Genomic DNA, 113,015 nt, shown 5'->3' with positions numbered 1-113,015 from the left:
GGAATAGTTGAATAAACATTTCAAGACACTAGACTAGGTAGAGGCATTTTTGAGACAGGACTCACTCCTGTGGGACATCACCTCAATCCAGTAGAGATTGCCATTGTAGAAAATTATAAGACAGCAAGTGCTGGCAAGCATGTGAAAGAAGGGAACCCATTCATATTATTGGAAGGTATGTTAGGATAGTTATGAAAATCAGCATGGCATTCCCTCAAACAAAAATAGATTCACCTGAACACTTCAGAATAACTATTCCAATATGATGTAAATATAACCTCTGGATACACATGTGAATAAAATGAAAACAGCCCATTGAAGATATGTGTGTCCCATGTTTTGCTTTTGTTGTGGAATATTACTTTTAAGATGTGTTGCATTCATTTATGCCTGGACTATTTGTTTAATGATGCAAAAATGTGTCTGCATTTTTTTATATTGCATTTGTTTAACTCTGGAAAGCTGTGTTACTTTGCCTGCCTAAACGCCTGATTGGTCTAATAAAAAACTGAAAGGCGAATAGCTAGGCAGATAAAGAATAGGAAGGACAGGTGGTCACAGAATAAATAGGAGGAGAAATCTAGGCTCAAGAAGAGTGGGGGAGTAAGAAGAGGAGGAAAGGGGCACCAGAGACCAGCCATCCAGCTACACAGCTAGCCACAGAATAAAGAGGAAAGAAAGATATACAGAATAAATAAAGGGGAAAGGGGCCCAGAGGCAAAAGGTAGTTAAAGAGGAAATGAGATAAGTTAGAAAGCTGGCTAGAAACAAAGCTATGATAAGGCCAAGACATTCATTAGTAGGAATATGTCTCAGTGTATCTATTTGGGAGCACTGTATTTATTTGGCAGGGCTCCTGCAAGAAAAAAAAACCCAAATGGTTTTATAGTTATTATTGTAGCATTGTGGGTGTGGAGGTAGCAGAGAGATAATAGAGATAGGGTTCAAAGATAGAATAAGAATAGTTTCTAGGGCCCCACTAGTTGGTAATAATGTACTTATGGTAAACTTAAAATACTTAAATACTTTAAAATATATAGAGGAGAGAATGTTTGCCACAAAGAAATGGAACTTTGGAGAAATACCTAATTGCTTTGTCTTGATTATTCTACAACACATAAATATATAGCTATCACACTCGACTGATAATCTGTCTAACTACTACACATCAATTAAAATGAAAGACAAAGTATAATAACCATACTAGATTATTACAGGCCAAATGTGCAGTAACTGACTGTGAACTAGAATTTGTTTTCAAAGCCCTACACTCTTCCTCCCTCCCTCCCTCCCTCCCTCCCTCCCCCCTCCCTCCTTCCCTCCCTCCCTCCCCCCCCTCCCTCTCTCCCTTTTTCCTTCCTTCTCTTTCCAGACAGGGTTTCTCTGTGAAGCAACCCATGGGAGTCCTGTGGGCACACCTTGTGTGCAGCTTGCAAAATATGTCACCTGCTGTCTTGGTGACCAGCACAGACTCTATTTATGAGTCTCTGCCTGGTATGCCACTTAACTGGATGGGTTTAAAAAGAGGATTGTGGCCAGAGGCGCTATGCGCTAAGCACTGCTTGTTTAGAGCATGCAGGAACACAGGCATCAGGTTTGAGTTTAGTCATCTTGAGCTGGGGGGGGGGGGGAGGGACCAGGAGGAGCAACCCTATCACCTGAGTGAAGGATAGGACTTAAACACACTGTCTTTGACTGGTGTGTTTGCTTTTCCTCACCTTTGACCTACTTCATGTGTTGGTGTAGCAGTTCAAAAGTGATGGCAATGAGTGTATCGTATCGCCCTCAAAGGTTTAACTCTTGTACCAGCTTTACCACTGCAGCCTTTCAAGTCAGAATCTTTCCATGCTTGAAGATTTCCGTCAAGGTATGTGTGTCTCCTACTCCACCTACACTTTCATCTTCTCTACAAACATCACACGGACAAATTACAATGTGATAGTATTTTCCACTTAGTGAGCACCCTATGTGTCAGCCACTGCAGTAGGGCATTTTATTGTTTTTTATTTGTTTGTTTTGTTTTTTACATTTGTTTATTCCACTTCATGAGTGTGGAGATCAGAAGACAACTTAGAGGAGTTAGTTTTACCCTACCATGCAGGATCTGGAGAGCAAACTTTAGCAGGCGTGGTAGCAAAGTCATTACCCACTGAGCAATCTTGCTGGTCCCTGTATTATGCATCATCTGTTAGGAATAATGCCACCTATGGGTTGGCCAGCATAATGCCCAATCCTTACCTTATCCATTACTTCAGCTTCTCACAAACTCTAGAAGGGCTAGCTCCTTCCTCATACTTTGCTTATAAAACCCAAAGACTGAGTTTGGATCTTGCAGACATGGGGGGCCAGAGCTAGCACTGCAAATGCAGATAGGCCTGGCTTCTGAGCCAAGCTCCTCCCTGTATAGAGCACACTGGTAATGGACAGGGGGTGCCATATGATCAAAGTATAAAAATACGTTAAGTATGAAAATGTCATGACAAAACCCTTTATTTTGTATGCCGATAAAAAGTTTTAAGGCCATGGATGAATAAATATGGAAAGAGAATGTTTATTGTGTTAACTATGGAAAGAAAGAATTTAGTTCAGTCCAGTATTTGAACAGTCCGTGTTGTGCTCCTGTTCTTGGGTCTTAACAGGTGGGTTATGGCCCTCAAGTGATAGAATTCAAACTTGATCCAACTATAGCACTCCCCCACTTCATGACTGGGTGTGAGCTGCGCCTGTCTACCGCTCCCTCCCTCTGTGCAGCGCTCAAAGGCAAACAAAACCCATGTGATCACAAGTCTAGAAATGAATTTTTTATTTCAAATCTGTCAAGAACTCCCGACAGTTATTAATTTTATTAAAATACAATTGTAAAATAAAAAGAGGGCAGATCTCTCTCTCTCCAGTATAAATTACATCAGCCTTTCGGCTGCTGGGTTGGCATTGTTTAAGGTGCTTTTAAGGGGGTGAGGGGGGCTCTGAGTTCCAGACACCTCAGACAAAATAATGAAAGAAAAATTATAAATTAAAAGTAATTATAATTGGAGACATTGCTCAGGATATGCTAATGATAATTTTTTTTGATGTGTATACAGGTTGGACTCACGCTTTGGTACTTTAAAGAAATCATGTGGATAGTGTCCCCCGCCATTGGTTTGCACGCCCAATACAGAACAAATTCACTGATGTTTTTTTTTCCCTCAAAAGATGAGAAAAGTAGAACCTTGACAATTTCAAATAAAATACAACCAGCAATTCAGTTATCCTAATTGCAACATGGTAAAACAAAAACACTTTTATTAAAATATTTAATACCAGAATAACTTATAATAGTATGAAAAAGAGTGAAGTATTTGTCCTTGTTTTTCACTGTTATGCTCACATCTGGGCAGAGTTGTGATTTCCATTTTGCACCCTGGATTTCAAAATATCAAGAGTGCAACAGAAGAACCCAATACTCCATCTATTCATACAGTCATCATGCACACATCTCACCTTGGGCTTCCTGTTACTGCAAACTGCACTTAAGAAAACAAAGTAAAAATATAACGTACAAAATATTTTCATATCAAAGTATCTTCATTACACTAGACAACCCCCACCCCACAATGCTATGATACATGAAAAAAGTGTCCTACAATAGCCAACGGGACAGTCACGTCCATTCAGCAACCACAGCAACCTTTGGCTTTTAAAAAGCATTTTGTAAAATAAAGAAAAATGTCAGCACATGCTGCACTACTGGATGTCATTCACACTTGCAAAAATGCTTTCCAGTCTAAAAAAAAAATTACATAGTAGATTACATAGCCAGAAAAAAAAATCCCATCTCAAAATAGCCCAGTCATTTCACTTTGCTGTTGAACATTTGCTTTGTCCACATTTCTTTATGCTTCGGGTCTTTCCAAGCAGAGTCAGATGTTACTGTTAGATGAAAGAGACACTCTTCTTCCTTGATAGTGATTATTCTCACTCAGTGGTAGTGTCATTTAGAAACAAAATGTTCTTTCTTTCAATGCAAGATTTCACTTAATTTTTATTTGAATGTCCTACTTGGCACAAACCAGAGAGTGTTCATGTTTTGTGTCCCATATGTTTTAAATTTTAAAAGTCAATTTTCTGCATGTATATGTATATCCACATACAGATATTTTCCCTTCATTTTCTTGTTCTCATTGCATTACAAATTGCCCATCAGAATTGTGACTTGAAATGAACCAAATAAAAGCTTTTAGTTACTCTGTATAGAAGCCAGCTTCCTTCACAAAGGAACACTGAACTCCATTGCAAACAAGATTAGGTCTTTAAACTAAACTATAGGTTTAGTTTACACAGGAAAAAAAATCAGCGATTTATATAATAAGGCTCTTTGCAAAACTTTAGAGAAAGAAAATCCAAATTGGCTGTAAAGGGTATTGGGACGTTTTCCACAGTGCTCGGGAAAATAATTTGTGATTACAGTGTGCTCTGTGCTGTAATTACTAGTTTGAAAGTGTCTCTTCTTAAACGTATACATCACATGAGCCGTTTACATCGCATGCAGGCTGCACCTCTCATTTTGGCAGCTGCTAACATATCAGATACACAAACAAAACCCACACATAAAATTCTCACCGTCACCCTGGAAAGCACAAAGAACAGTTTCCAGTCCTATAGGCATTACTGGGAGGGGGAAAAGCAAAAGCACTTCATCTGGGCTGAACAGATTTCCAAGTTTTAATGTGTGATGACCAAATTTATTTCAAGGGTTTTCAGTGATTCTGGCTTGGGTCCTGCACCAGTTTGGAATGATGCGGTCTAGCAAGTGTTAAGGCGTCGGCTGTTTGAGGCACAGCTCTCCACTGCGCCCACGTTGGAGCTTACCTCAGGGAAGCAAGGCACTTACTGTAATGGTAACGCAAATGCTTTATGCATAGTTTCTGTAACATAAAATAAGTTAATATTTCTGATTAAATTTTTTTTTATAAATTTACGTGTCTTTTTTGTAGAAGCAACTGATACATTTAGGATAGCTGAACTTAGGAGGTTTGGATGGGAGCCCTCTTCACCCCTGGCTTCGGCTCTTAGGATGAGGATTTACGTAAGAAAAACAAAACACTGACATGCTCAGCAACCCCTGGCCACACTAGAAGTGCTGTACCAGAGGCAGCTTGACTGTCTTTACTTCTGCTATGTGGGAAGACTTCTGGATGATGCAGCTGGTTGTCCCCTGCACTTCCTCTTTTCCCTGGGCGAGGTTTGTTAAGGCCATGGCTGCATTGATCTCTTTCCAGTACGTGTCATCCTTGCTCGGGCCCCTTCTGTTAGCTGCACTGCATGTGTGCAAGAAGAGAAGAGAAAGGATCAAACCCATCATAGCGAGCATTGGAGTCATCATTATAGCAAAGCACCAATGGCAAATGAAACTTGTTTTGCTCACCTGTCGCCTTTATTGGATCCAATGTCTAGAGTGTCTGTAAGAGAAACACAAACTCAGTCACTTGTCCCTTGGACTTTTGCTTTTTTGTGTGTGTTCTGTGTGTGTGAAGAGGTGTGCAGTTGCCCATGGTGGCCAGAATAGGTCATCAACCCCCCCCCACACACACACACACCAGCTGGTGTTACAGACAGCTGTGAGTGACCAGCTGTGGGTGCCGGGAACCAAATACATGTCCCCTGAAAGAACAGAAACTACCCTGAAAGAGCAGAAACTTCTCTTGAACACTGAGCTATCCCTCCAGTCCTGTTTAATCTCAGGACATCTTCATTAATTGCTAAGAATAAAATTTCATCTGGAAATATGGTTGAAAATTAATTTTTTTAAACGGAGATCCCAGAAGTTATTAAGGTGAGAAAGGTTAATTTGCTGGAGGAAGTTGAGCCTTCATGGGGAAGGGCTATGCAGGGAGGTGTACTCGGCCAGTCAATGTTCTTGCTCATTTCTCACTTATTAGCAACTTTCAGCACATTACCATGACCTGTAAGGGTGACTCATTTTCTTCAATGACAGAATAAGGACTTTTCTAGAAGCTGATAAGACCACACCCCCCAACTTTAATATTCTGCAATTTGCTGGGACTCAAGCTTGAAGAGAGAGGTGAGATTGACACGTGTTCATGTGAGCACAGTCAACAATGTCGACAGTACCATGATGCTCCTGGCACACCAGAAGAAAGTCTTCAGTCTCCAAAAGGACTACTACTGGCCCTGCTGTCATGAGAAATGGGGGGATGGCTCGTGTGTGCACCCTCACCCATGGTGTGCATGAGAAATGGGGGATGGCTCGTGCGTGCACCCTCACCCATGGTGTGCATGAGAAATGGGGGATGGCTCGTGCGTGCACCCTCACCCATGGTGTGCATGAGAAATGGGGGATGGCTCATGCGTGCACCCTCACCCATGGTGCATGAGAAATGGGGGATGGCTTGTGCATGCACCCTCACCCATGGTGTGCATGAGAAATGGGGGGATGGCTTGTGTGTGCACCCTCACCCAGGTGCATGAGAAATGGGGGGATGGCTCGTGCGGGGGGGGGGGGGGCCCCGGGGCAGGGGGGGGGGGGGGGGGCCCCCCCGTCCCCCCCCCCCCATGCTGCATGAAAAGAGGGGGGCCCCCGTGTGTGCACCTGCACCCATGGTGTGCATTTGCTCCTCTGTCTCTAACACCATGAAAACATAATGAAAGATGAGATGGGCTCTGGGTGTTGATTCATTCCTTTGACTAAAGGAACATGGCCTGGGGAATACAGAAGCTGACTCATTAGGGGATAAAAATGTTCAGGTTAGGAGTGGGAGAAGGGTAGGGTCTCCTCATAAGCTTAGCAGACTCTGAATCTAGGTGGTGGATAAGCCTCGGTCACCACCACCACCACCACCATCACCACCTGTGTCTATAGCAATAGCTGGCATCTCATTAAGGAAGTCTCAAGGGACAGAAAGGAAGCAGAAAATGCCCATAATGTGTTCTAAGTCCTCCTCTTCCTATGGCCTCTGCAAATCTGTCCTTTCTTGGCTTCAGTCCTTCTCACCTTTTCTTCTTCCTAGTCACTATCTCCCTAGGCTTTTGGGGTTTTCTAGTTGTGCACAAGGTTTGCTAGGCAGTGCAATTAATGCCCAATTCGGAGCTCTAAGAGTCAGAGCCCAGGAAGGCTCAGGGGAAAGAACATGCAGTCCAGCCTGGCCAACACTTTCCAAGGTGAAGATGGCTACAAGAAAATAACTGCATGGCTGTAAAAGGTGGCCATTCTGGTAACAATGAGGGTCTCTAGACAGATATAGCTTACTGTGAGCTACTTACAATCTGTGGAGCCAACGAACTTGGGGGGCGGGAGGCAAGAAACGGAAAGTATTAAGTGAAGCGCCCCCAGGCTGCTGAGAAGAGCACATGAGATGAGCTGTGTCCTGCCCAACCCCAGAGTGTGAATGGCACTCTCTTAGTTTCTTTTCACTGAACATTCAGGTAGCATTTCATAGACTTTGGGGGAAATGCATGGGTCTGAAGTGTCACGAGCCCGGGATCCTCTGACCCTGCTAGGTTGGCCTGGACAGTCAGAGTCCCACCCTGCTGTGTTGGATAATTTGGGGTTACAAAGTAACTCACATACATGGAGTGAAATAGCAATAATTTTCAGCCTGCAGAACTCAATAAACCTGGCTTATATCAACTTTCTGAGTCAAGCCTTTTCAGTGTTTCTTAAAAAAATTTTTTTAAAGATCACATTTATGTATTAATGGGGTGTATGCGTAAGCCACATCACATGCTCAGAGGTCAGAGGGCAGGATTATGTTCTTTCCCTCCATCATGTGAGTCCCAGGATCAAAGCCAACTTCTCAGGTAAGGTGGCGGGTGTCTCCAGCCACTGAGCTCTCTCAGAGTCCCCATTCTGAGCTCCTCAGCTTTAGTGACTTTTTACCGAGTTGCATGTCTTTTTGGTGCCCACAAAGTCTCTTCTATTACCTGTTTCCACTCACTAATTACAGGTACAAGATGCTGCCAGAACAGAGAGTAAGTCAAGACCTTTGGGTGGGAAAGTTGGTGACACTGGACATTTTACAGTGAGAGAGCAGAGGGGTGGGAGAGAGGAGAGGAGAGACAGAGAGAAACAGAAAATTAATATTTTGGTCTTTGCTCAGTTTTTCCCACAAATGTTGCCAAAGGTGAAGCAATAGGTTATGGGATCTTTAGTCAATGGAAAGATTTGCCAAAAGCAGAATATGTTCTACGAAGAACAGGCCTCAGGGAAATAAGAGAAGACCAGGTTCTGATGCTCAGGGTCACAGCTGAACTGGTTCCCATGGGTAAAGGGACCGGAATGTGTTTTCCTACCTGACAGGTCAGCTGAGGGTGGTGATTACAGACAGGAAGCTTGCAGCTAACTGTTAGACATGTGACGTGATGCAGAGTCCTGAAACGATGTCGCCTGTATACAGAGGGACATGGGGTTCCTCCAGATGAGGAAGAAGCCTTGTGTTCTGCAGCCCCCAGAATGGCTAGATGTTGCTGGCACCCACTATGGCTGGCTCCTTAAAGTCAAGCCACTGAGAAAGAAGATTCCAGCAGCAGGCTGGGAAATTATGAAATTCTGCTTACTTAGAAATGAATGTGTTTTACAGGTTGGGCATTCTAATTAGTTTCACAAGTCTCTCTCTCTCTCTCTCGTGTGTGTGTGTGTGTGTGTGTGTGTGTGTGTGTGTGTTTGTGTGTGTATGTATGTACAATGACTCTGGATACATGTGCACATTTGTGGGTATCAATGCTCATGCTACACAGGGCACAGGGAGAGGTCACTGGCAACCTCGGGTGTTGGCTCTGCCTTGTTCCAAGCAGAGTCACTTATTCACTGTCCTGTATACCTGACTAGCTGCTTCCTCCAGTTTCCAAGGTTTCTTCTGTCTCTATCTCCTATCTCCCTGTGGGAGCACTGGTATTACAGATGCTCCTACTATGTGCCTAGGATTTACACAAGTCTCAAGGATTTGAACTCATGCCCTGCTTGCATGACAAGTGCTTTTATCCAATGAGCTATCTCACTAGCCCCCCCCCCTCTTTTTTTTTTTAAACAGATCTCACAAGGACGTCTGGTACATGAATCCCAAGAGTGAACTTTACGCTTTATTTTGAGGCATGTGGGTACATTTGGTGTCATAAAGTAGGACTGGTTCTGAAGACAGAGTCAGGGCTGTATAAGTTGTAACAGCTGGGAGACAGCTTGCATTTCTATCAAGACTAAAACTGTCCCAAAGTGCACTCTTGAGAATTTCAGACCAGTTGCAAAGCTGACTGTCATCACTTGGAAGATTTTCTGCATCTTAGGGTGGTTTGAGTTTAAAACAGACTGGTGTTAAAGGGGCAGGACTTTTGTGTGGGTATTACTGGGGCTTCCTAGTGCAAGTAGGATGTTCTGATCTAGACTCAGGAATGATGTGTCTAGTTCCCCAGATGACCCACAGAAGACTCCTTCTTCCTGGGAACATTTGTGCATTTTCTGGAAAGCAAGAAGTCTAAAGATCTGCTAGATTGGGGACTTCTACTTATTTTGTTGAGATGGAATCTAGGGGCATCACAGCTATTTGAGACTGACAACATCTGAGGACAGCCCAGCAAGCAAGCTAACGCTGGATGGTGCCACTAAATGCTGTGGCTTCTTTCTTGCTTTTTGTGTTTTCCCTTCAAAGCAAATTGTTGCTTCCTTTTTTTTCCAGTTGAACTAGTTGTCTTGTCAGTCTACAGTCAGTACAGTACTTAAGAAGCTTTGGGATGTTGCCCTCCCTACCCCCGTCACTGGTGGTCACGATGTTCAGGTCTTTTGCCCACCCATGACAGCTGGTCTTATGGGCTCCCTTCTGGTAGAAGTCCCAGGAGAAGTAAAGATGCAGAATCAATATTGCTGAAAGTCAGAAGACAGTAGGGCTACAGATGCAGGCTCCTTGGTGGAGTATATGAACATGTACTGAACAGGTTCTGCCCACCAAAATTTGGTCAGTGGTATCTCATACTGCAAGTAGCTTGGCTCAGCCTCCCCAAAGTCTAAGCTAAAATGCCTTTTTGGATTCTAAGGCTCCAAAAATCAGCTACGCTGTCAATTACCATAAAAGCAATTGGTTGGCAGGGACTGCTTACTGGACCAGCCAAGAGCATGTTTTAAACCAAAATAGAAAAGGGGAAGAAAAAAAAGAGGTGGGCACTTAGGACAATCTTGGATGCTATAAAACTCAAAGCATACTGAAATTTAAGGTAGGGCTATCCCCAGTCTGTTTCCTTAGAAAGTTAAGCAAAGAAACAATTACACAAAACGCAGTTGCATAGCAATTCAGGCGGTCTAAGCCTGGAGCTCAGTAGTCAAGGGGCCTTTCAACTTTCATGAATGCCATTTAGAAGCATCCTAATTTGGAGGTATATTCCCAAAATAGCATCTGTAAGCCTAGAAAGTGACAAGTATGGCCAAACCTTTCTCCTTTGTGATACATTTTCAAATTTAATGAACGAATCGTCAGATTGGAAATGTTAAGTGTTTCATGAAAGAGTATTTGTTCCATTACCATGTAAATAAAATGAAGGAAGATTAAGCATGTGACTACTTTTCAAATTAAGTAATGTGAAACTCAAATCAGCAGACGTTTCTCTAAATTAAAATGGAAAACATGAAAGACAGGAAACTGGGGATGTAGGAAGCAGGGAGAATGAAGGAGAAACACTTAAATTGTTCTGCCCAGAGGAGAGCAAAGCAGGCCATTTGGACTAGGTGAGTAGGGAAAGAAAGCTATAGTATATATTCTAAGGTGATGGAAGACAGTATCTATCTCACCCATCACACCTGGTCTCATGCCTTTGTAGGGAAATTAAAACCTCGAGGCATATGTCAAGGATCCAAAGTGAGCCATAAATCCCAATGTTTAAACAGTAGGCTTCCACAAAGGTGGTCAGGTTGGCAGCCATTGATGGTGAGAGCAGTTGCGCATGGCTAAGGTTTAGTGTGTGTGCATCTTAGAGACATGGGACACCAGACCAGCTTCTGGTTTTCACAGGCGTAGGACTATGAATGAATAGACCAAGACTCAGCCAGCAAGCTGATTGGACAGAACTCCTCCCTGAGGATATGAAACACTGCTCAATACAATAGGACATTATGGAAAAGCAGCAGCCATCCATTTGTCTTATTCCATTGTGATGCTTAGGATGTCTATTCCCTCACATCAGTGTACTTGGCTGGACTAACTCCCTACATCCCCCACACAGATGGCTTCCATGGTGGCTTCACTTTTTTCTCCTTTTAAATAAAAGCTTTGGGCCAGCAACATGGTAAAGGTGCTTGCCACCAAGCCTGAGAACCTGAGTTAGAACCCAAGACTCATAGGGTAAAGGAGAACAGACTCACATGGGTTTTCCTCTGATACCCACGTTTGCACTGTGGTACTTACATTCCCACCCTCACCTGACATACACATAAACAAACATGCACAATTTTAAAAATAGCTTTTCTTGTTTTTGCATAATAAGAAAGTAATGCAATAGGAAAAGAAAAACCTGGGGAAGAGTGTAAAACAGTTAAGATAGAATATTTAGGCCGAATAGTAACATTTGTGCACCAGTTACTTTTGTCAATTTGACACAAACTAGAGTCCTCTGGGAAGAGGGAAACTAAGCTGAGGAATTACCTGCATCAGGTTGGCTTGTGGAGATATATATATATATATATATATATATATATATATATATATATATATAATGCCCAATAGAATTTCTTGGCTAATGATTATGTGGGAGTGTCTACTCCACTGTGGGCGGCGCCCCCCTTAGGTCCTAGGTTGTATGAAAAAGCAAGTGAGTAAGCTTGGATAGCAAGGTAGGAACCAGTGTTCCTTCATGACCTCTGCTTCAGACCCTGCCTCCAGGTTCCCGCCTTGATTTCCTACTTTGTCCTCCCTTGGTGATGGACTATAGAACCTGTAAGATGAAATAAATCTTTTCTTTCCCAGATTGCTTTTGTTTGTGATATTTATAACAGTAACAGGAAATAAAGTATCATAGGATAGATGGCCTTCTAGGCAATCATTAGTCATCTGTTTTAAATAGGATATCTGTACATGTATTTTTTTGAAGTAATTTATTTCATATGTGTTTTGTGTTTTTCTTGCATGCTTGTCTGTATCATGTATGTGCCTGGTAACTGAAGAGACCAGAAGAAAGCCTCAGATCCTCTGCAACTGGAGCTCCAGGCAGTTTTGTGCCACCTTGTAGGTGCTGGGAATTGAAGCTAGGTCCCCTAGGAGATCAGTCAGTGATCATAACCACTGAGCCATCTCTTCAGCACCATCAGTACATGTCTTAGAGACCTCTTCCTCACCAAGATTCTGCTTTTTCTTATCCTGTGTTACTCTGAGGAATATTTCCCTGATGTGCAAAACATGGGAGAAACACAAGTAGCTCAGAAGAGGTGAAAAGCCACCTCCATCCAATTTAAACTTGAACGAAAACCCGATTGTTAGAGAGTTGTTTAGAACGACAACTAATATTTATTGACCACTTATGCATATGTTAGCCATTATTCCAGGAATTCTCCAAATGTTACCTGGTTATCTGGTAACAATAACCTCTTGAGTCAGGGCACCAACACCTTTATTCACAAATAACTGCAGCTTAGAAGGTTCAAAGAACTTGCAAGGGACTCGGGAAGTGAGGACTGTGAGACCCATCTCTGAGTCAGCAAGCACTGAAGTTGAAGTCATGTTTGCAGCTACAGAATTCCACTATGCTAGCATCTCTTTGGATCAAAGGACCTACACAGACTCTGGTGAGCCTAATGCATCCATAGGCCAGAAAGCCTATGGAACAGAAATGAATTAAATCCCGGCTTCCATGCTTCTCTTGCAGCACCAGCAAAACTCAAGTACAGCAAACACACACACACACACACACACACACCCACACACACACACACACACACACACACACACACACACACCACTATTCAAATCTTTTTTCTATACTTTTTATTAGGCCTGTAGGCCAGGGGCACAAGGACAACAACAAAGACTTTCTTTCTCTCTTCCTATGGTTTGATCTGTGATAAAGGCATCTCCCCACAGCTTACTGGGCTCTAATTGGAGCAACATTTTCTGAGAAGTTTTGATAGCCTTGTGGTCACTTTTCTCTAGCCCGAGCAGAATTACTGCTAAGTCGCTGCAGGAGAGCCATTGTTCTACCACTTATGGAAGATACTGTCCGTGGTTATCCTCTCTGGGGGACGGATGGAGGTTTGCAGAATCAAAGGACATTATTTGAAAGTATATGATATCTGACCAAAAAGGAAGAGAAAAGAATGAAAACACTTCTACCAGTGTAACGCTCGTCCCTGGGGGCTTCTAATGCCCCAAGAGAGCTTTTCCCCTAAAACTTGGGTTGACAAGGAGAGGAGTGACACTGGGTCCCTGGCAAGTCTGCTGCCTCTGGAAGAGTCATGAGGTGTCTGGATTTTGTGAGCCAGCAGTGGGATGGGCCCACTGGAAACCTTCTAATTAGTGAGAATTAGAAAATGAAACCAATCTCATCTTTATGTATGGATCTTCACCCCCTCTCCGCCCCTGTCTTGCAACATTCGAGCTAAATTATTCATCTCAGGGCCACTATTAGGTGGCTTCCAAAATCATTTAAGAGTTTGAGAAAAAAAAAATCTTTCCAAAAATTGGAGCCAGTGTTTCCCTTAGCATGGCTTCCACATCTGGCCCAACATTCTTTCCTTCCTGCTACCTCTCATGTGGGCTGGCTCCAGCTAAGGCTAATGATGCCCAGATGTCCTGGGTCTGTAGGATCCCCACCTCAGCAGCCTTTCTGTCAATGCATCATCCCCTTTAGGTCACATCAGAATATACAAAGTAGAAGCCGCACTCCACTATGCAGGGCCAATGGTAAAGAGCTCTTTATCTGGATGGGCAACACTGACTTGCCAAAACTTCCAGGGACCACAGTATAGCCATTAGCAGCCACACACAGTATCATTCTCCTTGCAGGAGAACCAAGGCTGTGTTAGCCCTGTAAGTGTGCTGCTTAGCCCCTTACTGGGGAACACTAGCCTTAACAGATTTTCACTACCGATCTGAGTACATGGGATTTTGCTGGTAGATCTTTGTTCATTCCCCATGCTTCTGTGCTGGCTTCATTATTCCTGGTTGTCTTTTTTTCTTCTCCCATGCACAGCATTTTGCTCTTACCTGTGGGGACTGGTGGATTAAAAGGGATTTGTGACTTCAAAGTAACTTCAGAAAATGAACAGAATGTCACCCAAAGATACAGTTTTGGTTCACTGCAACCTTCCAGTCACCACTTTGATTGTTCATGATGCAAAGTTATTCTGCACAGTCCTCTCTTCCAAGGGTGCTCCACCCTTGCTAGTTGGAAGCTCCCAGTCTGAAACTTTGCTTTGAAGATTAGAATGCAGTCTGTGGGAGGGAGGAGGCCGGTGAGTGACCAGACAGAGGCCTGACATGGTGGATACTCACTTCTCTTGGCTTCTTGTATTAGCTATGAGGGTGGTCTTGAGGAGGTCACAGAGACACTGGGGACCACAAGGCAGAGCCTGGGCTCACCTGATCGCATAGGTGGACCTCTGCTCTGCTCTTGCTGTCTGAAGGTTCACCAGCTGTATGACTTTCTGTGTCTCTACTTTTTCATTTAGAAAATGGATCACAGATTCATGGGGTGGTTATAAAAACCACATGACAATATTTTGTAAACCATCAGAAGAGATTTGAATACATATATATATACATATATATATATACATACATATGTATATTACTATAAGGGTCCTTATTTTTAAAAAATGCCAACTTCCCACCTCACTTCACTCTTTTACATCTATAAGTGGGGTAGAATGCAGACACTGAGAAAATTAGTACTGCTCAGTACTATGAAAGCCACCATGTAAGGAGAGTATATTTAACTCCAGGCAAAGCCCATCAACTCAGATTAATGAACTAAGCGTGTGGAATCTATCATCTTCAAAGACAAAGATGGCACCGCCGATTGCTCTTTATGCCAAAACACCCCAGTACGCCAGGACAAAGAGCCCTGGAGCCACATTAAAGAGTTGCTGACCTCGGGTGTCTGAAGGGTTTTGTTACTTCATTTTCCCAAGGGCAATATTGGAGATACTACCCAAAATGCTTCATGCATGAAAATTAGGTTTCCAGCCAAGTCTCAGAAAATGACTTCCCAGCTCTGTATGCATTGCTTCTGTGTGCCTGCACGTTACAGGGGCGCTTGATGTCTACAAAAGCACCCACCCTGCATACAAATTGGGCAACGGGTTCTGAAACCTGCACGCTCTTAATTTTGTTCCCCCATATTAACACCGTTCTTCATCCTCTATGCTCTTCTGTGGCATGAAGACTGTTCCCTACAAGAGCAAGCTGACAGCTGCCCACTGCAGTCCTAGAAGGGCAATGCTGTTTAATAAACACACTGCTGAATGGCATTAGGCTACAGACTTCTAATATGGCTTTCTTTAGCAAAATAAAAACCTTTTAAATGGAAAAATATTCACTTGTAATAATCTGAAAATGGGATGGAACGTCTGGCTCCCTCTGTGCATTTCCAAACTCTGCAGTATCTCTGAAAAGCTATCAAAAAGTATTTCTCCTCTGATATACGAACTGCAGTGTATCTTGAGTTGGCTCGCCCTGTTGCCAGGGTGTCCAAATTCCTCACATCACCATCTCCAAAAATGATACTTCAGACTGCAGGATCTTGGGGTTAAACCTGTCTGACTGCATTAACACCAGAAATGACACAATAAAAAGACGACGTTCACAGTCATCTTGGCTCTTTCAGAAAAATAGCAAATGACAGTTGTGCTATATTTACAGTTCAACTGCTATATTTATTACAAAAGAAAAAATATGTCTTCGACACAAGATGGACTCTATCACCAGTCTTTCTACATTCCAAGTGCATACCAACTCTCTGGATAAACTTGAATCATTCAAAACTGAATTTAGCCCCGAGCGATCTGTGTTCCCACTTTTGACCTTTAGGGTCTGGTCTTTTTAGTTTTTAAATGTGAAACAGTGTGTAAAGCCTGAGCAGGGATGAAGGTACACATGAAATAGAAAAGAAGGGCCATATAAAAAAGTACTTGCCATGAAAACATGAAAAGTACAATTAGAATTCCCAGGTAAAGATGGGTGTAACAGCACACATCTGTAATCCCAGTACTCCTATGGCTAGAAGGGAGGTATGGAGACAGAAGAATTCCCAGAACTCAAGAGCCAGTTAGCCTGTTAAACAGAACAGCACACAGCACAGAAGCCCTGTGTCAAACAAAGCAGCAGGTGGGGGCTGATCCCCGAGGTTGTTTTCTGACCATCATGCCTACACTGCTATGGAGATGCCCACCCCAAAACTGTTTCTGATATCACTAAAAGATAGATGTGAAAAGAAGCCATGCATAAAGGTGAGGTCATTGCCTCATCCTTGTGTGGTAGCTGGGGCTAGAGGTCAGGCAGCCTCTATAAAGTAGCCTTCTGTGACCCATTTTTTACTAACAGAACACTGAAAAATCCTTCCTACCTTGAGTCTGTCTACCTAGAGGGACCCATTCTAAATTTTGCCCAGGGCTGTACATCTCAAACCAGGGAGAAACAAAGTCTCCATAAAAGAAGGGATGAGCATCTCCATGCAACTTAGAGCCACTCCTGCACTCCTATGGTAGACACCTTGTTCCTCTGGCTAAAGCTGCACTTAGCAAGTGGTAACAGATGCTGCAGCCATTTTGACTGTGCTCGGTCCTACTCAGTTACAAAATAGCATAACCACTATGTGGTACACCCTAAAAGATAAAATCCTTATGTTTTTGTGTGCCAGTTAAAAAACAAAAATGGGGCTGGGCAGTGGTGGCACATGCCTTTAATCCCAACACTCGAGAAGGGGGATCTCTGTGAGTTCAATGTCTACAGAGCTAGTTCCAGGACAGCCTCCAAAGCAATACAGAGAAACCCTGTCTTGAAAAACAAAAACAAACAAACAAAAACAAAAACAACAAAAAAGTGAATTTTAATCAAGACATCTATTAAGTTACAGATGGTATACAGAGCTTACCTCATTATTACCATCTAAATTTAGAATATAGGGAGTTTCTACCAAAAAAAAAAAAAAAAAAAAAAAAAAAAACAAAAAAACCAGTGTAGGAAGTAAGTTGCTTTAACCTAACAAGCTGGTCTTGAAAAGCAAAACATTTTCATTGTGTGTGTGTGTGTGTGTGTGTGTGTGTGTGTGTGTGTGTGTGTGTACGCATGCACGCTTGTGTTTATATGTACACATGACACATGTGGAGGTCAGAGGACTACTCTAGTCAATTCTCTCCTTCCGCCATGTGTATCCTGGAGATTGAACCAGGTGATCAGGTTGAGGTAAACACCTTTACTCACTGGCTCCACAAAGAGAATGTTTGAGTAACAAACCTTACACTTGGCAATAATTTGTGTAAGGCACAGGGTAAGAACTGGGATCACAGGAAAATAATGAGCAGACTCACCAAGCAAGTGACATCAGGCATTACTGACATATGCCGCGCCTGCATTTTTCATCTGTATAATGGGGTGATGGTAGCATCTCACTCCTAGGAGTGCTGGAAGACAGGCAGAGCTTCCTGAACAGGTGTGGCACGGAGTTAGGGCTATGGTGTTACGACTTCTCTCTTACGCACCGACTGTAGCTAGCTTTGTCAGGGGGCAGGGCTACCTCATATCTGTGGAGGGGGGCCAAGACTACTCTTGGGTCTCCTCTGCATTCTTTGTGGCTCTAGTCCATTTCGTGGAATTTTGTTGAGAATTAAACTCCAGCAACAAGGGGGGTGGGTGGGAGTGTCTCCAAAGGACAGATTCCTGGGTTTTCTCTCTGGGGACGGATGGTTCTGATAGGGAGAAACACTTCAGGGGCCCTGACACACAGGGCAGAGATCAGGAGCCCTGACACAGAAGGCAAATGGTGGCCCCATGGGAACCAGTACTGCCATCAGAGCATGCTGCTCTTAGTCAAACCCTGCCATCTTGGAAAGCCAGCAGCTAAAACAGCAGAGGATTTAATTTTAGCAATGCTATTTAGCAGATAAAAGACTCATGGCCAAAAAAAAAAAAAAAATTATAAAGATTTATAGTAAAGACAGATTCAGAGGAAAAAGGAAAACCTCTAAAGGTTTACAGCATGTTTAAAAAATATACATAGGCTTGTGAGAAAAAAAAGAAACATGATGAAAATGTTTAAAAAGAAGAAGGAGAAATAGAGTTAGCTGGGTGTGGCAGTGCATGCCTTTAATCCCAGCACTCGGGAGGCAGAGGCAAGCTGGTCTCTGTGATTTCAAGGCCAGCCTGGTTTACAGAGTGAATTCCAGGAAAGACAAAAATACAAAGAGAAACCCTGTCTCATAAAAGGAAAAAAATAAAAGTAAAAGAAATGTTAATAATAAATAAGCCACATTATGATGGAAAATATACAGTCTGGATACTGTTTGCTATTGTGTTGTTTTTGAATTGTTTGCTGAGGAAATAGCAACAACTGCTAAAAATGTTGCTAGATTAATTCAACTTATATATTTTAAAAACGTCTTGACTTAAAAATTAAAGTACAAGGATATGCTACTTTAAAAAAGAGAGTTTACTTATGTTTCCACAGAAAATGAAAAGCTGTGGATTCCTTCCAGACTAATATGGTTTGACGATGCAAGACCCCCTCACGCAATGTCCTAAGTGATCCAACATTCAAAACAGCTGGGACAAGGCAGGCTTGCAGACCACTACAGCCAGGATTTCTGGGTCTTCTTAGTATCCCCATGGTATTACAGGGTCCCCAACCAGCAGAAAGCAGTTTGGAAAGAACGACACCCAAATTAAAAAATATTGTCTATAAATGTTTGTTTTCATTTAAATGTGGTTGGTTATAAATGGTTAATGATCACAACCAATCTCTTTTTTAAAGGTAAAAGGGGATTATGGCATAGAGAGATGAATACTTTGCATTGGTATGGATTTTCATTTATTGATACAAATTTAAGGTCAATTTTGTGATAAGTATATTTCTTAAGTATTGCATTTATATAGCTCATTTAAAAATGTAATGAATGTATAATTAAGGACAGATTGTAGATAGTTACCAATGATAGTCAAAGCTTATAGTTAGGTTGGTTAGGTTTTCTATATATATGTAGAGAGATATATTTCAAAATAGATAGGCATTCTTCAAAACTTTGAAAGACCTACAGAATATGTCATTTAAAATTATTTAGGGTTTTTCTTAACTGAGGCACAACTGCAACTAGCAACATCATCTGCATCAGAAGGGAAGATGGATATCGAAGAAACTTGTTATGGAGTTTGCTTCCAATATGGCAAGACTAGCCATTTGGGCAAGATACTGCTCTTGTCTAGACTAACTATATGCTTTATAAAGTAGGTGTGCTGCAGGACTCACAGGAAAGTGACTGCTGATATACAATGAACAGTGTTCCTGCTTCATGGAAGAGTCTTATAGACATTCTACAGGACACAGAGAAAAATGACTGAGAAAACTGCCAACACAGTTTGAAATTTCCTGCTTTGCTGAGAAGTCTGCCAATATACTGTGGCCTATGGGCCAAAGATGGATGCACCAATTTACAGAAGAAAACTTTGGATGTCTGTGCAGGTAGCACAATGTCTCTGTCATTTCTAGAGTTTATATACTATCCTTCTGTGGTCTTTGACAGAGTTGAAGACAGTTATGGTTATAGTTTTCCTTAGTTAAGACTAAAGATAAATTACATATAAGACTTTAGACTCACAAAGATAGGATATATTATGGAATATTTTCTTTAAATCTTGCTAAATGTTTATGTACTAAATATTGTTAACTATAGTTCTTATTTGATAATTGTTTTGTTATATATTTTACTATGTTAAATTAAAACCCTTTTTATTTTAGACAGAGAAGAGATGATGGGAGATGTCATTCTGTAAATATGTTTCTCTTATTGGTTAATGAATAAAGCACTGTTGGGCAATAGGAAAGCAAGATAGGTGGGACTAGGAGAGGTGGAGGATTCTGGGAAATGTGATGTGATCTCAGGAGGAGAGGATGAAAGTCTGGCGTTCTCAGTAGGATAAGACAATGTAGAGATACATATATTAGTAATTATGGGTTAATACTTTATATAGAGCTAGCCAATGAGAAGCTCCAACCATTGGCCAACAGCATTATATTAATACAGTGTCTCTGTGTTATTTGGGCCTGATGCAGCTGTGAGACCAGGCTGGAGGGAAAGTGCTCCCTAACATTTCTTTCAAGTGTGGCAAGACATGGCAGCATTTCTTTAGTATTTTAAAATCATTAGTGGGTTCTCACAACGCATTGTGTTCCTGATATTTTGCTTTCATGTGGGTTGCAATTGTTGCAACCCTTCTGTAAGGTTGCTGACACTTGTGTAAGTTTGTATATTCAGGGGATGGTAAAGACACCTGTCTCACAATTGCTTTTGCTTAGACATGAAGAGTGGGAACAGAGGGAAATGCTTTGTGGCAAACAACCCATTCTCTTTGTGTAACTTTTGCTCTATTATAAATTTTCTATGCTATAATATCTTACACAGGAAGTCATTAGTAACACACATTTAAGAATCAAAGAATTCAAGCTATCATTAGACTACAGAACAGGTCTTCTAATTGGTGTAGTCATGGTAATAGACTGTTGTAAAGTCTATATTCGTGTTTTGAAATGAAATCCATTGGCCCACATTGTAATGATGGTGGGGATTTTATTTTTATAGGTCTGCCATTTTATTATTTTATCTTTCCTATGGGAAAATAGGGTAACAGACAGAAATCCACATGGGATCTTCAAATACACATTCTTTCTAGGGAAAGATAATCGGCTTTTGTAAACCAAAGTAAACTGTTTCTGCTGCCCTCAGTTGACTATTTTATTTGGCCCTTTCTCCAAAGAATAGAACACTGTGTTTTTCTTTTTTTCTACTGACACCAAGATAAAGGCTCTGAAAACAGTGCTATTTTTATTTTTTCTAAAAAAGACTTATGTTTGTATTAATTTGTGTGTGTGTGTGGTATATATGATATACCACATGTGGGTATACATGTCTACACAAGTGTGTGGAGGCCAGAGGACATCAGCTCTCCTGCTCTAGTAGTCTCTGCTTTCTTCATTTGAGACAGTTTCCTTCTGAATCCTTAGAGCTAAGAAAGTAGACAGCAAGCCTCAGAGAGCCTCCTGTCTCCTGTCCCCACAGCACTGAATTACAGGTACTCACATCCACATCTGGCTTTCTAATGTGAGGACTGGAGATTCAAACTGAGGTCTTCATGTGTGTGCAGCAAGCACTTTTAGCCCAAACAGGGCTATTTTTAGTCTCTCATTTCTATGGCATCCCTGACAGGTAGCTGGGACTATCTGGTCTCTGAAGAGAGAAAGATAATGAGGGTGGAAGTGCCCTGTGTTGTAGAACACTGTCCTCTAAACGTGTCAGGCTCACATGGCAACCAGGGCAACTCTGATTACTCTTGAAAGACTTTCAACAGCCAAACTGCTGATCTTCTCTCATAAAAGGAGTCATTTAACACTCCCCTGTTTCTTGGAGATTCAATCCATTCCTTCCTACATCTCTTTTCCAGCTGTATGTAATTCAACCCCAGCTGGGTATGACCCTGTGGCTTGGAAGGTAACAGAAATATAGGTGGTGGAGGGTAAAAAGGAGGAGGAGTTCTATCCATGCAAATACAGAGAAGTCATCATCCATCCATGGTGATGTAGTTGCTTTGGGGGGTCATCCAACGCCTTTAAGTCACCCCTAATAGTTGATATTTGGAACCCAATAAATTCACTGATTCACTGAGTTGGACTCTGGTGAAACTGTTACTTTGGATTTTGGTACCGGATGAGTAGATCTTTGTTCATATCCTTCCCGGAAATGTTCATGCAGCACCATGAATCAACTCGGCAGCCATGGAGCCTAAAGCCATGAGCATGGAGCAAAGAGGGATTGAGATAGTAGATTTGGCTGTGAAGGTGGATTGCGTGGTTCCCACACAGGCTGCTGCTCATTTTTGAGGAGTGAGCTACTATCATCTGGAAACCAAAGGACTGAGCACTGCAATAGTTTGAACAATCCCCTCAAGTTCCTACTATGGAAGCTTAACCGCTATTGTAGCTCTGCGGGCAGATGGGGACTTTAAGCCTTGATTAGGTCTCAAGGGCTCTGTCCTCCTGGATGGACCAGTGGTTAGTCATGGTTGATGCGGGCTTCTGCAGAGAAGATGTGTTCACCCCTTCATTCTTCTCTGTCATATTCTCTTGCCCACCCTCCTGAATTCTACCATGGGATGGTGCTACATGACAACCCTCACTAGATGCCAGTGCCTGGATACAGAACATTCCAGCTGGTGGGACTTAAAAAAAAAAAAAAAAACACTTATCTTCTTTGCAATCTGTGACCAAATTGTCAAATTGTTGAGAATGAATCTAGCAAAGCCCCTATAATAGGTTTCAGAGACAGAGGCTAAAATCTGAGTGACTCTTCGGGCCTTCAAGGTAGGTGGAATTTATTCATCCACCAGAGCAAATGGGTCATCCTGTGTTCAGACCATCTCTTCCAATGGTCTACCAGAAATTAGACACAAGTCTATTGCAACAAGGCTCCTGTGATGGCTATTCTTGGTTATCAATATGACTACATCTGGAATTAAATAAAACTCCCAAATGGAGGGACTCACATGTTAAGAATTTCTGCTTACTTTGAAGTGGGAAGACACATCTCTAATTTGGGCCACACCTTCTTCCAGAAGTGTATATAAGGACATGGGAGAAGGAAGCTTTTTGCTCTTTGCCTGCTTGCTCTTGCTCCACTAGCAAGTCCATTCCTTCATCGGCATTAAAGCCTACTTCTTATGGATTCCCATGTATACTGAAGACTGGCTGAAACATCTGGCCTTGTGGACTGAGCAACTACTGGATTCTTGAACCTTCCATTCATAGGCAGTCATTGTTAGATTAGCTGTGCTGCTCATCCTGTAAGTCATTTTAATAAATTCTGTCTCTATATAGATAATTCACAATTCAATAAGTTCTATTACTCTAGAGAACCCTGACATACAGTTCTATAGAGCAGCTCTAAGAATCTAACCCATGAGGGGAGTTGTATGGTGATAAAACATTAAAAAAAAATTACACAGCTTTGACAGCATGCACAAGACCTATGCAAGTTCAAGTGAGACAGAACCCCCAACATGGAGAGGGGATGTGGCATGAAGTCCCACCCCTAGCTGTGGAGATGTTGGGCAATTGAGAGAAGCTGTTGGAGGAAGAATCAATTTTCCTTAATGGTGTGGCTCCTATGGGTTGGATATGCTCCAATGGATGGCATAGAGCCAAGAGTATATGGCAGAATAAATCAGAATTTAGACAGAGAGAAAGACAGAGACAGAGAGACAGAGAGATAGAGACAGAAATATATTTTCAGGACAAATCAGATCCACCTACTCATATTTTTGGGGTCTGGTGATGAAATATACTCTAAAGTGGTTTGAAGATCCAAATCCATGAAGTCTGCTAAGACATCCAGAAGTAGTGAGTGATCAATGTGAAGCCAACAGGAAGTCACTCCCTTGAATCAACTATTAAACAAAAGAGCCTGGCTGTCACACACAGCAGTAAACAGATGACATATTTTCATCACATTAGTACAAACAAATTGTCTTGTGTTTGTGTGCAGTAACAGCCAGGAAAGTCATACATTCTTTGCAAGACTGCAAAGCCTTTTCAGGGATATGCCTCACTCCTCATAGAATATGGTTGTCTTAGTCATGTTTCTATCATCCAGAGGATGGAAGCAAGAATGGCCTGTACAGGTAATCCAGGATGACTGAATAGCTTCTCAGAAGAAATCAAGAGCTACGAAGATCCTGAACCTAGAAACATCCACAGCATCACTGCTCATGATGGTCTCTATTAGCTTAGATGCCTGCTAGTTAGATGCACCCCCTAGTTGACATCCAGCAGGAGTGTGCCACTGTTCTGCAAAATGTTTGCATGTGGGCTGAGCAGAGTCCACAAAGCCGAAGGCATCTACCAGACACAGGAGAAAGGCTCCTTCCCAGGCCACCCACAATGGGAGTCCCACACAAGACATTAAAAAAAAAAAAAAAAACCACAGAAGCAAGCCACTGTTCAGGCCTCAGGGCATCACTTATGTTCAGTTACTCTGTGTCTGCATAAGACAAGAACAGCAATAAGAGAGAGGAGGTGGACAGCGAGGCTTCCAGGGGAAAATAGTCTCATCTTTCCCAAGCCCTAGGTAACTAGGTCCATTATTTAACTAGTTTACAGTACACTTTTAGAGGTTTTGGAAAGTCATCTTAGAAGACACAGGTTATTAGACAAATTGGTTGGGAAGATGCATCAAACATAACAAAGGAAAAGAAGAGTTTAACAAAGGAGTTCGTGTGGAGTAAGTGTTGAAAGCATCCACCAGTGAGTTACAGTATTTAGTGGTTGCCTATTACCCATGGTTTCACAGTTCATAGGTTCGGTTACCCAGGGTTAGTCTCACTGTCCCAAAATTAATTAGAAAATTCCAGAAATAGGCACTTGTAGGTCAAAGTATATAATGTTTTCAACAGTACGATGCTATGTCACTCCATTGTACCGGAGGCAGATGGCTCCCATTCCCAGGATATCTGCACTGTCTAACTGCCAATGGTGTCAGATCGTCCAGTCACACAGCACTGTGCTCCAGGAACCTTTATTTGCATTATAGTGCTCTGTAAGAGCACTGATACTGAGGTTTCGGATATACCATGGTAGAGAAGCTGCCAAGTGAGCTTTTCAAGAGGAAGAAGCAAAAGTGGGGTGATGGAGAGGCTTACTGGGAACAGTGCTTGATGTGTAAGCATAAGGACGCGAGTTTACATCTTGGAAGTCATGTAAAAGGAAGCCTAACACAGCTGCACACACACCTGCTACCCTAGCACTATAGGGGGCAGATTTCTATATACTCTTGCTGGCTGTCAGCTCCACTCTAGGTTCAGTGAGATACCCTGTCTCAGGAATAAGGTGGAGAATAATAGAGTAGGATATAAGATGCCCTCCTCTGCCTCTGCACAGGAACACACATGAACACACACACATACACCACATACAAATATACCACAGCCACACACATGGGCAAACAAAATGTAAAGACTAAATTATTCTTTAAAGGTGAAATAATATTTTTATTTTGCCACTATATCATAATTATCCAGTCATTATAGTAATCTCTTCCTGTGCAATTACAAATTAAGCTTTATCATTGCTACATCTGTGATGTGTAGAACACATGCTCTCAGCATGTGTTAGATACAGTGTTAGATACAGTGTGTATCTAAGCACACTCTACACAAGGAAGGTGGGACTATTGCATTTAAGAACTGGGAGCCACTGGTTAGAATTAACTGAAGACATACCCAAACGGAAACTCTACTAATTTCATCTTTACTGAGGAACAGAGGAAGACATTATTAATGACTTGGATTTCTAAAGCCACTACCTTGTGGGACCCAAGGCTCTGCTTGGCATGTCTTGAATGGGACAGAGCTGTTTACTGATAGTAACTACAAACTCTTATGAAGGCGCACTCACTGTACTGTACTCCTGTAACAGTGAGATGTACTGAAAGGAGGACAGAGGAGGCCAGGGAGCCCAGCTCCCATCCCCAGCTTTCCTGCTTATGGCCTGCAGGTTTGAGTGAGGGGGGTGGCTTAATCACACTGGTCTCACTTTTAAAATGTGAACAAAGGCACAGTTAGGGTGGTTATAGAAATCAGAAATGATTTCTGAAGCCACTGAGCACCCAGTAATGAGAAAAAAACAATTCTACACTTGCCTTTGCTAGTTTTTGTAGTAAAAGTTGAAGACCACTGAAGACTTACCTTGAAATGGAACAGATAACAAGAAACACAACGGTTCTTTGTAGTTTGTGTTTAAACTGTCTAAGCCATGTTATGTCTAGGCAGCTCAAGTGTGGAAAATTCTCAAAAGGGCACGATGCATAATTATGGGAGCTTCAATTTTGCAACAGCATGGAGAAGGTCACTTCAGTTGGTGAACAGCCACAATATGCAACACATTATGAAGGAATCTTCAGTGACAGTGAGGACGGGTGTGTTAAATAACAGATCATGGCAGCTGCCAATCTGCCGGTCACTATCTGGTCCCATCCTGAAGCTTTAATCTTTGCACTAGTACCTAGGTACACACACATTATTCAATCACTATGTTAGAAGGTTGTACAAAAACAAAAAACAAAAAAAAACAAAAAAAAAAACAAACAAACAAACAAACAAAAAAAACGGAACAAACACTGGAAGTTGGATGGATACAGGGCCTCATGAATGTTGGTAAGCTTTACTACTGAGCTATACTCGGATAATTGTTTTATTTTGAATTGCTTGGAGCAAGTTTCAGTTATGAAACTTACCTAAGAGAAAGAGTATGACAGTTGCGAATTCCCACTTTTTGGAACAGATGCTTTTTAAGAGTTTGTATGAGGATCTAATTCAGTACTATATTTGCCTTTCACAATTATGATGCAAAATACACAGATAAAGCTAAACAGCTTTAGTTGTGCCATTGCTTCTAGCTGCAGTTCTTCTTTTCTGGGTCTTCTTTCTGGCTGCAGCAGGAGTGCATTGGTTATCAAATACTCCTGATGTCATATACTTGACAGTCCACATTCTTTTTTTTTTTTTCCACCTTTCCTATAATAGGTACAAAGTTTGACTTCCCCTTGGAATTTTTTCCCCATCTTTGGATGCTTGGTGCTTTGGAAGAAAATATATAACTATATTCTAATGAATTTGAACTTCGTGAGTGAAGAGCAAATTATCTTCTGTTGTGAGAAAAAACCCTGCCAGTTTGTGAACCATTTCACTTTGTAACTACATGATTTATTTTAACTATTTTTGAGCACACTGACAGATTAAACATGGAAGGAAATTTCCATTTCCCATTGTAGGAAATAAAACTCAGAAAAGCTCTCTGATAGGTCCAAGGGTCAGTTGTCAGTCAACAATAGAACTGGACACCAAGTGTTCGTTCAGGTGCATCAGAATTTTCTTTATGTTGTCTTCAGTTATTTTTACTCATGGGTTCATTTGTTCATTCAGCAAACACTTACTGTGTACATCTATGGTGACAGACTCTAGAAATAATAATTCCAGAAGAATCTCATCCCAGAGCTGGCAACCATTTGGTAAATGAGTGACAGGAACTTACGGTAGTGCCAAGAAAGATGTGGAAGGATGGAGCAATGAGGGTCCTGAGAGGATGATGCTCGTGTAGCAGAGGCACAATACCCTACAGAACCCTGAGTAGCAAGCAGTCTCCCTCTCCTCAGCCATGTACCCAGCCAATGACGTCATTATCCAAGTGCCAAGATACAGCAAAAGTACGAAAGCACTCACTGAGGTACAGCTGAAGACAGCTACTTAGGTGACAAAGAATGACAGAGTACACACCATAGGAAGAGAAGGACTTGGTGAAGGTGCAATGTCATGACCCCTTTGAGGATCTCTCTACATTACAGATGAGTAGAGTCAGCTGAAAGTGAATCAAGAGGAAATTAACAAAGGCCAAAGTTATGGCCTTGTGTGCACACAATGAATGAAGACTCTCTTCTGAAAGGTACCAGGAGACACCATGGATGTTTAAGTGGGATCATATTTGGACATCTGGAAGATTCCTCTTGCTGTGGTGTAAGAACAAAGAGTCAGGGAGGATCTTTGCAGGGACCTGAGGGAGATGTAGGGTGGAGGTGGGTACTAGAAGTAGCAGTGTGGTTCGAAAGTCGGGTAAAGATAGGCTGGGGAGCTGTTAAATGAGGGAGTGGAATGAATTGGGCTCTAAATTGTTTCTCAGGAGAGTGGGTTATTGGTGATAGAGTTCTGTGAGTTGGAGAGGAGAGGAAGAACCTAGGGTTCCCTCCACAGCAGCCAGGACAGTGTTTGGTTCCTGTACATCCAGAGTATGGTGTGCCTTGTGTACATCCAGAGTATGGTGTGCCTTGATCTTCAAGTGCAGGTGAGGATGGACCATTAGAGACTGACGATGATGTGAGACTGCTTAGCAACATATTTGAAAATATTCTTCTTAAGGAAAAGGTGGATGTATGGATTAATGAATAAGTAAATAGTAAAGAGTTTAACTGCAGAATAGTACATTAGCACAAAAAGATGAACATTTTTCCATATGCAAATCTACTATTATCCAACATGTGATTTTAAGTATAAAAAATACCAACATCTTGAAAAATGAATTATTTTAAAATCTGTACTAGTCACACACCCTTCATACATTCTGCATTTTTCCCCCCTCAGGAGGAAACACACTCAAAGGGCAAGCAAAGGCAAAAGAAACCATTTTCCTAAAGGAGGGAAAGACAGAGCAGGCTGTCTGGCTGGCATCCAGGCCAGAAGTTTTTAGACAAATGCCAACTAATCCATTCTTTACCTCAGTTCTCACTCAAAGTCCCACCTTTGATATGAGAAACTTCCACCACAAAATGCTCTTACATTTTTAAAAAAAATATTGGATTCCATTTTATATGGGAAAAAATGACAACCTTTGACGATTGCAAAGAGACATGTATTACTGTTTTAACGGAGCACAGAAGGAACCCAATCAAAGTATAAAGGAATGATGGGAATTGCTGCTGGGAACTAGAGGTTCCTTTGCTACTGAGGCCAGGTGCTTCTTAAAAAAAACAAAATGGGCCAGCAAGACAGTGCTGCCTGTAAAGGTGCTTGCAGTCAAGCCTTATGACCTGTGAGTTTCAGCCCCAGGATATATACTGGATTGATGGAGAAAACCAACTCTGAAAGTTGTTCTCTGACCTCAGCAAAGATGATGTGGCATGTACATGGACGGATGGACGGACGAACAGACAGACAGGCACACGCACACACATCACATCCCATATCTTGGAAACCACAATTTTAATCTGTTAAAATGGCACAAAAACTTAAAGGAAACAAGTAAAACTGGTCCCGCTCCCCTTTCACTTTCTCAGACAAACTTATTTTGGCTGGCTTTTGCTGAGCTATCCTGGCTATACTCTGCGCCTGGAGACAGCTTTCCCCAGGAGAGCAGCTCTGCTCGGTGCATGTACCCATGTTCATTTGTCTTGCATCTAAAAATTAGAACACAACAAGCTTCTAATCATCACTTGTTAATTTGAAGCAAAAAGAATTCCTTTTTTCACTGAAAACAGATTGTAGTTAAAAAAAAAAACAAAAAAACAAAACAAAACAACCCCCCCAAAAACCCCAGTATTTTCCAAGATCATATGCTATTGGCAAAGCTCAAGAAATCCATGTACTCCAACTTGCTTACATTCAGCTGTGTTTACTTAGACTTAACTTGACAAAGTCTGCCACTGGTTATCCAGAGCAGTCATTTGCCCTCAGATAAATAGATATTACACAAACTTTTGGAGGGAATGGCATTTGGCCCCCATAATTTTGGAATAATTTACTATGTACCCTCAACCTAAAAACACCAAAATGATTCACAGTATGTTTTTTTTTTATTTTCTGTAAAAGAAACATAAATACTTCATATTACAAAGGGAGCCGTCTCCATGACCTTTATGGATGTTAGATGATTTACTAGCGAGGCATGGGACCACTTTGGAAGGTGTGGTGGAGCTCTGCTGCAGGCAGCTGCAAGCAACATTTATTTCAGTCTTTTCAATAGCCATCCAGATTTCAAGGAATTTCTGTAAACAAGCTGTCACTTAAAGAAAATAACTTTCCATCAAGTTCTGCACCAAGCCCCAGAACAGAACATGCATATGAAATAAGAATTGAGAAAATGACTTCCAGAGGCATCTTGGAATCATGTTTACACTAGGGGCAGAAGGCAAACGCTCCAGGTCTTACCGCGTATCTGACACTAAAGGCAGATTTTTGCTTTTACGGTAACATAAACCATTTCCTTTGCATAGGCTCTGTTCTTAATTAGAAGAGATGTTTTTCTCTGGTCTATCATATTTACATTGCCTGTTGTCAGATCTGTACACCAAACGATTTGCACACTTCCCCCTCCAAACTGAGACAGAAGACAAGGTGGAAGCGCCTCTATTCCCCAGTGCTCCATCAACAAATCCATCAATCAACAGACATGTCGCACTGCTATTGTTAACAGCTTGCTCCATGAACACCAACACGGGGAGACAGGGAGTGCATGAAGCATAACAAATGGGAGAAGTCATAACTGAGCACAGACCATCATTTCCTTGGTTGTTCATTTTAATTTTAAAATTATAAAGAGGGTCCCTCCTCCACCCTCCTCAGAAACTCCTCTCTTCCCTGACACTTGCTACACCATTGAGTGAACAAAGCCCATTCTGTGGAATGGTGGTCACAGCCACTACAGCTCTGGTAATCCAGACCACAGCTGTGAAGCTTTGCATCTCGACTGATTCTTTTTGACGGTTCATTTTGATGGCTTTGACTTTTACCCTAATTTGCAAACTTTGCTTAGATAAGCATTCTGTAAATTGGGCTAATGAGGCAATAGCCTTGCTACTCCAGAGCAACTGCTGTTGCATTTCAATCACAGAGGCTTTCCAAAAGGGTCTCACAGCACATTCCCACATTGTTTTCCCCCATGCCTTTGCTCAGAGGTCCACAATAGATGAACTGGCATATACGATGATGTATAAGGATTATATATACAAATATACATGTATATATGTATATATGTATATACATATATATGATACACATAAGATAGCAAAATACAGTATTTTATATGTGACTATATAAGGCTATAAAAGATCATACATGCCCCTGTATAAAAGAGGCTGTGTTTTCCTGTGTGCTTGCCTTTAGTATCAGCAAACAAATCTGCAACACATGTGGAAGACAAGGACATCATACCCATGCCCATTTCTGAGCAACAATGCAGTGAGGCCTCATTTGATTTTAATGTAAAACTGATCTGAAGTCTTCCCCAGATCTAGAAGATTCTTCAGATTCTGACTATAGTCACAGAACCAGATTTTGGAAAATGAGGGTATGTGAATTCCTCTCCCAAAGCCTAGCCCTGAGAAGAAGCCAGCCATCAGGAACAAGGCTGCTTCTCTGGAAAAACTCAATTTTACAGCTCTGCTGGACAGCCTGGGGGGTTGTCTCAAGGGAGTAACATGACTGGGGAGGAAACATGGGGACTGGCAAAGCAGTGGTCACTCACCTTGCCAGGAGGGCTGAGAAGGCAGTGATGGGCAAAACTATGTAACTACTTTCTTAAAAAAATTGAAGCCAGCACCCACATGGCAGCTCACAATTGTCTGTAACTCCAGTTCCAGGAGCTCCAACAGCCTCACACAGGCATACATGCAAGCAAAACATCAATGCACATAAAATAAAAGTAAAATAAAAAAAAGTGAAGAGTCCTCTTGCTGGCTGGCCAAACTGGATCAGGTCATATAACTCCAGACAGAAACCTGATATGGACACTCACTCACTCATGACAGGAAACACAAAAATCCTATATATGCAAATTATTTTCCATTCACTGAAATTGTCCTGAATCAGCATTGTGTCTCAGACAGGAAAAAGACTCCAGTTCATTCTCTAAAACCATTAATTCAGAAGAAAAAGGCATGAATCAGTAACCAGAATTAGTCTGCCCAGTATCTGCGTGCAACTGGAGGTCTATGACTTTCATAGGATTAAGCAATGCTGGAGAAGACACCATAAAACAAAAACAAAATCAAAGAGAAGAGAAAAAGACAAATAAAAAAAGGAAAAGCTTCCCAACAAAAATTTGAAAAATCTCCTCTATTTTCTGGTTTTGTTTTTCCCAGAATTTTGAAATACCACAAAGTAACAACCCCCCAGTGCACTTGGTCCCAGCTCACCAAGCACAAGCTGAGATACAGACACATTTTATTTCACCTTTTTACAAGAAGGTGACCAACATTTTCTTAACCTTACAAGAAGCCTCAGGTTTGGAATATGTCTTGGTTAAATGTCAGCAAAAGAATTCACTCTTCATTAAAAAAGCATTTTTTTTTTCCTTCTAAACTTGGAGTGCATGTAGAAACCGGGTGGTGAGTACAATTACAGAAAGGCTCAGAGCCACAACGGGGAATCCAGCTTTTACAATTCCAGAAAAAGAGGTATCCATAGGGGAGGAGGGAGAATGTGACAGACAGCACATCTTAGTACTAGCTGTCAATCAAGGCCTTAAGCATGTTTGACCCTCATGATAGCTTTGTGAGATAGTTTTATTTTTGCACACACACACACACACACACACACACACACACACACACACACACACACACAAACTAGGGAAGTTAGATGAGCTTGCTAGTGTTTTATAGTTAGTAAACAATAGCAGAAAACTGGAACCCAGTTATTTCAAAACCAAAAACCACAATCTTAGTAGACGTAGACAGTGACTAAAGTTCCAAGGCCACCATCTTACACGATATGAACATACCCCAAGTACCGGCGGCTACCTCCAGGGGAAACAAAGTAATCATTTTATTCTTGATATCTAGATGCAATACAACCTGTGATCACCAGTTTTTCTTTACCTGTTGATTATGAGTAAGAGGACTGAATCAGAGGAGAGACTCTAGCTCTTCCTTATACTGCTTAGGAAGAGTTTTGATGAATATCCCCCTCCCCCTCTCAGCGTAAAACATACTTGACACAGCATTTATCATTTTAACCATATTTAAGAGTTCAAGTCAGTTCCATTAAGAACACTGATATAATCCACCCACCTCCACCATCCATCTCAGGAAGCTATTCAATTTCCCAAACTGAATGTCCACATTCATTACACATCTCCCCATAGCTCCTTGTCTCTCGGCCCTGCAACAGTTTGTTTGTCTCTATGAATTTGATTACTCCAGACATTTTATACTCACAGAACCGCATAAGAGTTGTCTTATAAAGTGAAATCTCTAGGAAGGTCTGCCATCTTTTACATACAGCATCTCTGTGGAATCAGACATTTCTGAACTCACCGTGTAATGGAAAAATGGAAGAGCTGGTTCATCTTGATTTGTGCCATGCACACAGCGTCCCACTTTTAAGAAGAGTTTTAAAATAACATTTTCATTTATTTTGTTGGAGAGGGTGGCATGTACTATGGGACAGCTTGCAGGAGTTGGTTCTGGGGAAAACAGGAGTTAAATAGTTGGGGAAAGAGGTTCAGGATGGGATCAGCCTGACCTCTAACCTGTGAATGCTCCTACCTTAGATGGGAGATCCTAGGAACACTCACCCCGACTCTTGTCCAAAATAACTCTTCTCTTTCCTCAGCCCCTTTCTCTCCAGCAGGCTTCCAGGCTAACTCCCCAGGCAGTAGGTTAACTCTCCTACCCCCATCCCTATCCCTGTTGTGCTGTGGGCTTGGCAGGCTTTCGTCTTAGTGGGGATTTCAAAGGCTCCTTACCACTGACTTTTACTGTCAGGTTCCTGCTGTCATTTAACATGACCTAACCATCTAAATGCATTCTGGCAGGAAAAATAGAGCCAAGCTCTGCTCCATACATAACACAACACACACACACCTCACCCCTGTGTTGCTCAGGGGGTTCTGACTTTGTGTATGTGCTGTGGGTGGACTATTTGCTGCAATAAATCCTGTGTCCAGTCGATTGCAAATTTCTCATCCTGTTTTTCTTAACTTGATGGAGAAATAGACCCGAAGGAAAGCTGGCACACAACAGTTCTCTGCTTCTAATACATGGGTCCATGGACTGAACTCAGGTTTTCAGACTTGGTGGCAAGTATCTTTGCCAGCCCTTATCTCTCCATTTCTTCAACTAGGTCTTGAAAGAATTTCTCATTCTGGATTCATAGTGCCTCGATTACCTACGTTGACATTGCACCTTTAGCTCATGCTTGAGAGGAACAGAGCTGTTTCCCAGCAGAGCCAACTAAAGGTACACCTCTGCATGGTTTCCCTTTTATGTACTTTACTCATGGACTCTGGGAGAAGACTGTGTAGTGCTTATGGAAAGCACCATATACTCAATAAAGAATAGTATTAAAGTAAAATACTGTATCTATTACACGAAGACATTATATTGCTGTGCACTAGACAATCCTACCGAAGGACTTGCCCAGAACTCCTCAGCATGGAATTTGCAGGTCCTTCAAGTGCCCATTCCGCCCCATTTCTCAATGGTTACTTCCTCGTACTTAAACATTCTGATCCTTACCATGTAGGACGACCAATCCCTAAAGTTTCTTTTTCTCCGGTTCCCATTTCTCCTTTTCTTCCCTAGTTTATTCCTTTAGTCAACTCTTCAAATGCACTTTTCTCTACCTCACTAAGAGGCTGTAACTTCCCAACTCTGGGGTTTTTTCCCCATCATGTTTCTTCTGTCTTTCTATTTCTGAGCTACCAGCATGTATTACAACTTGCAGGTAACTGTATTTACCTCTTATGCTTTGTTCTGGCTTGTTCTGTCTCAAAATCAGATCTTCCAAATTTTCTGTTAGTTTTTTCAGAGAGGGTCTGATGACATAGCCCAGGCTGGTCTGAAACTCTCAGTCCTCCTGCTTCAGTCTCCTGAATGCCAGGATTACAGACATGCACCACCACCCTGGGTCAGATCTTCCAACTCCAATATCAAGGCAGATTGATCTGACCTATACTCGATGATGAAAACACCCCATATTTTCCAGGAAAGAAAATGACACATAATTTTCCTAAATTACCCAAACGTAAATGCTCAGTGGTATTTGAGTGGTATAAAGAGACGATCCAGTGCCCTTGACCCTGGCTAAGTTTTCTTGGGAAGAAATAAAAGAGATGAATCTGATCGTCATAAGTTCACTACAGCAGACAAACTATGTTGCAAATCACCGGGATGCTTTGGCATTTAATAGCACAGCCATTGCACACAGCAAAGCCCCAAGGGCTCCAGAGCACACTCCAAAGCAGGGCCAGAACCCAACTCCAGTTCAATTACTTCTACCTCTTCAACTTCAGAACCTGCAATTGTGTGATGCTTGTTGTCTATCCCTAATTCTCTTACATTCTCCTTCCTGCCTGCCTGCCTGCTTCTTTCCTTCCTCCCCTTTGTTGACTTTTGTTTTGTATTATTATTATTAATAATAATGTGGACCGCCTAGCTCATGCTTTGACTTGGCCCCCAGCTTGTGTCACTATTTTGAAGGCTATGGGGCCTTTAGAAGACGGTGCTAGCAGAAGTAGATCGCTAGAGTTGGACCTTGGGACTGCAGACCTATCCTTGGTTCTAGCTAACTTCTCTGCTTCCTGTTTGCTTCATGTGAACAAGCCACTGCTCCACAGCCACTCCGCCCCATCTTCTCCAGCACTGCACCAAAATACCCTGAAAGCATGAGCCAAAATTAGTCCTTCCTCCACTAAACTGTGTTCGTCAAGTATTTTGTCAATGACAAGAAAAGTAACTAACACAGTATGTGTAAGTAATGATTGTATTTATTTATAGGGTGTGGTGATATATCAACACAGGTGTGTAGCATGTTCTGGTCAAATTAGGATAGTTACTATTTGTTTTCTTTCCATTGCTTCATTTTCAGAGTCGTCTAATCCTTCGGAAATTCTAACTGGATAATTGTGAACTATGTTGCCCTATGTGTTGCAACAGAGGAACAAAGTCCTCCTAATTTATTTTGATACCCATTATCAGTAGGGGTTGAGAAGGCAGAGGTGGAAGCATAAGGTTAGACAACAAGTCACCCAGGTTCTTAAGATGCATTTGGATCAGTAAATCACCTCACTGTTCTAAATGTCTCCCTCAGAATGTGACAGGTGCTAGTCAAGAATGCTATTCAAACAGGATGATGGTGATCTTTCTGTAATGCTAAACATGAAGCCGCAGCATCTCTTAGGACAGATTCTCACTGCTGAGGAAGGAAGTTGTATTAGAAGAACATCTCACACTTAAACCAAATGTAATTAAAAACCATTATCAACCTCAGAGAGTGTGAAAGGAGGAAGGAGGGTAATGGGGAGAGATGATTAAATGAGGAGAGGGATATAGGGTAGGGTGGTGCAGGACCAGCACTTTGAAAAGCAACCTGGAAACCCATAGAAGACATGAGTGCTCACAGACAAGCGCCAGAGAAACCAGGAATGTTAGTCATGCAGGGTTGTCTCTCAACAGAAGAAATGAATACCTGTTTTCCACGCAGAAGGCTGGGGTGGATATTAATGACCTGGTGACCTTTGCTATTTGTAGAGCCAGACCTCACCCAAATCTTCCAGAATGTTCATCCCAGACTGTCCCTCCCCAGACCTTTATCTTTGGTTTGTTTCTCAGTCAGTAAGACCAATCCTTAGGGGAGATGTCACATGAACTTCCAGTCTGCTGACTGCTATACTATCTGGGTCAGAGATCACACCAGATGCTAGGCCCTTAAGCTATAGGACCCATCTTTGCTGTGGAATAATCCTTTTGTACACTGTGAAGATTTGCCTCTGTGATTGGTTTAATAAAAAAAGCTGACTGGCCAGTAGCTGAACAGAATAAAGTTGGTGGAAGAGCCAAACTGAGAATGATAGGAAGAAGATGGGAGGAGTCAGAGGAGTTGCCAGGAGATGCCAAGGGAGCAAGACATGGTGGAGGACAGGTAAAGTCACGTGGAAAAACATGAGTAGTGGTGGAGTGTGCCTTTATCCCAGCACTTGGGAGGCAGAGGGGGGTCGATCTCTGAGAGTTCGTGGCCAGCTTGGTCTACAGAGTGAGTTCCAAAACAGGCTCCAAAGCTACAGAGAAATTCCCTCTCAAAAAAAAAAAAAGCACCCCCACCCGTAGAAATATGGGTTAAACTTTAAACTAAAATGTAAGAGTTAGCTAGTAACAAGCCTGAGCTATTGGCAGAGCATTTATAATTAATACTAGCCTCAAAGTGGTTATTTGGGACTGCATGTTTGGGACAGGAAACTTCTGCTTACAAACTTCATAGTTTGCAAAAGAGTTTTGATGTAGTCACACCTTAAGCTTTATTGTGCACATGGATTGGGATAATTGTTATCAGGAAAATAAACATGTCTAAAATAAACTGTCTGGTGTCAGATTGCAGAAGTTTGATCCAGCCTGGCTAACTAAGTTGAGTTGAATAGAGCCTTCCTTCTTGCCTCTCTGCAGATCAGATTCTTTTGCTGCAAGCAATAGAGCTTGCAGGGTTTCCCACAGAAACCTTCTGTTTTGTAAGCTTCATATATATGTGATATATAAAGTACCTTAATTGGAGTTACTCTACAGGGGAGATTGTTCCTCCCAGAAGGCATAAGTTGCCAAATAAAACACCCAATGCCAGTATGGTATACCTGCCCTTAAGGTATCTGTTGGTTAAGGCTGTCTAAGACATCCATCATTGAAGAATATGGGCTGGTGCCATTGCTCCTGGTTGCCCACCAGAACTTGATTATCAGACCTTATTGCTGAGGATAAAAAATAAGTTGGTCACAGGACAAAGAGAAATCAACTTCATACTTACAAGATAAAAATTGTTTCCCTGCTGGGTAGTTTCCACAGTACCTGATGGTGCTACTCAGCTGTGAACCTTGTGAGCTACAATGACCAGCCTGGCCAAAGAGGCCCGTGTGTGCAATAGTGAAATGAATATTATGGAGGTAATCTGTAGGGCCCTGCATGGACCCCCGAGGCACTTCGAGCAAGCCTGAAGCTGTTGGCTGGAACATCTTGCCCCAGAGTTGTTACTGATACTCTTCCTGATTTGCTAACACACATCTGCTGGGGAGGAACTAAGCCCGAGAGCTTTCACTCTTGACCCTTGATTGTTTTCCACTGTTCTGTGAGTCAGTATATAAGCTTGCACCTTCCCCTCAATAAATGGCATTCGGCATTCCAGCATTCCTGTTGCATGAATGACCCTGGTGCTTGTCTTTTATTTAAATCTCTAGGCTTTCACCCTATTAGTGAAACAGATTATAGTGTGGGTGCTACAGTAATCAACTACTTTCTGAATGGGTCTGAGTCCTAAATCTGCAGGAAGAAGCACTGCTACTATAAATCTGGCCAAGAACTAATGGTTAGGGGGCTCATAGGATCCAGGGGTGTACCTACTAATATTATTTTGCTAAATGGACACAGCATCAAACTGCCTTCTAACTTCATTTCTCTATATCCATATAGTAACGCAGCTCTCGGACCTCAGCAGAGAAGCTTCCTTGTGGTATAGACAGGGAAGACTGGAGTGTAATAGTGTCTTCCAGAGGTTGTCTTCGCAAGAACTGCACAAGATCAATCCAGTCTACATCCCAGCATGGATAGCAAGGACTCTATAGGCCCCTACTCCTACCTGAGGCTATTGACAGTTGATACCCACTGGAGGAGGGAAAATCTGTTCTGTTTGCCAGGTGTGGTCCCTGGTATGTCACCTTTATCCAGTGGATGGCTCACACCCATATACCCAAATTGGGCAGCACAGATTGGACTCAGTGGGTTATTAGAAAATCAAAGGGGGCATGAAGAAGGGAAGGTGGGTGGGGGAGTGGATATAGGAGGAATTAGAGGGGAAAGTGTGCGTGGGGGGAGTAAATATGATAAAGATACATGATATGAATGTAGAAAACCTCAAATAATTAAAATGTTATGTTTAATTTTTCAAATAAATATCCAGTAAACCTTAAAGCCACTTTATAGCCTTCCCTGTCCATGTCATGTTTTTATACCATTCTCTACTCCTGTAACAGTTTCATTTTCTTTATAATGCATATTTCATTTTTTAAAATAAAGGACAAGGACAAGACTGATAAGGATAAGTCAAAGTTATTTCTGCCTGGTCTTATTTATTTTCTTTTTTCTTTCTTTCTTTCTTTCTTTCTTTTTTTTTTTTTTTACTAGAAGTTTCTATACTACCTCTATCTCTTGATTGCCCAAGAGAATGGACAGATCTACACACATGGACACTCAGAGACTTCCAAACCCCCTATTCTCGCTCCACCACACCCTTGGAGTGGACAACAGGGTGTAAAGGAAAGGAAGGGGTGGAGAGTAGACTTAATGAGATGCTGTGAGGCTATGTGGGGATGGAGAGAGAGGACAAGCGCCCTGTGCAGGAAGACTAAAAGACACTTTGGGACAAGAGCATGGATGGAATGCAGCTCACTGGTCTAGCATGTGCTTAGGCTGTGGGAGATTGCTGAATCCCAAGCACAGGGGAGGGTGGAGGGCAGGAGGATGTGTTAGAGGAACCCTTATGCATGTTCTCCATGTAGTTCATCTAGCCCACTATTCTGTGTGCCTACCTTGGAGAGTAGGGGCTCCTGACACTTGGAAAAGGAGACTCATTTTGTTTCTGGATCAGCTGTTCTGTAGAACAGCCCTAAACCCTCCATAGCACGAACCCACACTATGTCAGGAGACACCACTGGGACACTTTCATTGCATAAGCTGTAAGTGCGGGACAGGAGGTAGCTGTGCATTTTTCTGGAACCTCTTACCCAGCTTTCAAAGCAGACCATTTACCCCCCCCCACACACACCATCACCAAAATCCTCCAGATAAGCTCCCAGTCACTGTTTTCAAGAGTTCTCTGCAAATTATTATTAATTTTTCAGTCCATTTAGCCAGGATGGAAAACACCATAAAATTGGACGGAAAGAGCCCAGATCAGGCGCTGAGAGAGTTCACTTCTCTTTCTGGCTCTGCTGTTAAGTAGCTGCAGCAGATCCCTCCCTCCCACCCTGCAGAACGTGGGAATAATTATCCATACTTTTACCTCATAGAGTCATAATGAGGATCAAATAGAATAACAGATGTTCATGCACTCTGCAGTACACAGTGCAACACAATATAAGATATTATTAGACCTAATCTGGCATAGGATTTGCTAATCAAATACCAGAATAGTAAGTATGAAAACAAACTTAGTAAAAATATTTCTACAGTTCAGTCATGGACTGTAACCCCTTTTCCTGCCATGGTAAGCAACCAACTTCTCTTTAAATGATATTTTTATCACACATCCAAGCCTTGGAGTTTCAGTGTATTCTGGCCTTACTTTTCAACTTCTGTCTGGTAGCTTTCTCCACATAGCCTCTTCCTTTGGAGGTGAGCACATCATCTGTGAAGGATGGGATGAGGGGCAAAGGAGACTAAACATGCTTCCCCATATGACAAAGGACATGCCATTAGCTCTCAGGCAAAGATTCAGTCATCCGTGGGTACCACCCAAAGGTAGGGACAACTCCAAAAATCTCAACCAGCCCCACTAGTCCTACAGTATCCAGAAGTTCATTCACTTCTGATTCGGCTGCAGTTATAATTTGTAGTCTGTTTGGCACTGAGAAATCTAACTGCAGTCTCTGTGGTTTAAATGAAATGTATCTACAGCTGCTTGAGCCCTGATTTAAAATGTTCCGTGTTATTTTGGTTCAAGGACAAGCTTTTAAAATCAAAAGAAAACGTTGGTTTTAATTATAGATTAAGAGTGAAAGTAGTTTCAAAGGAATGCTATTGAGTCTCACCATTGGAAACAGCATCAGAATTTTAAAAGTTAGTCCTCTTAAAGTAACCATGGTCCTTGATATGGGAGGATTGAGTTTAGAACACACAGCACACAAGGAGACAACCCTGCCGTGGTTTCTCAACTAGAGCAACCATACTTTATCCACTCAGTATTGTATTACTGTCACACTTTAAACCTGGGATGTAAAGTTTTAGCAAGCGTTACCTCTGACACAGTGACTGATGTAATTGAAGACAGCTGACCATGCAGCTTTACCCTAAATAGTAGCAGAGGGAGGGGATTGCCTGCAGTGGCAGTTCCACAGAGAACTATCCGGTCCAAAACTGTGAGGAAAGCAGGGAAGAAAATAAATAAGCAAGGTGCCCATCACATGAGATCAAAGTGCCGGGCTCCTTAGAAGGGCAACTGCTTATCTGCAAGGGACTGCAAGTCTGCTGAGGGACTGTCCTACAGGGGTATTTCTTCCTTCTCAGAGTGGTCACAGGATACCCAGGGCAGGCCTGGACAGACCAGGCCCGGGGCCAAGAGCTTTGCTTCCTGTCTTGCTTGTAGGTTCAACTTAAAACTTCCATGCCCTTCTCTACAAATCAAAATTAGATTCCAAACCTTTGAAAAGCTTAAATGAGGTCAAGTTTCAAGGCCAGTACAGATAATGTTTTCAAATAACCCTGCAATGAAGCCCCTTGTCCTATGATCAGCCTGCCTCAACTTGAATGTTTTGTAAGCTTCAACTCTTAAGATTTGGGCTTTTCTTAAATTTAGGGCGAAGGTGCAAGTCAGCACTCCTCTGACCACTCAGCATCCCTCAGGCCACCACAACTACCTATCCAGCTTGCTCAGAAGAACATTGTTAATGGCCCGGTGCTCAACTGCATGTCCAGTTTCCCACTTTATGGTGTGAGATAGTATATAACTTTTAATAAAGTCAAATGAGCCAGATATATAGAAAGCACATGAGGATGAGAGGTGGGGCTTTTATGCAGATAAATGAGCACAAATGAATGAAATATAAATTTGTATCTCCTTATCTAGATGGGTTCTCATTACTCAGTTTGTAGATTGTCCATACCTAAAGCATGTAAGCAGCATATTTATTGACAATTTATAATTAAAAGGCCTCAGTTGCTAATAATACTATATTTATCATCTGTACATTGGAGGAAGGATAAGACCAACCTTTCAAAATCTCCTTGTTATGTGTTCTACATTAGGGAAGGCAAAATGTTGCCCTTCGGAACTTTTGTCCTTGGTGCCACATGAGTATGTTATATTATATGAAGAATGGGCTTTGTAGATTTGATTGAGATGAACAAGTAGCTGACCCCAAAACAGACCGATTATTCTTGGTCCTATAGGTGGGTTCAGAATAGTGGCGGCAACTTGTAAATGCAAAGGTTTTGATGGATAAATGTGAAGGGTGAGTCAAAGAAATTCACACTTGGCAGGGAGTCCATGTGCTGTTTGAAAAAAAAAGCAAGAAGTCACAGAAGGGGGCAAGGGAACACTCTAGGAAATGGTTTCCTAGTCCTACATCCACAGGGAAATGAATTCTGCCAATGGCTTGAATAACTCTGTAAGTGGGTTCTTTGCTTGTGCTACCAGCAGGAGCCAAATAACTGACCTCCTGATGTTAGTTAGCCTGTGAGATCCTGAGTGGAGTGAGACTCCAGTAATTCTGTCAGGTTCCTGACCTACAGAACTGTGATGTCATACAATGGCATTGAGTTATAATGTCTATAGGAACTTACTATGTGAAGTAGAGAACTAACACTCAGCCACACACTGCGCTTTTATTTGTAAATAGACTCACAAGCCCCACATTGTTATGGAGGTAACACACAATGCCTCACATCCTCAGCTACCTCATGTCACGCAAGCCATTTTTTCTTGGTGACATGTGTGTGACGATTTGAAACTAGCCTCTGGCATTTTCCTTACTCTTCTTGGTTTGGGAATCTATTTTTCTCTTCTTTTAAGATAAATGTTGGGATGTGCCATGGCCAAGCAGCATCTCTAACAAAGAGTGTGTGGGGTTACTGAGAAAGAAAACCCTTTAGGACTGATGACCAGAAACCATGAAATCATTGGGAGGGAAAAAATCGAGGGAGGCTCCATGACATATTGAGGCAATGATTCTTGGATATGACCCTTAGAGCACAGACGATGAAGAAAAAAACTAAACAAGTGGGGTTTAATTGCTTGTTTGTTTGATTTGCTTTTTTAAAGACAGGGTTTCTCTGTGTAACAAGTCTTAGCTGTCCTGGAACTCTTTGTAGACCAGGCTGGCCTTGAACTCACAGAGATCCACTTGCCTCTGCCTCTCAAATTCAAAATCTGGGCATACACCACCACCACCACCCAGTTTGGGATTTTTTTGCAAATTAAAATATTTTCACAGAGCAAAGGATACAATAGAGGGAGGAGACAGATCATAAATATAAAGAAAAAAAAAAACTCAAATCACATGTCAGATAAAATTCTGATATCCAAAGTATGGAAAGAATGCTAACTACTCAACCACATGAAAACAAATCCATGAAACATTAAAACAAAACAAAACAAAACAAAAAACAAACAAACAACAAAATCCTTGTATTGTAATTTCTCAAAAGAAGATAAACAAATGGCCAAAAATATTTTAAGAAATGTTAAGAAATGTTCAATATCTCCTAAGCATAAGATTAAAGCCAAGAGAAATCCCTTCATTCATATATATATATATATATATATATATATATATATATATATATATATATCAGAGACACCATGGACAAAGGGGCCCTTTGTGCATTGTTGTAGGCATGTAGTGACTACAGCCATCAGGGAAAACAGCATGAAAGTCCAAAAAAGGCCTTGTTAGAATTACCATGAGATCCAGCCATTCCAAGATTGAGAATCAACTGTGGTTAGTAATAATGTGCAGTATATGTCAGAAGAGTTGAGATTTTTAATTTTTTCTCACCACAAAGAAATAGTAAACATTTCTTTATAATAGTAATACGTGTATTGTGAGCATGATTTGATTGTATCATGTGTATACATGTATCAAATTTAACATTGTACCTTATAAAGGTGTGAGTCAGTGCTGTGACCAACGGCTCAGATGGGACATGCAAAGTCCTTGGGCGCCATCAGTCTTCAAGGATGAACCAAAGCAATGTAACTCAGGGAAAGACTCCTTTGATAAAACACATGCCACTAAAAGATGACAATGTTTCACTGCTAAAGGGCACTAGAAATGTCAGTTGTTCAAGTGGAAGAAAGAGCCAGTCTCAGAAAGAACTGGGGACAGTGGCCTATTTGAAACTGCAAGCAGTGCTGCGGCTGTGTGTGTTAACAGAGAAGGAGACTCAAAACACACCGAAAAATATCCTGAGACCCATTTATCACTGCTGATAGACACAGAATTACTGTGAAATACTTCCTTGGACCATTCACAGTCAACCAACAGAGGGGAATCTAAGCATAGGTGCTCTGGAAAGACACAATGCACGTTGTTGTCAGGAAAAAAAAAAGGGAGGAAGAGAAAGAAGTGATATAAGTCTTAATGGAAAGCAAATCTAATTTTGTCATTTTCAAAACAAATCAAGCACACATACCACATAGTTCAAACAATGCTTTCACGCACCACAATTCTTTCCCTTCCATTGCTTTCTCTGTCTCATTCTATCAGCTACACTCACAGCACTAGCTAAAATCATAAAAGTAACTCAAGCACAAAAGGGTAAAAAAACATTTTGAAGCATATGATATTTAATGCTCCATTTATTTATCATTTTGCTTGAAAGAAATGTTGGCAAAAAAGCAGTGGAATTCATAGTTCCTTGTTTTCACTTAAAAGTTCCCACCAGTTTCCCCTCAAAGAACTTAAAGTTTTCCATGGAAAGGCAAGAAGAAAAGTGAGTTCCTAGCATGTCCTAACACATGCTGAACTACAGAGTGAACAGTCCATCCAAGTTCAGTAGCATTGCAAGGAGTGTACTGCTACTGCCAAGAAGCCCCACATCAAAACATTGCTATAACTATAGGCATGTCTATTTAATTCAATTATACTTAGTTTTTATAGAAATAATGTAATTAGGAAGTCTTTGATATCAGAACAAGCCATGCATTTGCAGATGAAGCCTATCAGTAATGTTTTTAAGGATAAAAATGGTTTTATCTGTGTGTGTGTGTGTGTGTGTGTGTGTGTGTGTGTATTTGTGTGTGAGTTTGCATGTGTGTGTGTATGTGTGTGTGTATTATGATGTGTGTGAGTGTGTATGTGTGTTTGTGTATGTGTGAGTTTATATGTGTGTGTGTTCATGTGCCACATATATATGGCTGTGTTGATTTCTTAAAGCTGGAGTTGCATGTAGTTACAAGCAGAACTTAGGTTCTTCTAAACTCAAGAAACTAGTCAACAAAACACCAAATAACCCTATTAAAAAATGGGGTACAGAACTGAAGAAAGAATTCTCAATGGAGGAAATCAAAAAGGCTGAAAGACACTTAAGAAAATGCTCCACATCCTTAGCTATCAGGGAAATGCAAATCAAAACAACTTTGAGATACCATCTTACCCCTGCCAGAATGGCTAAAATTAGAAACACCAGTGATGACTTATGTTGGAGAGGATGTGGAGAAAGTGGAACACTCCTCCACTGCTGGTGGGAGTGCAAACTCATACAGCCACTTTGGAGATCAGTATGGCGGTTCCTCAGGAAAATGGGAATTAGTTTACCACAGGACCCGGCAATCCCCCTCTTAGGCATATACCCAAAGGATTCACATCAATGCAACAAAGACATCTGTTCAACTATGTTCATAGCAGCACTATTTGTAATAGCAAGAACCTGGAAGCAACCTAGATGCCCTTCAATTGAAGAATGGTTAATGAAGATGTGGCACATCTACACAATGGAATACTACTCTGCAGAAAAAAATAATGGTATCTTGAAATTCGCAGGCAAGTGGATGGCACTTGAAGAAACCATCCTGAATGAGGTAACCCAGTCACAAAAAGAGGAACACAGTATGTACTCACTCATATATGGATTTTAGACCTAGATCAAATGATCACCAGCCTATAATTCACATCACCAGAGGAACTAGGATACAAGTTGTATTCTAAGAGATTCATATAAAGTCCCTCACAGAACTGGGAAGGGACAAGTCCCCCAGACCTCAGGTATAGTGGGGGAGGACAGCTAATGGAGAGAGAAGTAGGAGAAAATGAGAGGGAGGAGAGGAAGGCATGTGCGACCAGGAGGATTGAGCCTGGTTAGGAATGGAAAATAGGAAAGAGAGAGAGAGACAGAGACAGAGAGAGAGAACATAAAAGAGGGAGCCAATATTGGTTTGAAGATAAAGTTGAACACAAAGAAAGGTCGAGGGAACTACAAGACTGCTCCCAACTAACAATCTCAGCTTCCGTGGAAAGGCTATCATAAATGCCCTTCCCGGAGAGTGAGATCAACAACTAACTCCTCCATGGAGTCCTCAACTAATGCCTGTTGAAAACAGGAGCAAACACCCATACATAAACACTGAGTCAAACTAGAACCCAGAAGCAGATGGAGAGGACAAGACCATGCGGTAGAAGTACATAGAGACAGCTTACCTGAACAAGGAGGAGCTAAGGGCCACTAGACTGATAGCTGGGAAGCCAACAGGGGTCTGACTCGGACCCCCTGAATATGGGTCTCAGCCAGAAGGTCTGAGCAGTCTAAGAGACCTCAGACAGTGGAGCCAGGATGTATCCCTGGTGCACAAAAGGACTTTGCAAACATATCCCCCATGGAGGGATAACTGCCTTATTCTAGAGACAGGAGAGAAGCCCTAGTCCCTACTTCACAGGACCTGTCAGATCTACATGACCCCAACTGGATGGCATTCCCCTACATATTGTATTGTGGTGGGGGGTTGGGAGGGGAGGGTGTTTAGAGTGCATGGGAGAGGGTAGAGAGGGCAAAAGGGAGGGAAGGAGGGAGGGAGGGCTTGGGGGGAGGGAGGGAGGGAGGGAGAGGGAACTGGGATTGACATGTAAAATAAAAAAAAAAAAAAAAAAAAAAAACGCTTTGACTCCAAAATTTAAGTTGAAGAACAAGTTACTGGGGAAAAGTATTTCTATTTTTGTTTCCACAGAAAATGAAAAGATGTGGATTCCTTCCAGACTAATGTGGTTTGATCACACCAGACCGCCTGAAACAGAGTACAAGCTGATCCTACATTCCAAACAGCTGGACAAAACAGCCCTACAGACTACAGCTAGGATATCTGAATCTTCTTCGAATCCCCCAAGACAGCGCCCCTTACCAGCAGGAAGTAGTTTGGAAAGAACGACGCCCAAATTCCCAAATATTGTGTATAAATGTTTGTTTTCATTTAATTGGACTTTGTTATATAAAATTAAATAAAAAATACTCTATATGCAAAAAAAAAGAACTTAGGTTCTTCTTAGGGATAGAACTTGGGTCTTCTGGAATAGCAGCAAGTAATGGGAACAGCTAAGCTCCTCTCTCCAGGAAACTTTTAATTAAAAACATTTATTATTATGCATGTGTATGGGGTATGCCACGGCACATGTGTACCGTGATATGTGTGTGGAGGTCGGAGGACCTTGGAGATTGGTTTTCTTTCCACCCGGATGTAGTAGGGTCCCTGCTATTTGTTGTGCTGCATCCCCCAGGCTTGATTGCTTAAAGCTTCAAGATGATTCTCTTGTTCTCACCTCTTGTCTCATCATAGATGTGCTGGCATTACTGATCTGAACCACCAGTCAGTGGCTACATCAATTGTAGGGATTGAACCATGATGTCAGGCTTGCTTGGCAAGAACTTTCATGAGCTGAGCCATTTTACTGTCCCCCCTATTAGTAATTCTGTGATAGTTCAGACAATTACTCTGAATTTATTATTTCTTGACATTGCATATGTATGCACAATTGTTAGCATGTCCAATGTCTCACTTTTAAAAACTACCTGAAATAAAAAACATATTTTTTAATAATAAAAGCATTTTACTAAATCTGTCTTACAGATTTCTTCTTTAAGTTAGTGCACTGAATGTTTGACTCATTTGTCCTTAAAAATGATATTAAAATCATATTATAGAATGTATATTTAAAATCAAATATATACATAGCAGTGCATTAAAACAATCACAGTAATTGTTGTCAAGTCAGAGAAGTTGATAAATTCATGAAAGAAGAGATATGTACAGCATCACATTAGTGCAGAAATCTAAATAGGGCACTACTACTTAAACAGGTAGACAAGCTGTAAGCGGCTTCTCCCAACAGAGCGCAGAATATACTACAGGTCAGCAGTTCCTAAAGAGAACTGAGGGAATGCAAGTGGGATTGGGAGAGTCACCTGTTAGTTACAGGACACTCACCAGAAGAAGGCCATGCCTTTTCTGCCTTCTTGACTCAATGAGAGTTTAAAGGGTCACCTGACCACAAACAGTCTTTAAGCAAATCAGTAGACTTGTTGAAAAGGCAAGAACTCTTCACAAGGTCTTTAAAACCATCAAGAGTTACATATGGGCAGTGTGTTGTGGTAGAGTATGTGCTTAGCTTGTGTGAAGGCCTGGGTTCAATCACCAGAGAGAAAAGGAAAGGGAGAAAGGGAGAGAAGGGAGTAGGGGGGGAGGAAGAGATAGGGAGAGAGATTGAAAATATTTTCAAGTAACTTCTGCTCTCTTAACTGCTATGAAAATATGATAATATCTGGTTGTGCTTATCGTTAAGATAAAATGCATGAAGAAAAACCACACTCAAACGCTGAAAGATTTGTGTGGCTCAGAGTTTCCATCCGAGGTTGGTTGGCGGGTTCACAGCCTGTGCAAAGGGAGAACATCACTGCAGGGAATACCTCGAGCATCAAATTTGTTCACCTCATGGAGGCAAGGAAACAAGAGAAAGAGGGAAAGTGTTACCAGGCCTCTTCAAGGGAAGTCCCTAATGGCCCAACTCCCTTCCTTCCCTGTGCCTCATCTCCGAAAAGTCCCACCCTTTCCCTAGGCTGGTGGCCCCACCTTGACACATGAGTTTTGAGGGGAATTTACGGTTCACACAGTAACAGAAGCTAAAAAGATGATGACATTCTTGGAGAATGAAAATAAGATACTAAAATAGAAAAGATCAACTTCAGTATAAAGCTGGTTAATAAATGGGGATGGGATTGGAGCCCAAACTTAAAAGATCAAGTTATGAAACTGTTGAGGACATACAGGAGAGAGATGAATAATGAATGAGGAAAAGCAGAGCAGTAATGAGTCGCAGCCAAGTTCTTCTCAATGACTCAAGGCCAAGCTCATCCCAATAGATCACAGCCCAAGGCCATGTCAGTGACTCACAGGCCAGTGTCATCTCATAGGTAAATTTCTTCAAATTTTCACGACATGAGGAAGAGCTAATATATCATTTACAAGTTTTCAGAATAAAAAAAGCAAAATAGTTTCCAGTTCTTTCCACACGATGAACATAACTCTTCTACTAAAGCTGCATAAGAAAATCAGAATGGCATAAAATTATGGGCAAGTCTCATTAGAGGTTTTTGATATAAAATCAATAACTTGAATGTTTACTAATACAATGGAAGCTGAATTCAGAAATATATTGAAAGAATGCTAAATTGTGATGAGCTGAAAAAAATTTCCTAAGAATCCAAGGACATTTCAGTATAGAAAAATTTCTTTTTTTAAAGTAACAACACAAATAGATCAAAAGATAACTAGAGAAAACTTTAGAGGTAGCAATCTGTAAATGGAACATGTACCACTGTGTTTGCTGAGGGGGGGGTTCCCCTACTAACTGTTCTAGGAATGACTGAAGAATTCCTTTACTCAGTAATTTCCATATTCTGTATGCAAGTACATACTTAATGGTAAAATACAAGAACATTGACATTTAATGTTTGCTATTCAATGGCGTTTTGTAGAAGTGCCAAGATGACCCCACAGGAGGGAGGGAGAGGAGGGGTACATACCAAATGGTATCTGAACAAGATGCACAGGGTGCTTTGAAAGTCCACTTGGCTGTAAGAAAATTGTACAAAATACAATAGCTTTTCTACATGTCAGTGTTAACTACTATAACATGTAACTGGTAAAAACTACATATAATGAAACAATTAAGAACACACAACACATCTAGTAATTAGCTTCATGAGAAATATGCAAAGTAAATGGAAAGTGTGAAAACTTGTTGAATGTCATAAAAGTTGACCAGAATAAACATTTCTTAGTGGGAAGCCTTGATATAGTAAAGACAAAAAATATTCCCCAAACTAAATGCTAATAGACTAATATTCACAGTGATAGCAAATTTAATTTCTAAAAAGAATATATTTCTTAAGGGAACTTGTCAAATTTACTAAAAAGTTCAGCTGGAAATTGAAATTTTAGTAATTTTTAAGATAGATGATAATATCTGGAGGAAAAACAAAAATGGACATATGCTCTTAGACGTCAAAATGCTCTATGAAACCAAAGTTGGGAGGGTGGTCTGCTCTTATACATTGAGTATATTAAGTCTGGTCAAATGTAATAGCATCTAGAAATAGGCATCCTACTGAAGTTAGTATATAGTAAAGGTAGCCTTTCAAGTCAGTTAGGAACTGCTGCCGTAGTCAGTCAATTGTGTGGGGGAGAAAATACAAGTTAAATACTAGCACTTGGGAGCGAGAGGCAAGAGGCAAGAGAGAGTTTGGAATTATGTGAGACCCTGTCCAAAAAACCCAGAAAATAAATAAAAGAGTAAACACAGAAGTCAGGTCATTACCTCATATAATTTACAAAAATAAATTCAAAGGATAGCGTATAAGCTATCTAATATTTAAAATATTAGAGAAAACATAGAAGCAGATGTCTAAACTCGGGCTAGATCTTTATAAAATGACACATCACACGGAGTCCCCATGACAGACAGGCACCACTGAGCCCTTTGAGCTCCCTAAGCCATCCTTGGGGCCGCATGTCCTCCCAGGGTGGGTGACGTGGTAGGCCTCTGCCTGTGCATTTCTCTGAGCTCTGTGTTTCCTTCTCTCCTATGCCTACCACAGGGCCACAGATTTCAGGGGGTATGTCACTCACGGATTACATCATCATGTTCCTTCACTTCACAGCAAAAGGAACTGAAGGTTTGGGTTAATAAGGAGGCTTACCTTAGAACACATGTCCTTAGCCTCAGACATTACCTCTGCTCTTGCAGTCTGTGACCTACAATCAGCTCATTGGTTCATATAAAGTAAGGAGCCTTTAGCAGGAGAGAAAGTCTGTGCCTTGGGATGTTGTTTTCCAAAACTTAGCAGAGGCTAAAGGCGTCTTAACTACAATAAAAATGTCGATTCAACTTGGAATGTGTACACTGCCATTTAATAAAAGTGAGGGACAAGTGAGGTTGGGTGCTGGCTGAGCCTGCTCTCTGGGCTCCTCTCTGGCTCCTGGAATGCCTTAGACTTCATGTGTCCCCAGGTGGTAGTAGGAATGGCATTTGAAAGTGGGTAAGAGGTCACAAAATCACAACAATGAGCTTTGGTACTTTTTTTTCTCTAATGAGAGGAAAGTTATTTATATATAAATGTAATTTCATAGCTTCAAACACAGTAAAATAGTCCTGAAATATCTTTTATCATAACTAACCGTTACTATTCAAAATGATTTATATTTATATTTCCAAGCTGAGTTGCAGGGGGGGAAGTATACTTAAAGAAAAATCTTCTGAACAAAGAAGGAGACAGGTGAGAGAAACTGTGGTTCCCATCAGATGTGAAAAAAATCTGGATTGGGGCCATATATCTTAAGAGGTCAAAAACAAAGGAACCCAGGAGGCTCAACAACAACTTAAATGAGAGCAGCTACACTCCTGACACCGCCGTGACAGGACCTTCACCCCAGCTAGACAGAACAGCAGCTCATGAGAGAGTGATGGGTGGGAAGGGAACAAAGCTCTGTGGATGGAACCAGAACAGTAAGTGCACATGGGAAACAATAATATCCTCAGGCTTGGCTTCAGCTGCAACTCAAGACAGCCATGTGGACCGCAAGCAGCCACGACAGCAAGCCATCAGCTTCACACTAGGCTGAGACATCACAGCAAAGGTCCTTGGCACCCAATGACTTCTAGCCTGGGATTTTACATTTAGAAATGGAGGACCTAGTAACACTTAAGGAATTCTTGCTCTGGCCAGATAGCCATTCTTTTTTTTTTTTTTTTTTTTTTTTTTCCCTTTGCCTTGAAGCCATATGACAAATGATTCTAAATTCCACATTGCCTTTTAATGGATCTGCTGTCTAAATCAATGTGGAAGCTGGAAGGACAGTCTCTGAATTCTGGCCCTTCAGGAAAGGGCAAATTTCGGGGTCATAATGACAGTCTTGGCAGAACAGGGCATTCCTACTCCAAACAGCCCTGCATACTGAGCCCTGTCCACCATCGCCCAAGTCTGGCTCGGCTGAAAGGACAATGCGTTCTTATTGCACAGGCGGCTATGTGAAAATGTAAGAGCAGTCTGTCCCTTGGAAACCTCATTGTGTGGATGGTCGTCTCCCACCACGTTCCAGTGTTTAAAATGTTTGGTTTTCATGTGAGTTCTCGGTGGTTTCATTTTAGTTTTTACATTCACAATACACTCCTCTTTGCATTGCAATTGCTAAACAATAACTCACTTCTTTATTTGAATGAAAACTATTCAAAGGCAAAATTTGTTTTATGACACTCATCTGTACAAGTGCTCACAAATGTGCATGTGTGTGCACGCGTGTGTGCGCCCCCTCCACACACTGTTTCCACCAGAAATGTTTATTTCTCTTACTGTATCGAAAATGTTCCAAATGTCAGCCATGAGGTAGTTTTTAACCCTGTCTGCAGTCCAACAATTCTGGAGGATACTAAAAAGCAGCAAGGCTACAAGGCCGGGGGAAAGATGCTGCCTAGTGTCTTGAGCCAGTGACGTTTAACTTCATTCTTGTTTTCTTAGACCCTGACCTTAGAAGGTGCTGATGGAGTGCCCCCCAATCTGAGTTCCAAGTTTAACCTAACAGAGTGCTCCCAAACAGACTTGGGAAAGTGTTCTTAACCTGACCTGATAGGGCACTCTCCATTTGGGGAAGTGCCCATAAGGAATTCCTTCCCAGAAGTTCAGGTGCCCTCAACGGCTTCTTCCTACTGGACCAGAAGGAAGTTCATGCTTCACTTGTCTGATTGAGAAGTCTCAGGTTTGTTAGAGGCAGAAGAGGAATGCTGCTGATGTTTAAACCTGAGACTAAGCCTCATCTAAGTAGCAGCAAATCGGGATGCTATTAGCACTGGAGTTTTTCCTGGTGGTGACCCCAGGCTCCCATGGTGTAAAGGTAAATAGAAGATGGTACTGGTCAATTTCAAAAGCGACTACACTCTCCCACATGCTCAACATATGTTGCTGCTACAAGCAAGTGCATGGGTGCACCCCACAGAGACTTGCAGCCACCACTGTTAACTACTGGTGATCTTCTACAAACCATTCCTTTTTCCTCATTATAACTGAAGATCATCTACAACAGCCATTAAAAGAAAGAAACTGGACCAGCAAGAAGGCTCCATGAATAACATGTTTGCCACTAAGCCTGACTATCTGAGTTTAAGGCCACATAAACATGGAAGGAGAGAATCTAGACCACAGAATTGTCCTCTGACCTACACACGCAAACACACACACTCATATACACACACACTCCCACACACATGCCTTGACTTGAATACACTTGCACAACCTATCACACAGAATAATAATACACGATTTTTAGAAGTTTCAATTAAATTGGTAGAAATGTGCACACACTCACTCTAGTTTGTCAAAAGTTCAACATTAATGATTCAAGAATTCTTAAGCAAACATCAATTAACTACCTGGAATTACTCAAAGCGATTAGACTAAGCAATTCACTTCTAAAATGCATCTTCTTGTTCCCTTGGTAGCACACAAAGCCATCTCCTCATCATGAAGTAAGAGGTTGGATTGGCAAGGGCCCTTTAGGAAAGTCCATGAGCACCTACCCCTTTAATGCTCCACACTGAGAAACTACATCAAAGCTGTGGCAGGGGACCAGTTCAGTACACAACTGCCACTTAAATATGCCACTCTCCCCCAACCTGAAAAACAAGGGAAAAAGTTCTGAGAAACAAACAAAAAAAGCAACTGCTTAGGGTAAACAAATTTATTTTCCCCTTTGCTTTCACGGTTATCAACAATCTAATAAATCATAGGCAACAAGAACATGACGCCTGAAAACTTCAAAGATCCAAACTATTCAGGGCTTGCAGAAAGTGCATATTTACCCAGAGTAAAACTTCTGTAACACCTTCGCTACACAGAAAATTCTAGATAGAAAAATACCTGTTGAATTTTAGAAATGAAGTAGGGAAGCAGAAGGGGAACCACCTATAACTAACTAATCAAGGAATGGGGACGGAGAGCAGGAGACAGACAGACAGAATGGGGGCAGGAAGGGGGCAGAGCACACGCCTCCATGTTCATTAAACAGAACATCTTATTTTCAGAGTCAGTAAGCATCTTCTGTTTACATCTTCCTCAATCTCAGGCTACACAGAGGCGTCAATGTCTCTTATTTAGTCTTATCTGTGTGCAAAAAGTTTAAGCAAAAAACTAAAGTTAGAATTAGTGGGGGTTGTTGGTTTATATTCCTCGTGCATAGAGGAAGGGGGAAGAAGGGGGAAAAAAGACTCTTTTACACCAAGGTTTGAATTTGGCTTGAATTTTAACGACATTTAGAAACCCTGGGGAATGAAAAAGTCTCTTAATGGAAACACTGACACGGTCTTAAACACAGTAACATGGACAAGCACATCCAAGGGACTGCCCCGGAGGTGACTGGCTGCTGTGGCAAGTTTGAGCATCAGAAACCAGTCACACTGGATTTGTTGATAGATGCCAGCAGAAGAATCAGGACAAAACACAGAGAATGCCTCTGCAGGGCCAAGTCTCCCACTCATAACCTGTCTTTAGTAGGAAAACCTGGGAAACGTTTCGCTTCTTCATTCTTACACACAGAAGAGAGGACACATAGGTTTCTGTATAACTGCCTCCTATTCTAAGATGTAAGTTGGAGTGAGGGGTGGGCAGACCCTAAATCTTTATCTGGGAGGCATGAACTCTAAGCTACACTCTCAACTCTGAACAGTCATTCTTACAAAGGGAAAACTTTGTTCTGGCTTCATGCCAGCGATGAATCAGTCAAAATCTCACTTTGTTTCTGAAGCCTTGTCTACAAGACTATGTTCTCTGTGATAAATGTGCCTGCTAGATGTTCCTTCATTGATGGATTTTCTTCAAACTAGCTAATCTTCCCTGCTAAGTACCTACGAATTCCTGGAAGTTTCTCTTTTACTTAAAATCAAATTATTCTCATTTTACAATCTCTTTTGAGCTTGATTTTATTTAAGCTTCGCCAGGTTTCAAAAATCTAGGTTTTTATTAACTGTAACTTATTCTGGGTCTTTTTCTTTCTCTTGTCATGGTGATAAAGACCAGTACACACCTATGCACATTTGAATGTCTGTCATGATAGACATGCTTAACATATTAAGACACCAACTAATTCACTTAAGAAATATTTATGTAGCAGATATAATACTATTTGAAGTGCTAGTGAGCCTATAAAAACTCAATCGATACAGCACCAATTCAGGACCGCTAAGAACTTGTAATGCACGCCAGGCAGTGGGAATCTGTACCTAACAGACAGAATGTGGCTGCATTTCAAAACACTCTGTGAACAGCAAGATGGCTCAGCTGGCAAAAGAGCCTGCACGTCACCCTTGGTCACCATACATCAATTTCTAGAACCCACATAAAGGTGGAAGGAGAGAATCAAACACACACACAGATTATTAAAAACACCCAAAATTTTGTTTGCATTCAGACAAGTATGAAATTAGTATTGTTGTCTGTTATAAATAATATAATGTAAAAATAAGACATATGTATCTGAACCAAACTCAGCTCTAACAAAACCTACACATTCTTCAAGCTAAAATGCCTTTCTGTGTTCACCTGCAAGTCATGCTGCTGCTGAGGCTGAGAGTCTCAGATCTTCATTTTAGCTTTCTTAGGTACCCATGAGACAACAAGAATCACTCAGGGAGTGAGTGAGTCTCAGTCTGTCTCTGTCTCTCTCTGCCTCTGTGTCTGTTTGTTGGTCTGTCTGTTTCACCCTCCCTCCCTTTCCCCTCCCTCCCTCTCTCCCTGCTCCCTCCCTCTCCTGCCTGTGTCTCTTTCAGTTCTTCACAATAGGGGGACACTTTGTGTAACTCCATTTTTATTTTCAAGTGAATCCATAAAGTTGATATAAATTCAAATACCAATCTGCTTAAAATTCCCCACATAAGCTCTGTGAGTCTGTAAGTTTTGCAATGATGGCTATTATTGAGTGTTTACTAAGAACCTATAGATCATCTACTGTTGTCATAATCTTACCTAATGATCACAATTTCTACAAATCTCATTTGAAATATTATTACTGTGAAATTAGCAAGTAGGAAAGTTCTGACTTTCAAAATCCATCAAGAAATTATTGCTCTTTACCCAAAGAAGTTAGGGTTCAGTTAGGGTTGTAGCAACCCTAAGGGTTCTGACTAGAAAAATCAGAATGGCTTTTTAGAAGCATTGTGGGGATAGGAGTGTGGCCCAGGGGTCTACTGCTAAAGGCCCTTGGTTTGATCCTAGCCTTGAATAAGAACTGAATGGAGCTCTCATAGGAGACAGGAAACGTAAGAAGAGAAGAGTCCTTAAAACACACCCTGAATGCAGTGTTTAAAACTATGATATCAGAGGAGCAGACAATTCTGTAGTTTTTCATCTATCCTTAAATTTATGTGATCTTAGAAGTTCACTCATGGTGACTACCTCCTTTCCAAGTGGTGTCTGATAAGTAAGGTATAAGGCCAAAAAACAACTGGGTAAACTTTAAAATATCCTTTAAATGCCACTGGCTGGATCTCACTATGTTCTGCTGTAGTCTATCAACTGTTACTGCCTTGTCAGGAAAGCATTGTTTTAAGTAATTCAAAATACAAAGCTCAACAAGAAGCAGGCAAGTTACAACACCAAAATAATAATGATAATGATAATGATAATAATAATGAACTAAAAATGCATCCAAAGCAGAAGGTGGCTGGCCAAAGCACAGGGCTCCTGGCACCCACACCCGATGTGGGAATGACTCTGCACAGGAGACCCTCAGACAGGACAGACTAGCTGTTGAAGAGAAGCACTCAGCAGTTGTCAGATTCAGAGTGTACTCCCAAGACGTTAAACCAGGAGTGAGGATACATCCTATGCTGACCCAGTAGTTTTCAGGGTTCACAAGCACACCTGGACCTTACTACAGACACCAGCTAAAATTCTAACACACAGGAGTGTGCAGGAAATGAGAGGGAAAAGAATGTCTTAGCCCTCCGAGCATCACCTTCAGCTAAGACAAATGCCCAGAAGCGGCAGCTGGCGCTCATCCTCCACAAAATTTTGTGGATTTCTGAGCAGCTCCACTGCCCAGCTCTCTCATTTGGCTCTAGCTCTGCAACCATGGCAGGCAGTCCAAAACAGTTCCTACATCTCAAAGTGTCTGTCTCATGTACCAAGAACATGGTTTCTTTTCGCTGTCCATCAAAAACTGCCCCTTTACTGGGGATATTCACCTCAGTCAAGTGCAGGAAAGGCTAAATATGATTAATTCACATCACACAGAGAGCAGTCCCAGAGGTCTGGCTGTTTTTCTAGGACAGATGTGACTAATTAAGTCAGCTTAACAAGATGAACTTGAAATGCTTGGCCTCTTGGGAGAAGGCTACATTGACAAATTACTGAGAATCTACTGACAGTGGGCTCAGAAAAATGCTTGAATGTCCCAGTCACTCCTAAAGAGATTCACTTGTGAGCTATGAACACTCACAAAGACACAGACAGACAGACAGACAGACACACCCTTTGTTCCCCAGCAGTGGAAAGCAGAAGTCCTTAAGTTTTATTTCTAGGCTTTCCTGATGTCCTCTAATCACAACATTTAGAAACTTCTTTCCCTCTTCCTGTACAGAAGAAAATTCAATAGATTTGGTCTTGAGGCATAAGACAGGCTTAAATCCTCTAGGCAAGGACCTAATGAGGACTTGTTTTATAAGGTGGCATAGTTGGTTGGTCTTGTGTGGAGAACATGAGGAAGAGAGAGAGCATAAGGAAGAATGATGTCTAGAGACATTTATCCTGATGCCTCAGAACCACCTCAGCACCAGAAACTTGGGTGCCACTTTGTGTTGGAGGTTTGCTCCAGCAAACATCTGAAAATCCCTACTCGTTTTAATTCATGGAATTTCGTCCCATGAACACACTGAGTGACTGCCTGCCTCCAGCGTCACTTAATTGTATTTAAAACATTGGGGGTTCTTGTCAGTTGTATTGGAAATGTTTCAGTGAATATTTACTGAGGATTTATTATGGCTTTGGCATAATGCCCAAGTCTGCAAAATACAGAGAAATAATGTTTACATAAAAACCAGCAAAACATTCATGCATTGACGGTTTCTGCTTAATAATCCACACACTCTTTCCTCCCTCTCATGATTAACAAGAATGGGGAAAGCCAGGTGTGGTGGTGAACAACTTTAATCCCAGCACCCAGAAGTCAGACAGGCAGATAGATTTCAGTGAGTTTCAGGCCACTCTGGTTTACAAAGAAAGGCTCTGTCTTAAAAGGAATTAGTGAAATAAAATTTCACCGGTGCCCCACAATCCTTCCACACACCAACTTTCACTTCAATTCCGGATTCCATATTCTTAATGAAGTATATATTCTTAAGGGGGGAAAAAGGCAGGGAGATGTAATTGTAATCACTGAGCCTAGAGAACAACCACACTTAGCGTGTACTTTTTTAAATGGAGTTAACGTCTTTGTATACAGAAGGTGAGGTAGGAGTGTGGGTGATTATCAGACTTCAAACATTTCTGTTCTGATGAGGAAAGAGACATAACCAGATGAAATGAAAGAATTTGGAGTCGGCTCAGATGCCAGGAAGCCACAGCGGTCACTCGGAAAGCACTCAAGGTAACCTGGCTATGAGGGTGCTATCCCTCAGTCCCTCTGAAGACAGCCATTTATTGTTTGGCCTGAACCTTTGCACAGCACTTTCAGGCCCTTGGACTCTCTCTTAATTTTTTAAGTTTGGACATTATGGGAAAAAATCAGGCTGTTCTTTTAGAGTTTACACACATGTATGAAAAGTTTGCGCGTCTAGGTTGCTTTCTCACTGACTGGGTCAGTGAGAATGGGCTTTATTTCTAGAGAGCTGGCAGGCGAACAGAATGGTGCTTAATATGGACCAAGTACTTTTGGAATGGTTTAAGAAAAACAAACAGCCCAAGTATCTCAGTCTGAAAAGAATCAACTGCAGGCACAGTGTTCCTTCGAACCGTTCTGTCACCTTTGAAGAGCACACATTTTCAAACAACATGATCGGGCATTTTACAGGCATATGATCTTGCTTTTACTGGGTAACATAAATGTGTTCATAAGAAACTTTTTCTAAATAAACAGTTGCTACCTAACTCACCTCATTAACTGCACTTTTCTTCAAATTGCATTTGCTGTACCTGTATGTGTATGTTTGTATTGTCATAGCTGTATGCCATGCTTCTGCAGTTTGCATAGCTTGAGCTGAAAAAATCTCCCAACTCACTCAGTGCTCTGTATCATAAAAAGACTTTCATATGATCTTAATCTGGTCTGGGATTAGAATTACATTACATTTTTTTAAAACAACTGAAGCACTTGATATAATTTCAAAGGTTCCAGAAAATGTTTAAACTTAATACTTAGTTACTCAAAGTTTGAAAAAAAATCAATTCATAATTTGGGGACACCAAATTCACTAAAAACCTAAATTTTTCCAGTTATTTGTCATTTATAAAACTTTCTTACTCATGAATTTATCATTTATTTTCAAGGCTAATATCAAGGCATATACACAGTTACAAATGGTATACTGTCAAACAATTGTTCGCAGCACTTCAGGATAGTGTGTGTGTGTATGTGCGTGTCTTTTTATTTTAACTTTTTCCTATAGCCATTTCCTCCTTCTGAGGCTGTTTTTGTATATCTGCCTGCTTGGGATTCTTTATGTGGGAGTTAGAGATGAAAATTGAAAATGTTGACTCAGCTCTTTAAGGATGTCCTGACACTTTTGGGATGATAATGCTGTTCACATCTGTAGACATTTGAGGAGATTTCAGGCTAATCAATCAGAAGGCAGTACTCAGTGTACTAACTGTGGATTCCTTCCTAAAACTCCACTGTTGCCAAGTCAGGCACCTCAACAATGTTAGTTTGTGTAGAGGTATGTAGTCCTTATAGCAAAGCCAAGTGTAATGTCACTAGTCAGTAAATGACTGGGAATAGTGGGTTAACTACTCAGTAAGAGTTAAACAAATACCCTTATTTCAAGGAGAGGAGCCCAGTAGTCAGAGAAAAGCCTGCCACACAAAAGCCACATATGTATTATGGGAGCTGATGGATAGGAAGCACCTTCAGACTCTATCTTCTCTTTCTGCCATCGTGTGCTTGGTGGTCCTCCAAGAAGATTACTTAGGTCATTCACTTCAGCTACAGGTTTCACCTTGTAGTCTTTCTAACTTGATCCCTGTCATATAATATACCTTGAAACATAAGTTTTATAATGTAAAAAAGACTTGAACTAAATCCTACTGGAAAAGTCTCCAGGGACAGAAAATTATCTGCCTCATTCTTCTCTAAGGTTATCATTTGGATATCACATCTGCCATGGTGTTGGGCACATGGTATTCAACAAATTCTTGGGGAAAATACTATTATTGTCAATGGTGGAAATGATTGGTGGTGGTAAGATAACTACAGGCAATGATTGGTAGTGGTAGGCTAACTACAAGCTATGATTGATGGTAGAAGGATAACAACAGACACTGATTGGTGGTAGGGTAACTATAGACAGTGGTGTAACTATAGGCATTGATTAATGGTAGGGTAACTACAGGCAATAATTGGTGGTGGTAGGATAGCTACAGGCAGTGACTGGTGATAGTAGATATAATCATAGTTCTGGCAGAGGCTCCCCTCTTGGAAGCTCTTGTATAGGCCCTGCTGTGCTGTTCAGCCAATGCTGAACCATTGTGTTCTTGGTTGGTGTTTTCATCTGTGGTGTAACTGGCTAGGCTGAGTGCATTCTTGTCTCCAGATCTAACATCAGGCTCATTCACCGGTGTTCCCAGGAGTCAGGTTGCATCAATACCAGATGTAGATCTCACCTATCCCTTCTTCCAAAGTATCCCTGCTCAAATACTCCTTAAAAGCAAATCTCTCTGAGCTAAAGTCAAGATAGAAATCTTCGCCAACGTGCTACTCCATCTGAATGCTTTGGACAGGTAGAAATCAGCTCAATATTTCTGGAATGAATATAAAAAATTTCAAAGCCATTTATCAGCCCTACTTGTACTTTCCAGGAACCAAAGTGAAATTTCCAAAGTAAGTGAATCCAGGTTTGTGTTTTTCTTTCTGAAAATGCTGGCACGTGTGTTAATTTGTATTCATTTCCTATCACTTCTAGTAGTCAAAGTATGTAAAAAGAAAAGGTGGTATATAAAACATTTGCATGGCTGGCCACAATCCAGCACAATCCTCCACTGTATGGATTACTCAGAAAGGGAGCACATACATCCTTTAAATATTGTTATCATCAGGCAAGTGAAATGGCTCAGAGGGAAAGAAAACTTGTTACACAAAAATGAGGACTTGAGCTCAGATCCCCAGCACCCTCATGAAAAAGCTAAGCAAGATGGGGCATGTGCCTGTAACCCCAGTGCCTAGATCCAGGTCCAATGAGAGACCAAATCTCAAGGGGATAAAGCTGAGCATGGCAGCACACATGGGTCCATACACGGTGAAGAATCTATTCTGTTGTCACATCACCATCATTAAAAGTATCAGTAAGAATGAAGACTCTTATCCAAATTATTACAGAGCAAAATATCTCAGGCTGAGACCATCATCTTCTAACAAATACATCTACTGCCAGTTTAAAACCAATCAAGAGCTTTATGTCAGAATTAATTACAGCAACCAATGTATCTTACGGCTTTCTTGTATTTGTTATAATAAATCCCCCTGCCACAGTTTTTTGTCTGTCTCACTCAGGTCACCGTCACTACAACAAAGCCTGGGCTTACCTGTGCGGTAGACAAAGTTGCCTTCAGCTTCTGATGATGACGGAGACACCAGCTCTTCTTCAAATTCATTGGAGCTAAAAGATCCAGAATGGTTCCTTTGCCTTGTCTTCCCCATCATGGCAGTGCTTGTGGCCATGACATGTCTCAAAGAGTCGTTAAGGTAGCGGTTCAACAAGCTGCTCTTGTACTTGGGAGGTGACACATAGTCCTCAGCCGCCCTTGACTCTGGTCTCACTCCAGCTTTTATCACTGAGCTCTCCCCTTTAATCACAGTGTGATGGGCAGGGGTGCTGTAGCCTGCTTCGTTCATGTGATTTCTTGGGGGATTTTCTCCATCTGAGGGGGAAAAAATATCACCAACTAGTACTTGCACATACTTTCCCTAGCCGCTCAACTGTCACACTTGTCATTAAAATATGCACAATGCAAGAGCGTATGCCATATTTAAGATTTTTTTTTATACATAAGGTTAATTTTTAGGTAAAAGGAAGCAGAAACCTATGTAATTGTTCCATAGGGTATTTATTTTTAATGAAAATGCTCAGTCACTCCCCCGCCCCACCCCATGACAAATCTATAAACAGAGGAATGGCTATAATCCTGTTGCTTTATAAAACTGTAAAGGTGAGGTTACCTCGGGCAATAAAAAACAAATCTGTGACACTACAATATCTTGTGGGGTCAACCACTAAGACAGCATCTAGGGTGGACCTATTACAATGGCAAAGCAACGACAGGAAAATAAAAAGCTGAACGAACCTTCCGAGCAGGAGTCGTCGCTGCTCACGCTGAGCCGCTCCGCATTGCCCTGCACGTACTTGTTGTATAACTTTATTCTTAAGGCCCAGCTTAAATCTGGCTGACGAACAGTGTTCTTCAGCCGACGTCTAGCATTAGCAAACCAATTTGACACCTAAAATGGCATTAGTTTTTCAATTAACAAAGCATTAAGACATGGCGATTACGCAATTACTTTCTCTTAAAGAATCCAAGACCAGGGTTCCTGCTATACACCTATGGTCTTAGGTACTTCGGAGACGAGGCAGGAGAATCTAGGTTTTGGGTTCAGCTTGGGGAATAGTGGGAAGCATCACCTCAAAAGAGATGGGGAAGGGTAAAGGAAGAGGGAGGTGAATGGTGCAGGAACCCACAAACCCAATGAGCAGAAAAGTTAACGGTGATGTTGAGTCGACCAACTTGTATTGCCCTGAGATTTTGAAAAATCTGAGGATGTGCCTGTGTGCCCTGTTTGAGAAATATCTAAGCTAAGGCACTAGAGACGCACACAGATGAAGGTCCAACAGGAAAACAAAAGGTATACCTAAGACTTGAAGGAAGGGAGGGTCCGATTTGAGAGTTACAGGCTTAGAGGTTCACTTTCAGGCTAAGCTGTGAATAGATGAACTGAAGAGAGTTGAGAGCCAAGCTTTGGGAGCCACTTAAGGAGACTGGACACTTAAAGAGGAGCTAGCAAAATGATTGAAGGTACAGTCAGAGGTAATGGGGAGGCCAGGACTCCTGCTTGAAACTGAAAGTCTACTGTTGAACACATCAGTAAAGGCAAAGAAGTGACATCTGAATAATTTTCATTCTTCAAGGAGCCATTGAGTTCCTAAAGGATAAAATGTCCTTTTTCTTAAAATACTATGCTATCAGTATATCAACAGCATATAGTTTTTACAATTGAAAAAAATTAAAGGACTATATTTGCTTTTAAAAATATGAACTATATAAATATCATTACTTTTTCTGTGAATTTGTCCAGAACACAAATTCCTATTACTATAATGGCTTGTGTGGCAATGTTTTCAGTGGAAGATTCTTCATTTTCTTTTCTTAGTCATACTATCAATATATTTAGGGTAGTTATAGTACAGTGTCAGTGTTATAAATACAAAAGAAGTATTATTGCAAATTGCCCAATATCTAATTATTATTAAAACTATATTGATTGCTCTTTAAAAAGGGAAACCACATTTTCCTCCTTGTCTAACATGTTATTTTTTTCACATAAAGTCATCATTGACTACACTCACATTACCCCCTTCTGCCTTAACAAGATGGCTCCTTTCGGTGTGTACCAGACCACCTCAAAAACCTTAGTTTTCATCAACTTCTATTGCAGTTAAACTGAACTACTATCACTATGATTCAGTGCTTCAAATTCTTAGTCTCTCCATCCTCAACACATAGGCAATGTCTAGGAGTAATTATCCAACGAATACACAGTGAGTAGCTATTGTATACTAGCTATGGTGTGATGTGCAGGCCTTGGCAAGGCCATATCAACACACACACACACACACACACACACACACACACACACACACACCTGAACCCCTATAACCATGAATAATTTGATACCCGGGGCAGTCATCCTCCATGGAAGCAGGGAGCCCTTGGTCTCTTCTTTTTCCCTCCCTCCCCTCTGGTTCTCTAACTCACTGCCCAAATTTTCATGAACTGAAAAATTCTTTCAAACTTCCCTAGTTTCCATTCTGTTCTCTTAAATGGATCTTAACAACCATTAGCAAATTCAAATATGATGCATTTTTTTTTTTACTTAATCAATTTACTTATTCAAGTCATCATTAACATCCTGCTGTCCTGTGACTCTGGTATAATGAAAAGTGGCCTGGTTTCCTATCATGAATTATCTAGAAATATGGTATGTCATGTAAAGTTAATTAATTCATTCCAACTTTTCCTGAACTCCGAGTACTTCATCCAGGGGGGGATGGGATGTAACACAGTGGTAGAGCACTTGCCAAGCGCATGCAAGGATCTGGGTTTGATATTCAGCATGGAAAAAAAAAAAACAGCAATTCCTTCACCTGCTGTAATAGATCAGACATTTCCTAACGTCTTTATCAACTCTAAAAACAGAGCTGTGAAACAGCCTTCACTGTCTACATGCCAGCCAATCCCTTTGTATATGGCTAGCTGTCCATCCTGCCTCCTACTCTTACCACTGTCCCTTCTAAATCAGTTTCATGTGAGGCCCATCTTTGCCCCTCTCACAAAGAGGAGGCCAGCCTGCATCTGCTCCTATATTCATAACACATTTCCCAGGACCCAGCACCAAACCCCTTTGGTTACATCTTTACTAAACAACATTTAATTCAGATTGCATCAGTTATATTTTAACTAGTGTTTACTAACTTGCATTATACCCATATGGAACAGTATAAAACCCAATTCTCATGACACTTCATATAATCAAAGTGGAATGGCCTGTCAGTTTAAAAAAAAAAAAAAGCCAAACATTAGTACACTATAAGTCTAATGTGTAAAATTGGAAGAACATTTAAATTTCACAGGGAATTAATTGGCTTTTCACAATTAGAGATCATCTACTTTTTAATGTCTTACATATTCATAGTTCTCAACCCATTATATAATGACATTAGGAGATTTTTCCAGAAATGTCAGTGATATTAACATAGGCTTTTTCTAAACTGGTTTCATAAGTTTGAACAACACCAAGTCTACTAGCATACATACACTGCCAGTATTTTATCACCAGAAACGTACAGTACAACTTAATAGTGAGGTTTAGATTGCAGTATTTAATATTGATGTTTTTGAACAACAGAAATACTAGTGGTTGGTGAATTTGTATATTTTTCATTTTTTCTCATTGATTTCATATAAATTTCTTGTGTCACTGACAGTAAAATATAGACACATTTTCTACAGTTTACATCTACTATGGACTCCATGTTGTCCTGCACATTCTCTTACCAAGGGAAGCTTCTGGAACAGAATTTAAATGGCAGAAGTGCCTTTAAAATGGCATATTTTATAGTGAAAGCTGAAAGAGCCAAATCTCTAAGAGCTGGAAGAGAAAACTGTTTTCCACACATCTTTACCAAAGGTGCTTGGATTTGTTGTGTGAACAGAGAAACTGCAGTGTGAAATCAAAGGAATGAACAGGAAGTTTTGAACATGTGAAATTAACATGCATACTCTGAGTTATTAGTGTAAATATTGGGCATCTACTTATGTATTTATAACACTTGGAATGACATATAAGGCCTCATTGTAGATATTGTTGAATATGTAACAAGTATAACAAGTATTACTCCAGAATAAATACTCATACTCAACTACAAAAAAAAAAAAAAACAAAAACAAAAACAAAACAAAACAGCTATGCCAATACTGGAAACAAATTTTTGTAATACAGTGATTTTTACCAAGTGTACACAAGCACATCACAGGAATGTAAAATTGTGTTACCAGAAGTACCAACACTCAAGCATTGTCCCTTGGTAACCTACACACCTTGGCGATAATACAGACATTCTACCTCAAATTACTTGTTAATGCTCCATGACAACACAAGCTATTCCTATTTCAGGAGTACAGAGCACATTTCTATATGAACAGTGTTAGTGATGGGAACCAGGCCCAGCATAAGATCCTGTTTGATTGACATCAAAGCATGCCACACAGAAATACTCTCCTTAATTTTGATAAAAATGCTTCTTGTGGTCTCATAGAGATGGCATGTGGCAGTAAGAGTTAAACACAATTATAGCAAATTAAAACCAAACTGTTAAGGTGAATGAATAATAGTAAATGAGAGTCACATAGTCAGTTCATTCATTTCTGTTTCATTTTCTCAGGGATGAAAAACTATAGGTACCAACCAATGTCCTCTGGGATTCTATGTATCAGAAAAAGTATTAAAGCATATTTCCATCTTTTTACTTCCATGCTTCAGGGGAGATTGCTGACTAGGTTTCACCCCTTCTCTTGGCAATTTAAGAGGAGCAAAGGAAAGGAAAAGTACAGTCTAGGAAAAGTTTGACACATACTCACAGGAATGTTAAATGCAAAATAAATACCCAAACTTAAGATATTTTTGTTGAGGAATAAAATAGTTATGGCGACAGCCTGCTGTAATAAACCGTGAGGAAGAAACAAGAGGAGACCCTATAGTGAACGAGAATCAAGAGCTCAGACAGAAGCAAGGGCAGCTTTTCTCATCTCCCTGCAGGCACACACATTGGTATGGTATATATGGTAGACAATTAGAAAATAAAGTGAGACAGACTTGTGCATGTTCTGAACACTCATGCTACAGGATGGAGCTGATAAGTTGCGTGTTCTCTGCTCTGTTCTGAAACTAAAACCAGAGTTCAAGACATCCTGTAATTGTCAGAAAGACATTCTGGAGAGCTATGTGTGACTCGGATGCCTTTTCCCAGAAGGAAGCTATTTGATCTACAGGCATGTAGGGCTAGTGTGCTACATGGAAAGAGTCATCCTATGGGGTGAACCCCATGAGTAAGACATGACCACTCTTCTCAAGAAGCTCACTCCACAGGATAAAGTGACTCACAGGGACAGCTTGACTCAGGACACGGAGGAGTCTAATTTGCAAGAATCAAAAGCTTGACTCATACCACAGCTCTATGCTTTTTCTTTAGAAGTGTAAAGTATTTGCATAATTTATGCAGTTCCCATAAATCTGGAATATGCTTTGGATGTCTAATTCATTTTTGACTTATATAAATTCCTATATAAATGCATGTGTGGGTATACATCGAATATTACATCCATCTTTTGCATATGCCATTGTGTACAGTTGAAAATAACTGAACCCAAGATGAGTTATAATTAAAGTTCCTGGGTGGTAATTTTATGCATTTCAAGTTTTTCCACTGATCATTTTAAAATTTAAGAGATTTATCTTACTGACAATAATAGAAAAGCCATTGTTATACATGTATCATCTTTTATTGCAATCCTTGCTACAATTAAGAATTATATATTTTTATGCTCTGAATGCTATAAAATAAAAATTTTAAATGGTAATTTCACAGAAGTTAGAAAAATGTAATAATGCTACCAAGATATAAGTGTGAAAGCAGTTATTTATATAGAAAACTGTCATTACAAGTGGCAAGTAACTATATAACTAAGTTAAAAGTATAACTGTATTTCAGGTCACTCAAGCTAATAATTAAAATATAACAATTTAAATTTCTGTCATATAACTACAAATGTTGCTTTTTAACCACCAAACACTGTTTTTAAAAACATGTAAAATAGACTTGCTTTACATATGAGCAGTAGCAAAGCCACGTGATCAAGCAAAGTACTGTTTTTTAGTTGAACTTACTAGTAGTATCCAAGCGCCTCTGCAAGCAGGCATATATCCAGGATAAGTAACAGGCCTGTTTAAGTTAACATTGGAGCATATGCATTTATTTTCATAAGTCAAGTTTTTCTGATTGTAATAACTATTTAGAAACTGCTTTTGTAAGGTTCAGAGTTTTGTGTTAAACAGATCTCAAGCCAAGAATACAGAACTAGTTCTTGCCTCCAGTGCTGTGGCAAATCACCATTATTACAATTTCCTGTTGATAGGAAGAAAAAGCAGATGGTTTTCTCTAAAACTGTATTCTGAAAATGAGCAGAAAAATACATGTTGGAACTTTGTGGGGCCTTGCTACAAGTCAACGCAATGCTTTGTCATACTTTCCAGTAATCCCTAAATGAAACTGCAAATACTCTGGAAGGAGATTTTTATTTTATCGAGTGCAATTTTATCTTGGATCTCGAAGTGTCCTTTTGTTGTTTGTTTGACAAAATGCGTAAACTTTCTCGCTTGTGCTACTGTAGGATATGGAGTTTCCAGGTTCTCCTGTGACCTCCTCTTTCTGAATCTGTTGTTTACACAAAGCTTTATATCTCTATGTTCAGTAAAGAGAACTTTGGTGTGATGGAAAAGCATTTGATTCTACCAAGGTCTTATCCTCAGCAACCCTGCTCCTTGGTAAAACTGGTAGTAACTGCTCTGTACCGACGGTTTGGGGGAATAGCAAATATGATTGTGCTCAGAAAAGCTAATTAAATAAAAAGCAGAGTTTGTTCACTACAAAAGAAACACGCTGGCATGATTTCTCTAGAGCTGACAAAGTGAACTGGCCGCTCACATTCTAGGATCTTCTCTCCTTAGCCAGGAGAAAACTAATGATGCGCTGTGGCTTCCAGCTGTGCCGGGAGGAGGCAGCGTTTAAAAGCCACCTTTACTGTTTTCTGGCTTACCTCTGAATAATGGTTATTTTTACTTAATCTGTATGGGGAGCTTTAACTTGGGTCCAATAAGCACCGCAGGCCCAGGCTTCTCAAAGCTGAACAGGCAGCTTCAGCACCACCTGGGAACTTGTTAGAAATGCACTTTATGGCCCCGCCCCAAAGCTACGTAATCAGGAAAGCTGAGCAGAGCAGGGTGCAACAATCTGTGCTCCAAGTAGACTCCCTGGTAATGGATACACACTAAAGACTGAAAATCACGGTGGGTAGCACCATCCTTACCCATCATGACTCCTGAATCCAAATTCCTACCCATCTTCTCACATAGCAGCAGATCTTCTATCCCCTCCACCCCAACAGCGCATCACTGAGACTCCTTCCGGCCCAATCATTCGCACTGATAGGGGTGAAATCTCTTTTCCACGCACCACAGGACCTGTCACCTGTGCCTATCCCCCATCCTCCTCGGAAACAGAAGGCAGAGAATCTGGACCCGCCTTTGAAAGCTGAGCGCCATCCTTCCATCCTTCCTAGTGAGAGGAACCATGGTGATTCTGCTCCTCGCCCGCTGGCAGCGAAACGAGAACCCGGTTTAAAGAGTCTTACCTGTACTAGCGTCATCTGTGAACCGAGGGCCAACAATATCTTCTCGGTCTTCGTGGGGTACGGGTTGTCACGATGCTTATAAAGCCACTGCTTAAGAGGCCGTGCCATGTCTTGCAGGGCCTGTCGCTTGTGCCTCACCTTCCCTCCATTCTGCCGGGCCCTGGGTCATGAGGAAAGGAGAGGGATGTGTTAGTGACACCTTTTGGGTGGCCTGAAGGACCTCCGTGATAGGTCACATTTCTGCGATGTCAGCACCCAACCTGGGCTTAAGCGAACCCCATCCCCACCGATCCAGGGTGTCTGTCCTTATGCACCTCAACTCTGAGAGCCCCCCAGTCGGGGCAAAGCAAGAAATGGAAACTCCACGACTTCTCCGTGGGAGCACTAGTTCCTGTGCATGTCTCTGAATAGCCTGCTGGTCTTGGGGTCCTGTGCCAGTGAAGCCTTACATTTATATTGAAAGTGGGGAGTTATCTTGATCCCAGTAAGGCAGTGTTGCAGGGGTAGGGACAAACATCACGTGGTTGGAAAAGTGTTCTCTAAACTGCAGATCTGGACCCAGAGCTAAGTGACCCAGGGCATTGAGCGGCCCTGGCCTCGGGAGGAGGGCCGCCCTCCAATTTCTCTTGCTCAGGTCCTGGGGCTGCAAGTCTCCAGTGGTCAGAGAACATACACTGGACTGCAGAAACAAAGCAAAGTATGATGGTTGCCTAGGTTTCTGAACTCTCTGATTTCGTATGATGCTCTTATGGAGAGCTAGGAAAACAGCAGACCCTACAAAGCAGTCTAGGACCTCTTTCCCTCTTTAGGAAGAGTGAAAAGTATGAAACGTCGTCCCAGCAGGTAAAGGTTTGTAAAAGACCCTGAAGAAAGCCGACTTCCAAGAGAAGCAAGCAAAACAGGCTTCACTCTAGAGCCGATTTGGGGTGATGCGCTCCCGAGAGGTTCCGGGAGGTGTCGCCCCTCAACTGCGAGCGCTCCAAGCCCCAATCCCCGCTCGTGCGCCTGCGTCCCTGCCTGCCGGGAGTCAGCTTCTTCGAACCCTTTGAAATGCAATTCCAGCCGCGCCGCCTGGTTATAACAGTTTGGGGAAGCCTAGTCTCCATTAGTTAGTATTAGTGCGGCTAAACAAGCAGCTTATGCTGTGGTTCAGGAGGAGGTCGGCCCCTTTAGGAGCCTCTAGGACCTGGCCACGCGCACGCTGCCCTACAAGGCCCGAGTCTGGAGCCGATGGTTCACCCCGGAGCTCCTGGGCGACGACTGCCCGCTTACCCCCAGAAACCGAAAGCCAGCAGGTCCGCCGCCTACTCCTCCGGGCTCGCCGCGGGCCCCGCCGAGCTGTGAGCATCAGGAATGCCTTACGGGAACGACCTAGACTCAGGCCAAGGGAACCCCGAGGCCAAGATGAGATCCTCTGGCCACAGAAGAGGAAGCCCCCGAGGCCTTACCTGGGGCCCGTCTGTTTGACTTTATCCAGTCACAGAGCACAGCGCTCAATCTGCTCTGGCGATATGCAGAGAAAGCAAGAAACTACACCAGCACTGGGCGTAGGGACTCGGCGCCAACTCAATTTCCACCAAGACTCTTTTGAACTGTTCTAAGAAATTAATCCCTCCAGTTTTGAGAAGGTAAATCTTTAAGAACTGGGCGTACCAGTCCAGGAGGAATAGAGCTGTCCTCCTGGGGTAAACTGCAGACTCCTGATCCTCAGATCTTAGTCTGTACTTTACATCCCCATCCACCCCCCCCCCCCCGCAACTCGCTGCCCCTACCCCTCCGGACTCCCGGGTGGGCACCAGCCCCAGGGCTTGAGCATACCCGGTCCTCCGGTGTCTCAGGCTGAGGTTGTCTTTGAGGGGCGGGCCATCTGGAATGCCCACCTCCGGGCGTGTGTGTGGATTGTCCAGGACACCACCATAGGGCCGGCTGCCACATTCCCGCTCTGGGGTGCCTCGGTCCTCAAAAAGCACGGCTCCCCCGAGCTTGTTGAAGACGATGGTGTTCATGACGCGGACTGGCAGGGACGTGCAGCCTTGCTGCAGCGCCTCCGGCCGCCAGGAGCTCCGCAGCAGGGCTCTGATTCTAGAAGATCAAGGTGTATCGTGTTACTACTCCCTACTGTGCCCAGGTTTCTGCAGCTCAGGAGCCCTGAACTTGGTGGGGGCGGCGGGGCAGCTGAGCTGAGGGACAGGGCTGTATTGCTGCTGGTAGACCAGTGAATACTCTTCAGCACCTGGCTACCCACACAACACTCCTGGGACAGGTCCCTGCCGTGTCCTCCGGCCAATCAAGCTCCTACACCTCTGGGAACTTCAAACAGAAATAATTTACCTACTGAGGTAAAGAAAGCAATTTCCAAACGAGCTTTCTGGTTTCTAAGAAAGACACAATTAGGACAGCGAAGCAAAATAAATAAGTAAGGGATATACATGTTCGTTATGAACCACACACAGAATAGTCTTTTCACCCAAGAGGAGCTGGGAGGAAACAATTTGGGATAACATGAATAAGTGCATCCACAAGGGCAGGTCAGTGCGTCCTACCTAGGTCTTGGTGTCAAGGGATGTTCATGTTTTCTAAATCCTGGACCATATGGCAGAGACCTCTACTTCTTTAGGTTAAAGTCCCCCGCTGGGATAAGGACAGCAGGGGAAGTTAAGAGTAGAGCCCCAAACCTGAAAATTAAGTGGGTCTCAGGACAAATGTCTCACACATTCCCCAATCTTTCTGGGGAGTTCAAAGCGAGGGCACAAGGTCCCTGGGGCTAGACTATTCAGGAAATTAAAGCCCATTGCAGAAGCCTGAAGCCTCACACCTTTCAGACTGCCCGCCAGGCTCCGGGACAGCCAGCAGCTCTCACCTCTGGAGTTGGAGCGCCTGGAGGCTTCAGCCCGCCAGGTACGGACATCCGGAGCAAGGCCGCATGGCCGCAGAAAAGCCACAATCGCAATATTGCGGCGAAATCCGGACCATGCCCACCGGCTAGATCTCCCCCTGCTTGGCAACTCCCGGTATAGCTCAGTCTATCCAGCGTCTCTCACACAGCGCTACCAGCAGGCCCTTCAACACACACACCTTGCTTCTCGAGTGTGCTGCGCCTACACTCGCCAACGCCCCCTGCCCCGCCCTCTAGTCACGGCAGTGGCGGCCACACGCGACATTTAGGAAAAGGGAAAAGCCACCGCTACTAAGCGAAGGCCGCTGTCAGTATTGGTATGGAAAGTGAAGTCAGACCTCTATGGCCGCTGCGTTGCGCCCTGGGGCTGAATCCTGCGCAGACAGGTACTGGTCTCGGTGCGCACCCAGCCTAGGTGGTAAGTGTCAAAGCAAGTTTGTGAGCCCCGAGTCCCACCCCACCCCCGTTCCGAAGACTGGTGTTCTCTGCTGGTGCAAGCGTCCTTCCCCCTCACACTCCACCTCATTCCACACAGCCCAGTCCTAGACGCAACAGAGCTAGCAAAGTGAGATTTGCTACCTAGGACCTTTCCCACAGACTGCAAGCGCGGTGGCAGGAGGTTGGCACATGTCCTAGAGCTCGGAACCATTACAATGGGTCGGGCGTAGGGCGCGGGGGCAGTTAAGACCTACAGCTCCTAATTCATCCTGGCTCCGGTAAAAGGTACCCAACACCCCATCTCTGCTCTTGTGCTCTGCACTTACCAGATTTGCGCCTAGCTGTACTGGGGGAACATGCTCCCTGAGGAACTGCCCCTGGGATAATTAGCTAAGCAAAGGCAACCAGGTGAACTGCCAACTGGTTTCCCAGATCCTCCCTCCAGTCATTATCAATACCCAGGAGCGCCCCCCACTAGACCTCAGACAGAGGTGGGGGAGGGGAGGGCAGAGCCCGGGCATTCAGAGAATTGGGGAGCAGCTTACTGCAGCCTGGACGAGCCTGGGGTTCGTTCGGCGCTCAGGGGATGGGACCCAGGACTGTACCTGTGGCCGCGGGGCCCGCAGCCAGCGGCTGGCTGTCCCTCCTCGGGGCTAGGCACACTCTCATCCCCGCCGCATGTTCTCGGCGCAGGCTCGGACGCGCTCACCGCCGCCACCGCCGTCGTCTCGGCTTTATTTACTCAGACGGGCGCGCGCGGCCCGGGACCCGGAATACCGAGGCCTTCTCATGTTTCCTGACTGCTTGGCCCAGTCCGCGAACATCTTGTGGGCGCAGTATCCATGTTCCCGGGCGGCGGGAGAGGAAGCGATCGCGCCTGCCGGGCCGCAGAGCAGCATTTAACCCCTCGCAGAGGAGCCGCCGCGGGCCGCGCCCCGAGCCCCCAGCAGCAGCATTCTCCCAGCAGGACGGCGTTCCCTTCGCTCCCGCCGCTCAGCGCCGAGCAAAGCAGGGTTTCCCTTGGCGCTCAGGGGAGCAATCCAAGAAGTCGTCCGAAGCCTGAGGCTCCAGGGGTTGCGATGCAAATCCCGTATCTTAGTTGCTCCCTGTGCCGGAAAAGTCACCGTGCGTGGCTGAGCTCGAGGTGGTTGCGGAGACGCACGGTGTGTTTTCCTCCCGATTAGCTGGAGATAGAGCTTTTTGCACCCAGGAATCCCTCTGGTGTCCTTGGGCTGGCCAGCAAGCACGGGCTGTGGAGGTCAAGGCCAGGCAAGCGGGCGCTTCCCGAGACAAGCACTAAAGAGGTAGGGATGCAGAAAGACAGAGGTGGGGCGCGGCAAGCTCAGAAGCCAGTGCTGAGTAGTCAGGTGTGCAGGAGATCTAGCTCAGAGAGGTTGGATCTACCATGCATCCTGGGGTTGGAACCTGAAGGCATCTGGAGTAAGTAGAAATAACAGCTACAACATGCTCTCAGCCGTGCTTTGTAATCCACCGAAGACGGAGCAAAACTTGTGGCAGCTTAGATTATCCCCAAGGTGGAGGCCCTTCTGCTCTCGCTGTCTGTCTAAGACTTAAAGCAGATTTTTAAAAACCTGTCAGAATTAGCATCATTTAGACTTTTCCTCCTAAATGACGGCTATGCAAGGCTGAACCCCACCTAACAGTCCGCTTTTTATGTGGTCTAGAAGTGACTAAAGTATATAGTAAAGCTGACATTTCCAGGACCAATCGCTCCCTAGATTCTTCAGAGTTGCTATCTCCTCAATTAGTGGCCGGAAACCCAGCTTGGCGCAATCTAAATCAGAAAGGAGGGCGGCTTTTCATTTTTGCGCGCCAGGCAGATGCGCACTATGGTTTGATCGCATTTTGTGCTGTCCCGGGAGTTCTGTTATATAAAGGTCCTTGGTCGCGCTGCGTTGCTATTTTTTGAGCTGCGTTTATGCAGTAGGTTGAAGATAGGCTGTGGTCCACAGAGGCCACTGCAGTGGCTTACACCACAGGAACACATCTTACAGTTTGCACCACCGCTTTTCTGCCGGCAGGTTTCAAGGCAGAGGCAGGTACGGCTGATAACCCATCGGAAGAAAGAGCTTCAGTGGTCTCTGTGTGATGAAGATGGTCAGTGCACTGGGATGAACTCTGTTGCAGCCATCCCTTCTGATCTATGTTCTCGCCAGATGCCCTTTCCTAGGACAAAATACCAATCACGAATGTGATTTGTGATTATAAGTTCATGATATTGTACTGTTTTTATGGAGCGGTGTGCTACAGTAATGCTACTGTATGTAGTACAGAGCAAAGCAAATTTTGTGAAGTTTTTTGTTGTTGATTTCTTTTTTTGTCTTTTTCTTTTTCTTTCTTTATTCCTTTTTTTTTTTTTTTTTTTTTTTTTTTTTTTTTGTATTTCATGTATTTACATGCATTTAGAAAATCCACGGGAACTTCACGAGGCATTGGCAAGATATATACAGAATTTAATATACAGTTTTTAAAAAGACAAAAAAAAACCTTTCATTTATTACACACCTTCGTCTCACTTGTGGTCACTGAAAATAAATATATCACATTTCCATTGGACTGGGGCTCAGTGATTAGGTTCTAGTTTTCAATGGAGGGGCAGTAGAGGGCCTTTGTTAAAAATGAAAGTGTCCTCGGTGTAGGTCACAGACAACATTCCAGGTTGCAGCCTATGTTCTATGTGCAAGAGGGAAGTGTGTTCTTTCACAACAGCCCAGACACCTTCATCGCACCATATGAAATTTCGCCTTTTTTTAAATTGGTGTTTACTCCGATTCTCGAATTGTTTACCGCCCCCTGTCTATGAAGTGCTGTGTTGTCACCCCCAGATGTAAACTTGCCATTTTAGGCTGCTATTGAGAGACAGTGAAGCACAGGAACTCCCAGCTCAGAAGGCAGAAAAACCTAAACTCAATTCTGATTAATTTGATATTGTGTTAGTCTGAATTTACTAAACTGTAAAGTAATAACTTTTCCATAAACTTGCCTTCTACTATTTTATGTTTTTTTTTTTAAATGTAAAAGTGACATCTTGCCATTTCTGAAGCTAGAAAGATGTTTAGGGACAGTGAGTAAAATTGTATCTGTTTTAATTAATTTAGGATATAATTATAGATGTATGTTATTTTCACCTTACAGTGTTGGGGGGTGGTGTTTTGATGTTTTCAGCAGGGTACCTTGACATTTATTTTAGAATTATCATTGGTCAGGGTGCTTGGGGAGAGAAACATTTTTAAGCTCACTCTCCCACTTTAATACTAATGGGCAGAGGATGAGCAAATGATACAAAAGACTCTGTTTCTGTTCAGATGATCTGAGATAGCAAGAGTATGAGCAATGACCAGGCTCACTTCACAATAGCCAAGTTGACTGTAGACCCTGAGGTCCTTGCTCTAGGACAGCAGTCCAGTAGGGGAAGGTGGAAATATGAGCGGGCTCTGAAAGGTGTCCCACAAAGCCTGTGGCTTGTTTCCAATTTAACTGTGCACATAACAACTTATGGAGAATGGGACCTTTCCTATAAGTTAACTCTTAAGAAGAGCAGGCAGCCTAAGCCCACCTTCTTCAAAGGACCCACCAAAATGTGTCCCTGCACACACATCCATTTGGCCCCTCTCAGTGTCTTCACATACAGCTTTTCTTTCAGTTTGTAAATAAACAAGACCACATTATATACATGAACATACTCTCTCACACCAATGCTGAACAAAATAGCTTGCTATTAAACTAAAATACTTGCCCTTTTCAGTAAGTGATGTCACAGAGAACTTTCGTGTACACTCTATGTAGCCGTAAATCCCTTTAAACTGTTGCATACTGCTCTGCAATCCATTCAGTCATTCCCATACAAGCATGTCTGCACTGGTTTTCATTTTTACAAAATCACTACACATCCTTGTGTATGAGTCTTCCTAGTCACACTTAGGCATTTTTTTTCCTATAAATCACCACACGACAGTAGAATTGAAGGGGACATATTTAAATTATAAATTGATCAACATTTCCCAATTTTCCTCCATTTTACGTCTTTTTTGCACCCACCTCACCCCACCCCAATGATATACACACATCCCAGAGGTCCCCTTTTCTCTCATTATATGCAGTATTTGTAGTTTGGTGTTCATAATCTACCTGGAGAGATAGTGGAAAGTACCTCATTGTTTGAAAAGCTTTACTTCCTTTATTGTTATTGTTAATAGAAGTGTTTTGACTTTATGTGGCCCAGGCTGGCTTTGAACTCATGAGACTCCTCAGCCTCCTTCTAAAATTACAGACATGCAGCACTGTGAATGGATAAGCATTTTGATTTTTTTTTAAGTCAAATTACAGTGCTTATGCTTTTAGATGGCTTACTGATTGAGAATTTTCGTGTGTGTGCATATGTGTGTGGGGGTTACATACAAAAATATCCTGCTGGGTCTGTGCTCCACATTTACCCTTATTGTCTCTGTCTTCTGGAAGGTTTAAGCATGACACATATATGTCAATTTTTATTGTTGTGATACTTGGTCTTATCTCTTACAAATTTTTTCTTCATTTCCCTTTTTTAAAAGATGCATTTTATTTTTTATGTGTGTGAGTGTGTATGTCTAAGTGAATGTATACCACATGAGTGAGGGAGCCATGGAGGCCAGAAGAGAGTATTGGACTCCCCGTAGCTGGAGGTCAGGTGGTTGTGAGCCACTCAGCATATGTGCTGGGAACGGAGCCTGAGTCCTTCTGCAATGTGCACGCAACCACTCAGCCATGTCTCCACCCACACACACACTTCCTTTCAATACTCTTAAAATTTGTTCACACTTAGCTCTTCAATTCTTCTGAAATTTAATTATCTTGTGAGATGGAGACATATATTTGTAATTAAAAGTTTTCAACTGAGTAGCTGATTAGCCCATGGAGTTTAATAGGGAATTTCCCCTGCTAATTTGAAGTAAATTTTCTGTTCCTGGAAAATCCCATTCCAGGTGTAGGCTGCTCTAGCAAGACTGAGAGACACCACAGAATGACCAGGGTGCTCTAATAAGTTTCATCTTTATTTTTCAGAGCCATCTTATGCTCTAAAGACTTTCAATAGTATACCGTCTGTGATGTCAGGACACAGGACACTGACATGCCTCCTGGCTGTGGTTCTAATGCAGATGGTTGGGCTTGCCTTTTAGCAATTTGGAAACAGGACAGTAGTTTCAGCAGCATGTTCCTGGGATCCAGGGGCCCCACACTCAGCTTCTCAGTAGCAAGGCGTGGTTGGACCTTGTCAGCAGTCTGGGGTAAGATGGGGTTGTTTGCACAAGTGTGGAGGAAACTGCCGCCTTCTCCTGGCTTAGTTTTCTATGGATATTAGCTCCCCCCCACACACACAAAGCACTAATGGAGATGAGAACTCTATTATTATTATCATTTACATTTATTTTTATTATTTTATATGTATGAGTGATTTGCCTACATGTACATTTGTGCACCTGAGGAGGTCAGAAGAGGGCGACAGAGTCCCTTGCCTAGAGTCACACGTTGTTAGCCACCCTATGGGTGCTGGGAATTGAATCTGGGTTTTCTGCAAGGGCAACAAGATATTTTAACTGCTGAGCCATTTCTCCAGTCTAAATAATTATAAAGAAATATTTTAAAAAGAGTCTCACCATGTAACCCAGGTTAGCCTCAAACCCAGGGTCCTCCTCTTTGTCCTTCTGAGAGCTGGATTACAGCTTTGTACCACAATGTCTGGCAAGATAAACTTCTGTGATAGTAATTATGAGTCAAATTTCCCCTGTCCCTTTAAAAATGTATGAAAGTATATATATATATATATATATATATATATATATATATATATATTTTTTTTTTTTTCAATAAACTGAGGCCCAGGACAGGGCTACACAGATAAATTCTGCTTTTAAAAAGAAAACAAAACAACAACAAAAAGGAATAAGGGAGAGAGAGAGAGGATAAAAAGAAAATACCTACCATAATAACTAGTTTATCATGATTATGCCAACCAATGTGGGAGACAGAGCTGTTTTCCCGGCTTGGTGTATATAAAATTGAAATGAACTGAGCATCAGTGGTTCATGACTTTTTGCTTGCCAAGAATTTGTTTTATATTTAACTTAAATTTAACTTTTTTTTAAATTTTGAGAATTTCATATGAGTAATGTATTTAACCATTTCCACCCCACCTCCTTTTCCTCCAACTCTATCTGTTCCCTCCACTCCATCACTTCAAGTCATGACCTCTCTCTTTTCTTTTTCCTTCTCTTTCTTCAGACACATACACACACACACACACACACACACACACACACACACACACACACACTTACTTTACTGGTTCCATTTACTGTTGCCTATATGTGATGTGTTTAGTGCTAAACCACTTTAGATTGCATTCCCTGTTGGCTCTGGCTCATTGCTGGGCCCTGGAGAAGACAGATTGTCCTCTCTCCACAGCTCTGATTGCCTCCAGCTCTCCCTCTAGGTTTGTAGTCTTTCTGAGTGTTTCTCCTTTCACACTACCACATCAACTGGTGGTATCATTGTGTGGGTCTTAGTTAGGCAACTGTATTGAGATTTTGTGGGTACAGCCTCCCTGTCCTACATAGAAACTATCTCCCAGCAGGCAGAAACTTGTCTTCTAGGTAGTTCTACATCTTATTAAGTTGACAACCAATGTTAACTATCACAAAGATATTTCAAAATTCAGTTGCATTGGGCTTCCACGTATGATTTTTGAGAAGAAAATATCCAGTGCGTAGCAGACCATGACCATTGCCAGCTGACGAACAGCATCATCAAAGATGGAAGGAACCCAAAGCTTCAAATGGAACACATGGGTGAGAGCCTTCTGGTCCACTTGGAACCGGGATCAAACAACTTCTGTAAAGTGCAGCACAGTTAATGTTCAGTCTTTGGTGTCACATAGACTGGGTTGTATTAGTCAACTTTGCCATTATGTGCAAAAGCATAGGCTATTCTTGTCTATGAGTTGAAAGAGTGTTTGTATATTTCAATAAATCCAATCAATTTTTATTCAAATGGACACTGAAGATTGAATTTTATGCAGTTTTCCCATGCTACAAATACTGTTTTTCCATTTCTTGCAACTATGTAAAAATGTTAAAGCAATTTTCAGGAGCCAAAACAGACAATGGTTTGTGTGTGTGTGTGTGTGTGTGTGTGTGTGTGTGTGTGTGTGTGTTTCCTGCATGTAGGCATATATATCATGTGAATGTCTAGTGCCCTCAGAGGCCAGAAGATGGTATTGGATCCCCTGGAGCTAGAGTTAGAGATGGCTGTGAACTGCCATGTGGGTGGTGGTAATCAACCCTGTGTCTTCTGCAGGAGCAGCAAGTGATGAGCCATCTCTCCAGCTCCTGCTGATTTGGAATTTGCTCAAAGCAGGGTAGTATTCACTGATTCTCAACTTTGAGCTACTAAGAGGCAAATAAACATGTTATTTTAGTCCCTATATTTGAGGCTTCCTCTGTGTTTACAGTAGTCAGTGCCCTAAATCATATATTTGTACTAAGATGATCTTAGTGACCCAAGGTGGGCTTAAGAAAGTACTTTAAGATTACAAAAGCAGCTACAATCAGGGGAGCTGGGAGGAAGCCTGGAAACTGCTCTCCCACCCACTGCTCAGACTTGCTGTGTGTGTTCATAGAGAAACAGCCCAGTTACCTTTACATCATTTTAAAAACTCCAAACCTTCTTACCTCTTTTTCCGTTTCCTGTCCCTCCTTCCCTCCCCCTCTTCCTTCCTCTTCTTCTCTTCTTAGTTTTCAATATATCTTCAAGTGTCTAGGTTTGCAAGGGAATGGTGGTGATTAACTTTTAGGAATTACTATTTTCTGGCTGATCCACTCACCAGGTTCCAATACAGAAAAGCACCCATAAAAGTTCAAACTATATTTTGCTTTTTTTTTTTTAAAAAAAATAATCAATCATAACTATTTATGGGGCACCTGCATGAAAAGCCCCATGCCAAAATCGACATCGATTGATTTGAAAGACACAGCCTTGGCCTCCCTTACCACCCGTTAGGAAAGTTCAGGAAAACAAACCTCATCTCAAAAGGTTTAGGGTATCTGATATAAAGATTGCCTAAATCTGCTCAATCTATAAATCATCTGTGCTCAGGCATGAGGGAGCGTGAAGACGATAGAATGACCACTTTATGTGTCTGCTAAAGATTTTGTAACCATATTACCAACATCCTTCCCAAAAACATGCAAAAAGAGAACATCATTTCAGAAATTTGAGCCTGATTGAAAAACAGTATTTTCACTTCTTACATCAAGCTTTTTCAAGTTTTATGCCCAAACCCTCTGGGTTTCAAGAGAGATTTTTAGGGCTTCCGCTGAAGGAATAAAAGAGGGGGGGAAATACGGTAACAAGAAATGCACTGAGCTTAGGTCCTGATTTTCCTTCTTCCCTGCTCTATGCCAAACTCTATCCCCTCTACCACCCCACTAGTACAAACCTCTTATACCTGTGAATAGATGGGATAGCAGGGTTGCAGAGAGGCGTTGTTTGCATAAACCCATTGTTGATGGTGAAACAAGCAATTCTTGGTGCTTATGGAGAGAAGTCTCCATTTGTCCCTAAGATGGGGAGACTGGCTGCTTCCTGAGTATTTGAGCCACAGTCCCTCAGAGCAGGCTGCAGATACTGAGGTCACAGGCGTTTTTATTTTTGTTTTTTTTTTAATCTTCATTGGTGATTTTTAAAGTGTGCTGTGATGTCATAGGCACAGGGAAAGCTCTGGATGGAAGCAAAGGTGTTTCTCGAATTATTGGCAGTTGAAATGGTCTGAAGTCCAGAACAAGGGGAACTTTTCGATATTCATAAGTCTCCATTTCTTGGACTTGTAGAGGTATCAGTCCAGGACATTTGTCCAGATACCATTCTTCCAGACTTTCATAAAAAGGAACACAATAATGGCTATTTTTAAAACTCACAATTTTACATACACGGCGCTGGCTGTATACTCACAAATGTGCATAGGGGTATAACTCATACTGTTTTCACAGCCACCACTTAGGTCAAGAAGTCATTAGTCCCTATGTGGTAGAAGAGCACATCTGGGCATAGGATTGCCCACAGTGAAGTAAGTGGAGCTGGGATTTAGGCCCAGTCAAGCAGTTTCAGAGGTTGTGTGTCCAATCACTCAACTACATTACTCCTTTGATAAAACATGGGGTAGGAGAAAAAGCTGCAAACTTTGGCTGCACAATTAGGGCAGCTAAATGGGCAAATGCTTGTCTTTGGTGCCTGTGCTTAATGGCAGAAAAGTCACTAGCATAGTTCAGTCTTCATTCTGCATGTGGTGTCTTGCCTAGGTGAGAAGCAAGGAGAATCTTATCATCACCTGGCAGGACAGCTTTGCACAGCTCCAACCCTGAGGTAGCAAGAGCCACACTTCACCTTAGTTATGAACGCCCATTCTTCAAGTCAATCACAGAACAGTTCAGGGTTCCTGCAATGTGAAGAATGTTCTTCCCACAGAAAAGGAAAAACAACGTGCTTTGGAATGGCCCTAGAGATCCTGCAATGATGTTGTCTTGCAAGAGCAGACACAGCCTGGCCACAAGTGGCCTTGTTTTGAAGCAGATACTCAGGTTTACAAGCAGTTCTGTCAACTTCGAGGTCCCTGTCACATTGTTTTGTCTGTTTTGTTTGTTTTGTCTTTCCCGCCCTTATTGTAGACTTCTTAGTCTTGCAGCTAACATTTGTGGAGCCCAAGGCAAGAACTCATTAAAAGCCCACAAATATTTACAAGTTATACATCAAGCTAATATACTACTAAACACACTGTGTCTTAACAAATAAAACATTATGGTGGGGGAAAATCTTATGAAATTGAGATTTTTCTTGAGAAAATCTCCAACACAATCAAATTTGTTATTGCAAATGTCTGGGTATTTTGTGTCTAGGCTTACATTCTTCATATGAAAAATAAGATAAAACACAAATAACAATTCATAATGTTTTTATCATGAAATATATTTTTATCTTTCAGCAAAAATCACTAACTGTGTCATCAGAACCAATATTCTCTCATGATCTGTGTTTTAAAGAGTCAGAAACCACTGTGAATCTACTAAAAAGGTCCAAAATCCAAAACAATTTTCATCAAGGAATATACAATAAAACAGACATGAAAAATTTTAAAATAGAACTATCTTTACATATATTATTTGTGAAGTGGTACACAAAAATTAAAAGAGAGAAGAAAAGTTATAATGAACATATAATTTATGTAATGTTGAATTTTTCTTTAATTTTTAGGTTTAAAATATTTTACACATATGTGATTATTATAACACTATTGCTTTAAAAACAGTTGGCTTCAATGTATAGTACTGGTACCAGACTCATGAATGCCTATTTATTGATTTGCTTGTGATGTTTTAATTAACATAGTTACATCACATTCTTTTGGGGGAGAAGACCTCAAGTATCCCATCCTAGCCAATGATGACATTGATCCTCCTGCCTCTACCTTCTGAGTACTGGGATTACAGGCATGTTCATGAGTATTGGGAATACAGACATGTTCATGAGTACTGGAATTACAGAAATGTTCATGCCTCTTTTATGCAGCGCTGGGAAGCACTCCCATGGCTTTGTGCCTTAAGGCTAGAATTCTAATGACTAAGCTACACTCCCAGATTCAAGGTTACCTGATGTCCTTTTGTTGCCAGGTACAAATCTTGTAAAGATTGGCTACATACCTCCAGAACCATGCACTGGAAAAGCAAGAAGATGATGTCAGGGACCCTCCTGGATGGGCAATGGGATGGGAACCATGTTGCATGAAGCAAGGCTATGCTGTGTTAATACTTTCTGTGCATAGGGGGTTTATCCACCAATTGAGTTGCTTTTCTCAGTTGTTAGAAATAGTGCTTCCTTCCAGTGTTCTTGGTTCTGTAGCCCAAATCTTTTCAAGGTTAGAGTGTGATCATCCTTGAGTTTGAAGGTAGAAGGCAAATAGTACATAGAAGTGTTTCCTCCAGGTCTGAATGATAAGTCACAGAACAGATGTTGGGGTTAAAGCTGCATTGCAGGAGAGATGAGGTGAGGGCTTAGTAAGTAAAGCCTATGCAAGCATAAAGACCCTGATTTCTAGAATCCATATGAGGCTGGCCTCAGTAGTGCCCATCTGTAACCCCAGTGTTCCTATAGTGAGATGGGAGGCATAGACAAGAAAATCCCAGGATGTGTGTTGACCAATCAGCCTGAGCACAGGGAAACTACAGAGAGACCCTGTTTCAGATAGGGTGAAAATCAAAGATGGACACCCGAGGTAGTCTGACCTTCACATACAAACCATGGCATACATGAAGAACGAACACACACACACTCACACACACAGAGCTGCACTGGGTCCTGTGGTACACAAAATCTGAAACAATAGAGGAAGCTCTGTGACTGGAGATTCTTAACCACCAGGTCCTGCAGCCACCTTGCCCCAAATAAACACATGGACGATATATTAATTATAAAACTGTTGGCCAATGAATAGGGCTTCTTACTGGCTAGCTCTCTCTTAACTATTAACCCTTAACTACTAATCTATATGTTTCTACATGGTCTTATCTTACTGGAGAACGCCTGGTGCATCCTATCTTCTTGGTCTCTACATGGAGTCCCTTGTGGTCTCCCTCTGCCTACCTTTCCCAGAATCCTCCTGGTCTCCTAGTCCCATCTATTTTCCTGCCTCTGTTGGCCAAACATTGTTTTATTCATCAACCAATAAGAAAAACATATATACAGAATGACACCTCCCATCATACCTCTGTATTTTGCAGTGTGTTTATTGGAAGATTTGTCCTTAAAGCTGTGGTCCCTTGTATGTTTCAAATAAATTCTTGTTTTGGGTTACCATGGAGCTTGCATAAAACATTTGATAGTTATAGTGCTTGCTTACATACTTTTAAAAATCTAGGGCTATTAGATGGTTCCACGGGTAAAGGGGTTTGTCACCAAGCCTAATGAAATGAATTCAGTCCCCAGAATCCCCCAGAATCCACTGCCCCTGCCAGTTGTTCTCCAACCTCCATGTGCACTTTAGCACATGTGGGCCCTTATTAAATTTGTCCCTCTAATAAGAAAATTGGAATTGAACTTATTAAAAACTGTCCATGAGTGCACAGCCTCTAATGGTCCCAGAGCTGTTAACACACACTGAAGCCCTTAGAAAGACAGTAAAAACCTTTCTGGGGCAATGTGTATTTTTAAAGGGTGTGGGATGGTTGCAGAATCATCCTTTGGGAAACATTGTCTTCACAGACAATCAGATGTGCATGTGTTTGAACAAGGTGGGTTTTGTAGGAGGCAGCTGGCACAGGTCTGCAGATATTTCACAGCTGCACCTAATGCCTGCCACCTGGTGCTTTTCCACAGGAAGGCCGTGAGCCACTGGAAGCACGGATACCCATTAGAAAGGCAGGTTCCAGATCTCAGCTTATCATGTCCAAACTCAGCCTTTCTGGGCTGTAGGGTGCACACCCATATCAGAGGGCTACTTCCTGAGTCATGATTTGAGAAAAATCACTCCAGAGAAATGCCCACCAACACTTTGATTGCACACATTTATTAGTGAGAATGTTGCCCTAACTATACTCATTGTTTGTAAGTAGACTTAACACTGTACTGTTACTTATGTAAATTTTAAAGCAGGTGAAAAGGAAACCTTTGAAAAGTCATAGATGGAGAGCAGGCATAGCTAGAGGGTAGAGCGCTTGACTAGTTTGTGCAAAGCTGTAGGTTCAGGCCCTAGAACGAAAAAAGAACAGAATCAAACCAAGGATAGATTAAATGTTTTATCTATAGACGTAAAATCTGTGTATTCCTTAATACAAAGATATTCTGCTGCCACAAAATATTGTTAATGAATAATAATAACTGCTAACATTACCAACTCAGTTATTTTAGTAAAAACAATGTAATCTAATTGCTTCATGTTCTTTTTCCAAATTAGGATATAATAGTGATTTAAATATCAGAATCCAGGTTCATATCATAAAGGCTTGTTCTCAGTGCCGATGTCCCTTGTTTTGCTGATGTCCAGGCTTTTGTTTTGGGTCTACAATGAAGCTTATATAAAACATCTAGAAACAATTATACTAGACCAACGAGTGGATAACAAGTTATGTCACATAAAAATATGCATTTGGGGTGTGAGTGGGACATTATATGAGGTCACTGGCAGTGGGTCCAAGATCTAACTTAGTGGAGCCCATTCTATTTGGAGAGATACCTTGCCCAGCTTAGACACAGGGGTGTGGGGTGGAGAGCAGCCTTGGTCCTGCCTCAACCAGATGATAGGACAGACTTAGTAGACTTCCTAGGGGAGGCCTTACCCTCTCTGAGGAACAGATGGAAGGTGAGAGGAGTGGGTGGGGGGAGCAGGAGGAGAGAAGGGAGGAGGAACTGGGATTGGAATGTAAAAAATAAAGGAAAAAAAATACGCATTTGGGCTGGGGAAATGGCTCAGTCAGTGAAGTGCGAACTTGAGGACCTGAGTGCAGATCTATCTCCAGAACATGTGTTAAAGCTCAGTACGGTGAACATGTCTGTAACTCCAGCATTTGGAGTGTGGTGTGAGAGGAGTCAGAGGAATGCATCCTCCGGGGCTTGCTGGCCGGCTAATCTTGGTGCATCTGTGAACTTCAAGTTCAGTGAGAGACCCTGTCTCAAAAAATAACATGGAGCCTTCTTGAGAACAATCTCTAACATGAATCTCTGTCCACTCCATGAATCTCAATGTGTCCAGAAGCATAAACATGTGAATACAACCACACACACAGACATGCATGCACACACACACTCCAGTATTCTATACTTTGATACTCCCCATCTTTTTGATGTCACAATTTATATTTCTTTATATTCTATAACTCTTAGAAAATTACTATGGTTTTAATATTTTGTCATCATTAGTGTATTATGAATTTGGTTATGAATTATGAATTTATTATTTTTTGCCAGTGAGTTTTATACTTTCATATTTCCCTACTAGAAGGAAGCATTTTTAACTTCACAACGTTGTCATCCATAAGAGTCAAGGCAAGACAGGAAGTGGGTTTCTGACTGAGAGTTTTTAGCTCCAGCCACAAATTATAAAAAGGTTTCACTGAAATTACACCTTTTCATCTTCTTTGATCTCAATCAATTCTTTTAAAGTAGTGGCCGCCATGTTTTTATTTTTATTTTTCAAATTTTAAAACAATCTTATTTTACATACCAATCCCGTTTGTTTTTTTTTTTTTTTCTTTCCTTTTTTGTTTGTTTGATTTTAAATTCCATGTTTTTATCTTTATAAAAAACTCTTTGGGAGAGTTTAAAGTGGACTGAAAAGTTGCATTCTCACTTTTTTAAGAGTTAAAAAGCATTTCAGTTGATAGTACAGGTTATTTTCAGAAGCAAAATCTCACAATGGCAGGTAAAATTTTAAGTCACCAGTAACTGGAAACAGCTATTTTCTCAATTGTTGTTAAATGTATCTTTACCTGAAGGGGGCAGATGAGGAGTGTTTTCTATGTTCTTTCTTTTGTTTTTAAATATCTGTAAGTTAGATTTCTGCTTAAGGTCAGGTCTTAAGAGGATGCAGGGGTTGCTGGGGTGTTCCAAGCTGAAATTTGGGAGATAAAAGCATTTGTAAACATTATAAGTTTGCCTAGCCATGGTGGGCTGTGTCTTACAGGTGCTATTTTGGAGTTTATTTTGGAGCAACCAGAGCCAGGTGTAATAGCATACTTCTGTCCTCAGGAGGCCGAGACAGAAAGATTGCAAGTTCAAAATCAACGGGGCTACCCAGTGAGACCCTGCCTCAACCTACTGGTTTAAGCAAATAAAATTTAGAATGAATGAACAAGACTGAGGCAATCCTGCTGCCAAACACGGATTAGATTCTGTTCTGGGAAGGGTGGGGGAGCTGACCAGTGACTTGCAGTTTGAAGTGACTAGGTGAATGTGGGAGAACAGGTAGCACAGAGAGCTGATATCCACGAAGCTTTAGTTAGGGAACCAAGCCCTGTTCCAGGGCTTTCTTGTATATCACTTCATTTAAAACTCACAGGGATGTCTGAGGCACAGCCTGATCACAGACTTCACAGTCAAGAATCTGAGCTCACGGTCAGCCAGCTGCTGAGTAAAGAAGTGGGGATGTTTGAAGATGATGACTTCAGTGGTGGACATGAGGAGGTCAAGTGCCAGCCTGGATGATTATGTCGTAGCTGGAGCTCCCTAGTGGGACTTTGCAGGTGCTCCAGAGCCTGGGCACTGAACACCGATCTCCTTGGAAACAGACCTCACTCCTGCTGTAGCAGCCCTCGGTGTTCTTGTCTCCAGAACAAACCAGAGGTTGGACCAGCTGAAGCTATAGCCTTTGATCTTGTAGAGCACTGATTTGCTACAGTCTGTGTACTTCTTCCGGGACATTCTCTAGTATTTTATCTACTTTTTTGATATTACATACTTCAAGATTTGTTTTTTAATTTTGCCAACACATAAACATATAAGATGTAACATTAATGGTCAGGGCATTGCCTTTGACAGCTACGGTTGTGGATCTGGGTCTTCTGGAAGACCTCAGCAGAATCTACGGAGACTCTGCTTCAGGCAGTGTACCCATTTACGTTTATTTGCTTTTCTCACCATGTAGCCCTACAACACTTGACACTAGGTAGACCATGCTGGGATTGACATTGTGTGACCTGGGCCTTCTCAGTCCTGGGATTTTAGGTGAGAGCTACACCTGGCTTTTTAAAATAATCTGTTTAAAGTCATTACAAATGACTGCAGCAATCCACCACAGCGACAGAATGATCTAAAATTCTAGTGTCAACGAGTTCCCACGCCAAACCTGGAATTCTTTTAGTTTCTTAATAAGTCAGTGTATTTTTTTCTTTTTTATGGGTTTTTTATTTATTTTATATAACCAAGTCCATTTAAATGAAAACAAACATTTATAGACAATATTTGGGAATTTGCGCGTGGTTCTTTCCAAACTACTTTCTGCTGGTAAGGGGCGCTGTCATGGGGGATTCTAAGAAGATGCAGAAATCCTGGCTGTAGACTGTAAGGCTGCTTTGTCCAGCTGTTTTGAATGTAGGATCACCTGGTACTCTGTTTCAGGCTGTCTGGCTTGATCAAACCACATTAGTCTGGAAGGAATCCACAGCTTTTCATTTTCTGTGGAAACAAAAATAGAAATCCTTTTCCCCAGTAACTTGTCCTTGAACTTAAATTTTGGAGTCAAAGCATTTTTTTTTATTTAATTTATAATTTTACGTGTCGATCCCAGTTCCCTCTCCCTCCCTTTTACCCTCTTTGCCCTCTCACATGCACCCTAACCACCCTCCCCTCCCATCCCCCCCACCCCAATTCCATATGTAGGGGAATGCCATCCAGTTGGGGTCATGTAGATCTGACAGGTTGATGTGAAGTAGGGACTAGGGCTTCTCTCCTGTCTCTAGGTTAAGGCAGTTATCCCTCCATGGGGGATGTGTTAGTAAGGTCCTTTTGTGCACCAGGGATACATCCTGGCTCCACTGTCTGCGGTCCCTTAGACTGCTCAGTCCTTCTGGCTGAGACCCATATTCAGGGGGGCCTGAGTCAGTCCCATGCTGGCTTCCCAGCTATCAGTCTGGTGGCCTGTTAGCTCCTCTTTGTTCAGGTAAGCTGTCTCTATGTGTTTCTGATGCCTGGTCTTGTCCTCTCCATCTGCATCTGGGTTCTACTTCTACTCAGTGTTTATGTATGGGTGTTTGATCCTGTTTCCAACAGGCATTAGTTGAGGGCTCCATGGATAAGTTAGTTGTTGATCTCACTATCCGGGAAGGGCATTTATGGTAGCATTTCCACAGAAGCTCAAATTGTTAGTTGGCAGCAGTCTTGTAGTTCTCTAGACCTTTCTTTGTGTTCACTTTTTATCTTCAAACCAATATTGGCTCCCTCTTTTATGTTCTCTCTCTCTGTCTCTGTCTCTCTCTCTTTCCTGTCATCTATTCCTAACCAGGCTCAATCTTCCTGGTCGCACATGTTTTCCTTTCCTCCCCCTCATTTTCTCCTACTTCTCTCTCCATTCGCTGCCCCCCCCCCCACTTCCCCTGTGCTCTGGGGGACTTGTCCCTTCCCAGTTCTGTGAGGGACTTTATATGAATCTCTTAGAATACACCTTGTATCCTAGTTCCTCTGGTGGTGTGAATTATAGGTTGGTGATCCTTTGATCTAGGTCTAAAATCCATATATGAGTGAGTACATACTGTGTTCCTCTTTTTGTGACTGGGTTAACTCATTCAGGATGGTTTCTTCAAGTGTCATCCACTTGCCAAGTCAGTGTATTTTTAATGCTATAAAAAAAATATGTGTTAGTGAAAAAACTGAAAACTAGGGAAGAAAAATAAAAAATAAAACTCCTTTCCCACTACGCAGGGATCACCTGTTAATACGATTTTGATCATCCTTTCAGGTGATTTAAATAAAACCACAGGTATTTTATCAATATTTTTCTAAGTTAATGATCTTCTCTTTCATAAATGAAGCTTTTGGTGAAGGGATGGACGAAGGGTCTTACACAGCTCAGGCTGTCCTTGAACTCCCTGTGTAATTAAGGATGACCTGAAACTCCAGATCATTTGCCTTAACCCCACCTCCCTCCCGTGTGCTGGGGTTGCAGGTGTGTTTCATGAGCCTGGAGTCAGTCAAGCAGCCAAGTTTTGCAAAAAAATTTATCTTTGTTGTCCATCCACATTAAAAATCCTCAATTATTCCCTAAGTGCCTTTATGGCTAGTCTTTCCACAGGAGAGCCAAAATCAGGGCCACACTTCAGATGTGATTGTTTCTCTGTTGGGAAGCCAGCATTATCTGTAAGGTTTTCCCATCACACAGAGAGTTACTGCATTGACCAGACCAGTGACCCGCCGGAATAACTCCCCTTCTTAATTTCTTTCAGTGCATTCTGTTCCTTCCATTTGACTCTTTCACGTCCCCTCTATTTTTTACACACTACAAGTTAGACCTAAAGTTTGCTCAGTTCACATTAAGCATTTTAGCAGGACACATCACAGGGGATGGTTTCCATCTCATTGTCTGACACAGTGGGAGACCAATATTTAATGGTTCCCATAAGTGGAACCGAATTGACAGGGTGCAAAAAAAAATCTGCTCTCTCCATGGTTCATGTATGTCCCTCCCCTGCTACTAGAAAGATCTTTGGTGTGACTTTAGAGGTTGGGGAATGCTTGATTCTTCACAACTCTTGTATTTTTGTTTTTAAAACAAGTTGGAAATCCTGCAAAAGTAATTGATACCCTTATTCAGGTTAATAATTTCATTAGAGATCGCTAATTTCTCTTTTTATAGGTGGCACTATTCTGTAAAATAAAGTTTTCTCTTATTAAGTGGGGATTTTGGTTACACTGAAATATAGTCTTACTAAACATGCAACATAAATATTTAAAATCTAATATATTTACTTATTTATTGGCTCAAATGATGACATAGATGAGTAGGAATGTTTCTTTTCTTTTCTTTTTTTTTTTTAATATCTAGTAATGGATTTCCACTGTTTAAGTCTAAAACATCCAAAGTCAACTTCCTGGGTAATAAATGAGCTTGTAATATTTTTCGGTTCAACAAGTTGAAGGCTAGGGCCTAGGGAAATGATTTGGTGATAAGAGCACTTGGTGTGTATGCATGAGCCTCATCCTCCCCCCACCCCAAGTTAAGTCTTGGGCACCCACAGAAGGAGCTGGGCATAGCTGCAGTGTCTGTGACCCAGCATTGGATGTGGAGGCAGGCAGAATCCAGGTGTTTGCTGGCCAGCCTAAACAGACAAGTTCAGGATCAGGGAGAGATTGTCTCAAAGCGTTAAGGTGGATAGTGATAGTGGTGAATACCCATGTCTTCTGGCCCCTGCAAGTGCAGAGTCCCAGACTAATGTCTGTGGACCACACACACACACACACACACACACACACACACACACACACACACACACACACACACACCACACACACAAACATGCCCCCACACAGAAGGAAGTTAGAGGCTGAGCGACTCAGAGTCAGTTACCTTTGAAGAAGCAGCTTAGGCCAATACTGAATGAGATCTTGTTAACATTTAGAAAGATGATCTGACAGAAAAGTGAAAATTCCTTTTTGTCTGCACCATGAGCTCTGCCTGCTAAGTGCTCTTTCCAGGGTAGAGAGGAAAACAGTTTCAAAAGAACCATGGGTCTGTGTGTTCACTGGGGCATTTCTATCTGGGGGAGAGTTTCCCCTTTTCACTTAACAATGCAGGTATTGAACTTTGGAGTTTTCTGTGTTTATTTATATTTTTTTTTTGGTGGCTCATTTCTGATTTCCTTGCATAGTATATTCTATGGGTCACAAACTAGAAAAAGCCTTAACATTTGAATAGTCATTTGTCTAATCTCTGAGATTAAACCTGAAGAAAAGCTTGTCAGTGCATTGTTTGAGCACTTGTGTTCTCATACCAGGCATGAGGTGCACAGGAAAGCACTGTGTATAGCGCTAAACTGTCGAATTTAGCCCTGAGTCTCATGTTAAGTCCCAAGCAAGCTGGGATGGTTGGCCTCCTTCACACTGCCGGATAAGAAACTGCACCATGGCTAATCCTCTCCTCTCTGATTTAGACGTTTACGTAAACCTTTGACTTAGATACTTCATGTGCAAACTAATGAAAAATAACGTTGTAAATGTGTAATGATTATGTATGTATTATAAGAAGGAAATGAAAATGCATCAAAATTTTGCCAAGTACAGCTGTTAAAGGTCCCAAGAACCTCACTACCTGTTTTTATTTTTTTCTCCCAAAGAGGAAATACACTTGCTGATATTTCTGACTGTTCCAGTCAAAGTTTAGGAAATGGGTGGGATACAGAATTCGTTACTTAGCATTTCATCTCTACAACAAATACATGTGATAGCAAACTTAACAAGCATTTTTTTGGGCTCATGGCTTTAGAGACTCCAATTCAGGGTCAGGTCAATTCTTTGTTTTACCTCTGGTGAGACAGTTGATGGTAATGACAGAGAGCATAGGACACCAAAGTACTTGCTGCATGGCTGGAAGGAGAGAAGGAAAGAGAGGGGGAGGGGGTACAGGAGTCCCACTCACCCCTTCAAGGCCACACCCCAGTGATCCGAAGACTTCCCATTAGCCCCCACCTCCCACTAGCACCATCCTGGCCACCTTTCACAGTTAAAGCCTAGACTGGAGCAAGGAACAATGTGATGGGTTGGCCTTCACTCCATCATCTTATTTGCAGGCAGCACTATTTATTCAGAAATCATTCGTTGAACCATAGGTAGAAATGCACCTTGAAATGTTACAAGATCTGTCTTTTCACATCTAGCCAAGACCAGATTGTGACAGGACTCTGCCCCATGTTTTCAACTCCTTTGATGAAGGGGCATTACATTCATTTCACATTTACTTCAGTTCCTCATTGTCTGAAGGAGACTCATTTTTTCTTTGATTGCTGCTGGACCTTGTGACAATATTGAGTCTTTCTTTGACAGAGACCAGAGTTGATCCCCCCTCCCCCTCGCCCAGCCACACTGCTTTTAACTATTCTAATCCTGGCATCACTCAAATTTCCTTTAGAGTTTGTGTTTTCACGCCTCAGCGATACTAAAGCTCACCTCCAGCTCTCTACAGCACGGATTTCACTGTACTAAACCAATAGGACTACAAGGTGAGATTCGAGGCAAAAAGAAAACAATTTATCCTTTTTAATATTAGTGCACATAGTACTTAAATTATAGCACTAGTGAAACTGACAAATATGTAGTGAAAATATTAAACGTTAACTTCTTGTTGCAGACGCTCAATAAAACTGATGCTTCAAAGAGTAAAACTATTAGTTTTATGTATCGGAGTTTAACAGACTCTGTGGGATCCCTAAGTAGTTCTGCAGGTGTGAAGGTTTGTCACTGGGATTTATTGCTGGAGCCCCATTCTTCATTCTTAGAGCCAGAGATGGGTCCAATCCCAGGTGCTTGGGGCCCATAAAAGAGAAAGGTCGTACTCTGAGACATCTTTCATTTTCCTTTTCCTCTGGGTTAGGTTTTGGTTGCTAGTTTAGAAATACAGAATACTTTCACTTAGGTGCTGAAGACTTTCCATAATGAAAGGGCTGGAAGTGGAGGGGTATTTATCTCTTTGTCACTGTGGGAGAATGGAAGCCCAGTACTTTCCCATTTCATTGTTCATATGGCCCCAGCAAGTTCCTAGGATGGTTCAGGGACCATTCTTTCTTTCTTTTTTTAAATAATGCAATTCTTTATTGACTCTTTGGGAATTTCACTTCATATAACCTAATCTTGCTCACCTCCCACTTCCTCCATATCTACCCTCACCCCTGCAGTGCGAATACCTCCAAAAGAACCTCCCCCAAATCAACTAAAAACAAAACAAACAAACAAACAAAAATACCACCTCGATCCTTCATCTTTCCAATACCTCTTCATTTATCCTAGTGGCATTGGTAGCCGCTGTGGGTCGCACAGTATACCTATGTCCAATCTGCCCCACCCACAAATGTTCACTGCAATGAGTTCTGGTTCACCATCATCATCAGACATTCACCAAAAGGAAACTCCTCTCAGATATTCTGCTGTTGCCCAGAGTCATGGGGATCCTGTGGTTATCAGTTATCATTTGGCTGGACCAGTCAGGGACCACCACTCTTTGAATTGCAAAATTGTAGTAACTTAGCTCTATATAGCCTTAAATGAAATACTATGAAGACACTTGCCCTAGTTAGCTTTAGCTGTCACCTTAATGCAGCCTGGAATCACTTGACAAGGTAGTCTAAATTGAAGCACTGACCAGATCATATTTGTGTGTGGATGTCTTCAGGAGATTCTCTCCACTGTTAACTAATACAGGAGGGCCTAGCCTACTGTGGGTGAAACCATTCCCTGGGCTGTTGGTCCTGAGCTGTATAAGAAAGCTAACTGAGCTGGGTATGGTGGCTCAGACCTTTAATCCCAGTACTTGAGAAGCAGAGATAAATGGGTCTCTGTGAGTTCAAAGCCAGCCTGGTCTACACAGTGAGTTCCAGACAGGCCAGGGCTATGTAGATAGATACTGTGTCACACACACACACACACACACACACACACACACACACACACCCAAACCAAAATGGAAAAAAAAAAAAAAAAAGGTGGCTGAGCATGACCCTGAGTGACCCAGCAAGCAGCTTTCCTCCATAGTTTCTGCTTGAGTTCCTACCCTGACTTCTCTTGGTAACAGACTATAACATACATGTTTAAAAAATAATTTCTTCTCTTAAGTTGATTTTGGTCAGAGTATTTTATCACAGCAGTGATGGGAGATGTCATTCTGTAAATATGCTTCTCTTTTTGGTTAATGAATAAAGCACTGTTGGCCAATAGGAGAGCAAGATAGCTTGGGACCAGGAGACAAGGAAGATTCTGGGAGAAGTAGGATGGACAGAGTCACAAAGTGAAATCAGGAGGAGAGGACATGAGTCTGGCATTCTTGGTAAGTTAAGACCATGTAGAAATACATATATTAGTGATTATGGGTTAATTTATTTAAGACAGAGCTAGCCAATAAGAAATGCTAGTAACCAGCCAACAGTTTCATAATCAATACAGTGTCTCCTTGTGTTATTTGGTGCTGATGCAGCTATGGTACCAGGCTGTTGGGAAAGTGCTTGTAACACAGCAGTAGTCATCAAACTGGAATAAAAATCTAAAAAATAAATGAAACTGTGTGTGCATGTGCACACCTGAGTGTGCATGCCTGAGCACTTTGTATGGAGGAGATCACATGAACCAGTTTCCATTATCTGACATGAAGAAACTGACAAAGAAATGATTATTGTATGTGCATTTCTCAGGAATGAGTGAGGTTCCTTCATGAAACAGACAACAGTACTTTAAAAATATCACCATTTTTCCATACTTTTTTCAAACTCTGTTACCAAGTCTCCCCAACACTTCTGATTTCCAGCATCAGCCTAGCAGGGTTTTTCCATCTTCTTCCCTCTCCACCCCCCCATCTCTTTCTTAATGTATCAATTTAAAATTGAGCTTCTCTTCATTGTTTCATCTCTGCTTTGTTCATTAACTGTATTCTCTACAGGAGACATCTCAGAGCTTACCCCAAAGCTAAACCCCTCCCCTCTCTTCACACCCTCTGATCCTGCTGTTTCCTGTCTCCAATTTTGGTGTAGTGAAAATACCAAAAATGAGACTGGCCAAGAAAGAATTCCTGAAATGCCAGGGAGGGGTGGAATCCACACAGACAGTCACGAGGGAGGCAGTGAACACCTACATACTAAAATGTCTTGTTTCCATCACACATACATCATTAAGAATGCAGGTGAGGAGAATGTGGGACAATGGAAAACCTCCCAGCTTAAAAATACTTCCAAGAACGGATTTCATCAGTTATCCTTCCTGAAGGCAGGGGAAGTATATGATTCTCATAGAGGGCCATGGATACTTACAGTGGACCACAGATGCTGATAGGAGACCATGGCACTCAAATCCATAAAGAAATCAAGGAGGGGGAACAGAAAAAATTTGAGCACTCTTTAAAAATGGGCATGCCATCAAACCCTCCAATATCTGTCAGACCAGTGTTCTCAGCTTGGATACCCACATGCTGTGATCTCAGGAGTTCACGTGTGGTTAAGATCTTAGAATGCTGTTTCTCCAGAAATAATGCTAACATGCTTAATATGAGCAGGTCTTGACTTATGAAGAGGATTGCTTTATCATCAAATATTTATCACTGCACAGTCACTCACAGTAGACTTAGCCTATATTAGCTGAGACAAGTCACTGGGAAAAGGACAAAAATGGACGTAATATGTCAATGACACTTGTATACCAGACAGAGGCCGAAAGTCCCCACAGAGTATGAAATGAGTGATGGTCTCTCGGGTGTTCACATTCCTAATGCACCTTAGAGGTTCACACTGTTACAGGCAGCTGATGGGGAGAGTTGTATTCTGAAGTGAATACTTCAGAATCATAGATCCTGAGCTCTGATTTGGCATAAGCAAGATAGCCTGAGAGCAATTTGAATAAATGTGCCTCAATTATGCTGGGAAGAGTGCTCAGTGCTTAAAGCTCTTGCAAGCATGAGGGACAGCATTCAGACCCCAGAACCACAGGAATGCCAGGTGTACCACCTGTCACTCCAGCCTCAGAAGGTAGACACGGCATTCCCAAAGCTGGCTAGTAAGACTAGCCATATCCTTGAGCTCTAGGTTTGACTGAGAGATCCAGTCTCACTGAATAAGAGGAAGGGCAATCAAGAAGGATACCCAGCATCCTTGGGCCTCCACATACACATTCACTACCCCACACCTAAGTACAACACACACACACACACACACACACACACACACACACACACACCACACACCACACACACACTACACACACACCACACACACCACACACACACCACACACACCACACACACACCACACACACACCACACACACATCACACACACACCACACACACACCACACCACACACACACCACACATACACACCACACACACACCACACACACACTACACACACCACAAACCACACACACCACACACACACTACACACATACCACACACGCATACCACACACACCACACACACACCACACACACACCACACACACACCACACACACACCACACATACACCACACACACACCACACACACATACACACACACACACACACTGTAAAATAAATAAATTGCCTCAATTGAAATACAATGAGGTAAACTAGATATCCTTTCTAATTTTTTACCCCTGTTCTTCACTTTAGAATAAGCTGCCATGTTCTCTCTCCTGGAACTTTGCAGAACTCCCAGTAGAGAAAACAGACTGTTAGAGAGGACTGGAGTAAAGTCTGTATTCCATGGCAGTGAAATTTCCAGTAGGATTGTCACTTCCAATGACACAGAAATCTAGACACGTATCTGAAGAGAAGGTTCTGAGTTAGAGTATTGGTAACATGAGTAAGCTGAGGTTCCCTGGATTTAAAACATATTATGATAAGTTCAGAATATAAGTGGCTGGGGTACAGGCAAGATAGGTAGGTAGGGTGGGAAGCCTGAATGGATTAGTGGACTAGTTTCATATTTCTAATCAGTAAAAGAAAATAATCAAGGAGCACTTTACATTTGCAGGGACTACTGAGGCAGCTTTATGAAAGCAACAAAATCAAGGACAGTCTCATTTAAGATAAAGCCACCAGCAGACACTTCTACTAGGATGCACTGACGTGGGGGAGGATGGGTCATTCACAAATTACGAGCTTGTGAAGTCCAGAGGTGACCTCCCAGAGTCATTCCTTAGGAGGTATCTATCTTGCTATTTGAGAAAAGGTTTCTCATCAGACCCTGGAAGCCACTGATTAGCCTGGGGTGTTTGGCCAGTGAGCCCCAGGAATGCTCTTGCCTCTGTCTCTCCAGCACTGGGATTATAAGCTCATACCACTGCTCCTACTGTCTCACATGGATTCTGAGGGTTGAACTCAAGTTCTCAAGCTTATGTGGCAAGTGCTTTCCTGACTGAGCCACCTCCCCAGCTGATACACCGACTTTTAAGGATGTGGCTTTGAATTCTCATCATGTGGCACTGTAAATGGCTGCATCAGAACAGGTTTGGGTGGGATCTGTCTTTGGGTGAGAAACTGAGGCAATTTGGTCAGTGGCATTTTTATCCTTGGAGGCTGAGAGAACACTCAAAACTGATTTTCCCCACACTGTCCCTTGCAACCTTTTTCAGTTAGCCTTAAGTAGCTTCCCTTTTGTTTAAATGACAAATTATAACCCAATATGAGAGCATATAAAGATCAAAGGAAGAAAAGGAAGCTAGAAAGACAAGAGAGAAACATAATGAGCCTGACAGAGCCTTGAGCTAAGAGTCAGATCCCGTCTGATCTGGTTCTCCAGGAAAGGATCAAACAAGGAGCCCATCAACATGACCACCAATGAGACTGATGCCACCACCAAAGTAAGCACCCTGAATAATAAAAGGGGGGGGGTGGTAGAGGAAGACCCTGCAGAGCCAGGCTGTGGCAGAGTGGACTTTGGAAAACAAAGGCTGCAGCATAAAAAACATGAAGGCTTAGCATCCAAGACAGCTTTCTCATTGGAGACAGTTTCTCTCATCGTAGAGTAATTTGAGCGCTTTCAAATGTCAATTACATCAAAGAGGGAGGGAAACTCCCTTGAGAATTACCTTCTTGTGTTGCTAAGTATTAGCAGCCACTTTGACAGGAGAAGAAACTCCCCAAAATGATTTCCACAAGGCTTCCATAGGCTATGCATTCTGAACCCTGTGGTCAGGCCAGGCTTTACCACATCCTAAACCAATAGATCCTCACTACTGCAGGCATTCCCATCCAGATGGGTATTTGAGGGTTACCAGCAGTGGTTCACAGAGGCCACTGCAATGAGAATGCAAATCCACGAGTTCGACTTCCTCCAATGGTGTGGAAAAACTTGGGAGGTATAAAGGAGGGCTGGGAAGATGTCTCACTGGATAAAATGACTGCCACATAAGCAGAGGACTGAGTTCAGACCCCAAGCACTCACATAAACGCTGCTGGAAATGGTATTCCACTTCTGACCCCAGAGCTCCACAAGTAGAGATGAGGGGGTTCTAGGCAAGCTAGCCACCTGGACTAGCTGAATAAGTCAGTTCTTTGCTCAAGAGAGGCAACCCATGTCAATAATATGACATGGAGTGATAGTGGACGACACTCATTGCAAACCTCTGACCTCCACATGCATAATGTGCTCACACATGCATGTGCACCTCCACACACTCCCATACACCTATGAATGGGCATTTACACTTGCATTCAGTACATGGCATACACATAACACCAAGAAGCTAGAGGTGGGAGAAATAGAAGGGGAGGAAGGGGAGGAATGGGAGAAAGGGAGGAGGACAAGGAAGGAGGAAAGAGGAGGAGAAGGAAGAGGAAAGGGAAGCCTGGTATGGCAGTGCCCATTGGTAATACCAGTACTTAGGAGTCTGGAGAATGGTGAGTTCAAGGCCAGCCTGAGCTAGAAAAAGTGAATCTGTTTAAAAAATATTTAAACACACACACAGTGTGTGTGTGTGTGTGTGTGTGTGTGTGTGTGTGTGTGTGTGTGAATAAAATGATTAAGAAAAGAAGGGAAGGAGGGAAAAGCCCTGTTCTTGAACAGTGACCCCCACAGACCCCCTAGCCTCTGAACACTTGGTTTCTGGGGTATCTCAGAGTGCCCACATCTTCACTCACCACTTCTCTGATCATTGCTTGAGCAAATGTCTTCACTCGTTCACTGTTTTCGGAACACCAAATTCTGAGACATGCTTGTTCAGGGAGTGTGGAGTCAGAAAATGGGACACATGGAGATCTTCTGTCTCTTCCAGGGATGCTGAGGCTGCCCAGGGCTCACGTTTATGCATCCCTAACCACTAGGAAGGATGCCTCCTGATTTTAAGGATCTTTCAAACATACCCAAGACCAGACCACTTGATCTGAAACAGCAGCGATTTAATTAGGACAGCATTATTCTGGAAGATTTAGGTGACAATAAAGCTTCAGATAAATCAAATTAGTACCAATAAATAAATACTATAGAATAGGGAGAGACAGAGTTCTTGCTATGTAGTGCAAGCTGCCCTTGGCCTTGAAATCATAATACTCCCACATCTGCCTCCGGAGTACTTCAATTACAAGCAGGCACCACCATGCATGACAATTATTATAGATTCTTTGTCAAAATTGGGATTCACATGGACATTGCTGTTGTTAATGAAGGATTACTCTTGCCCGAAGTGAGGGGTTCCTCTCTTTCATCTCCTGCTCTATATCCTCCCAGCTCCTTGACTTGGACAGTGAATCAACAAAAACAAAAAACACGGCTACGATTTTGAAAAGGATGCAGCCATCAATCAATCAGTTTATTCCAAGTCTAAGCTTTGCGGCTCATTTTCTTAAAACAAAACAAAACAAAATGATCAGCAAAGATGTTTGGCTGAAAACGAAATAAGAAAAAGAGTGGGTATACTTGTTTGTTTGCTAGTGAGAGACATTTAGTTTTATTTTGTAAATGAAATGCTAAAGTACTCACACAAACTTTGACCAACACATGCTTTTAATTAGACTTCTGTTTTCTCTATGACATGAAGTGATTATAATAATGCAGACTTAAAATAATTGATACAGACTTGACAAAATGTGACAAATTCTGACACATGAATCAGAAATCAACCCTAAACTTAGGCCTTCAGTAGGCTGCTCTCCTCATCCTTGGCTCCTGTAATTCATCTGTGGTAGATATATTGGATTCTTTTTATTTTGAAATCAGGAAAACTAGTTCTTTACCAGGTTATCGTAACAAAACCATTTTATCACAGAGTAAAAGTTTTTCTATTGAAGGAGTTCAGTGATTTCAGAGACAAATCAAAATATCCACATCTGTCTGACCACAGCTGGCTCCTGGAATGTGTATGTTCTGTAGACTCTATGCACATGCATATGAGGCCTGAGGTTGATGTCAGCTGTCTTTCTCAGTCATTTTCTCCTTCATTTGTTGAGACAAGGTCTCTTTCTGACAGAGCGGACTGAATGGCTCAGCTAGTAGGTAGCTTCCCATGCATCCCCACTCCTGAGTTCTGGGATTACAGGTCACTGTACCTTCTCCATGGAGCTGAGGATCTAAACTCTAGTCCTCACACTTGCAGGGCAAGCACTCTCACCACTGACCCACAGTGGAGTTTTATAATGCCTTTCCTCTCTACCTTCCTTTGACATGTCTCCCCTTGTAAGGATAGAAAATCTACTTTAGCCAACCTATGATAAAATATTTTATTATCTATATGCACCAGAATTTACTCAACCATTCACCCTAACAATTGTGCATGTAGGACATTTCTTATTACACTCCTACAACAAACATTGTTAAATTAAGCAACTATGGATTACACACACACACACACACACACACACACACACACACACACACACACACACACAATGTTTTCTGCAGGAAAGCTCCCTGGCAGTCAGTAGTATACTGCATATTTAAGTTTGGTAGAGGCCATCTAATGATCCTTGAAAAAAAACTTGAACTTTTACCAATACATCAAGATAAATCAAAGTTTTTTCAAAGTCCTTTTGCATTGTTGTGTAACCCTGCCATTTATGAGGAAGGACATTTTGGACACTTCCAAATCTTATACTGTTGTTTTTCTTTCACTGTTCCATGCACTGTGATCTCCAGTCAGATGCTGAACAGATGCTTGTACAAAACATCCTTCTCTGAATCTTATTTCCATTTGGACTTAGTCTATGGTTTCACTAATAAGCATAGCACATACTGGGGGCTCACAGATAGTCCTTCTATCTGTGAAAGAATAGTTGTGGACTGAATATCTCCCATTACGTTTTTAAGTCTTAACCTCAAACATGATGATATCTGGGGGAGGGGTCTTGGGGATGATTGGGTTTAGATGAGGCCTCCAGAATGGGACCACCAATCATGGGATTAGTGTCCTTAAGAGGAGAAAGGACCTCTCTCTTCCCCTCCCCCTCTCCTTCCTCTTTGCTTCCTTCCTTCTTTCTACTTATCATCTTCCTTCTTTCTCCCTTGTAAGGACACGAGAGGAAGTGGCTGGAAGAGGGTCCTCTGCAGAGTCCAACCTCCAGCCTCCAGATCTGTGCAATAATTTTCTGTTGTGGAGGCCAGTGATGTCTGTCCATCCTGAACTGTTGTGAGATAAGATTGCTCTTGCTTGCTTCAGTGGAGATTTACCCCTGGCAGACAGGAATGAGCTCAAGGGAGCTACTACAAGTGCTGAAAACTGCTGAGGGAGCTCACTACCGAAAGAGAAGTGTAAGACAGGAGGATGTTAGTGAAAATTAGTCATTCCACAGTGTAAACACACTCCAAAACATGTTGTACATAACAAGCATACATAAGTTTTATTTGTCAATTTCAGCAAATAAATCACAGATTTACCCTTAGGTTTAGGAAGTACCAATCCTTTGATATTGTACATAACAAATTCCTTTTCCCACAAAAAAAAAATTTAACCATTTTACAAGAACATTGTTAAACCTTACAGTTAGTGAGGGTTCAAATTTTGCAACAGTTTACTTTCTTCCTGTTGCTAGGAAGCCTGATGAAGTTGTAGCAAAAATACCAGAAAAAGTGGCAGTTCTCTGAAAGTATGGGTAGGCTGCAAGATCTGCCCCCCCCCAGAAAAGCTCAGCAGCATGGAGCATGGCCACTGGCCATAGACCTGTCACTCTCTGTGTAAGGTTGTCCACATCAGGGTAGCTGGCTTCCTCTATCACTGGTACCATAGTGGTGGAGAAGAGTCCTATTGCCTTTCATGACTCACACCATCAAGTCACATGCCACACACTCACTACTCATCCGAAGGTCCACAGTGAGAAGATAGCACCATGGAAGTTGGTTTTAAATGATACTCAAAGACCCATGAATAAAAAAAAAAAAAAAAAACTTGTTTCATGTTCTGTGGTTCCTGTAGGAGATAGATGCCAAAACCCTTAAGAGGAGAGGGGTCTGGAGTCACTGGGAACACCCAAGAAGGTTGGGGGGTGGTGCGGACCCCATTCATTTCTCTTCCCTTTTGCTCTCTGGCCATGATGAAAGAGGGTTTACTCCAGGGATAACAGATTGGGAGTTCTAAAACTGTGATCCCCTAATAACCATTCTCTTACTTTTAAAAGATTGATATTTGTATTTGTTTGTATGTGCATGCATCTCTCTCTCTCTCTCTCTCTCTCTCTCTCTCTCTCTCTCTCTCTCATCTCCTTTTTCACAGAACTGGGAAATCAGGCATGCAGCAACACACTCAGCCCCACTCCTCCTCCTGCTCCTCTCTTTCATCCTTCTCCTCTTCTATAAAACTAATGGTTTCAGGGCTGAAGATGTGGCTCAGAATTTAAGAGCATGTGTTGCTCTTGCAGAGGACACAAGTTCAGTTCTTGGAACCCACACGGTGACTTACAACATTTTATATATAATTCCAGTTTCAGGAGGTCTGTTGCCATCTTCCGATGCCCTCAGGCATCAGATACACACACGGCACACATGCAGGCAGGCAAAAGTATTCATGTACACAAAATAGATAAATCTAAAGTACATAATCCAGAGACTCAGTTAAAAAATAAAATCCAGGAGGTCACTGCTGCCGTCTAGGCATTCTGCCTTATGAAAGTTAAAATCTGTAAGTAGGAGCGTAGTGTGGTGTGGTGGCATGCAGTTCAGGATTCTATAGTGAATTGTGATATACCCATGTGCCAGGGCTTTGATCATTTTTCATCCTTAGTCGGTGTTTTGCCCCGTGTGTACCTTCTGTTCTTTCATATACCTGGCAACGCTGTCGACAGGTATGTCAGTCACACATAGCACTGTGCCTTTTTGATGGCTGTGACATCACTACATGATAAGGGTTTTTTCAGCACCATATAACCTTATGGTCCAGCATTGCGTGTAAGGTCCTCTGTTGACTAAAATGTGATTGAAACTCCTAACTATTCCCATGACATTCATTGTGTGGGTGTAGCATCTTGTTTATTCACTCAGTTAATGAGCATCTGGGTTGTTCGTGCATGTTTGGGCTTCTGTGGATAATGCTGTAATGACTCAGAGGTTTTAAGAGGTGAGAATCCCAAGGGTTTTGGTGCAGGCACTCTCAGATGGGAATGGGAAGAACCTTTGGTTCATCTCACTCTCAGAACCCCACCCTCTCATTCCGCCGGCAGGCTCGGCCCTTTCCTTTTCTCTCTCTGTTCTGGTAAGGCCTTGCTTATTGCCGAGCTACCTTCATGTGCCATACTATTGTGTCTCTCCCTTTTGCATCTTCCCCTGCCTAGGATCAATCAGAACGGTGAACTATGACAGTTCTACCAGTGGTCTCGCTGCTTCTCCCTCTACACCCTCTCTTCCTATCACACACTGAGCAAGTGAGTGGACATGTTAGGGACCCTTCTGCTCACTTCCTTCCCGCCCCCTCTCTTTCTCTCACCCCGTCCCCTCTCATTGCCTGTTGCTTAAAAGTCAGCAGGTGCTCTCTCCCTTGGCCCTGCCTGCCACTTTTTAATGCACTGTTATCACTTGGCCTTGTCCTGAGTATGGTGTCCTTTCTTTCCTGTTTCTTACCTTTTTTTTTTTTTTTTTTTTTTTAATAACTTCATTAGTCTTAAGGGAAGGCTACTGTTAATTTGCTTTGATTCTTTCCAGGATAGTTCTCCACTGATTCTTCGATATGATCACAAATTATTTATCTACTTGCTACGAACAGTACATTAAGTGGTTCCAAAACATGATTTATTTAAGATTGTGTATTTTTAGATACTGAGTTTGTTTCCTTTCTGGGGCTATAATAAATAATGCTGGGGAAGCATTTTCTGGAAGACATCTTCTTCTGTTGTGGGATTATTTTCTTAAGTTAAACTATGAGCTGTATAATTACAGCTAGAGGAAAGGACAGTGCTAAGCTTCCGGAAACATCTACACCAACTCATGGCTCAGAAAGATTGCTTTTCTCAGCAAACATATCAGTGTGGGGGAGGAGGGGGCTCTCTGGTGGAACTAACTTGCTATTTTTAGAATGTTAGAAATACGGGCTAGAAACAAACAGAAACATCTGTGTACATTTTATTTGTGGGTTTATTTTAGTCAAAAAGTAGAAACAAGCTTGTTAGAGTGGTGTTGATTTGCAGCCTTTGTTGGTCCAAGAGCTTCCGCTCCCATCCCTCCTTGTCCCAGGAAGTGCTGGCGTTACAGACCCTCACACCACTGCACCTGGCTTTGTGTAGGTCCAGAGGTCAACCCCAGGTCCTTGTTCTTGCAAAGCAAGTGCTCACCCACTGCACCAGCTCTGCAGCCTCTCAAATGCATTTTCATTTCCCCAACTGCCAAGGACCCATTAACCTATGATGAAGCCAAACTTTATCTTGTGTGTTCATTTATTGGTTCCCCCTTCCCCTCAAGATGCATCTCACTCTATAAGCCAGGATGGCTTCAGACTTACAATGGGCCTTTATCCCTGCCTCAGCATTTTAAGGGCACTATCATGCTTGGCTCAAAACTTTGTTTAAATGTTCTCCTGTTCGCATATTTTATGTTTTGGTTCCCTTGAACCCTTGATAATCCAACCACATATACTGTAGTGCTTAACAGACATAGGTAGAAAGAGAGATGGTAGGAGGCAAGCTTGGCAGTGCCAGGGCGTTTGTTCTACTTACATGTACAAGTCCCTGTGACTGTCAACCCCTTAGCAATGGGCTCAGCTGCATGGCTTGCCTTGGCCAATGAGATCCTTTGGGATTTGTCATAAACAAAGTCTTGAAAAGTGTGGCCTGCTCTCCGGCATCCCTGCTATCACTTGACTCTGGGAGGTGATATAGAAATGTAGGTAGAGGGGTTGGGGAGATGCTCATCTGGTAGAGTGCTTGCTGCACAGTCTTGGGGACCCAAGTTCAGGTCCCCAACATCCACATAAAAGCTAAATGTGGCTGTGCACATTCTAAGACTAATTGATAAGTTGAGTGTGCACGTGTGGGAGACATGTCAACCCTCAGAATTCAAATATAACCTATTAACTACTTGATGAGCTTGGGGTTTAGTAAGGAGACCTATGGCAAGAGGTAGGGGGGAAGTGACAGTAGAGACACTTGATGTCAATCTCTGGCTTCGTTGTACATGTGCACCCATATATATATTTTTTATACGCATGCACATACAACACACACACAGACACACAGGAAAGAAATGTGGGTCTAACCCTGTCCTCAGCCTTGTATTATTACCCAGATCAGACAGCAGCTAGTTGACTCCCAGCTGTGTCAACTAGTCCACTGAGGTCATGGGAGCTGCTGAGCCAATTCGAGATGAGCAAGCAGTGAAATATATTCATCAGTGGGAGGTTGGATGGTGTTTGATACACAGCAAAATGAGACAATAGCTAGAGGCACATTAAGTAAAGCCCCATGGTGGGAGATGCTGTTCTGTATATTTTTCTCTTATTAGTTGATGAATAAAATAATGTTTGGCCAAGGGCCAATGAAACAATGAATAGGGAGGACTAGGAGAGGAGAATTTTGGGAAAGGCAGACAAAGAGTCCGCCAGAACTGAGTCTTGATGTAGCAGGCAAAGAGGTTGCAGGTCTGGCATTCTCAGGTAAGGCAAGACCATGTGGAAATATATAGATTAGTAGTTATGGGTTAATAATTAAGGCAGAGCTAGCCAATAAAAAAGTCCAAGTCTCTGGCCAACAGTTTATAATTAATATAAGTCTCTGAGTGTTCATTTGGGCGATGCAGCTGTGAGACTAGGCTGGCAGAAGAGTTCTCATAACAGCCCCATTTCTAAGCAAAGTTCCCTTCATGTGTTGGTTATCCACTACTGAGTGGTCAGCCCTAAATCATGTACACACAAATAACACTAAATGCACTAAATGAACTGAGCAAGTTACCCCCTCAGGGCCCCCAGAAACAAAGAAAAAGAAGACATAAATTTGAGTGAGAGCCAGGAGTAGGATATGAATATGGAAAGGAAGAAGTTTTATTTTAAGAATAAAAATTAGAAACAAAATAAAAAGTTGAACAGAATATAATGCTTCTCAACTTCCATTCTGATAAGCCAGAACTCTAAGTTCTTATTCTGATAAATCGTAACCCTAACTTGGACGACGCTCACAAAATGAAAATTTAATACCTGTGACCCCCTTACAACGTACCAACTTTATAGTGTTAGTAGTTTGCCCGTGTGTGAAACCTCACCTGTGATGGAGTGATACTCTAATAAAATACTGCAAATTAAAGAGTCATTGGACACATTTAACCTTATAAACACCATTGTCAGCAAAGTAGCAGGACACTGTAGAGTGCTGTCATGGACCCCCATGTTTATGTGGCCAACTGAGAGCTGCAGCTTGTGGAAGCTACATGGTGCCAAGACAATGCATCTTTCCATGCTTATATCAGGCTGCCAAAGGCTCGGAACTCAAGAGTATAAGGGCTGAACTGTAGCTCAGAGAGACAGTACTAGCCTACACAAACAAGGCATACAAGTCCCTAGTCTTTTCCTCTTCCTCCCCTCTCTTCCTCCCTCCTTCTCCCCCAACCCTCACCATTTGAAATGTTGTTTATGTTTAAATGTGAACCTTTCTTCTTCCTTTCTTTCTTTTTCCTTTCTTTCTTCCTTCTTTCCTTATTTTTTCCTTCTTTCTTCCCTTTTTTTCTTCCTTTCCTTCTTTCTTTCCTTCTTCTCCCCCCCTCCCATTGGCTGAAGCATTGTAACCCAAAAGGCCTTGAGTCAGATTCATCTGTGTGAAGTATAACAAAAGGATACAGACATAACTTAGTAAGAGCTCGTAACTTATCAGGAATCCCCTGATGGAATGAGGTAAACCTTCCCCCACATTTGCTGTGCTGGTTTTATTACTACCCTTAGACCTGGAATAGAGGTGAGAGACAGCAGATGCTAGTTTGATGTAAATGATAATTCAGGCGAGGATCTTATAGAAATTAGAGTGTTATTAGTGTGCAGAGTGCAGTCAGATCGTCTGGTTCTTAGGGGATACTTCTCAGCACTGGGTGCGGATTGGAAGCAGTAGGGGGCATTCTAAAAATATGCCCAGACCCGTGGCAGACCAGCTGAATTACCAGCTCTGGGAGCGAGGCCCAGGCTTCTGTAAGGATAAGAGCTTCCCCAGGTGTTCCAATGCACAGCCGGTGCTGGCAGATGCTATCGTGCAAGGAGTGATTGCATTACACAGGAGATGGTTCTGTTGTTGGTCTGACCTCAAAAAAGTTGGCTTCTTATAAAAAACGCCCGATTTATTTCTCCCTCTCTGTGCCCATGTCCAGGGTTCCTCTTCTTGGGCAGAAATCAGTTATCTTGGATTAAAGACATTCTAAGAGCCCCATTATAATTTAGTTACTTCGTTAAGATCCTATCTTTAAATACAAGTTCATTCTAGGAAACAAGTTTAGGAGTTTAGAACAGAGATTGGTGGAGGTACAGTTCATAACCTAACATTAATCTTAGACTCTTTCCCCAGAAGTCACAACCCAGACTAGCAGTGCTCAGGGCTAAACACCGTGAGGGCTCTTTCATGGTGGGCCGTCCTAAGGAAGGGTTTAACCTCCTGACCTTGCTGTGATCTGGTTCACTTTACTTTCTCTTCTATGAACAATACCCACATTATCATGACAGAGTCTCTCTTCACCCCCACCACAGCTAAACTTAACCACAGTGTCAGTATCCATTGTTCACAATAATTTAATTTTTTTTCTAGACCTTCCACTGTGAGTTCCCCAAATATTGGCTCTGGATAACTGAATAATTGGGTGTCCCAGTCATGAGACCAAACCCTGTTCCCAATTTGGTTCAACCTAAAAGAAGACTTTGTAGTCCTACCTGCTTACTAGCAGAAGGCTTATGCTGACATCTTTATTTGATACAATTATGTGGTTAATATGACCTACTCAAGGAGCGTGCTGCAGAAGTATTAGGAAAATGTTCCATCATTCAGATTGTTCTGGATCTCTTTTTATCGTTAACAATCCTAGCTGGAGGCAAGCCATATTTTTGTTGTCGTTGTTTTTATTCATGGAAAAAGATTGAGTTTGAAGTCATTCTGACCCTAAAGCAGGCTCTGTGAATAGGAGGGGTGCAGCTTGGGTATATAGAAGGTTGTCACTGAAGGTCAGGCCACAGTGCTGGGTTCACAGGAAGAAAAGACCTGGTGGCAGAGAGGCTAAGGATCCTCAATGGCATTCTTCCATTAATTAGTATTAGACTATTTTACCATGGCATGTAGCACCTCAGGAAAATGGGGTTTGCAGCATTCTTTCAGGGAAAGGACAGCCTTGTTACTACTTCTCTTGGGACTATAGCAGACTGACACATGTACCATCTAGGACTTATACCCTTCTGTTACTTTTGTCCCTTGACAATGTTTCAGCTAGCTGTAGAATAGTATTCGTTCCAGAGAGTGAATATAGAAACCTGCTGACTTCATAGTGCAGGAGTCTGTGCAACTGAGGAAATCCACCTCTTTCTTAGTCTAGGTGCTGTGCTATGGTTTTTGCCTGTAAAGGTATCTTTGTTCTAAGTGATACACTGGCAGTGAATACCTTTCCTACTGTTGATTAAATCTCATAAATGTACTAGAAAATATGGGGATATAACAAAATTATAGCCAGTGGTCCTAAGTTGTATTATATGTGCTGGGTGAGATAACTGTACATGTATCAATACAGTGTCTAATTCTATCACACCTTCATCTAGACTTCTGATCCTATGAGAACTATTATGTCACAGTTCAGTTTCACTATAGAAACCCATGTCTGTGAGAAAGAGTAACTAAGAGGGCTGGAGGGGATAGCTCAGTGGTAGAGCCTTCACCTGGCATCCAAAAAGTGCTGGGCTCAGTCTCCATCACTGCAAATTAAATATACAATTGAACTGGTTTGTCACAGCAACACATAATAGGTTTGCTTATGGGATTGACTATTGTTTCAGAGCCAAAAAAAAATAACTATTTGTAATCCCAAAGCTGTGATGCTTCATGGGCATTTGTAAAATCATATACAGGCAGCTGAAATGGGATCACAGAGTTGTCACTATAATAAAAAGCCATTTCCCAATCTTCCAGCTCAATGAGTAAGCAATGTTCTTCAACATGATCCTTGTCAGAATGCTCAAAGAAGATAGGCTTCTATTGTGTATGTTTGTATGTTCTAACCAGATACCCAGGCCATTTATCGGAACCACAAGAAGGCTTTCTGATAGCTGTGGTATCTTAGAAGTGTGAGTCCAGAGTTGTTTTCTTATCTATTAGAATAAAGTAGAAAAAGGTTGTTTGGGGGTACAGAAACTGATAGGACACTTTTGTTATCAGGTTTTGGGATGGAGGTAGATTTTTAGTTCAAAGATTACAAATGTTAAAAATTCTCATATTTGTACTTGATGTTTCTTCTAAGTTCATGGGCATTTTAAATTAATTACCCAGGATAGAGGGTTCTCAGTCATACAACAGGTTTAGTAAGAGAAAGTAGGAGGCTATGGCAGGAGATTTACAAACTCAAAGCCAACCTGAGCATCATAGTGAGACCATGTATCAAAAGCAGCAACAATAGAAAGATTCGACCCCAAAGCATTAGAGGAAGTATTGTGGTTCACAATTGAGTTTATGGGTCTGTGAATATACTGAACCTGTAGTAAAATTTTGATGTTTCTATTTTTATTGTTTGGATACAGATCCATAGTTTCAATCAAATGTATGACCCCAAGAGATTGAATCTGTAAAGAACTGAAATCTAGATACCAGATAAGTGCTTACTGTTGTTCCACTCCATGACATTAGAAGGTTAAAACAGCTTAATTTGCCAGAAACAGCAAAAGCTGAACATCTTTTACAAAAGTTCATGAAGGTCTTCCAAAACCTTTATTCCTCCATTCCACAGTCTTGCTTGCTCTGCATGCCACTCAAGCCAGAGTGATGTGGAGACTGCATACTCTAGAATCTAAACCACCTCCAAACACCTCCAAATCCCTATGATCATAGTTTGATGTTGACTTCACCCTGCATCCATTTCTGAGTCCAGCTGCAAATATTCTGCACTTGAAGGTTGGAGCAGCAGTATATTTTCAATAATCACCAAAAGAAGACACCTGGCCAAATACTCTGAACTGCGTGCTTGTCTAAAAACAAATCTACTGCAAGGCTTGATCATCACCAACCCAGGCAACTTCTTCATCACGAAATCCACTCAATTCCATAGCATGTGTTTCAGTTTTTGACTGCATAACTTTTTTCATTCTTCTTTTCTGCTCAAAAACAATGTGGAAATCCCAGGTTATATAAGTGAGGTCTTGGAGAACGACGGTATACATCCGCAAAACAAAACAAAATGAAAGCTATTATCCTGAAATATGTTTGAGGAAGTCTTGCCTTTGTTAGGTTAGGTGCCAACAGCTTCCTTAATGAGCCATGTGCAAAATCACTCTTTACCGTAGTATGATCTGTAACAATATTTGTGCACTTTTGAACACTGAGGAAGAAATCAGTTTGGAGTGAAATAGTGATGTATTCTAAGTCGAGAAATCACTGTGTTCATCTTTCTTGGGATTGTCTTCCCTATTTGTCAGAGTCCAGTGAGGGGTTGCTTCTGCAGGGTCTGCCTCTGCAGGGTGTCTAGGAAGATAGTAATTTATTCCTTCTTCTTCCCAAGAAGGTGAACAAGAAATTCATTTAGGGTAAAGGTAGAAGGATAACATGGCTTTAACTGTCTTCAGCGTTCATGTGAAGATGTTTGATCAAGGGCAGGCTTCCTGTGCAAACCTGATGGAGGAGGTAATAGGTCCAGGCCCAGATGTAAAAGTTGGCAATGTTTGGGCAACTAAACTTTTTCATAGATTGCACAGAGAGGGAGATGGAGAGAGAGAGAGAGAGAGAGAGAGAGAGAGAGAGAGAGAGAGAGAGAGAGAGGATGTTGTGTGTGTGACAGACTTTTTTCACAGGGAAATGTATCTCACACACACACACACACACACACACACACACACACACACACACACACACACACACCTCTGCTCCCACTCAGAAAGTCCCATGACAGACCAAAACAGCAATTACACAAATTCCAACTGTGAACCAATGCATTTTTATTGGGGCTCCTAATGGGAGTATATGGGTGATGGTTCACTTACAGGAGCAGGGATGACTATAGAGAAAGCAGCAGCATCACTTTGAAAAGGCCATTTCAGTATCGGTGAGGATGCAGGGAAGCACAATACCTGGAGCTCTCTGAAGATTGCAAAAAGTTCTCCCATCTGAGTATCTTGCCACTGCAGCTCAAATGGACAGGTCACCCCTCACCCAAGTTATTGATTGCTTCTATAAAGCTGGGCAGGGACTGTCCATGTTTCTGTTTTCTCAGACTCATGACCTTTGTTTTAACTCTTGAGTCTCATGAGCCACCTCCCTCCCTTCTTGAAGGGAATGCTTCCGTTCTGTACAAACTGCCAAGAAATAGGTGTAAAGATCTTCAGGTAGTAGTAGCCTTTCTAGGAGTAAGGAAAATGGTCTCTGGTGGCAGTACAGAGGCTGACATTCCTCGGCTGGCTATTTGTATAAAATGCTTAATAAGGAGAAAATGGACAGCATATGGACTCTGGCTGCAATTTCATGAAAATACTTAAGGA

At 42.0% G+C, this 113,015-nt stretch overlaps 1 protein-coding gene across 1 annotated transcript; it reads right to left on the bottom strand.

Moving 5' to 3' along the window:
• Nucleotides 1-4,967: 4,967 nt before the first annotated feature.
• LOC127215881 (homeobox protein Mohawk) lies at nt 4,968-71,399 on the bottom strand. The gene is made up of 6 exons (XM_051176353.1): nt 71,201-71,399; nt 69,383-69,542; nt 62,486-62,639; nt 61,727-62,062; nt 5,408-5,441; nt 4,968-5,300 (listed from the first exon to the last, which is right to left on the bottom strand). The coding sequence occupies exons 1-6, from the start codon at nt 71,386-71,388 to the stop codon at nt 5,114-5,116; spliced, it is 1,059 nt and encodes a 352-aa protein (XP_051032310.1). The 5' UTR covers nt 71,389-71,399; the 3' UTR covers nt 4,968-5,113.
• Between the last annotated feature and the right edge of the window lie 41,616 nt (nt 71,400-113,015).

The sequence above is a fragment of the Phodopus roborovskii genome, unplaced genomic scaffold (assembly GCF_943737965.1).
Source record: "Phodopus roborovskii unplaced genomic scaffold, PHOROB, whole genome shotgun sequence".
Taxonomy (NCBI): domain Eukaryota; kingdom Metazoa; phylum Chordata; class Mammalia; order Rodentia; family Cricetidae; genus Phodopus; species Phodopus roborovskii.
This window is presented reverse-complemented; position numbering and strand designations above follow the sequence as displayed.

Excerpts from the sequence above, each read along its gene's own strand:
- LOC127215881 (XM_051176353.1), bottom strand. The coding sequence starts at position 71,388 with ATGAACACCATCGTCTTCAACAAGCTCGGGGGAGCCGTGCTTTTTGAG. Across the intron at positions 69,543-71,200 it reads CTGAGACACCGGAGGACCGG|GGCCCGGCAGAATGGAGGGA; the intron begins GTATGCTCAAGC and ends CTCATGACCCAG. Across the intron at positions 5,442-61,726 it reads CAACTTTGTCTACCGCACAG|ACACTCTAGACATTGGATCC; the intron begins GTAAGCCCAGGC and ends TTTCTCTTACAG.